The sequence below is a fragment of the Budorcas taxicolor genome, chromosome 5 (assembly GCF_023091745.1).
Source record: "Budorcas taxicolor isolate Tak-1 chromosome 5, Takin1.1, whole genome shotgun sequence".
NCBI lineage: Eukaryota > Metazoa > Chordata > Mammalia > Artiodactyla > Bovidae > Budorcas > Budorcas taxicolor.
The window spans coordinates 4430813-4574513 of NC_068914.1; the positions used below are offsets into that span (position 1 = coordinate 4430813).

General features: G+C 43.5%; 5 protein-coding genes and 2 non-coding genes across 8 annotated transcripts; 3 read left to right on the plus strand and 4 right to left on the minus strand.

Moving 5' to 3' along the window:
* Nucleotides 1-1210: 1210 nt before the first annotated feature.
* Nucleotides 1211-3967, minus strand: FAM25A (family with sequence similarity 25 member A). The gene is made up of 3 exons (XM_052639356.1): nt 3895-3967; nt 2462-2524; nt 1211-1393 (listed from the first exon to the last, which is right to left on the minus strand). Exons 1-3 carry the CDS (start codon nt 3965-3967, stop codon nt 1260-1262), a joined length of 270 nt encoding a protein of 89 aa, XP_052495316.1. The 3' UTR covers nt 1211-1259.
* Nucleotides 3968-11393: 7426 nt separating this feature from the next.
* On the minus strand, nt 11394-13683 carry ADIRF (adipogenesis regulatory factor). The gene is made up of 3 exons (XM_052641139.1): nt 13517-13683; nt 11790-11852; nt 11394-11586 (listed from the first exon to the last, which is right to left on the minus strand). The coding sequence occupies exons 1-3, from the start codon at nt 13575-13577 to the stop codon at nt 11480-11482; spliced, it is 231 nt and encodes a 76-aa protein (XP_052497099.1). The 5' UTR covers nt 13578-13683; the 3' UTR covers nt 11394-11479.
* Nucleotides 13684-19498: 5815 nt separating this feature from the next.
* On the minus strand, nt 19499-24617 carry SNCG (synuclein gamma). The gene is made up of 5 exons (XM_052640873.1): nt 23925-24617; nt 23093-23134; nt 22646-22773; nt 19976-20047; nt 19499-19735 (listed from the first exon to the last, which is right to left on the minus strand). The coding sequence occupies exons 1-5, from the start codon at nt 24331-24333 to the stop codon at nt 19715-19717; spliced, it is 672 nt and encodes a 223-aa protein (XP_052496833.1). The 5' UTR covers nt 24334-24617; the 3' UTR covers nt 19499-19714.
* Nucleotides 24618-25169: 552 nt separating this feature from the next.
* On the plus strand, nt 25170-41517 carry MMRN2 (multimerin 2). 2 transcript variants are annotated; one of them, XM_052639992.1, is made up of 7 exons: nt 25170-25354; nt 32819-32947; nt 33034-33140; nt 33240-33320; nt 34036-34200; nt 34370-36151; nt 39144-41517. In XM_052639992.1, the coding sequence occupies exons 1-7, from the start codon at nt 25191-25193 to the stop codon at nt 39527-39529; spliced, it is 2814 nt and encodes a 937-aa protein (XP_052495952.1). In that variant the 5' UTR covers nt 25170-25190; the 3' UTR covers nt 39530-41517. The 2 variants fall into 2 exon arrangements, with proteins under 2 accessions (XP_052495952.1, XP_052495954.1); XM_052639994.1 differs by lacking the exons at nt 25170-25354; nt 33034-33140 and having other exon boundaries at nt 32818-32947.
* An 8367-nt stretch (nt 41518-49884) lies between these two features.
* On the minus strand, nt 49885-104791 carry BMPR1A (bone morphogenetic protein receptor type 1A). The gene is made up of 12 exons (XM_052639342.1): nt 104752-104791; nt 77893-78112; nt 73488-73650; nt 71699-71801; nt 65713-65809; nt 65447-65546; nt 61071-61215; nt 56575-56767; nt 53878-54175; nt 51865-52040; nt 50737-50867; nt 49885-50645 (listed from the first exon to the last, which is right to left on the minus strand). Exons 2-12 carry the CDS (start codon nt 77957-77959, stop codon nt 50520-50522), a joined length of 1599 nt encoding a protein of 532 aa, XP_052495302.1. The 5' UTR covers nt 77960-78112; nt 104752-104791; the 3' UTR covers nt 49885-50519.
* Nucleotides 85865-85937, plus strand: TRNAC-ACA (transfer RNA cysteine (anticodon ACA)). The gene has a single exon. It is a non-coding gene; the product is annotated as a tRNA-Cys (tRNA).
* LOC128049075 (U6 spliceosomal RNA) lies at nt 86589-86695 on the plus strand. The gene has a single exon (XR_008199448.1). It is a non-coding gene; the product is annotated as a U6 spliceosomal RNA (small nuclear RNA).
* Nucleotides 104792-143701: the final 38910 nt, after the last annotated feature.

Consider the following 143701-nt stretch of genomic DNA (forward strand, 5'->3'; position numbering starts at 1 on the left):
TTGCAGGTGGATTCTTTACCAGCTGAGATACCAGGGAAGTCCCTTAACAGCCACAGAGTATTCCATTTCATAGAAATGCAGTAATTGTTATCCAGTCCTTAGATGGCCATCTAAGCAAAAGTCCCATTTTTCATGCTAAGGCATTATAAATACTCTAGAAGTAATAAATGTCAGTTCTATAGTGTGTGTCAAACCTAATAAGCACAATTAAGCTTGCCAACCAAGTGATTTCTCATTACCATTTTAGGGTGTTTCCGATCTCGTGTTATCACAAATATGTCAGGATGTATCCTCACCCTGTGGGCCTCTGTCTGTGTACCTGAAGAATAAAATAAACGCTGCTAAGAGGAACTGCCGTCCAAAGAGCCTGTTCTGACTGACACTAAAACTCACAAGTCACATCCTTTTGAGCTTGGGTTTGGATTGGGAGAATTCAGAAGTCATCAGAAACCAAACCAAGATATAAGGTCCAGACCCAGCTGGACAGTAGCAAACGTTTCAAGCCAGGACACTGGATATTCCTGGGCCATTCAGAAACTTGCGAAGCCAATTCTGAAAGACCATCAGAAATATGGTGAGCAACTAACTCATTCCACAAAACACCTTTTATGGTACTGATTCATTCATGGCAGGAAGGAGGGAAGGCCAGGCTTTCTTGCCTACTACAGCCAGTTTAAGCCTAACCCACGTCTCTGAGCAGAGGCTTGACAGAGTCTCCAACGGGGGGCGGATTCAGTTTCTCCATGACAGTCATGATTCTGTGACTGTCCAGAAGAAACAGTTCTCTAAAGCCTCTTTGAGAATCTGAAGCAGCTCAGTCTGCCTGATCCTGCCCAGCTCAAGCTGGCCTGTTATCTTCCCTGACTCCTGCAAGAACATTTCAAAGAAAACCCAAAGAACATGTAAGCTGAACTGTGGTCCTTTCTTGGGGTGTCCTGGAAGCACTGAGGTGTTTGAAAGCTTTGTATAGTTTCTGGGGAAACAGTCTTTTAGGAGAGGTAGCACAGACACCAACAGTCCTCAAGAGCTCCTTGCTGACACGAGAGATCACAAACCTAGAGCGGCATATCTGATTAATCTCAGGGAACTGTGTGGCCCCCAGTGCGAGCCAAGGTGCTGGCCCCTTGTCACTGCAGAGGGCACACTCGGGACACAGGCAACGTTTCCATCCAAACAGGAACAAAGCCAGGGCTCAGCGTACACGGTTAATCACAGCCTTTTATTGTGATTCAGGAAGAGCCTGCTGGTGGCAGGCAAGCTCACTGTCCCAGTTTGCCCAGGCCTTCTGCTGCATGTGTGACAGCATTCGTGACTGTGTTGGTCACCGTCTCCGTGACTTCCTTTACCACTTTCTCCCCCGACTCGTGGGCCTTCTTTAAAGCATCAGCAATGGCTGTTGGGAAGGAAGACGAAGAATGTCCAGGTGAGCAAAGAAAACAATTCAAGTCGCTCGCTGGGCTGGTGTCGCCTGGAGTGTGCTGTGGGATGCGGCAGCCTCACTGGGTTGCGCCCTGCAGGCGTTGTGGGACAGAGCAGGGCGCAGCTCCTGGATGAAGGCATTCGCACTTGGTTTTATTTCTCCAAACAGCCTGCATTTCTCCAACTATTAGTGACATAGGGCATCTGCTTGTGGGTGTACTGCCTAATCAGGCTTCATTTTTCTGTGAACTGTTTATATCTTTTGGTCATTTTTATATTGGGTTATCATTTCTACTACAAATATTTTTGTTCAGTTTGTGGTTTTTCTTTTCTTTGGCTTATGGTATTTTTTTTTTCACTATGGAAATTTTTTAAGTTTTATACCGTCCAACTTAGAAGAAGGAAATGGCAACCCACTCCAGTATTCTTGCCTGGAGAATCCCATGGACAGAGGAGCCTGGTGGGCTATGGGCCATGGGGTCACAGAAAGTTGGACACGGTTGAAGTGACCTAGCACACACTGTCCAATTTACCTAATATTTCCCTTATGGCCTTTGGATCTTCTGTCGTCATTAAAAAGATCCTCCATTCTCTGAGATTATGCCAAAATCTATGTTCTTTTCTATTAATTTAATAATTTCATGTATTTATATTTAAGTCCTAATCCATCTGCAAACTACTTTGTTGTAAGGAGCGAGACATACACAGGCTTCGTACACTGTGATACAGAAACATATAAACAAGCATATAAACATTTAAACAAATACGTACTTATACAAATAATATACTTTATGTCTCCAATGTTTTGTCCCAGCACACTGCCGCCTGATCTTTCGTGACACCATCCTATTAACATCCCACAGAGAGGACTACCTAGATGGTTCCTGCTGCAGCAAGTACAGTGTGAGATCTCAGCTGAGCGCAGGGAATGCACCCCAGCCGGAAGGAAGCAACCTCGGGGGCAGGGCTTGGCCTGGCTAGGCAAGGAGCAGGTTGCCGCCAACATCCAGCTTCCCTCCTTCCCACCTGAACTTGGCCTTACCTTTCTCTCCAGCCTCCTTGGCGTGGTCTATCACCTCCTTCACCACTCCCTCCACAACATGAACTGAAAAGACGAGACAAGCCCAGAGTGAGAGCACAGTGTGAGCTGCCCGTCCTCACGGCAGGGCCCAGACAGCCCTGGGTATCCCGAAAGGGCCGCCGGGATGCTACTCCCGCCAGGACAGGACAAGCTGCTCACCAAGAGCCCCCAGCTGGCTTCCTTCAGAGGCTGGAGTGGGACCTGGCTGCTAGCAGCCAAGCTGGCAGGGCACAGGGCTCTCCGTGTTCCTTGCCCAGCAAGGCCTGGAATGCTGACGAGCAGGCCTTCCTGTCGGCTGGGGACCTGGAGCCAAGGCTGGGCCTATTTCCCAGGTCACCACGCCTCTCAGGTGAGCTGCTCCTCTGCCTATGGCTGAATGGAGGCCGCAGCAGGAGGCTGAATGTCAAAGCTTCACCCCCACCACCACCACTCCCCTCCCACGGCAACACTAAGTCCCCCAAAGTAGTTCCTCCAATAAGACAATACTATATGCCCTCCTAGGGCGGTAATGTGCTAGAGCTGAAAGGTGTTGGGCCAGAAGGACTATTTCAGATTCTAACTCCTAGAATTAACTCCACTGCTTGGGTTCCCTTGTCCTGGGAATAACACAGCGCTCAGAGAGCTGGTCAAGATGAAAGTAGGCGATCAACAGCAGTTGCAAAGCTAAAATGAAACACAGACATGTTTGCAGCCATTTAGAAAGAGAACAGCAAACTTGGGCACAAGCTGAACTTCACAAAATGTCAAACGGGTAGGGCTTGGATCACCTTCTCTGTATCCAAGGGCTGATGTACAAAAAAGAGTTTCTGGGGACTTTGAAGAAACTGAAAATGTCCTTTGTGTAAACTCTAGGGGCTGACTTTGAACACAATCAGACTTGGTGATTCTTCAGCAAGAAATCTTTGATGCTTTAAAGTTATGGTAAAAAGTTAAAATCCACCTTCCTTTTCCTGTAGCATCTATAGGATACTTAGAATAAGCTCTTTTAACATGAAAGCCTCCCACCCACTGCCGGTTTCCAGAGGCAAGGAGTCAAGTCACCAGCTACTCACCCAGCACCCTGGCTCCCCTCCTGCTATGAGGGGCCTCCTCTGAGCTGCCGCCTCCGTCCCACAGCCACAGACCCCAGGAATGTGTCAAGCCTAGGGGTTGGGGGGCAGAACAGGTCTAACCAGGCGGGTTGCTGAGGCAGTGGACCTCTCGTGGCTCCTATTGGTTTAGCTTCTACAGTCCCCTACCTCCATGCCTGTGGAGCTGATCATCCTTGGTTCTCCATGGGGCCAAAGCCTGCCCAAATCCTGCTGGGATCAGCTTTTCACTGGCCCAGTTAAGTCTGTCCTGAGTCCCCCAGTGGGAGGAACATCGCAAGGAGAAAGGAGCCCCAGGGTCCTTACCAGCTTCCTCTGTGGCCTTCTCCGTGCGGTGGGCCAGGCCCTCGGCAGCTAGCTTCCCCAGGCCTCCCAGCATTGTGTGGCAACAGGTGGTAATCAAGCAGGATGCTGGGGCCTGGACCAGTCTGCTTTTATAGATGCCTCTGATACCTGGCCGGGCTCTGGGACATGAGCACTCACGCTGGTGGTGAGTCAGCACAGGCTCAGGAGGAAGAAGCTGGGTGGGGCCACCCCAGTGCTGTGCCTGGCGAAGTGCTCCTCCGGCAACATGAAACCCCCACACCCCATAACCTGAGACCCCATGAGGGGCAGGGACCGGGAGCATGAGGCTGGACAGAGCTCGGTTCTGGGACATACCCCTCTCCCAAGGCAAAAGGCCTTAGTGTCCTGTAGGGTGAGAGGCATTTGGGGACCTCGGCCCTGCCAGTCCCCTGGACTCATGGCAGTCTGGGCACAGTTGTGTACCCAGACAAGGCCAAGAACTCCCAGCCTGCTGCCTACTATCCCTAGGGTGGCCTAGTCAGGGGTGCAGCATTTTGTAAGGCTGGGTACCTGCGCAGCCCCCAGGCCAGGAATACAAGTGGAGTGGAGGCCGCTGCCCTCCCTATTCCCAACAACTTAGCTCAGCAGAACGGCCTTTCAGCCTCCCCTGGACAGGTTGGGGGAGTAGAGAAAATGAGGGCTGTGCCTGGCCCAAGGCAGAGAAGGTTGCAACGTTGACCAGAAGTCTAGTCGTCCCTGACTTGCAGTTACCTGGTTCTCACTCACGGGAGCACCCGGGTGGCCCAGCACTTAGGCAGCCTGCAGGTAAGGGAACCCAGTCCTCCTCGCACTTTGGGGCCTGGCCTCTTAGGGAAGCCCTGTGAAGTCAGAAGTGCCCACCCAAGAGGTCCTATGGGAGTAAATGGAGGACCCTGCCACCAACTGGGGATGTGCTTCTGGCTGTAGCAAGAGTTCCCGGAAAGAAGCTCTACCAGTCCCTGAAACATTACATGCTTAGGAAGCCAGACTGCCTCCCGAGTTACTCAGGATGGAGAGAGATGCCTCAAGCCACGTATCACATGTTGCTTCCCTTAGTCACTAGCCCAGCTGAGCCTCAGTTTCTTCATCTATAAAATGGGGGCATCCATGCCTTCCTGGCCTTGTCACTGATAGTCGGTGGGGCCAGGCATGCAAACTCGTGGTAAACTTCCATTCCCACCCTCTTATCAGTGATGTGCTAGAGATGCTAGCTAGGTCCATGCTGCTTGGCAGTGAGCCCTGACCAATCAGTGGGTGGAACAAAGAGTGGCAGGGGTATAAAGCTGCCTCGGAGTGAGAGGGCTTGGAGATGAAACTCCCACTGGCCAGGGGTCATGGAGGGAAGGCCCTTTCAAGGACTTGCTCATAAAGTCCAGGCCTGGGGCAGGAGTTTGAGGCTGCTCCCCCCATACAGGCTCCCTTACCCCTCAGGGGAGTCCAGGAGGGAGTGGCAGGGTCTAATTAGTGTTTACCTGATACAGGCTTAAGGAGTCGAGGCCCTCCCACATTCCTGAGTGGTGCTGGGAGGCCCTGGGCAGTGGCTAACCGCCCTAGGGTGGGCAGTGGATGGTAGAGCCAGCAGGAACTCTGGGTCACAAGGCCATAGCCCCACACGTGCCATAAGCAGGAGCTGATCAGGTCTTAAACAATTTGGAGAGTCCCTTTAAGAAAAAGAATATTACTATCCATGTGAATACACACACACACACACACACACACACACACACACACACACACACACACGTTTGACCCTGTGGACTCAGAAGCGGCCATGAAAGTGAGGGCCCTGCAGTTTAAGCAGGTCTAGATGACTCTGGCCTCCCTGTTACATCCACATCCCAGAGAGTTCCGCTCATGGTTTTGGACAACACTGCCAAGGGTGGGGCGCTTCTGGGACATGGCCGTTGGGAACTGGCCTGAGAGACCCACAGGGACGCTCCCTGGGCCCATCAAAGCCCCCTGCCTGTTCCTTCTGAGGTTGCGTGTGTCCTCCACCCCTACATGGGTCCTCTCCGCTGGACCCCTTGACAGGATGGTGGTGTCAGCCACCAGCTCTGGGATGGCTTCCAGACCCCATGACCCCACTGCGCCAATGCCCACCCTCGGGCACTCGTCACTGTGGCCCTCTCCTTGGGAGCTCACCAGCTCCTTGACAGGCCCATCAGGGCTCGGCCACTCAGCAGGACTCTGGCCCCAGAGCCAGCCAGGAGCCCTCTGGCTACACTTTTCCTCCTCCCTGCCAGACTGCTCTCACCTTCACTGTATCCCCCGGCCCAGGGGACCCTCTCCTCCTTAATGCACGGCCCTGGTGTGAGCACCCAGACTCCAGTGACAACATATCATGGCCCCAAATCTCCTGACAAGGCTGGGTTCAGGTACAGATCCCAAAGGCAACAGGGAGAGGGAAGGCCTGGAGAGGCCAAGCTGCCCAAGACTGGATTTGGGCCCCAGACCTTGGTGCTCTGGCCCACTTCTAGTCCCACCAGCCTTCCCACTGTAGCTCTGACCAGCTCCCTGGCCTCTCAGCTCAGCCCAGCCCATCCGGGCTCCCTGAGGCTGGACTCCTTTCCAGCCCAAAGAACCTAGGACCGTCTCATACCCTCCTAAGAAGGCTTCTGGTCTAAGGGGTTGGGCTTCGGTTACTCCTACCTGGATGAGGTTGGGGTGATTCAGGTAGGAAACACCCCATCTGGGCAGAAGCCTGTCATGATGGGTCCCCACAGAGCAGGCCTTGTACACAGGCAGCCGAGTCAGCTTGTCCTGAGTCAGAAGGTCAAGTCCTACACTTGGGGCTTCGAGAACTGAGCTTTAACAAGAGTCAACTAATTATTCAAATGGAATCTGCTCAACAACCCAGTCTGGCAAAGGACCAGATGACTCCATCATCAAGTCAAGGAGAGCCAATTTTTCAAAAGCAATTTGCCAACTGAGCAATGAACAATTCTGGGGGAATCAAAAGTTTAACTATGCTTAAATACTTAGGGCTGTCTCACATCTGAAGCATGATAATTTTTTTTTTTAATCCTGTGACTGCAAATGTCATGAACAGCAAGAGTTTTATAACTGTCATCCTGCCTATGCTTTCTCCTACTTCTGCTTCATGGATTTGAGCTCCCAGTACATACAGAGCCCATATATCTTATACATACAGACCCATTCCAGTCACAGGGGAGCCAAGAAGAGATTCTGGGAGACTTGGTTTGTCAGTCACCAAAAGAAGACTTCCCTAGCAACCCAGCTCTCATACACCCATGGGCAGAGGGCACATCAGAGGGGTAGCTGAGGAAATGGAGAGTTCACAAAGGTGTGGGCAGACTTAAGGGAGTCAATGAGAGATGGCAAGGCTGCCAGGGACTTGGAGCAATGAGGGACCCTTGGCCTGGAGGGGCTGTAGACCCTGATGCGAGCTCCAGCTATAGGAGAGGGTCAGCAGACAGGAGCTGGCACGGCCAGCGGAGGAACAAGGCCACTGCCCAACCATGCCCGGCAAGAAGGGAGCGGGAGGCATAAACTCCTCTCTTCTCCATCTCCTACTGATATCCCCTGCAGCCAAACCCAACAAGTCCCGAAGGTAAGGGAGCCTGGGAAATGCGGTTCAAGAGGCAAGTTCCCAGGGCGAGGGCAGGGAGTAAATGGCACCGAATATGTGGATTCTCTATAAACAGAGAACACCAGCTTCGCCTGCCAGACTTCCAGGTCTGGAAGCAACATGACAGCAGCTTAAACCCTAAGGAGTCCCCTTTCCCCTTCCTGAAACTCCACGGGGCAACAAGGAACAACACAGCAACAAAGACCCAGCACAGCCATAAATAAATAAAAGAAGAAATTCCAGTGAAATGGAAATCAGACTTACAGGAATTACTCTGTCTGCGGCAGAAGGCACTGCAGCCATTTCTAGAAGACACTCAAGGAAGAAAGCGTGAGCTGAACGTTTCAAACCCAGTTGAGGTAAAGTATAAAGGCTGCAGACTAGCGTCTCCACACACTTAAGAGCACAGGATACGGTTCACATGAGCTCTCCTTTCTTCAGTTTTAACTTTTTAACCTTTTCAAAAATAGAAAATGCCACACACAAAAAACAGAACACCATGAACCCTCATGGACACACTGCTGTAACCCGAGGGGCCTAGCTCTAATAATTCTCAGTTCACATCCCAGACATCTTCTCAGTTCATCTGAAAATGTTTCATTCTTGAGGAAACTTCTAGAGGACTAACTCCGACCAACCAAGAGATAATAGAAAATACTTCAGCAGACAACGGCAGGCTGCTTCTAGTATCTCCAGTTACAGATCTAAGACAAAACAAAGGTGTGGAGGAATGGAACATAAATGCTATGTATTTTCACAAAGGAGAAATGAGACAACCAACAATAACCAGAAACAAACGAGAAAGGGAGAGAAGATGGAAAGCAGAAAACTCTGCCCTTCTCATCTGTAATTTGATGGGAATCAGAGCTAAAGTCCAAAACGTGATGTTGGTGACTTTGCATTTGGCTACTTGGGGAACTGGGATTTGGAGAACCAGGAACCACCTGAGGAGCTGCTAGTGGGAGAATCATCTCTGGAGACCTGACCAAGACCCAGCAGGTGCAGAGGCCACAGCCTTCTTCTCCTCAGCCTGTCTGGGTTTCACTAACTTCATGAACCTCATGGAGACAGGCCTGGGCTCCTGCAGGCTCCCAGGGCTCCGTAGCACCACGTCCACCTTGTCCCAGACATAGAGCCAAAGACAAGTCCAACCTGGCCGCACCCCCAGGGCTCGGTGTTGGGGGAATCGAGGAATGCAGAGGCATCCGCACGGTGCGTGGGAGCATCCCATGCTCGGGGCAGAGACACGCGCAGGGGCTGCCGGGTAGAGTCGGCACTAGAGGGGACCTAGCATGGCGATTCTGTTACCTGGGAGGAGAACCAGTGGACCATCATCCCTGCTTTCATTCGGCGGATGCTGCCAGAGCCCCACTCTAGGCACTGGGCACGCACTCATCAGCACAGGGGACTTGGCTGCAGCCTGCGGATAGCCATCAGAGCAAAGCACACAGGAGAGCCCCTCATTAGTCCGTAAGTGGGGAAAGAAGCACACCGGCAGTGGCTGGACCCATTCTGTGTATGTTGGGGGCCAATCTGGGAAGCCGAGATCTGAAGGACGAAAGAGCAGAAGCCACCTAGACAAGGGTGATTTATGGGGAAGGATGGACAGCATTCCAGGTAGAAAAAAAAAGAAATAGCACACACACAGACGGAGGTGAGCTGACACACGACGGAAATGAACTGAGGTCAACAGGGCTGAAACTGAGAGGGCGGCATGTTGAGCAAGGAGGCTGAGGCGGCGAGGGAGGCTGCAAAGGAAGGACCCTACTATCACTGAGCCAACATCAGGATTTTAGCCTTTCTTTGTAATAGAAACATACTTCACAGCAGCTTAAACGATGTGAAAATTGATCCTTTTGCCTACTGTGCAGGTGCAGGACTGGTTAAGTTAGGGACTCAATAAAATAACTTGGGATATAGGTTCTTCTCATACTTCTGCTCTGCCCTAATCAGCAAGTTGGCTTTCCTCTGGCTCCTTCCTCCTGAGGTTAGAAGTGGCTGCCAGAGTCCTAAGCATCATTTCCGGTCACAAAAATGTCCAGTGGAAGAGGAAGAAATGCTTCGTCTTTCCTTTGAGGATGAAAAACCCTTTCCTAGAAGTCTCCTGGTCCTCAGACCCGACTCCTCCTCTCCTTGGTCTGAGATGGCTCACACACTCATTCCTAAGGCCAACACACTCAGAAGGAAAACAGGATTAAGAAAGATTGTTGGGCCAACTGGGATTTCTCCTGGGTCAGGCAGGGGAAGGTTGCCTACCAAAAAGGACCTGAAGGCTCTGACAGCTCAGCCCCACCCGCCTCTGGGTGTGGCCCCACGTGATCTCTCCCAACACTGGCATCCTCTTCTGCGGGCAGGGGCTCCTGGAGATGCTGGAAGCACCTCCACATTACTCCAGGTATCTCTTCCAGGACCTTCCCTTTAGGTCTTGGCCCATTTTGTAGACCAGGTGAGGCCTTCTTTGGGGAAGTCAGAAACAGGAACAAACCGTGAAACTGAGCTTGGCCCTGCGGTGAGGGTGACAGATACCAAGGGTTAGGGAGGAAACCTATTGCTTCCTTGGGAGGGATCTCGGATTGGAGAAAGGAAAGGTCCCCTGGGCAGATGGTTACACACAGAAAGACTTGGGCTGGGGGTGTGACGGGGAGAGGTGCGGGGATCGACGCGACGCTGCACCCTGCTGGCAGGTCGCCGAAAGCCTCTAGGAAAACCGGTCTCGAGTGTGAAGCAAAGACGACGCTTTTTTTCCATCAGTCCCCCCTGAACTGGAAGTGCCTTGTAGCTAGAGTTTAAACGGCATGACTATGTACGTACTCGTCCGGAAGAGAACAAGATCATACGGACGGAGGGAACAGTGTGCACAAAGGCGGGGAGGTGGGGAAAGGGAATGGGGCGTTACCAGCCAAGGTGCGGCAAGGGTTCTGATGAAGAGGGCCGCCAGCGCCCGGCGCCAGGGCTGGGCTTATCCCGTGGCAACGATGAGTCACCCACCAGCAGGGCTTACCCAGAGCTGGTATCGCGTGCATGAACACGTGGACACGTGCAGGGGAGGTTGGAGGGAATAAAGTTTGCGCGAACTCTAGACAGTCTTGGGGACCTGCCGGACAAAAACGCCGGTCTCCACCCTAGGCCAGAAGATACTGGCGCATCCGGAACGGAAGGGGTGTCAACGGGACTGGTCCAGCGCGCGCACGCAATCTGCCGGGTGCCTGCGCTTCAGGCCCGTGTGCAACGCGCTCACGTGCACAGTCCTGTGCGCCGCAGGGCCCTCCCGGGGGGCGCGTCGTGGGCGGAGCTCTCGGCGGCCGCGCCAACCAAATCAATCGGGCGGGGCCCAGGTCTTCGGGGCGTGTCCTCGCCCTTCTGGTCCCGCCCGGTGACTCACCGCTGGGTGAGGCAGTCGCACAAACACCGGACGGGCTGGCTAGAGTGGCTAGGGCCAGAACCACTCCCCTGCGTCCCCTGTCTTCCCCGAGAGCTCCTGCCGCCTGAAGTCCTCGCCGGCGCCCAGCTCTGGATTGCTTCGATGCTCCCAGCCTGCTGGCTCAGCTCTCTGGGAGAATTCCCGAGGCCGTGGCCGTTGGAACCTTTAGTCCCCCGCCCAGAGCTGAGCTCCCCGAGGATCTGGGGATCGAGTATGCCCTATCTAGGAAGGGCCGGGTTCCTGGAGCTGGGAGAGGCACGTACCTAAATGGGGTTCGAACTTAAAATAAGGGAGAGTGGGGATACGCGGTTGAGAAAAGGAAAATGAGTTCTTGGACAATCAGTCTGGGTTTCCTCCGTATTTGGAATGGCAGGACTGTCTCTGGACTAGGGGCTGAGTTTCTGGGCTGAGGCTCTGCTCTAAGCGAGGGAGGGCTGGGCCCAGTGTAGGAGTCAAGAAGTGGGCCCAGGGTAGGAATATATGTTTTAATGAGGTGGCCCACCAAGAGCCTGCCAAAGCTCCGGGCCTCGAAGGGAGTCACTCATTTCTCCCTTCTGTCATTTCAGGAGGCCAATTTTTTTCCCCAAACCCGAGAAAGCCTCAGAGGCCTGGTTAGCAGCCTTGTCGATGGTTTCCTGGGTAGTCTTGGCAACCTGGTCCATGGCTGGGGAAGGAAGGAAAGAGAAGTTGAGGGCAGGATCCTGGGGAACCATAGCCATGCAGGGTTAGCCTCCCCTGGGGCTCCCTCCCCAGGAAGCAATGAGGATAGAGGGTCTGCAGAGGAGACAGTGTGTCTGGACAAGGGCTGGGTGGAGTATGGAGGTGTGCTGGGGCTATCCACCCTCTTGCCCACCAGCCCCACCAGACCTTTCTGCCCTGCTTCTGTGGCCTGATCCACCACTTGCTGAACTGCTGTTCCGGCTGAAGTCACTGGAACAGAGAGATATGGGCTTTAGCTCTTGAGATACCACTAACCACAAGGGCTCCACCTTCCAACCGCATCTGTTCTCTAGAGTGGTCTGTCTTACACGCCCAAGGATGGATGCCATTAAGGTAAAGTCCTTTGACCAAGGCCACTCAGTCAGCAAGGGGCATGAGCCCTTTCCATGACTCCAGGGTATTATCCTTGTTTATTTATAACTCTGGGCTCCTCCCCTCTGGCTTGCTTCCCTTGCGATCTTCAGGACTGCTGAGAAAATATCCAACAGAGGAAGGAAGGCAGGGCAGGGCCAGGCTGGAACTGGCATCTGGGCTGTGGCTGCTGCTAGGCATGGCCGAGGGAGAGCACTGCCCCCTTTAACAACTTCTCCCCTAGAAGCTTGGCCCAAATGCCTGAATTCCCACCACTGGGACTTCTACTTTGCAGGGCATTCTCACTACCTCCTCTCTCTGTGCCTCTCCCCAGAGGGCGCACAAGCAATGACTGCCAGTTGCCTCTGTGGGCAGGCAGCTTAAGGCATTAGCAAATGAAGTGCAGGAAAGAGGGGAAACTTCCAAGGTCAGGCCATCTCCTCTATACCAGAGTTTATACCTGTGGAGAACAGGGTTTCCAGGAGCTCAGATGTGTCCCCCCTGCTGGGTAGGCAGACAGGTGCTCTGGCCTTCAGCGATCTGCTGAACAGTAAAGGGCCTACCTTACCCAGACCAGGGGCCAGGTGCACAGGGGTCAGGCAGGCCCTGGATCTGCTGCTCACAGAGGTCCCTGGGTTCCTTGTCTGACAGCACAGTCAAGACCACAGGGAAGGAGCCTCTGCACTCAGCCTACAGATGGGAAAATTGAGGGCCAGAAGGAAGGGTGCTGTAAGCCGAGGCTTCCTGCTACCGTTTTGGCCTAGAGGAGCCACTGCTAGCTTTCCTAGGGCACTGATGAAGGATGGGGTGGGTTTAGGTGTTGTCTGCTGACTGGGATATGCATAGGACTGATTGGGAGCTGGAGTCCCAAGGGAGGCTGAGCCGGAACTGGAACAGGTGCTGCTGGTGCACCCAGAGTCTCCTCACATCCCCTACTCCCCAGCCCATCTTCACGCCCAAGGTGTGTGACCTCAGGTCTGAGGAGGAAAGAGCTGGAGATGGAGACTAAGACTAGTGACCTGCCTTGGCCTCGAGAGGGTGGGAAGGTCCTCTGGGTGAGGACTTAAGGGGAAATTAGTACCCGGGGAAGGGAGGAGTGCTCAAAACAAAGCCCAGTGGGAGCCTGGAGCTGCTTTCCTCGTCCCATCCTGGTTCTATGGGCCTCTGGGACCCTGGCGGGCAGAGATCGCCTGGTGGCAGAGTCCGCTTTCCCCGTGGACCTTCTTCACTCTCCCCTAAGGGCCGGGTGGGGCCACTCCCCGCCTTCGCAGCCTCCTCGGATTGGCTCTGGCAATGCCCAGTGCCTCACCCCGCCCAGGCACCGCTGTTCTCCCCCTTGCCTCAAGGCATCATTCCTGAGCTGGTCGGGGTGGGCGTCCTGCCAGGTCCCTGCAGCTCCGGAGAGAGCCCTTTCTAGCCGGAGCCACCCCCACCCCCTCGACTTTCCGGCTGCACAGTCCACTGGCTTGCGCCCCTCAACCCCCGCGTCCATCGGGTGGGCCCGCGTCGCGCTCTGTTCTCACCCGCTTCCTGGGCCGCCCCTTCCACTTGCTGCTTCAGGTCCTGCAAGCCCTTGCTGGCCATGGCTGTGGGGGGTCTGTGAGTGGTTAAGGGTAGCCGCAGCGACGTTGGATCCTGCTCAAAGCGGCGACCCAAGCGCCAGCTCTGGTTTTTAAGGCGCCCCAGGGCCGGCCCCTCCCCGCACGAAGGGGGGTTGGAGGGGGCGCGGGGCGGTTCCCAGCACTCGGGCTCAGGGGAGTGACCGGGCCCTGCTCCAGTACCCGCCAGCCCGAAAGCACATCCTGGCCTCAGGCAGGCCGTGATGGGAAAGCGGGGAGGGGTGCCAACTAGTGTCTGAAGAGGGGTTCAGGGCTGCAGAGGGGCTGAATCGGGGATCAGGACAGTGGCTGGCGGCGCAAGGGGGCGCACCAATCTTCCTCCACCTGGTGGGCTCGAGGATTCCCCAACCTGGGAGGGGTGAGGGAGGTGAGGATCAGCACCAGGTGGAGTTGTAATTAATAGCAGCTGCTGTTTATTAAGTATTTACTTTGTGCCTGGCACTGTGCAAACGCTTCCAGCCTCTAGTGTAACCTTTACAACAAGCTCTTGGAATGGGAGTTGTTAGCGGTTTATAGGAAGAAGATGAGGCACAGAGGGTGACTTAGGTCTCACCAAAATTCACATGGCAGGGACTCAAGTCTGAGTCGGTGGGCTGTAAACCCTAGGGCCCTGACCAACGCCAAAGCAGCAGGTCCCACGCACTCAGCCTGGACACTGCAGACGGGCAGATGCCATCCACCCAACTGCTGCTGGGACAGGGGTAGGGTGGGGGTGCAGTGGAGAGACTGGAGTAAGTCCCTCCTTCCGTAGAGGCCAGTCACTGGCGACTCAAGTGACCCTTGAGTGACCCTCAAGTGACTCCTCGCGCGGCTCTGACTGGGGACCACACAGCTCCAAGTGGAGGGGGAATATCAGAAAGGGCCGTCCATGTGTGTCCAGCCGAGGCAAGGAAATCATTGTCGGTCACCAAAGCCCAAGACTTGGGTGGAAAGTACCCCAGACCACACTGTGAGTAAGGGAGCGGCCCAGCTGCAGGTTGCTCAAGTCAGTTTTCCTGGGACTGAGCGTGAGGGGCGTAGGGATGGCCAGAGGGCCTCGGAGGAGGGAGGGTCGTTAGTGACTTGCGTGTCAATAGGGCAGCCAGGGATCCCAGGGACAACAGAACGACTCTTGAGGCACAACTTCCTGATGCTCAAGGCTGCAGGTCAAGCCACCACCCAGCCTAGTGCTCTTTCACTCGAGTTGCCCATTGGAGCCTGGAGGCCGCCCTCTCAGCCTGTGACCGGACCCTCTTTAAGGCTGCTCTCTGATTAACCCTTTCTGGGCCTGTCTCTGCACGTCTGTCGAGTCCCCCCTGTTTTGGAGCTGTGGGAAGTTCCCGCTTACTCAGGGCCACGCAACTGGGGCACATCCTGCCTCTAATAGATAGGGAGGCGTGACTAAGTCACGGAGGGTCAGCCTCTGGTGTGGAGGTATCTGGAGAACACACACACATGAAAAATTGATTAACAGGGTTTCTGGGCCAGAGGAAGGGGCAGGCCCTGAGATCTGCTTAGGAGGAGGGAGATCTGGTGGGGGGAAGGGAAACCAAACACAGACTAACAAAGCAACTGCCCCGCCTGCGCCTGCCCTCCCCGAATGCCCCCCCTCCAGGAGCCTGGTCCCGCCCTGAGTGCTGAGGGCTAAGGTGAGCCCACCTGACTCTTCCTGCGGGATTCTGTAGAGCCCCATTCAGCCCCTGCCCCAGCCCTCCTGAAAAACCGCTGCTACCACTAATCCCTTTAGCCAGGAAGACCTTTTACACTGCTCCAAGTTAGCTCATTGCTGAACTGCTGATGCTGTTTGGCACCGGGCCCGGTGGGCAAAGAATGAGACAGACAACAGCCTCTATGGGAGGGACTACCAGGCCCAAGCAGGTGATAAGAGACAGCTGAATGGTTCCAGAGCAGCAGGCACTAAAGTCAGACCCCTTGGGTTCAAATACCCACTAAAACAATTTCCTTCATCTCTCTCAGCCTCAGTGTCTCAAGGTTGAGACTCATCAAGCCTCAATCCTTGATGGTGGGGGGCACAATAACAGAGTCTCCCCCAGGTGTTATGGTGAGGATTAAATGGGCTGATGGACTCAGCTGAGGGTCCATGGCTGGGGAGGGTGGGAACGGCAGGCCCCTTAATCTAGCTAATTCTTACTCATCCTTCCAGTTTCATCAAAAAAATCACAACCAGGGAAGACTTCCCTATCACAGGTTAGATGAAGTGTCACAGATTAGATGAAGTATCCCAGTTTGGGCCTCGCAGCATCCTGTATTTCCCTAACAGGACACACACCATACTTCAGTGTTACGGCTTTTCAAAGTCTCTTTCCTCTGCAGGGAAGCGAGCTTTGCCACTCTAAAATGTCTCTCTGAAATGCAGGTTATTTCAAGCTGAAAACAATCAAGGCCCAAAAGACTCAGGAAGAAACTTTGACCTTTCCCCTTAGTTGCCTAAAGAATTACATTAGAGGGTCTATTACAGTAATAGAACTATCACCATGGATAACTAGAACATTAACGAGGCATATAGACAGGCAGAAACTGAGAAAAGTCTATTTGCTAATATTCCTCTCTGTGTCCTACTGTCTGTACATGGCCCGGCAAACATTTGTTTACCGAACACTTGCTTTCCATCTTCATGTCAGCTGCCTTCCTCCCCAAACCACTAGCCCCAACACCCTCTTTTGTCTTTAGCGAAAGACGATATTTAAGGTGACTGTTTCAGCCATTCTGATGAGTTACTCAGTCTTCCTGGGTCTCTCATGTATACATGCTGTTGAACTTTGGTTTTCTCCTGTCAGTTTAATTCTTTGACCAGCCAGGAGAACCTAGAAAGGTAAAGGAAAATTTATTCCTCCCCAGCACCTCCAAGATTCTGATCAACTGAAGAAACCGTATCTAGTTTGCTTAGTTTGGTTCCTTAGAGTCAAACACCTTACCTGATACATAGCAGATGATTGAAATATCTGCTGTAGCAATGTCAGAGGAGGTCATCAAGAGGATGAAACTACTACTGGTTGCCTCAAGGGCTGGACCTGAGCAATCAGAGGTTCTTCACCCTCTCTCCTGTCCTTGAAAGGTATGTCCTGACTACAAATCCCATATTAGTGGCCATTTTTAGGACCCTTTAGCCTTGAGAGAGTAAGATGTTGTTGAAACCCTCTTGAATTGAATATATGACCGCATTCGTGTGTGCTAAGTTGCTTCAGTCGTGTCTGACTCTTTGCTACGCTATGGACCGTAGCCCGCCAGGCCCCTCTGTCCATGGCATTTCCCAGGCAAGGATGCTGCAGTGGGTTGCCCTTCCCTCCTCCAGGGGATCTTCCCGACCCAGGGATTGAACCTGTCTGTTGCATTGCAGGCAGGTTCTTTACCGATTTCGCCATCAGGGAAGCCCAAACATACGACTGGCTCCAGTCAAGCCTCTATTAACGTTTAAGGCTCTGGCGGGTTGGGGCATAGATCTAGTCACCCCGTGGCTGCCAAGATAAGCCTCATATGTATGTTCTCTTATTACAATTGCCACCTACCAAAAAAAGAAAAGAGGGACAGGTCACCTGGGGCTTCTTGGAGAAGGAGAGGGATGGGGCGAGAGCACTTACTCCTCCAGGGAAGTCGGGTACAGCCCCACAGAGCTCACAGCTCATAATAGAGGGCTCCAAAACCACTGCCGAGGGTGACCGCAGCCATGAGATTAAAAGACGCTTACTCCTTGGAAGGAAAGTTGTGACCAACCTAGACAGCATTTTCAAAAGCAGAGACATTACTTTGCCAACAAAGGTCCGTCTAGTCAAGGCTATGGTTTTTCCAGTGGTCATGTATGGATGTGAGAGTTGGACTGTGAAGAAAGCTGAGCACCGAAGAATTGAAGCTTTTGAACTGTGGTGTTGGAGAAGACTCCTGAGAGTCCCTTGGACTGCAAGGAGATCCAACCAGTCCATTCTGAAGGAGATCAACCCTGGGATTTCTTTGGAAGGAATGATGCTAAAGCTGAAACTCCAGTACTTTGGCTACCTCATGCGAAGAGTTGACTCATTGGAAAAGACCCTGATGCTGGGAGGGATTGGGGGCAGGAGGAGAAGGGGACGACCGAGGATGAGATGGCTGGATGGCATCACTGACTCGATGGACGTGCGTCTGAGTGAACTCCGGGAGATGGTGATGGACAGGGAGGCCTGGCGTGCTGCGATTCATGGGGTCACAAAGAGTCGGACACGACTGAGAGACTGAACTGAACTGAAAAGTAAAGCACACTGCGGATGCTCATGGGATGGGGAAGAAGCTTCCTGGACCAGGCAACTTTGTTGTTTGATCACAGGAACAGGTCTTAAATATGTGTCTGGGGGTGGAGGTGGGAGTTGGGACAAGCAGCAGGGGCCCTTCCACGTTCCTTCAATAGAGGCGAGGGTACTGGGACCCCAGGAGCCCAGTCTAGCACCTTCCTCCTGCAGCTACCCGAGAGGACCTGTCTCCTCCGCTTTCTCTCAGGCACGCCCAGCCCCTCGGGCCTTCTTCGTGGGGCATGCACAGGCCTGCTGGTGAGCAGTCTGAACCTGGGAGCAGGAACACCCCTGACTGCCCTGTGCCTCTTCAAGGCCCTTCACTCCTCCCATGGTAGGGTTGGCACGGCTGGGAGACCAGCAGCTCACTACTCCCTGCCTCGTCCGCAGTGGATGCCCATGATTGGCAAACTGGGATACAATGAGACTCAGCTGTTTGACTGGCTTTACAGCCCCTTGGTCAAGGGGCTGCCCTTGGGCTGCCCTTGACCTCTGCTCTCCACCGCAGAGGGAGAATGAGCAGGTGGTCTGGACTCAAGCTTCAGTGCCCCCACCCAAGGCTGGAGACCTGGGGCAAGCCACTTAGGTGCTTTGAGCCCAGACTGGGTGTTAAAGGGAAACGAACCCTGCAGCCACCTCTGAACGAGACTCCGGGGCATGATGCCCACAGCCTTTCATGTAGGACAACAGCCACTCGGGTGGGACGTTTTGAAGCCTTGGAGATGGTGGCGTCTGCCGTAAGGCCAGTGCAGCCCACGCGGTCTGGGTGGACGGAGCAGAGCATGATGCGAAGCAGCCGTGTGGCTCTGGGGTCAGGCCACCTGGCCGCCTGCCAGGCCCCAGCTTCCTAGCTCTGTGCCCTTGGGCAAGTTATTTAACCTCTCTGTTTCTTGGTTCAGTTTCGGTGAAACTGGGGACATACTAACGACGGGTTTTGAGGATTAACGGAGTAAAGCACGGAGTACAGTGCCCCACGCCTGGGAGGAGCTCAACAAATATTCTGACTCTTTCTGTCTAGGCGGATGCTTCCTCTCCTGCCTCTCAACCGCTGTGTTTTCTAATGATCCTTGACAGGACTCGGCTGAAGGAAGGGAAGGCCCAGCTCCAACCTGGTAGGGAGCTCAAGGCTGGGTGGGGACAGGAGGGAGGAACTCTGGGGTCATGTCCTTCTTTGCCAAGGAGGATGCTAAAAGTCCTCGCTATGAGTTTAGACTTCACATCTTTGAAAGTTACCATCTGCTTCAGGGAGGGGTGCTGTTCCCAGAAGGACAACTGGCTCCAAGGACATACCCTCATCAGTGGGGTCCATCCCTCGAGGGTGAGTCAAAGCTCAAAACCTGGGGCATTCTGGTCTCAAGCTCCAGCAGACGGCGTGTTCTCGAGGTTGTTCGCAGGAGCCAAAAAGCAGGGCTGCCACCTCCACGTTAAAAGGCAATGGTGGGGGTGGGGGAGTCTCTGAAGGCGCTGGAAATGCCCAGTGTGTCCCTGTAGCATACCTGGCCCAGCTCCTGGCCCAGGGGGCATCTTCATGAACAAGACAGAACAGAGAGAAGAATGAGCAGGTATGCAGTGGGGATTTGAGTTTTATTTGGAATCATTACAATCATAAAAAAAAAAATTCACAGTAGCATCTGTGGGGGTCAGAAAGATCAGAGGGTGGTGGGCAGGGACAAGGCTAGGGAGGTGAAGGCAGTCGCGGTGATAGCACGGGAGGACGGCCTGTGGGGCGCTGGATGAGGGTGTGGGGAGCTGCGCAGTTCTGTGGGTCGTACTCCAGGACCAGACACCCCTGTGCCAAGAGGGGATGGCATGCTCCTCAGGGCCTCTTCAGATCACTGGCAGCCTTCTAATCTCCCCCACTCTTGGTCTGGAATAGACAGTGACTTTCACACATGGGGCCCCACCCCTCAGTGGTTACCCTGGCATGGGGAGTGGGGAGGAAGGGTGTCATCTACGCCCCTCTGCCCTGAGGAGGTTATTCATGAGGGGATCTCACACTCAGGCTGAGGGGGCTGCAGGTCAGGAGGCTCCCTGTGGGTTCTGGGGCCCTGAGAGGGAAGCAACTTGCCCAGGGACCCCTGTGTTACCCCAGGGATCCAGCTCCTACCTCCTCAGCCACTTGCTCTTCCGCTTTGGCTGCCTCATCCTCCTGTGAGGGGACAGGTTGCTTCAGGGCCTCCTGTGGAAAAGCAAAGGGGATGTGGGACCAGGTGGAGGGTGCAGAGCTTCACTACTCTGACCTCAAAGAACAGAGGTCTTCATCACTACCTGGAGGGCTGGAGGGGAGGGAGGTGTGAGGGCCAGACTGGCCTTGGAGGTGATAGAATCTCATGTAAGGGTTCCCAGTGGGGGCTCTGTCTATGATGCCAAGGCCTTCTGGGAGTACCAAGTATCCTTGAGCCCAGCCTCACCCCCAGAAACCAGCAGTGAGTCCCTGACAGGCCCCGATTGGGCCTCCTCCAAGCCTAGTGATGTGGGTGGGGTGGGCAGTGGCCTCTGAAGCCCTGAGCCTGACCCCACCCTCAGTGTTCCTGAATCACATGACCATATACCCTTCTCCTACTGTGATCCTCAAAGACCTCTGGAAGGAAGGGCACTTTCCCACTGTTCACATGGGGGCCCCATGGCCAGAGAGGCCAGGCATTGAACTCAAGCCCTCAGAGCTCAAAGCCGTGGGGCTCACAGGGATCAGGTCTGCCTTGCTCCAGGCTCAGCCCTATCCCCAGTAGCACAAGTGCCTCCCTCTTTCCTTCTCCCTGCCCCCTGGATGGGCATGGGCTCAGGCTGGTCCCTCAGGTGGGACCAGCGGGGCTTATATAATCTTCTCCCACTTCCCGTCTCCTTCTACCTACCCACACCCAGCCAGACCCTTGCCTGAGATGGTGTCCTGCCTTGGGGCGGGCGTGTGATAACTGATAGCTGGGGCGACTGGGTGATCAGCTTGGACCCTGGGCTCAGCACCGACCTCTGGAGGGTCTTGCCCCCTCAGGGCTACCATGGTGTCCTCCTGCCCTTTGGTGGACTGAGGCAGCCAGGATTGGGGCAGGCTCCTCAGACAAAGTGCAGGCGGCCAGGTATCTAGTCCTGCTGCCCCAGGGTGGGGGCATGAGGCCGGGGGCATGAGCAGTCAGACAGATGGGCAGGGCTGCACCCTTCTGCAGTTCACTGGATGGTGAGTCATGGATGGTTTCGGGGTGTCACCAAGAAATATCTCCCTTGAGGTAGCCAAGGGCTCACCAGCCCTCCTCCAAAGTCAGAGAGGAGTGCCCAGGCTTCTGCTCAGAGGCCTAGGGGGCAGCCGGGCCCCATTCTAAGGCCTCTTTTGCTGGGGGGTGGGGGAGGGAGGGGCCTGGGGTCTCCTGGGGTCCATTTGGGTCCTGCCTGGGGTCACTGATGATAACAATGATACGGTCTCCTCCTTTTGTTGGGTACTCACCATAAGCGAGGTGAAGCTGCTTCACGGGGGTCTCTTTCCCTGTATCATCACAGCCCAGTGGGATGGATACTCAGCACACACCCCCAACAAGCATTTTACAGCCGAGAATATGCAGGCCCAGGGAAGTTGAGTAGCTTCCCAAGGTCACAGGCTAATAAGAGCTGGGACCTAAGGAAGGGGGCACCTGCCTGCTCCTAGAGTCTGGAGATCCTGTGACCTTGGTGTTCTCCCCAGAGCCAGAGGCAGGGTCACCGCCTACCCTTCCACTAACCCACTCCAGGGATTCTTAGTGCTGGGTACCTAGGACTCCACTGGCCCCTAGGGGCCTGTGCCAGTTAGGGTGGAACTTTCTAAACAACATCTGCTTACACAACTGGAAACAGCTCATCTCTGGAATAGGAAAACTTCCTGCCCCATAAATGAACCGGCTCCCACCACAATCTCCTCCTGTCTCACTCAGAGTCTTCTTCAGAGCTTGGCTTTGGAGCCAGGCTTCCCCCCCCACCCCCCCAAATTGCCCCTGTGCTCTCTGCTGCCCAGCACACACACACGCAAACACTCAGGCCAGGCACGTAACACATGCTCACAAAGACAGAGGCAGAGGGTGTGGTCAGAACCTCACTGTTTTCCCGTCACCAGGGGGCGCTGCTTCACTGCACCTCCTCGCAGGAGGAGGCCCAGCCCACCATGGCTCTGGAGGGAGGCTGGTCACTGCGTAGGTGGTGACTTAGCAGCTCTGATCTGGTGTCCATTGCTGTGGGAGGCTGCCTGTCACGACGTGGGGCTCACAGGACCCTGCTTTCACTAGTAAAATGTGGTGTCTCCTAAATGCTGAGCACCATCGGGTGGGTGTGGTTTTGAGCCTCACTTTCCAGTTGGGCCCCCCACTGCCCCTCACACAGGGGTGGTTGTGAGGTTCCCGGGATGTGAAAACACCAAGCACAAACCAGGGCCCCTAAGTCTCCATTCCCCTGTATGTTGCTGCTGCTGCTAAGTCACTTCAGTTGGGTCCGACTCTGCAACTCCATAGATGGCAGCCCACCAGGCTCCCCCGTCCCTGGGATTCTCCAGGCAAGAACGCTGGTTGCCATTTCCTTCTCCAATGCATGAAGGCGAAAAGTGAAAGTGAAGTCGCTCAGTCGTGTCCGACTCTTTGTGACCCCATGGACTGCAGCCCACCAGGCTCCTCCGTCCATGGCATTTTCCAGGCAAGAGTACTGGAGTGGGGTGCCATTGCCTTCTCCACCCTGTATGTTAGTGGGGTGATGATGCTTCTTCCCCAGCTGGCCTCCCTGGGCCCAGGGGACAGGACAGGGCCCCGGGCTAGGGACTGGATCTCACCTTGCGCACCGCTCCAGAGGTGACTGCGATGTTCTCCACTTCCTCCACAGTCTTGGTGGCCACGGTGTTGACACTGGAGACCACGGCCTCACTCACGGCGTTGGCTTGCTCCTTGGTCTTCTCAGCCACTGTGGGAGGAATCTGGCAGGCTTTGGCCCTGATCCCACCCAGCCTGGCTCTGGCCTGCCCAAGTCATGCCAGAGCAGCCCTTTCCCTGGGCCCTCAAAACTCTGGCTCTACTGGAGACCTAGGCTGTCCTCTTTCTGACTCCCGGGAAGGTCTGACAATAACCAGGTGGTCCACCCTGGGCGTACCTCCAGCTTCTGGAGGTCTGGGTCTCAGTACAGCAAGGGGGAAAGAGGGCCCCAGGCTTGGGCCTTTAGTAGCCAGATGCAAAAGTCTCTTGATGTCCCACCCTCCATGGCCCCTGGTCCTGGGTCACCTCACCTGAAGTCACACTCTGCACAACACCCTCTTTAGTCTTGACTCCTGCGGAGGAAAGGGAGGCGTCAGCCCAAGCCCACTCCAGGTGCTGGGAACGGAGTGGTCAGGGCACGCACACCACAGAACAGCTGGGCAAGCTGCAGAGTCAGTGGGGAGTACGGATGGTGTCCGGGGGCCAGCCGTCCTTTCAAAGGCCACTTCCTGCTATGTCTGGAGGAAGGGGATGGCTGGGAAGTGGACAGGACAGGATGCAGGGATGAGAGCGATCAGGCCTGAGGTAGGGTCTGGTGGGTGGACCTTGAGTGGGTGTGGCCTGGGCCTCGGAGCTGGGCTTCAGAGGGTCAACAAGAGCTGAGTCATCAGCTTGGCCTCCTCTTTGGAAGGAACTGAACGGGGAGGGGGCTTGGGAGGCTGGCCAGGATGCTGAGGGTCGATCTCATCTCTCTTGAGGCAGCCCTTCTTCCTGGGCAGGGTGGGGACCTACAGCCTGGCTGCTGAGACCCTGCTTGCTCAGCCCAGGGCTCCAGTGTGGCTTCTTCTCTGAGTTGCGGGGCTGCGGGTGAGGCTGGGGCTGCTGGTGTGTGGTGGTGTGTGCATCTGTGTGCGCACACAGGTGCGTCTGAGGGCTAAGTGCCTCTCCTGCCATCCTGCCCGAGACCCCTCAACCCCAAAGAGGCCCGGACAGACAGAGGTGTACAGGAGAGCGGGGGCCCTCCAGGCCCTCCTCATCCCTCCCGAACATGCCTCTCTGGGGTCAGGGGATAAAGCCCAGTCCAGGAATCTGAGCTACTACCGAGCTGCCCCACCCTGCCAGCTCTGCCGCGCCCAAACTCACCCACATACAGGACGCCCTCCTTGGTCTTCTCCGCCGCCTCCGTCACTCCCTGCTTGGTCTTTTCCACAGCACCCACCACACCCTCCTTGGCAATAGAGAAGCCCTTCTTGAAGACATCCATGGCGGTGGGCAGGGGTGGAAGTCTGCCTCCCCAGATGAGCTGTGACCGGAGCTGGCTCGAGCGCAGCTGCAGCCGCTGTCCCTGCGGCTGCCTCTTATTGACGCCGATGAAATATTGATGGTGCAGCAGCGGCTGATGGGAGCCCGGCCAGCCCGGGGTGGGGGTGGGGAAGGAGGCAGGGAGGGAGCAGGCTGCCCCCACCTTCTCCCAGGGTCCCCTGGGCCTCTGCTGGCTCGACCCTCCCCCTGTCCCCTGTGCCCCCAACAGGCCGTAGCAGGTTGGACACATCCTTATCCATCACTGCTCCTCACTCATTTGCCACCCTGGGCACCGACAGGGGCCACCCTGACTACGTGCTCCCAGGCCTGGGGCTGTTGTGTCTGTGTGCCTCTGGACAGAGAGGTGTTGCGGGGGCGGGGATCAACACGGAAAAGAAAGGCGCCTCTGCAACCAGTGTCCCGGGTAGGGCAGGGGTCAGATCAAGCTGGCCTGTCAGGCAAGAGTGGCCGACCTCCCGGAATGGCCTGGCCCGCCCAACTTCTACCCAGCACCGTGAATGCCCCAATCCTGGGGCTCGGGCAAGGCCAGGTGGAAGAACTGGGCCACAAAAGGCTAACCCGTGGCCCGGGCCCAGCACAGACCGTGTGATCCTAGGACAGCTCCTTTCTCCATCCGGGCCTCCGCCCACCTGCTGGCTCCCACAGCCCAGCGGCGAGAGATGCTGAGTAGGCACGCGTGCCCCCCACGTCCTGGCCGCCCACATGGATGGGCAGCAGGTTCGCTGAGGCTCATCTGACCGCGTCCTCCTGACGCGCTTCCTTCCACCTCAGTGCTGGCACCCTTCTTCTGACTCCCACGGGGACATGCTCGGTGGGACCACCTCCCCCTGCGTCTCCCACACCCAGGGTCCCTGGCTGAGTCCTCCTCGGCCACAGGAACTGGCCTGCGTCGCTGGCTGCCCCCGTGGGGCCAGGCCGCGGGCGAGCGGGGCGGACGGGACTCACGGGGGGGCGCCGGCCCAGGCCACTTCCTCTCTTTGTTGTCTCTGTGCTTTTTTTCCCTTCTGAGACTTAACTTAAAGACAACGTCACCGGCACCGGCACTTTCTGGAGTCACTACAGAAGCTGAGTCTGCCCCAAGCCAGCATGATCCTGACATTGCTGTTTGGCCTGGGGGGGGCCCTGGGCTGGGGGATGCTGGGGACCTGGGCGCAGGCCCCTGGTGCCAGTTTCTCTGATCCACACAGCCCCCAGCCACCTGGGGTCTGGAGGGCAGAGGCGGAGGACGCCGGCGGGGACCCTGTCAGACGGTAAGGAGGGCCTGGCCCTGGGGGAGGATGTGGCTCAGTCCCAGCTCAGCCAAAGCAGGGGCTCTCGGGACCTCAGCTACTTGTATGTGAAATAGGTTTATACCATCTATCTGCTGAACCAGCTGTGAAACTGAACGAGGCGCTAGGGGTCAAGCTTGCCTTTAGAAGATCACCTCCAGCCAGTCTGGACTGGGCACCCCCAGTCCCCCAGGACCTAAGGACCACATGGAGTTCCCTGCCTGGCCCATGGCAGGGAATGGGACTGGAGGTCGGGCAGGGCGGGACAGGAGCACTTTATGCCATCAAACACCAGCATGGGAGATGCTGAGGGGCTGTGGTTCCAGAAGTTTCCAGCTGGCCTGGGAGTGGCTCCTGTTCTTGGAACTCAGTTCTGAAAGCTGAACCCAGCTGAGGCTGGCCTGGCCTAAGCCCTAGAAGACGGACGCTCCTGGGGACCGAACTTGGATCTGAGGGCCTGGGGAGGGGCACGGGCCGTCGGCCTGGCCCTAACAGCTGAGCAGCGGGCAGACAGACACCCTGCTCTATCTCCAGAACAAAAAGGAGGCTGCGGCATCCAGCGAGCTCTGCTTCAGCACGCCTCTGGAGATGGGCAGAATGGACTTAGGACTAGACTGGGGCACCATTTTCTAGTCCTTTTATTTGTCCAGGGTCAGGGATCCTCCTGCTGACAAGGTGCTGGGAATGTGAGTCCCTCCTCAGGGGACCCCTCAGTCAGAGCAGCAGGTGCCATTTATCAAACCCATCTCTGGGCATCTTGCCAAGTGTTATCTGTTAATCCGCTCCCAATTATAGGGGAGCCTGAGGCTCAGAGAGGCTAAGCAGCTGGCCCAAGGTCACACAGCTGAGGAGGACTAGAACCAAGATCTGAGTCTGACTCCAGAGGTCATACTCTGGTTCCGGTCCCAGGGGTGTCTTTGCCCCTGCACCGCCCCCACCCTTCCCACCTCCACACACAAACCAGACTTGGTTGGGAGCATCCATGTGGATTTGGAGGGTGAGGGGTCCAGTGTACAGTCACCAGAGTCTCCTGGGCTGGCTGAGATTCACTGTCACGTAGGCCTGGCCCATATCTGCCCAGAGCTCTCATATAGCTCTGATGCTTCAAGGTGAAAGTGTTGGACACTTTCCCAAAAGCAGGCTGGACAGGGAGAGGCGGGAGGACCAGACGAGCGAGCGTGCGCTGCCCCTCAGTGATGGAAGGGTGGCCATGCGGGAGGAGAGGGAGAAGTTGGGCCTTGAGAGACCTCCTTCCTGACCTATTCCCGCTTCCGCTCAGAGCTGGGAGCACAGGTGGCCCTCGGCAGGGGAACCCAGGGTCTGATTTCAGGACCAAGAATCCTGCCTGCCCTCCCCAAAGCCTTCAGCCCCTGTTTCTGGGCAGCTTACCTCCCCCTGATGAAAGAGAGTATGAAGGGCCCAAGAGGATGGGAAGGAGGGAGGGGATATCCTCTTTCTCCCCCAGTCTACACCCCGCCCCCCTCACCCGCACAGGGGCTGTTGGGAAGGTCTGCATTCCTTTAGTCCCAGGAAGGGTGGGTCTCTGGACTGCTCAAGGCCTGAGGGAGTCACTCAGCCATGGCCTGGTGGTCCCAGTGGGTATACGTGTGTGCGCAAGGGCACTCTGGCCCAGGAATGCCTAGGCAGGAGTCTGAGGGCATCCCTGATTCCAGACCCTCTGGGGGCTCCCAGCAGGCCTGCTGGTCTCCTGCCCACAACTCAGAAGCTGCAGGCCCCACAGGTCAAGCTGAGGTTGTCAAGGCCTCCGGAGGGGCTGGTGAGAAAGGAAGGAAGCACAGCACAGCTTCCTCGGGCTGATTGCTTCCCGTGGTCCCATGGAGGGAGAGGCGGAAACGCAGCCCCAGCCCCTCTCCGGCCACAGGGGAAGGGGAGGCAGAACAGGCTTTCCACACTCAAGCAGGGACTCCACACCACCCAGCACAAGCCTGTGGCTCTTCCCTTACAGCTGCTGGAGCCAGTCTGCCCTGCATTTGTCCCTCCTGCCTCTATCTGGGGCCTGGGGGCCAGGGCAGGCATTGGACACAGACCCAGACCATTGCAAGTAGAAGCTTGAACAAACCAACCTGGTGCTGGATCCCAGGATGGAAGAGGAATGTGGTTGGTGTTTCCTAGGTATGCAGGACCCTGTAGAGCTGGAGCCAGTGAGCCAGCAACGTGGGCATTTGGACATTGTGAGGAAGAGGCTCTTTCTTTGCTCCCAGGCTTTTGTAAAGCTGGGGAGAGCAAGAGGTTAGGATATGGGCTCCTCCGATGCAGGGCCACTTCCCAGGCAGGACTGAGTCTGCTGAACCCCAGGTGTCCTCAGTTTTGTCCTGTTTTGTCTCCCCTAAGAGGCCTGGGAGTCTAGGAGGTGCTCCTCCCAGCAGCCTAGCTGGGCTGGTCACCAGTATCAGTGAGACCCCAAGAAGTGTTTCCAAGTGTTGCAGCTGGGAGCTTGTGGCCCAGAGAAGTCATGCATATTTCTGGAAGTCACACAGGAGCAGGGTGGAGCCCTGACTCTGGTCTCTGGGCTGTGGCTACACCTTCTGCCCTTGTATCTGTTCTCCAAGGCCCAGGGCCCTGGGCACTAATAGGGAAGAGACTCACTGGCATGAGCTATGCTCAAGGAATCCTGGCTCTGGCTGGACACCAAGTGGGCCTCGCGCTCCCCTGCTCAGGCCCCTCTGTGGCTCAGAGACCAAGTCTGGCAAAATTCTCCCCTGGAGTCATCACATTCACAGCTGCATTCAGGGCCTCAGAAAGCAAGAATGTGGAGAACACAACGTCCTTCACAGACAGGCTTAAGGGGCAGTTGGATGTGGGTTTTACTGGCTGGTTAAGAAGCACTTAAGTGCCCCAAAGGGGCCCAACAGCAGCACATTTATAATTCAGGAGGCTTTGGCTAACAGCCCTTTCCCTGCTTGAGGTTTTCTCTGCCTTCCTCAAAGCCTCCCCCTCCCCCCACCCACCCCCACCCCCAGGGAGGGGCTAGGAGTGGGAATCTTCTCCACATTTCCAGGATGGAGGAAAGGCCTTGCTCAAGGTCACCCTGAGTCCAAAGACAAGGAAGGGAGGAAAGTCTAGGACTCCCGGATCCAATTAAAAGCTCTAAGGGGGGCAGCAGACTCTCTCCTGCCTGGCGGGGGGCATCAGGTCAGGCCAGGTCACAGGCCCAGGACAGGCCCAAACCAGGCTGGAGACCCCCCACACTCATTTCGAGGCTGGCACCTGCCTCTTGGTAGACCCCTGGGAGATGAGGGTGCCAAGAGGACCCGGGCGCCCAGCCAGGAGGCAAGGAGAACAATGCGGCACTCAGCGAACAGGGCTGGGGGCTCAGTGGGCCAGCGGGAGACTGCCGAGAGCTGTAGGAAACCGAAGCAAAGGTCAGGAATGTTCCCAGGGCTTCTGGGCCAGCAGCCTGTACTGTGCCAAGGGCATTGAGCTGCCAAGAAAGGGGCGTATGGGCAGGGAGAACAGTGGCCACTGGAGCCTGAGGTTTGGGCAGGTCTGGAGAGAAAGTTCCTGGGCAGGAAGGGTGGGCAGCACCGCTTCCAGTTCTAGGAACCTGAGGTGGAAAGTCCCGGTCACTCCCAGCAGGCTGGCCGAGACCCGGTGCTCTCAGGGGGCAGGCCTTCTGGATCCTCTGTGTTCAGAGAGCATGTGAGAAGCAGAGCTTTGGTACAGCGGGCGTTTCTTAGCCTCCCGCTATCGACATTTGGGGCTAGCTCTCTGTTGTGAGGGAAGGGGCTGTGGCCTCCTCCCCCTAGAGGCCAGGAGCATCCCCGTCCCCAGAGCTGTGTCAGCCCATGTGTGCTCTGCTCAGTTGCTCAGTCACATCCAACTCAGCCCTCCAGGCTCCTCCATCCAAGGATCTCTGGACAAGAATCCTGGAGTGGGTTGCCATTCCCTTCTCCAAGGGGTCTTCCTGACCCAGGGGCTGAACCTGTGTCTCCTGCATTGGCAGGCAGATTCTTTACAATTGTGCCTCGTTGCCAGATTCAAGTGCAGCGGACCACTTCTCCTCCCAACCCATGTCCCATTGAAAACAGCTGGTTTACAGAAATACTTCTCCCTAGATCTGAGCATGTTCCAGGAACTTCCATGGGGCCTTAAACGGGAGGCTTTGACAGCCGACCACCTTACTTCAACAAGGTCCTAACCTCTGGGCCCAGCTGTCTCACAGTACACAGCTTCTGTGTTGAGTGTGTACCTTGCTTCCATCCTGATCTTCGTGTGCCCCTTCTACCATTTAATAGTCCCCTGGGGATGTACAGGTCCCTTCCGGGTCTTTGATGTATCTTGTGCCAACATCCCACTGTTTTCTGGATTGATTTTATTTTATTGGTTGCACTGCAAGGCTTGTGAGACTTTAGTTCCCTGACCAGGGTTCAAACTCCTGGCCTTGGCATTAAAAACATGGAGTCTTAACCGCTGAACCACTGGGGAATTCACATCCCACTGTTTTTATTCCTTGACATTAGAGTCGGTCATGACAGTTAGAGAAGACACTCCTCACTCGTCTTCCAAGATGGCCTTACCTGTTCACCTGCATTTTGTCTTCCAGGCGGAAATTATTTTATTGTTTGTTTTTTGTTTGTTTTTAGTGATATACACCCATAAGCAAGACTTAGAAAACTCTGGAATGGTGGGTCAAATCTGGGCCCCCACCTGTTTTGTAAATAAAGTTTTATTGGAATGCAGCCATGCCTGATTATTTACATACTGTCAATATGCACTTTCCTGCTACGGCCAAATTGAGTAGATGCGACAGAGTCTGCATGTCCTGGAAAGCCTACGCGTCCTTCCCCTCCACCCCCGCACAATTTTCATTTTTCCTGAAATCAGCAATTATCTTCATTTGTGTTCAGTTCTGTCCTTCTGCTTCGCTTTCTGCGTCTTTGTAGTCACTCGGTTCCGAACTCTTGCCGGCTGTCCGCGTCTGCCCTGCACTCATTCCTGCCAGGTGTTTGGCCGCTTGTGTTCTCTTGGGAGGCCTCTCTCTCTCTCTCAGCCTCCAGCCGTGTTCTAGGCTGGACCACTGCCCACGCACCCCCTGCCTGTCGTGTCCCGGGGCCTCCCTTCTCATTTCTGTGCCGGAACTCCTCCTTCCTGCTGCTGTTCTCCTGTTTCTTGGCGTTCCCTCTTGCTTTGGTGAGACACTTCCGGCAGAGCGGTCCTCAGTTCGGGACTGTGCCTTAGAATGACCCACAGAGCTTTAAAATGGGGATGCGCAGGCCTTAATCCCAGAGAATTTCCTGTAACTGGCCTGAAGAGGGGCTTGTGGGGTCCTTGTTTTCAAGTGCAAAAGGATGCTTCTGATGTGAAGATTTGATGGCAAGATTGCAAGCTACTGGTCTAGTAGCTCCCTGATGAGGGTCCTGGGGCAGGGGGAGTGCTTTAAAATCTGGCTTGTGGAAACTGTCTTCATTTTGTGCTCCTTAAACTGATAGTTAGGCTGAGCATAGGATTCTAAACTGGGAATAATTTTCCTTCAGTATTTTGAAGGTGATTCTTTACTATCTTTTAGCGTCTTGTATTGCTGTTGAGTAGAGACGGCAATGGCAACCCACTCCAGTATTCTTGCTTGGAGAATCCCATGGACAGAGGAGCCTGGCAGGCTACAGTCCATGAGGTTGCAGAGTCAGACACGACTGAGTGGCTAACACACACACATTGATTGCTGAGAGGTTCAAGGCTGTTCTAATTACCGATGTGTATGGGGGTGGGGTGGAGGGGGGCTTGGAAAGTGTAGAATCATTCTCAGTCCTAGAGTTCCAAAATTTCACAATGATGTGCTTTGCTGTGCATTTATTTTCATTGTGTTGTGGATAACTGGTGGGCCCTTTGAATTTAAAATTCCAAGTCCTTCTCTTCTGGAGTATTCCTTCGGTTGTTTTCTGTTTTCATCAATGATTCCCTCCTTCTGTTCTCTCTTTCTGGAACTCCTATTGTTTGGATGTTGGGTTCCCAACGTGGGTTCTCTATTTTTCTGATCTTTTCTATCCTATTTTCCATCTCTCTGTTTGCTCTTCTTTTAGGGAAATGTCTTTAACTTTATCCTCTAACTTGTCTATCAAATTTCTTTTGCTTTTCTACCATTACACTTTTAATTTCAAGGGTTCTTTTTTGGGTGAGGGGGAGCTCTCAGTGTTCTGCCCCCATTTTTAAAGTAGCTTCCTATTCTTGTTTCTTGGATGCAATAAGTTCTTTTGTCAATTTGGGAATATTAATGCAGATTTGGGGGAAGTTCTTTTCTCCCTGCACAGTTCTGGTTTTCTTCAAGTTGATTTTCTTCCACTTGCTTGTTTTGAGCTCCCTCTTTTGGAAGAGGTTTTCCTCAGGGGTCATTCTTGGCTGTCTGCCCACTGAAGAGTTAGAGAGGTCAGGTAACTGACTGGAAGCTGGGTGGATGGGTGGGGCTTTGTGATCTGTTTTGATATAGGATGCTCTGCTGGGCTAGCTCATTGGGGGAAACCCCTGGTGTCAGTCTCTTTAGATTTTTCCCCTCAACTGGGGGTCATTTTCCTGACAAGCCTTTTCAGTCTGCAGCCGAGAGAGTACAGGCTGGCTGCAAGGCTTCTGAGAGTCAGGTGGGAAAGCAGGCTGCGTGGTCTCAGCCCTCCAAATCAATATGGTCACCCCATCCCCCTACACACCAAGAGCCCTGATATAGCCACCTATGTCTCGCCCCCTGCCACCCTTCTGCACCCAGGAACCAGGGTGGCTCTTTAATGTGACTTCCTGTTTAAGCTCCTCCATGGTCCCCATGCCTTCAGGACAGAGCCTTGTCCTCAGCTGGCACTCAAAGCCTCGCCCGTCTGGCCTCTCCTTAGCAGCCCTTGCCGCATTCCCACAGCCAGATCTCCAGTGAGGAACAATGTCAGCAGCAATGGGAATGGCGGCCGGTTGCCAGGGCTGCCAGAAGGTGGCGGGACAGCAGTGTTCACTAGGCAGCTGGGAGGAGGCAGGCGCTTGGTACTCACTGGAGGAGGGTATTACGATCTCCATCCCATGATGGGAAACAAAAACTCCCTAAGTGCCTCCCTCAAGGTCACACAACCAGAAAGTGTGAAGGACGGAAACCCAGGAGCAGCACCACACTGCTTCCCTGGCACCAGCAGAAACAGACTCTGCGGGTGACTCCATGATGTGGGGAGAGGCTCCTGCACTCCCTGTGTGGACCTGGGAATTGGGGTGCTTCCTGGGAGGCAATGGAGCAGGTGCCCTTGCAGGCAGGATCCACAGGGCTTTTGCTCTGAGGCCGCAGGATGAATAGTGCAGAGCACTCCCTTCTCAGGCTAATGGGTTCCAGAATCTGGGACTGAGCGGAGCACAGAGGCAGGGGCCGGGCGCTCCGCACTGGCTCCCCACTGCCTCTAGGGAGTGAGGAGGCCTGGCTGTGCTCAGCAGCCCTCTCTTCTGGCTTTTTTTTTTTTTTTTTTCCAGTAACTGGTGCCCCTACCAGAAGTCCAGACTGGTCACCTTCGTAGCTGCTTGCAAAACCGAGAAATTCCTCGTCCACTCACAGCAGCCATGTCCGCAGGGGGCTCCGAACTGCCAGAAGGTCAAAGTCATGTGAGTGCAGTGTAGCAGGGTGGGCTATTCGTCCAGGTTCTGTGCCGGCTCACCCTAGAGTCTCTGAGCTAGCCCTCTTCCCCCAGGTACCGTGTGGCCCACAAGCCGGTGTACCAGGTCAAGCAGAAGGTGCTGGCCTCTGTGGCCTGGAGATGCTGCCCAGGCTTTGCGGGCCCCGACTGCCAGCACCACGGTAGGGTTCCCTGTGGTCTCCCTCCCCCTTCGACCTCTGACCCAAGAGGTCATGCAGCCCCTCTAACCTCTGGAGTTAATATCTGATGTTTCTCTGCAGATCCCACGGCAATCCCTGAGCCTGAAGGTCCAGGTGATAGCCTCCAGGAGGCTTGGGATGGACTAATGGACTTTGAATCTGGTATGTTGCTTTCCTGGAAGGTGCAGGAGGGACACGTAGAAAGAACTCATGTGCCCAAGCCCACTGTCCTCTGATAGGGCAGTGCCATTTCAGGGAAGCTTTGTCCCCAGAACTGGCAGGGGCTCCTCTGTGGCCCTGTGTCACCTCGCCCTCACAGCAAAGCAGCGAGGTTCACAGGGCCCTGAGTTACCTGCCTGCTGGCCAAGCACACATAGCCTTTCCCTTGACCCTATTTTCTAGGACGCTCCTTGCCCCCTGAATCGCATCAGCCCCCAGGGTCTGGAAGAAGCCTCCCTCCAGCCCCCCTAACCAGGACCAGGAGGCCATGTTGTCCCTGGTCTTGAGTCAGCACAGCAGAACCACCGAGGGACACCACTTGTGAGGCCTTTCAAGGCTGGGCCATGGATGGGGATGTTTCATCATGTGGTGAACGCCTGTCTATTGACAAGGGCTGCCTAGAATGATGTGGAGAAGCCGTGTCCCTAACACCGAAGCAGAAAGTGTGTCTTGACGGATCAGTCATGTTTGCTGGCGGTGCAGCGGTCAGGGTGAGGGCTCACTTGCCGTGCGCCTGTCCTTCTAGAGTTAAAGGCTTCTAAGCTCCTGCTCAGAGGATATCAGGACACACCTCCCTGCTTTCAATCCTCAACTCTCCTCTCTGCACCTCATGTTCTGCTCAGGCCAGGGAAGTCTGACACTTGTCATGTGTATTCAGGTCATCCAGCTGCAGAGATCCGCAACACAGTGGAGCGGCAGGAACGCCGACTGGGAGATCTCCAGAATGACATCCATCAGATGGCAGACAGCCTCCCAGGCCTGTGGGAAGCCTGGGCAAGCAACCTCACGGTGGCAACAACTGAGGCAAATCAAACAGAGCTTGGTGAGTGGCAGGTTCCCGGGGCTGAGGAAGAGCCTGGTCATGTCCTAGGGGATGAGCGGACGGGGAGGCAGGAGGGCCCAAGCTTCAGAGCCCCCCCGCCCACTCAGTCACTCCCTGGGGAGGGTGCCTGCTCCTGCAGGGCTTGTATGAACACATGCGTCTGTTGCAGAGTTTCCAGGCAGATCCTTGGAGCAAGCGCTATTGCCCCACATCAACACCTTCCTGCAAGGACATCTCAGCCCCATGTGGAGAAGCTTCAACCAAAGCCTGCACAGCCTCTCCCAGGTCATAAGAAACTTATCTCTTGACGTGGAGGCCAACCGACAGGCCCTCAAGAGGGTCCAGGAGACCTCTGTGGCCAGAGCTGACTTCCAGGAGCTTGGTACCAAATTTGAGACCAAGGTCCAGGAGAACGCCCAGAGGGTGGGCCAGCTGAGGCAGGACGTGGAGGACCGCCTGCACACCCAACGCCTGTCCCTGCACCAGTCCCTCTCAGAGGTCCAGACTGACGTGGACATCAAGTTGAAGAAGCTCCTCAAAGCCCAGGAGTCTGTGGGGATCAATAGCAGCCTGGTCTTGGCAGCAGCAGGGGCAGCAGCAAGGCCAGAGCCAGAGAGCCTGAACGCCAGGCTGGGCCAGCTGCAGAGGAACCTGTCTGCCCTGCATGTGGCCACTGCCCACAGGGAAGAGGCGTTACAGAGCACCCTGGCAGACATGAAGGCCACTCTGGCCCGGCACGTGGATGAGATCAAGGAGCTGTACTCGGAATCTGATGACACCTTCGATGAGATCAGCAAGGTGCAGCGGCAGGTGCAGGAGCTGGAGGTGAACCACACGGCGCTGCGAGAGCTGCGCGTGATCCTGATGGAGAAGTCACTGATCATGGAGGAGAACAAGGAGGACATGGAGCGGCAGCTCCTGGAGCTCAACCTGACCCTCCAGCACCTACAGGGCGCCCACGCGGACCTCATCAAGTACGTCAAGGACTGCAACTGCCAGAAGCTCTACTTTGACCTGGATGTCATCCGGGAGGACCAAAGGGACACCACGCGAGCCCTGGAGGAGACCCAGGTGAGCCTGGACGAGCGGCGCCAGCAGGAGGGCTCCTCCCTGCAGGCTCTGAGCGACACGGTGGCCTCCCTGACACTGGCTGTGAACACGCAGCAGGCAGAGGGTGAGCGGGCTCAGGCTGAGGCGGCACGGCTCCGGAGCCAGCTGCGCGCCCTGGGCGGCAAGGTGAGCGCGCTGCGGGCCGCTGAGACCGAGATCCGCCGTGAGATCCGCCAGCTGCACAGCTCCTTCTCCGCCCTGCTGGAGGACGCGCTGCGGCACGAGGCCGTGTTGGCCGCTCTTTTCGGGGAGGAGGTGATGGAGGAGATATCCGAGGAAGGGCCTGGCACGCTGCCCCTGCGCTACGAACAGATCCGCGTCAGCCTGATGGACGCGGCCAGCGGGCTGCAGGAGCAGGCTTTAGGCTGGGATGCGCTGGCCGCCAGGGTGACTGCCTTGGAACAGTCCTCGGGGGCCCGCCGGCAAACCGCGCGTTTGGAGCCCAGCCGGGACGCTCCACCAGAGGAGGTGGGTGGGCTGGACCTGGCTGGGCTGGCGCAGGAGCTCCAGCGCCTGAGCTCGGACATGGAGAGTGTGGGTCGGTGCTGTGAGGCCTCCTGGGTCTCCTCCCTCAACAGCTCCCTCGAGGGCCTTCGCGGGGAGCTCTCCACGACTGAGCGCGGCTTGGAGAGGCACCAGCACCTCTTCCACAGCCTCTTTGGGAACTTCCAAGGGCTCGTGGCAGCCAACGTCAGCCTGGACCTGGAGAAGCTGCAGGCCATGCTGAATAGGAAAGGGAAGAAGCAGCAGAAAGGCCTGGAAGCTCCCAAGAGGAGGGATCGGAAGCAAGTGGACTCTTCAGAGGATGTGCGTGTCAAAGGACCAGCGCTTTGGGAGGCAGGTGAGTTCCTAGGCCTGAGAGGAGGGTGGGGTCTAGGATTGCTATCTGCCAACAGCTCTTCTGCCTCAGAGGGGGCAGGGGTGAAGGAGAGCAGAATGACCATCAGTCACCACTACTCAGGGCTGGCCTTGCCTTTGACTTACCTTCCATTCAGAACTAGGGAGTATCAGGAGTATAAGCTACCTGGGGTATCAGGAGGTAGAAGTCACAGGACGGAACTATCAGTGACAGGCACATTCCCCACCACATAGACATCTGAGGCTCACTAAACACCCGTGGCTGCTTGCCATTCCAACAGAGGGGCAGGGAGTGGGGGTGCTTCTCTCCTCCACGAGTGAAAGTTGCTCAGTCGTGTCAGCTGTGACCCCGTGGACTGTAGCCTATCAGGCTCTTCTGTTCGTGGAATTCTCCAAGCCAGAATATTGGAGTGGGTAGCTGTTCCCGCCTCCAGGTTGATCTTCCCAACCCAGGGATCAAACCCAGGTCTCCTGCATTGCAGGCGGATTCTTTACTGTCTGAGCCACCAGGGAAGCCCTCTCCTCCAGAACCACATCCTCAAATCCCTTAATCTCAGCCTTTCGCCCCATCCCACTGCACCCACCACGTCTTTAAACTTTCTCCTATGTACAAGTGAGTGTTTGGATAAGGTATGGTGTCATCTGCCAGTGGGAGCACCCCACAAGTACAGGGGAAAGCTTTGGGATCCGAAAGGAGCTCGTTCTAACGTAGTGGACCCATGTTACAGCTCTGACACAGGTCCCCTGCAGCGCCCTTCTTAGGCTTTGCCATGTTGAATCATCGCAACAGCTCAGCAATGCATTCTCACTGCCATCTTACCCGAAACTGAAGCTTCATCAGGAAAGTGTCCCACTCACACAGCTCGTAAGAGGCTCAGAGAAACCCAGTTGGGGTGTCTCTAGGGAGCTGGCTCTTCCCCTGTGAAAGGGCCTCAACGGGTCCCTACAGAGCCCTGAGAAACTTGGCTCTGAGGCTGAAGAGATGAGCAGCCAGCCTTCCTAGCCCCCCTGAGTGTGGCCCTGGGAAGTGGACCCCTACTCAAGTGACTCCCTTGCCAGAGAAGATGGCCTTCGGGCTACAGCTACCTCCTCACCTAAACAGAGGGGTAAGGACAAAGCTGCCGTCTGGGCTATGTATGCCTGGTGAGGCCTGGCATGTGGGTAGTCTGAGGCTTCGTGGAGGATCGTACCACAAGCCTGCCCCGCTCCCACTCTCTCTCCACTTTGGCCCCACAAACCAGTGTCTCCCTGGGAGCAGTGGACATACACAGGTTCTAGCACCACTTATGTGTCTGTTTCTTCCCCTGTAAAAGGGAGACCCACCACCTACCACAAAGGGCTGTCGGGAGAACCAGCACATACATTGCCAAAACCCTAGCACGAGGCTTAACACTTAGCAGAAACATGTCAGTTTTCCCATTTCTCCAGTATTTTCACGGCTGTGGCTATGAGGCTACCCACCCTCCTGTGAGTAGTGCAAGGCCTCAAATTGCCTGATAGTTTAGGTATCTTGAGTTTACCACTGAAATATTTTAAAATTTTTTTCCTTAAAATTAGAAATTTCATATGGGGAGGCCATAGAGCTTGACCCTATGCTCTGCAGGGAAGTACACTGGGTTCACTTGCTGGCCAGCCCTTCCACTTCTAAGGAGCGCATCCAGCCCCTGGCTGGCTCGGGCTTCCGGCAGAGGGCACGCTAGGCTGGCCTTCCTTCTGCGGGGCGAGTGCGCCACCTCCTGGGTGCTGGGAGAACTGCAGAGCCGCCGGCAGCACACAGACCGGAAAATTCTCAACTAATTCTCAGAAAACCTTCCAGAACTAGAGAAAAGCAAAATTTTGTCATTTTATCGCTGTTAGGCCTAGAGGCCAAGTGCAGGGACTGTTGTTCTGGGACTCAAGTCTTCTATGCAGATTCCTCCTGTTGGGCCTCAGTTTCATCCCAAGAAATGGGGAGCTTGGTCTCCACAGAGGGGTGGAGAGGGCAAGAGAGCCCTTAGCTTAAGGGAACAACGAAGGAGCATGTGAGGAACACGACCTCATCAGCGCGGAGGCCAGGATGGGGGAGTCGAGGGGTACTGGGGAAATGAACACATTTTCAATAGGTTTCCCATATTTTTCTACATTTGCTTCTTTTTGTCCCCCTTCTCTACAAGGATGTTGTTTAAAAAAATTAATGTACATTTAAAGCCGCCCTCCACCGAGGCTTCCTCTGGCTCCAGGCCTCTTGTATTTTACCCTCCTTAGACTTACTAACTTGGTTCTTCAAGTGGGAGAGCCCCAGAAGTCAGGAGACCCACAGCTAGCTCATCCCAGTTTGGCCATTTATTAGCATGTCATCTGGAGCAAGCCTTGCCTTTCTGGGCCTGTTTACCCTCCTCTGGGTTCGAGTGCAACATTTTGAAAATATTAACATGATCAGCTTGAAAGGACTTTTCTTGCCTGGACTCACCTGCTCTTTCCTTCTCTGTCAGCGGTTCTGTGCTAAACATCTATCTGTTAAGAACCACTCTTCATTCCTTCATGATCTCACCAGGGTTAGCGTTTGAGGAGAGGTAATATTTTCTCTTTCCCCTGGGTATCTATCTCAAGATCCCTTGAAGGTGGCAGCAATCTGGGGGTCAGAGACCTAGGTTCCAGATCCAGTCTGTCACTGACAAAGCCTTGGATGCACTCACTCAGCTTCCTCATTCTGGGTACTTTTCTCTCAAGTATGTTGCAAAGAAGGATCAAACAAGAGCGAGCTCTGTTAAAATATATGCCAGTACAGACAACAGACTTGCATTTTCCTGTCAACTAGTGAAATGCTGAGAATTAGCCAGTTGACTCCCAAGATACAATGCTATTGGGAATATCTGGATTATCTAGAAATAGTGAACTTTCTCATGTTAAGAAGGTGAGGAAGGTAGGGCTCGGTATAATCTGCCCCCTGAGGGAGCAAGGGGCTGAATGACCGATGCTTTCCTCCTGTATTCCAGGCTACCCTGTGGCCTTCTACGCCAGCTTTTCAGAAGGGACCACTGCTCTGCAGACAGTGAAGTTCAACACTGCTTACATCAACGTCGGCAGCAGCTACTTCCCTGAACACGGCTATTTCCGAGCCCCTGAGCGTGGGGTCTATCTGTTTGCAGTGAGCATTGAATTTGGCCCAGGGCCAGGCACCGGGCAGCTGGTGTTTGGAGGTCACCATCGGACCCCTGTCTATACCACTGAGGAGCAGAGGGGTGGGAGCCCAGCAACAACCTTTGCTATGGCTGAGCTGCAAAAGGGTGAGAGAGTGTGGTTTGAGCTAACCCAGGGATCGATAATGAAGAGAAGCCCGCCAGGCACTGCATTTGGGGGCTTCCTGATGTTCAAGACCTGAGTACCAAGCACAGCTCTGACCAGACACTGTGGACTTGTCCCGCTCTCCTTGGCCTGGGGCTCAGGCCAGGGTTGGTCTGGAGGCCATCCAGGTGGTCTAGCTTTTCCCTGGAAACCTTCTGCAAAGACAACATGGTATTTGTGGCCTCTCTCTAGACGCACTGGGTCTGGCTGTCTCTTAACGATGAGGAAGGCTGGGGCGCTCCTCTCCAGGCAGGGCCTGGGCCGGGGCGTGTGCTCCGGCTCGGCCTGCCTCTGAGGCAGCAGGGCTTCGGCTCTAGTTCTTGGCCCTACCCTACCCTGCGTTTGGCAGTGTTTTGGTGTCTTGCTCCTCCTGTGGTTGGAAACTTACATACAACACTTTAAACCTTTCTCCTGCTTCCTCTTCATCCTATGCTAGAAAATCATTCTTTCCCAAAAAGAATGTGTCTAAATGGAAGTGACGTTTGGGACAATACCGGAAGCTACTCTCTACCTACTGCGGTAGGAGGAAAGCAACTGCTTGGTGACTATCAGTCAAAAGTGGAGACAGAAGACCTGGCTGAGCTAACCAAGGGAGACACTGATTAGTACCACTGCCTTAGTTTCAGGCCTTCCTTGAATTTACCTTGTAACTTCACTCCCTTTTCTTCCTGCCTCATACAGGGTAAAGGCCAAGCCAGGACAAACATGAACTGAAAGCGTACAGCCTCTACTTTTGCTTTCTCCAATAGCTTATGACCACCCCGGTTCTTATTATCATTTCTCAACAGGAAAGTAGCTGAGAGAAGAGAAGGAAGATGGTAAAATCTCCCTCAATGAATTATCAGCTTTGGAATAAGGTGATGCCCTTCAGGTCCGGCTGGTTTGCAAAACAAACCAGTATGGAGAATGAAAAATTTGGTGAAGTAGGTAGAAATGTGGGGCAAAGTCAAACTACTTGGGATGTGATTTCACTGAAACACGCAGAGGCTGCTGCAGTATCCGCAGAATACTGAATTACACAGTGCAGCTTAGAGCTGTAACTATTCCTACAGTATCAATGCATGGTTTTCAGAAAGTTACAGACCCTGGAGAACAGGCTTGAGGAAACAGCATCTACGTGTCAGGAAACATTTTCACTTTGGTAGTAGCTGTTTGTTATTTGTTGGATATACCTTTGTCCATAAGAAAACCAGACTGGTCTAGGTGATGAAAAAGGACAGAGTTGCCTGTGAGAGTTAACAAGGTTCCTGGCCTCTCTCATTGTTTCCCAGGGATCCTGAATTCAAATAATTTGCCCCTCAGAATTTATTTGCCACTAAGCTTGGTGTGCTCAATGTGCTATACTATCTGTGTTACAAGGAACAATATGCCAGGCTACCTTGGGGTAAATCACAAGCACTCTTGAACTTTTCCACCTGTGTATGAGGTGGTTGGTCTAACGACTCTAAACATGCTGGTGTTTTATTACCTCGAACACAGGTTCAACTCTCGACTCCTTTGCCCTTCCTTCTGGCCGGGGCCTCCTGCCTCCTGCCGCTCAGCCGTAAGAGTAATCCCGACTCCAGATATGACATATTTCAGCCACTCCTGGCCAAAGATGGGAAAGCCAGTACCGGGCCACCCTTGCTGCTGGAAGACCAGGCTGTGTCTTCTCTTTGCTAAGTCCTGCTGTTACTGGTCAGGCTGTGCTGATGACGAAGTGAGACATTTAGGGCAATACAGCCTTACCATTTAAGCCTTTCATTTGGAATTTACTGCATATAATAAGCAGAGTGAACTGATATCCTCTATAAGGGGCACATGTCCTTCAACCTGCACATGGCTGGTGCTATTTAACAGGGAGGTCATAAATGAAAAGTGCTAACTGGTAAACTCTTCCAAAATCATGGATAAATCACTCCTGAAGTTTCTGGGGTAAGAACTGGAGACAACGGTTCTTTCAGATAGAGTGCTTTCCATGCAAATTCCACAAGATCTTAATATCAAGTATAAATTTTCTGTTTAAATACTTCGGTAACTAGGACCTCAGACTATCAAGAATTCTGAAGTTCAATGGATCTATTTTCTTTTTATGATTTTTTTTTTAATATGGAGCATCTTTAAAGTCTTTATTGAATTTGTTACAATACTGTTTCTGTTTTTTGGCCATGAGGCATGTGGGATCTTAGCTCCTCAACCAGGGACTGAACCTATACTCCTTGCTTTGGAAGGCAAAGTCTTAATCACTAGACTGCCAGGGAAGTCCCTGATGGACTTCTTATTTCTTCCATTAATGTCTCTGGGTGGAGAGTCTGTTTGAGTGCCCCCAAAGAGACCCCCTGTTACCCAGACAAGTGTTAAAACACCCTTCACTTGTGGCATCCAGAACAAGACGATGACTCATGCACAGAGTGGTATTAGAATTCCCTAAACCTGATGGTAAAAAAAAATACACAAAAATACTCAAAAACATCATTGAAAAACAAGAATGGTACTATACACAGATCAGGAAATTTTAGTTCAGGAAGTACAAGGGAGCAACTACAAAATGAAATAGCAATAGGAAGTCATAACTCAAAACATTTGAGAGATGGGAGTGATTTCAGGCGATCCCTGAACTCAAACTCAGCCGTCCTTGGCCTGTGGAGGAGGGGCAGTTGCGGCAGCCAGAGCTAAACGAGCAGCTGGCAGCAGTGGCCTCTGTCTCGAGCTAGAGCAGTGCCCGTCAGTCCCGAGCACAGTCACAGGGCAGCTACTGACACTTAGAGGCAAGAACCTCCCACACCCAGAGGACACGTGTGACTTTATCACAGGCAAGACTTCTGCCACAACATGTCAAACTAACTCATTTCAGAAACATCGTCAAGAGGATATATGGTCTATTAAAAATGTTTATTAAAACTCCCTTTTCCTCTCATACTCTGAAGCTCCTCTCCTCTCCTATGATGTTTATCTCAAAAACTCCTCTTCCAGCTTCAGACTGAGCATCATTCCTCCGTGAGGAACGCTCCCCCAAACCTGGCCTCACAATGACAACCTCTTTTCTGCTTGTCGTGGCAAACACGCAGAGGGGAGAAGAGAGGAAAGGATTACTTATTTTTGTTCTAACAGAAAGTTCCATCACTCCTTGATAAAGCAGGAACCCGAGGAACACAGAACTGGGTTTAGCAGGGATTCACAAATACACAGATGAGCAAGTATCCCAAAGTGCTAAACATTTGTGGAAATCCAGTGTCCTGAACGAGAGGTTCCAAACTCAACAAACCTAAAACTTTGGAATATATATATCTCCAGAAATAGTATAGGAAATTGGAAATTCAAATTGATTATTTGCCACCTAGATCCTGGTGTCTAAATATCCTCCTCCCTAAAAGGAAGCAAAGAGGAATGGCTAACTCAACGGCAGGGGCAAGGAAAACACCACATGAGCCTGGAACATCTTCACGTGCCCAAAAGTAGAAAGTGCTCAAAAACGACGGGTACATGTCCAAAGGACTCAGGCGCCACCTTGATGAACTCACGGTAGCCAAGTTTGGGTCAATTTGAGCATCAAAACAAAAAATGACCTAACAGACTATAGCTTATTGAATTGAGAGTCCATACTGACAATAAAAAATAAACAAAAACAGGAGATTTATTCCTTGTAGCAGAATGCCAATTAGTAAGTGTAAAGGTAGAAATGGAATCAGAAAATCACCGGTCTGTAATCACTGGTTCATGCAGAAGTTATAAACGGATGTTAAAATGCAGTCTCAAAGTATCTCTCATAACATGCTAAGTACAAAAGGAAAACAGGAACTCGACAGCTGGGAAACTAGGCGAGCGGCACCTTAAAAAGGGCTCATCAATGACACCGTCAGTGAAACACCGACGCCATGGCATCCTGGTGGGATGCCTGAGGACACAAACGTCATGCCCACAGAATCGCTGCCCTTTACTCTAGAAAAGCTTGGTGTCGCAAGACACAGAAGCTAGAGAACTATTTCAGATGAAGGAGACAGGACATTTAAATGCAATGCAAGATCTTAGGCAGCCTCTGGACCAGGAAAATGTGCTCAAGGACTTCACTGGAACAATTAGCAAAATCTGAATAAGGTCTGCAGACTACGGTATTGCTGATGATCATTATGGTATAAATGTTAACGTTCCTGATTTTGAAAATTGTACATAATTGGCTATGTAACAGAGTTATCTCTGAAGGATTCAGGGGTTAACAGGCATGAGCTCTGTAATTTACTCCAAGTAGTTCAGAAGGAAGTATGTGTACGTGGATGTCTGTACACAGACACTCCAAGATGAGCCTTTGCAATTCTTGTATACGTAAAGAACGGCAAAGCAGCCGTGACAAAATGTAAGTTTATAAATCCGGATGAAGTGTAAATGGCAACTTTACTTGGCAAAGTTACTTTTGCAACTTCTCTTGAAGTTTGAAATTTTTTCAAAATACAAATAAAGGTGAAGTAAAATTTGGCTGTTGAAATAAAAACACTCAGCTGGACAGCAAAGCAAAAGGCAGGATTAAACATATGAAAGAGATGTAAGAAATATGGAAGCAACATCCATGGGACCTATTATTTGTGCAAAGCAGTTCTAGAAACAGGAAAGTGAAAGGGGAGGGAGAGCGGAGAAGGGAGGGAAGAAAAGCTTTGAAGGGAAGACTAACAGGACCCAATTAGTACTGAGAAACAGAATGTAGGTATCTAGACATGGCAAGTTTAAATTTCCAAACATTAAAAACAAAAATTAAATTGTGTCCCCTGAATGAAAGGGGCTAAGTTAAACCAAAAAGGACTGAATCAGACACGTATCAGACTTCTTACTGGCCACAGGGATGCTTGGGGACCATGCAGCAGAATCTTGCGAGGTAGACTCTCTCCTCAACCACAGTACCAGCCAAGTGTGAAGAGACAGCCAATTATTAATAATAGAAACTGCTTTTAAAGTGCTTGATTGCAATGCTTTCCCCTATAGTGTTGGTCCTTTTTTTGCCACAGCTTTTCCATTCTTTCCTTTAGTGGTTTTCAACACTTACTTGGACTTTAGTTGCACAGGAGAGCAACAGAGAAAAATGGAGCAACAGCTGTGCTTCAACCTGATTCTAAAGTTGCTTTCAAAAAAGGCTTTCTCTACCATAAAAAAAAAAAAAAGAGGCCCAAGTTCTTTCTTCCTCTTGCTTAAAAATACTTTGAATGTAAGAATTTCATATTGACTTTTAAAACAATGGTAACATTTCACGCTCCCTGTATAAAATCTAGGTCATTAGTGAGGTGGGGGTAGGGGGCACTGGGGCATCTGGAATCATTCTGAATTTCACTCTGAGCAAGTAACTGGACAACAACCAGGAAGGGAAAGTTCAGAGGAGTAGTAGGTAGGCCACACTTATTGCATCTAAAAAAGAGAGTAACAATTCAATAGCAATTCAAAAGGTAATTATGGATTAGCCTTTCGGCTCTAGTCTCTGCTTCTATTTGAAATACTGTTTTTCACGTACCTTTGTACTTGAACGAAGTTTTTGCTTCCTCATTCCCAGCTTCAGGGTGACCTGCCCATCTGCTCCTATCATGAGCTCAGTGTTTAACTCCCCATGGCTGCAACAGTAACACTGCCATTAGGTGGCCTCTGCCTGTACTTCTGGCCAGTCACCTGCAGTGAACTGTATCCACTTTGGCTGTCCTGCTCCAAGAGCTGAAGTCAGGCTTTTTTTTAGGAACATGCATCTAACTGAAGTATGAAGTGCCAGAAATGGTTCATGTACTAGCAACAGGCAGGTAAATATTTCTCCCAGAGAATGAAGACTTAATGACTGAATTTGTGTCTGCTTGAAACTACCTATAAGGATTAGGCTCTTCCAGAAGAACAGTGTCTAAAAATACTTGGCTGAGCAGGATCTAAGTTGAAGCATACAAGCTCGTAGTTGCATCATGTGGGATCTAGTTCCCTAACCAGGATCGAACCCAGGCCCCCTGTATTGGGGGCACAGCTGTGGCAACCGGACCAGCAGGGAAGTCCAAGTCAGCGTTCCAGAGACGGAAAGGAAGCTGGCGTGCTCTTGACAGGCCCCAGAAACCCCTGCTTCTTCTTTACCAAGCTGCACACCATGCTATTATTTCAAGAAACTGTCTTACATTGACACTAAATGAGGATAAGGAGTCTATAATAGGGTATCTCCCAACATATATATATATATATATATATATATATATATATATATAGAGAGAGAGAGAGAGAGAGAGAGAGAGAGAGAGAGAGAGAGAGAGAGAGAGGTGGGGGGCGACATCAATTAGTCCCAAATCTCTTATGAGGATTTAACATGTTCAAAGCCTCAGAAAAGGCATCACGAGGCACACTGACTGAATTTACACACAACTGAAAACAGCTCTGACAGGTGGTGAGACCAAGCGCAGGAGGGAAAATGATGCTGCTACAGAAGAGAAGAACACTCCCTTTACTTCCCTGAAGTTTCAGCTTTAAAAAAAGCATTTGCTGCAGCAGGAACACTAGGGTCAGATAAACGGAATCCACTACTCTTAAAAGAAGCTAGCTTCAGGCAAGAAATCAGGCACTCTACTAGCAGAAAGAGAAAAAACTTGCAAGAAATTACCTGGCTAGGTAGTGAAACGTACACTCTTACAGTGCTCTTGGGAGTGTAAATGAGAAAACTTTTTGGACAGCAAGGTAGCAGTATTTATCAAGAATCTCAGTTTTGTTTTGTTTTTTCACCTCGAAGAACTTTTGAAAGTTCACATCCATTGTTTCCACTTTTAAGGGTGTAACCTAAGAAAATAAGTATATGAAGATTTCTATACAAGGATGTTCAAGACATTGATTATATTTTCTCAAACAATGAAAATAACCCAAATATTCACCAGGGAATTATAAAAACAAGTTGTCCCATCTACTTAGTGGAATGCTATGTAGTCAATTTTTTAAAAGATTATATTTTCAATTGATATATAACAACACACTGTGATCTTAACATTGTAAACTATATGCAGCAGCAAAAAAGATTGAAAAGAAACCTTCAAATGTAAGTAGCGGCACTATCTGGCAACAGGATTTTGAATGATTTCATTTGTTTCTTTCTTCTTTCCTAGGTTTTCTTAAATTTCTGCAATGTGTACATATTTTTAGAATTAGAAAAGAAATTTTAAGGAAAATAACCCTCAGCTATAATAGGCTTGTAATTCATCTTATAATTTATCTACATAAAGGAAAGAGTGTGTGGTCACTTACCTGCCTGTGGCCCATACTGGGTTTCTGGTGGATGAAATGTGCATCTCAGGGACATCAGCACGCACACTAACTTAGTTGTTATTTCATCAAACACGAACTTCTGACACACAAGATAGTCAAAGCAGAGTTTCACAAAACACATCACTAAAGTATACTAAAATAAGGTTATTTACTTAGAAATGATACATTGTATGTAATCTATATATAGAACAAAGCAATCAATGGTAAACTTAATAAGGCACCTTTTAAACCAGATGCTGTACAAAATACATTTAGTGTATTACATATCAAAGATGAATCTATATTTTTGGTGTTTTACAACTGCATAATAAAACTGCCTGTTTTTAACCCTTTTCAGTGTTTATGTACAACTTTCCTAATTAAGCTATAATGATACTTTCATTTTATACAATATATACTACACTTTAGTTTTAAAAATGGGCAAGGACAACAGTCACCAAATGGGCTTAAATAATTCCATTGAAAGCATAGTACAGAGCACAAGCTAAAATTACAATATATTTAATCCTTTGCAAAAGCAGTATTCACATACTTTCCTTATGGGACAATCATTACACGAAACTTCATGTGATGCTGCCCTAGATTTGATTTTTATGAATATGTCAGCTCTCTGCAATTTTCACTGGGACTCTCATAACAGCACTGAGGCAAGGAGATGAACTGCTACACTACTATTTTAACGTCTGACCCAAGCAAACAATAAATATTACCCCTTTTGAACAGTACAAGAGCTGCAACAATCTTTTTAAAAAATTAACTCATATTTCTGCAGTCTAAATTATCTTAGATATTTAGAAACATTTCAAAACATGAAACACAGGTAATTTAATTTATAAAATCTTGTCTGGAATAAATTATTCAAATTTGATCCTGGGCCAACTTAGAGATGCATGATTCTTTAAACTGAATTGCATTTTTGTTCTAAACAAAAGCAAAGCATCTGGGGGAAAACAGATACCAAATATTTTTTTATACAGTGAATAAATTAAAAATCTGGCACATTCTAGGAAAACATCATTTCCAAAAACCTTAAGTCACTTTTTAAGGTCAAAGACACTCCTGAAATTGGAAAGGCAATTGAAAATGGTGATTGCAGTATCTTTTGTGAAAACAATTCCAGAGAAACCAGACTCAAATTTTATGCTTCAGAAACTTGTCCAATAAGAAACACAGGGAAAGCTTAGAATAGACACACTGAAGTCAATCCTAGTATGCCTTTGATTCTAGAGATATTTACCAGCAGAAAGAGAATTCATAAGGAGACTTCTCTTTGAGGGAAGATTAAGTTTTGTTATATTCAGGTTGCTTTGGTTTTTTTGTTTTTATGCTTTACTTAAAGGGATGAGAGGACAAAAGCTACAAATTTTTAAGATGCTAAGTTGTAAGCAGGACCAAATAATGACTTCAAGGGTTTTACAAGTTATCTATGGTGCTATGAAATACTTCCTCTTTTACTCTTTAAATATGAAGTCAGAACCTTAAGAAGAGTAAAAGAAGGAGAGAAAAAATAGGTTTCATGCAGCTTTTTTTAGACTTTAGAATTTCAAATATGACATCATTTGCTCTTTAAGGACCATTAATATTAAAAAAATCTTTTGTTAGAAAATATTTTTATTGAACAAGTTTCTACAGTTAGTCCTTGATATCATTTTTAATAGATCAATTTAATTAAAAAATTATAATGGTGATATAGTACCTGGAATTTTTGCTTCCACATATTTTAACATTTCTAAGAATAGTTCACCTTTCTTTACATTTTCCTTTATTAGGATGACAAATTATTTTCAAGGTTTATAGTTATCAAATAAAAAATAAATCAAGGTTAACTCTAACTAGATCAGAGCTCATAATTATTCTCAAATTACATGGCAAGTTAGATTAAAACACCTATATTTCTCAGTATAGTGATGGGGAAAACATTCTCAAAGAGCAAGTTATTGGGTAATTTACTTATCTTGATGAACACTCCAAACTTTAGTTATGTTAGATGCAAACTATTAAACTTGGTCAAAACTGTTAAAGCAAATTTCAAATTTGTGAAATTTGACCAATATGTATAGTTTCATCCTTAAATGTCAATCACATTTTTGGTAATGGACAGATACGGGCTCTGATTCCTCCACTTTGAAGTTTTTTTCCACTATGTTGTTATAATAATCACATTTATTTTATGCTGTATTCAAGAAAATTCTCACTTTATGCATCCATGAGTTGTTTTTTCAGAGTAAGACAGTCATATTTAAAAAGCATTATAGAAATATAATAAGTAGATCAGAGTTACTCCTTGGGTAAACAAGGCATCCATGAAATATGTATTATATTCAAATATGTTACCGAATAACAGATGTATGGTATAGATACAGGCACTGACTAGATACTGAACTTTTTGCCTGACTCTTCACTGTCTTCACAAACTTATGAAACCAAAATCATAAAACTAAAAATTTTAAATGATTTAAATGTCTAAAATAGTTGATGATAAATGTGTATTAACTCTTGAGATAGAAATTTCTAATTTGAAGATCCCTTCATAAACAGAACTGAGATGATGGCATCTTAATGAAAGTCTATACCTGACGTTAAACAGAGTCCTAGATTTGATATACTGTTTTGAATTAATTGTGAAGATTTTACATGTAGTTTCTACTTTATATATTTTTCTGATGATCTTTTAATTTTTTTCCCTTAAGGATGGGATATGAGGTACGCATGAGCTGGTTTCTATAGTATGAATGTAGTATGTACATGTATAAAATATGGTTGTAAAGGAGCAGGTGTTTTGCAAGTAAAGCATATTACACACGAAATATAAATAACTTCCCTTTTAAAAGTTACTGAGAATAAAGAATACAGAATATGGTTATAGGCACTTACATTGCTATCATACTCATTAATCAGTATTCACTTCAGTAAGAAGTGTTTTCTTTAGAAGGTTCATGGCATTGGAAGTTCCAACTTTGAACAGGACGCTTTTCATGACAGTAATAACAATTAACAAAAAAAAAATTTTGTGGTGGGAGGAAAACAGTCCAAATTTACATACACTTTTAATTCCTTTTGGCCTTTATATTAACTTTAATGTTAAAAAATAAAGTTGGTGGAGAAGCTAGCTCACTTGCAAGGTAAATGGCTTTTATGTGATTGGCAAATCTCGGTCAGATAACGCATTTTTAAAGCACAAAACCAACAGCCACCAATATCTTCCTGTGCATTCACAAATTATCTTCTTCTAATTCAAATGGCAGCAGAGGAACTCTGGTATGCACGTATGTACACAGACACACACACACCACCAAGGCATGGCAAACTGTCGTAAGCTAAGCAGTACTGTATCCCAAACAGAGCATAATCCATAGGCTGTTTACAAAGGTAGAATACAAATAGATTAAATTTTTTTCAGGTAGAAGGCAAACGTGTGTATTTCTCCATCTCTGCTGAATTCATTTATCTTCTCAAGGCTTTCACAGAAAGCACCATTTTATGAACAGGTAATTCAGTACCCAGAGTTTGACTGGAGACTCATTAATCGGGATTGAAGTCTTGATGCAGTTCATAAAAATCCAATAAAAAAAAAGGCATCAAAAACCACATTTAAAATAAAGTTGTCCATATATAAAGAATGAAGTGTTTAGAAGTTCCCAGCTTGTATTCTACAGAGTACTGAAAGATTAGCAGCCTGTGAAGGTGTAGTGAGGAAAGAGTCTGAGAACCAAGTTACTATCCTCATTCTATTCTAATTCCACCCATTCCTTGGGTGAAGCAGTCTAGAATTTCTCCTCATGACCTTTTATCTGTCAAATCTTTACATCTTGGGATTCAACCATCTTGGCAAGTGTCTTCTTGATTCTCAGAGCTGTAAGTCTGGAGGCTGGATTGTGAGCCCAGCATTCTGACATTAGCTTCAAAACTGCTCGTAGACACTGAAAAGTAAAGAGAATGTCATGAGCGGGTAAGGGTCTTTGGCAACACTCAGCAATCACTTCCTGAGAGGACTGACTGACTCCCACTTACTTCATCACTGTTCCATCGATTAGACACAATTGGCCGCAAACGTTTAACGCACACAACCTCACGCATATCCTCGTATGATGGGTCACTGGGTACCATGTTATAATACGGCAACTGGTACTCTTCGACTATTCCTGTAATGAGCGAGAGAACAGTGGGCACAAAAACGGTGGCTGGAAAAAATACATCAGTCTGTTCAGCACTTCTTACTGAACTAAGGAACTAAAATTGATTCCCCCATAAAGAAGAAGAGATTACTGAGCAGATGATTCACGTCTAATAGTAAATGTGTGTTCTACTCTTTTTAAATATCTGATTATTTTCTATATCCCTACCATAGTTGTCCATATTGAACATGCCAATATCCCTTAAAACAAGCAAAATGAACCATTCAACCTAAATTTTTAGTCTTTTTATGTATACAGTTGCTTCTACTAATAAAAGAGTAGAGCCTTTTTTCTGCAGTAGAAAGACAACGCATCTGTAGGAATGAGTTGGCAAGGCAGACCGGAAATTGCTGTCTGTATAACAGGCCTGCCTGAAAGCCTGGCACTGAGCTGGTATCTGGGGACTTGCCTGCTAAACAGCTCTCTCTATTCATAGAAATGAAAAGGGTGGCCTTTGTAACTAGACTATTTGTGCAAACAATATAATTTATGCTGACCACCTGCTTTCTTTCTCGAAGTTTGGAATTTTGATACATGCCAGGCAGAGGATGCCCATGTGACCAGCCTCCAAAAAAATCTCTGGGTACTAAACCTCTAATGAACTTCCCTAGATGACAATATTTCACATTTTTACAATTCACTGCTAGGGGAATTAAGCACATCCTGAGAGACTCCACTGGGAAAGGACTTTCGGAAGCTTGTGTCCGACCTCCTCTGAACTTTCGCCCCATGGGCCTTTTCTTGTCCCTTTGCTGATTCTGATGTGTGTCCTTTCAGTGTAACAAATCTTTGCTATGAAGACAACTATACACTGAGTCCTGGGAGTCCCAATGCAGTGACAGAGCCAGTGAGTGATCTTGGAGCTCCCTGACCCAGGTGACACCTAAATTATGCCACTGGAGCTGTTATGTTTTGAATGACGAGTACACAGACACAACCAGAAACACGCTGCCTAAACTCCTACCTCCTGTGACACAACGGCGAGCCATTTCCCAAACGATCAAGCCAAAGCTGTAGATGTCAGCCATTATGTAGGGCTGGAAATGGCTTTTATTCAGGCTTTCATCTAGCACTTCTGGAGCCATGTAGCGTTTGGTACCCACCCTAGTATTCAGGGGCACATCAACTTCATTTGTGTCGCTGAAACAGAAGACAGGAAACGTCCAGGTTGAGGGGAAAGAAGAAAACTGTTTCTCCTCTATTTTCACTGCATTGTGTAACAGGCAGAATTTCTCTCTCTCTCCCTCTCTGTGTATGTGTGTGTGTGTGTGTATACACAACTAAATAAAATGAAAATCTATCTAGTAAGTCTACATTTCCTGATCAGTAATCCTTGGGGCGAGGTGTATTTTGAAATTTGACATCTTTCAGATTTTAAAAAAGTATTATATCCTTTAAATATATGCTATGTATTGTATAACATCTCCAGCAGGGTCTGGAGCAGTCCTGAATCAAAATCATTACTAAGTCCACAGCAAAAAACTAAACTATTCACAGTTACCTGAATAAATAAAGACAGTAAATACCTCAAACCAGTTCAGGTCAAGTCTTGTCACCAATAAGTTCTGTGTCTCTCTAAGGAAGAGAACAGTACTGAATATAAAACGTGGTAGATAATTATGTCCTAGGATGAGTAAACGTGAAAAGTGAGAGGCATCATTTGCTTTCTTCATTCTCACGTGATCCTTCGTGATTTAGGATTACATTTTTTTCTTTATGGGTCCAACCAACTCAGTTCTATTGTGAGTCATGTTTACATAATCATACTGCAATATTTATCTTTTTTTATTAATTTTGGGAGTATATTTTAGAGTTTGAAGACATGAATGACCTTTTTTTTAAGGTTCCCAGATCTGTTAAGATTCTGGAAACTATTCTGAAATGGAGATCAATATAATGTACTTTATATTTTCTTAAATGGCATCTGATGAATACTTGAGCCAATAAAAATTCCCCTGATAGAAAAAAACAACAGGATAGAAAACTGTGATAATGACAGAAGAAGATTAACTTTTTTGATGTTTGCTTTATTATGTACTTTAATCTTATGGCCTGAAATGAATTTTGAAATGTAAAATGGCTGCTGTACTCTAGAGTTATAACATTAAAACAATTTCAATGGTTTCCTAAAAATGTGATATTCTCATTGTTTAAAAACATTGACAATATCGAGTGGTGATGAAGCCATGGCATACATAATCTTGTTCACGGGCGTGCACACTGACGCACACTTTCTAGGGGACAACCGGTTAATGCAGCTTAGCACATGCATACTCTCCGCCTAGCCCCTTCTCCAGAAATCCACTATGAGGAAATACTTGTACAAGTACTCTGGAATATTATATATGGATAAAATACAATATTCATTGAAGCACTTTTTAAATAATAGACCCTGGAGGCAACTTTAATGTCCGTCAGTTGGGTCATAGATGGGATAAATTATAGTAATCTATAAAATGGAAAACTTCCCATACTGCTGTTAAAAAGAGTAAAGATCTATATAAACTGAAGTAGATGTCTAAGACAACAGAAAGCAGGAAATCAAGAATTATGTAGAGTAAGATGTGATTTTTGTAAAAAACAAAAACCACAATGAGAACAAAACACTAAGACAAACCTCCTCCCAAATCCTAATTTATAATTTACATAAGCACAACTACATGTTCGGAGGGCCTCCCTGGTGGCTCAGATGGTGAAGAATTTGCCTGCAATGTGGGAGACCCAGGTTCAATCCCTGGGTTGGGAAGATCCCCTGGAGCCACTCCTGTATTCTTGTCTGGAAAACTTCATGGACAGAGGAGCCTGGCGGGCTATAGTCCACGGAGTTGCAAATAGCTGGATACGACTGAGTGACTAGCACTTTCACTTTACTTTTCTTCACATGTTTGGAGTCCCACTGTCCTGAATACAAATACAAACAGGTAAATATCTTTAGGAAATTAAAATAATTCCAAACACCAGGCAAAGAACCACTCACCTGTTGAACTTAACAGCAAGGCCCAGGTCAGCAATACAGCAACTCCCATTTTTCTTGATGAGGATGTTTTTGCTCTTTAGGTCTCGATGAGCAATTGCAGGCTTCCCTTGAGTGCCGTAGATTTCTGTGTGGAGATGGCACAGACCACAGGCAGCCGAATAAGCCAGCTTGAGCAGGGCTCTGGTGTCCAGCGTCGCACACTTCAGGAAGTCATAGAGAGATCCGTTTTCATGGTAGTCAGTAATCAAATAGAGCTGAGTCCAGGAACCTGTGCCTTTAATGTCTGCTGCTATAAAGCCTGTTCAATTGATGAGTTTAAAAGGTCAGTTATCAGAGGTGGCAAGGAAGAAGAAAAGATGCTCGCTCAGGATACTGAGAATAACTTGGGCATCATCTATAGACAATGTAAATTTAACTTACCTAACAACGTCTCTTGAATGTATTACTCAAATTTTTATCTGTCACATACACATAAGTCTATAATTTTGTAATTAATTTAAATAATCTTAATCATAAAAATGATAACATGACTAAGAAAAAGATCACATATATAACAACCTGAGGGAATGCTGTTAATCTACGTGACTCCCTAAGCACCAAGAACTATGAAAAAGGAATGCGGAAAGGGCTCTCCATTTCACACTGAAAAGTGCACTCATCAAGAAGTTCAGTTCAGTTCAGTTCAGTTCAGTCACTCAGTCGTGTCCGACTCTGCCACCCCAGGGACTGCAGCCCTCCGGGTTCCCCTGTCCATTGCCAACTCCCAGAGCTTGCTCAAACTCATGTCCATCAAGTCAGTGATGCCATCCAACCATTTCATCCTCTGTCATCCCCTTCTCCTTCTGCCTTCAATCTTTTCCAGGATCAGGGTCTTTTCCAATGAGTCCGTTCTTCACATCAGCTGGCTAAAGTATTGGTTAAGTTAACTACGTTCTATGCTAGTAGGCCTCTCCCCTCACCCTCTTTTACACAATAGCAAAATAACCTAGGTTATGATTTGATCAGTACGGTGCATAAACTCATCCACCTTCCCTGGCTTTCTTTCCAGCTACAATTTCCTTGCCCTTTACTTTAAAGAGTTAAAAATTAAGTTGACTATATTCAACTATAAGAGCTATAAGAACTATAACAGTTCAATCCTAACCAAGCTAACGCCCACTTGCCCATCAATGCCTCATCACATCTGCCTTTTCAGCCTGGTTCACTGACAAGCAAGTTCACGATACTGGCTTTCTTTCCTTCTCCTCTTTTCCGCCCTCTCTTCAGAAGGTCAGAGCGTGCTGAGCCCTCCCCCCCGCAACCAATTCATGTCCACCAGGTCTCTATAAATGTGACCTTATTTGGAGACAGGTCTTTACAGATATAATCAAGTTCAGGTGATTACAGTGGGTACCTACTCAATGACTAGTATCCTCATAAGAAGAGGGAAGTTTGGACACAGACACAACGGGCGAAAGGTCATGTGCCAACAAAGACAGGTTCTGGAGTGTGAAACGCTGTAAATAGTTAGCTGGTAATCACTAGAATCTGGAAGAGGCAGGAAGAGTCCTCCCCTAAAGCCTTCAGAGAGCCCGGACCTGCCAACACCTTGATTTTAAATGTCTGGCCTCCAGAACTCTGGAGAGGATTAAGTTTCCATCGTTCTAAGCCACACAGTTTGTGGTAACCTGCAAGGAGCAGTTCCAGGAAACTAATGCAACTGGTGAAGGAAACTATCAGCAACATGCTATACACTGTCTAAAGTAAGGGGCGAGGAGCTAGCAGCTGAAAAGAAAGCCAGGGAAGGTGATGAGTTTACGTGCCATACTGATCAAATCATACCCAGGTTATTTTGGTATTGTGTAAATGGGGGTGAGAGGAGAGACCTGCTCACACAGAACATACATGAGGCTGTATCTTACAGAGGGGGGGTAATTTCATTTACAGGAGGCAAAGGCACGCACAGTTAAAGTTACCTAAAAATTGTTTAAATTACCTTTCAGAGACTTTTTTTTGGTTACTATACGAATAAGTCCAATAAACTACATTATTTCCAATTCACAACTCACTGCTGTTTCTCTTCAGCTGGGTAATAAATTTGGACACACCTAGTTTAATTGAGCTTCACAGACACTGTGTTTTTTTTTTTAAACAAACTGACGGTCTCTGGCAACTCCTACCACAAGTCTTATAGAAGCTGCTTTTCAAACAGTATTTGCTCACTTCATGTGTCACATTTTGGTAATTCTCAAAACACTTCAAACTTTTTCATTATTATTCTACTTATTACGGTGATCTATGATCAGTGATGTTTGATGTTACTATTGTAGTTGTTTTGGCATTTTTTAGCAGTTAAGTATTTTTACACTAAGGTACGTACATTGTTTATTAAACATAATGCTACTGTACATTTAGACTACAGTATGGTATAAACAACTTTTAAATGTACTTGGAAACCAAAATATTTGTGTCATTTGCTTTATTGCTATATCTGATTTATTGCAGTGATTTGGAACCCAACCCCAAAATATCTCTGAGGTATGTGTAGAGATCGGCTGGCTGCATTCAGGACTGGGTTGTATTTGAAGTATGTATTCCACCAGGTTTCCTTTAGCCAAATGCACACAGCTGAGCTCACATATGTTTTCAAGCCCTAGGCTTCCACCAGCATCCCATTAACCTTGTAGAATATGGAACTAAAATCAAATGTGTACTCACCAAGTATGTTTTCATGGCGCATTAGCACAGTTTGATAGATTTCTGTTTCTCGAAACCAGCTAGCTTCTTCAGTGGTAAAAAACACTTTGACTGCCACTTTCTCACCACGCCATTTACCCATCCACACTTCTCCGTATCGGCCTTTACCGACTTGCCGCACCATCTGAATCTGTTTGGCAATAGTTCGCTGAACCTTCATAGGAAAAAGTAAAATGAGAAGTACTAAGATTGAGAAAGTGGTCTAACAGGCCAACCCATCAAAGAAGATGGCATACACAACCAACCAAGTCCAGTATTAATGTTTATATAGTTGGCCTCTGTGTCCGTTCTGCATCCTTGCATATGGAAGGCTGCTGTAAGGGGCCTGAGCATCTGTACACTTTCATAGCTTCAGGGGGTCCTGGAACCAATCCCTCAGGTAGGTCCTGAGGGAAGACTGTACTGTATTCAGAAAAAGATGAAACAATGTACAATATATTCTAAAATCACAAAATAACAATCTGCCAGTGTGACAGACTGCTTGCAAAACTGGGTCACGTAATCCCCCTTTCAGCCCACACAGCCTTGGGTAGTCTGCTCGCCCAGACTCTGGGCTTGGATACATGACTTGCTTTGGGCAAAAGAACAACCGCGGAAGTATTAATAGAACACGTGAAAAGACTGTGCATTGGGATTTGCCCTTTCTTGCCATTTTAGGGCACTCTGTAACCAAATTGAGCAAAACCATACCAACCATTGGCCATGTACATAAACTTTACCATTTGAGTCTAGCTGAATAAATTCAGAAAAAGAACTGCCAAGAATACCCACAGAATCATGAAAAATAATAAATGTTAGTTGTTTCAAGTCACTGATGTTTGGGGTGGTTTATCATGTCACAAAATCCAAAATGACAGTTAAAATGTTCAACTCCGTCTGCATGTAAGATCCCACATGACCTGGCCCTCGCCTAACTCTTCTGCCTGAGCTTTCACTCTAATCCCCCATCCGCACCCCTCTTCTTCACCTTGGTTCAATTTTTAGAATTCAGTCAAGCTCATTCCTCTCAGTCTTTCTGTATGTGTAGTTTCCTTAAGAGTATTATTTTTCTCTCAAAAACTTTCATAGCACAGATATATTTCTCAGTTGCTGCACTTACCACAATTTTAACTATTTGTATATATGTTTGTTTGAATTTCATCCCCCACGACTCACAGAACACAGATACTTATATAGGACAATGACTTTAGTACAATATTGCTTTCATCAGTATTTGTTGGATGAAAGATGCACATAAATTGCTACCTTTCATTTTCAGAAACATGTATCAGCCAATCTAAACTAATAAAATGACACTGACACTAAGGTCCAGGCTGGAAACACAGTTAAAATGGGCTAGATTTATAAGTATCTAAACCGACTTACTTTATGTATCACTTATTACAAGATCCTTTTGTGATTTCTTTTTAGAAAGTCAGAATTTTTGAGGTCTAATGTATTTATAATAAAATTCACTCTTTTTGAAAACGTGTTTTGACAGATGTGCAGTCATATAACCACAACCAGACGCCACAATTAAGATGTGGACTATTCCTATAACTCAAACAAGCTTCACCGCTTTAAAGTCAACTCCCTCCCCACCGACCTGCAGTCTCTGGCATCACTGATCTCTTTTCTGCCCCTACAGTTCTGAATATGACATAAACGGAAACATACAGTAAGGAGCCTCTGTGTCCAGCTTCTTTCATTCGGCATAAAATACTCTGAAATGTGCTTCGCTGCTGTTACACGTATCAGTAGTTTGTTCCTTTTACTGACAAGCAGTAGTCCACGCTAGGAATGTACTGTAATTTATTCATTTACCAACTGCTGGATTTTGGGGTTGTCTACAATTTTTTTAATTGAGAACATCTACTTGTTTATTTATCAGGCCACATGGCATGTGGAATGTTCCCTGACCCGGGACCGAATCCGTGCCTCTCCCCAACGCCTGCCTTCCTGGCGGGGGAAGCAAGGGGTCTCAACCACTGGGCGGCCAGGGAAGTCCCCAGGCTGTTTGCAACTTACTAGAAATAGAGCTGCTATGAGCTTCACAGTCGTCTTCTGGAACATGTCCGCACATCTCTTCCTTTTTAAATTTATTTGTTTGGCTGTGTTGTGTCTTAGCTGCGGCAGGCAGGATCCTGACTGCTGTGCACAGGCTCAATGGTTGCAGCTCGTGAGCTTAGCTGCCCCTCAGCATACGGGATCTCAGATAACCAACCAGGGATTGAACCCATGTCCCCTGCATTGCAAGGCAGATTCTCAGCTACCGGAGCACCAGGGAAGTCCCTGCGTATCTTTTCTATAAACATTTAGCAGAGGGACTGCTTCACTGTATTAAAAGTCAACTATCAACCTGTTTCCCAAAGTAGCTGTATTTTACATATCAATCAGCATTGCATGAGATTTCCAGGTGATCTATCTTCTTTTCCACACTTAATGCTCTCAGTTTTCATCAAACTAGTGAATGTGCAGTAGTATCTCACTGTGTTTAACCTGCATTTCCCTGATGACGCTGAGCATCTTTTCATGTGCCGTTCATATCTGCCATCCTTATATTTTCTTTGGGCAAGCGACTGTTCAAATCTTTTGCCCACTTAAAAGACTGGGTTTTTTGACTCACTACTGAGTTGTAAAAATGCTTCATATATTCTGCAATACAAATTCTTTACCAAAACTCTTCTGCCAGTTTGTGACTTTATTTTTTCATCTTAATAGTATCTTCTGAATAGGAAAAGTTTTAAATCTTAAGAAAGACCAATTTATCATTTTTTAAAATGACTTTTCCTTTTGTGTCCTAAGAAATCTTCACTCAAAGTTATAATAATTTCCTAAAACATTTTCTTTTAAAGGTTTTGTACTTTTATATTTAGGTCTATGATCCATTTCAAGGTGATTTTGTATTGCATATGGAGTGAGGTAAGGGTCAAGATTCACGTTTTGGCAAATGGATACCCAATTTTTCCTGCACCATTTGTCGAATAGACTCTCTTCCTCACTGAATTACTGTGGCATCCAAATCAATCGACCACATATGTGTATGTTCATTTTCAGACTCTATTCTGTCCCACTGACATACACATTTATCCCGATGCCAGGATTAAACACTGTTGACTACTGTAGCTCCACAATGAGCCCAGAAATCAGGTAGTGAATCCTCTTTACTCTTTTTCAAAACTGTTTTGGCTCTTCTAGGTCCTCTGCATTTCCAAATAGTCTTTAGAATAAACTCATCAATTCCTATAAAAGTCTGCTCTGATTCTGATTTGAATTGAAACGGTAAATCAATTTTAGGCTAACTGAAATCTCTAATATTGAGTCTTCTGAAACAAAAACAGGATATATATCCATCTCCTTCTGAATGGTTTTGTTAAACTCTTTTGGCGAGGTTTTCTAATTATAAGTGTACAGGTCATACATAAATGCTGTCACGCGTATTCCAAATATTTCAAGTTTTTAATGCTATTTAAAATGATACGGCTTTTAAAATTTTAATCCCTGCTTGTCGACAGTATATATACATTCAACGCTTTTTGTACAAAGACCTTGTTATGCAATCTTGATAAACTCACTTATTGGTTGCTGTCGTTTCACATTATCATTCTTAACACTTTCTATGTAGACAATCATGCTGTTCACATATGAAGACAGTTTTACTTTTACTTTTCCAATTTAATGACAGAATTACCTGATTCAGTGAATTTTAAAATGAGACATCAATGATTTAAGCACATCCAAGTAAACAAAGCATTTACAACCTGAGTATCTAGCGTTTAGTCTAAGTATCCCCTTCATCCTTAAGTCTAAATCTTTCTATACATGTAACTCCCTGCGAATTACCTACATCCCCCTTTAGCGTTATTTTTATGAACTGTTTTTCCGTAACATAGTTTCGTACTGAAGTATAAGAAGTATAGTTCTTATGAAGATGATCTGTGGGAGTAACTTCTCTTTGACTTCAGAATCTGAAATAGTTATATTTCTCCCAATCGATCAATTTAACCTTAGAGAGGCAAAGAATTTTATACCTGATTCCTCAAGATGGCTGTTAAAACTGTGTGAGCTGATGCTAACACTTACACAGCACTTCATGACCACACTTTCTCTCTTAACCTTGCGTGCGGCTCTACCTTACCTATCTTTTCTTAGTTCCTATTTCTACCTACCTGCCTATCTTTTCTTATTTCGTATTTCTTATTTAAACTGATTTAATCTTCTAGCCATCTCCCTTGTGACTCAGCTGGTAAAGAATTTGCCTGCAATGCGGGAGAGCTGGGTTCGATCCCTGGGTTGGGAAGATCCCCCGGAGAGGGGAAAGGCTACCCACCCCAGTATTCTGGCCTGGAGAATTCCATGGACTCTGTAGTCCATGGGGTCACAAAGAGTCGGACACAACTGAGCGACTTTCACACCACCATATGACAATACATTCTGCCTCAGCACGCCATTCATGCTCACGTGACACCCCAGCTTACCAATAAGGGCAGTCCAGATCCACTACCCGAACTTTGTGACTGGTCAATAAGGTCTTTTAATGATTCTCCAACTGGAATAAATGCTTCATCTTGTTCCAGATCACGATTGTAACGGCGTCTGCTTGAGATGCTCTTGCAATAATGTCTTTTATTTTAAAAGAGCAGAAGATAACTATATTAAAATTCTAAAACAATAAAATTCTAAGGTAAGAAAAATCTTGAGACTGTTGACATTATCATCATTCCTTCATCACATGGGTTCATAACCAAATTAGTCTTATCATAGAATAATATATTCTCTGTTAAAATAATGTCCAAAGATAGAGTTTCTGAAATAGAGAGCTATTTACTACCTTAAAACGGAAAGATGTCCATGGTACGTTGGCAAGTGAAAAAAACTGATTAAAAACCAGCATGTAAAGTTTCACCCTCACTATAAACAGTTTAGAATTATATGCATCTATACTTGTCTGAAAGGATCAGAAAGGATATATAGCAGTTGTAAATAATAGTTATTGCTGGGGATGTAAGAATATCCATTCTTTGCTTTACATATGTTTTTTCATTTGAATTCATAAATGTAGTTTTACATCATAATGAACAATAAATATACTACCATTTTTAAAAAGGGAAAAGGAGTTTACAGAAGAGTTCATTCTGATATTTTTAAAGGTTTTTGAAAAAAACTTCAAATTATGAGATGTTTCAAACATTTAAACAGTAGAGATTAATTTAATTAGCACCCATGTGTAAACCATTTAAATTTAATAAATATTAAGCTATAATTTTTTGATACATTTTAAATAAATAAACATTAAAATATTTGAAATTTCCCTGATAATTTCATTTTCTTCTTTTAATCCTAAGAGACAAACACTGTCTTGAAGGTGGCTATAGCCTTCCTATCTATGTATTTATACCTTTACCATAAAAAGTATATATTCACACACAGATTTTTTCCTCTGGATACTAATTTCTATAAATGGCATATGTTGTATTAATATTTTACATCTTGTATAAGAAATTTCTTATGTATTACATATTTATCCATGTTGATACATGTTGAAAAAACCAGCTCATTTCTATTGATGTTCAGTGTGTCAGACACTGCTCTGTGACTTACTTCAACTTTATTAAACTCCTAAGAGATAAGTTGTAGTGTTTCCTTTTTACAAAAGAGGAAACCATAGGCCCAGGGCTCACCATTTGCCCCAAGTCAGACAGCTGGCTAATTATTCTCCAATGCTGAGGCAAGACCCTTCTGAGTGCTATAAACAGAGCCCCGTCAATTGTGAGGTTTTCAGGTCACATAGCTGGTGGGAAGAGACACTGTTCACGGCCTTGTGTGAGCACTGAATATCGACCCTTTGACCTTTTCAGGCGGTCTTTCTCAGCCTTGGGGGTTTGCTCACTTGAAATCACTGACTAAGATCAGCTGAATATTCTATGGGGCCATTCTGAAGACGTCTACAGAGTTCTTCCTCTAGGAAAACTCTCTCCTTTCCAGCACTCTGCACCTATGAACCATAGCTGCTGCTCTCTCCTCAGACTCTCAGCTGTATCTCCTCGACTCAGAGTGCCTGTTGGGCTCTGCGTGAGTCATTCCTGTGTCCCGCAGTCAGGAATTCTTCTCAGGGAGTAAGCTGGGCAATAGCAAGACTCACCTCATCTGCTTCCTGTTTCTCAGGGGTCAGTGTCCTTCACGGCCTGACCGGCAGCTCTTAATATGTGAATGGGGCTTACTGATTACAGGTTTCACTGTGATAATCTGCTTGGGCCATTTCACTGGGCTTACTGGAGGCAGAATATTTAGGTCTTTTTTTCTTGGGCCAGATGGTTGTTCCCTAAGAATAATCCTCTTATACATTATCTAGAGGGAACAAGCTTGGCTAGCAAGGTTCTGGACGGCTGAGGAGCCCACAGATTAGTATGCAAATATTCACTTTATCTCCTTATTTTCACTATACCATTTATCTCACCCTCAGTAACGGGACACCACAGATGGGAACATTTTTGCTCTTTCCCTGAGACAACACTTCTAGCCTTTTGCTCAGGATCAAAGTCACATGATCATTCAGAATAAGAACAGGGATCTCAACATCAGTGGTATCTGGCAACCAAAATGGCCCACAAAATTTCTCACCTCCTGGTACACCTGTCCTTGTTTAATTCCCTTCCAGAAAGCACCAGGGCTGACCTGGGTGACCAATAAGATATGGATGGCAGAAGAGATGGTGTGACTTCTGAGTCTAGATCACATACAGCGCCCATCTTTCACCTTGGTCTCTGGACCATTCACTCTGCACGGGAAGCCAGGCTTCCTGCTGTGAGTAAGCTCATGCAGGCCGCTCTGTAGAGAGGTTCCTATCGGAGGGACTAAGATCTCCCTGGAAGTGAGCCCTGGAAGTGAGCTGCCTTGGAAGAGGATCAACCAGTTCCAGCCAAGCTTCCAGGTGAGTGCAGCATCTGCTGACATCTTCCTGAAGGTCATGAAAGATCCCGAGCTGCCCAGGCAGGTCATTCCTGAAGTCCTGACCCACAGAAATGGTGAGCGGTAACAGCCACTGTTTCAGGTCACTAAATCTGGGAGTGATTTCTTAACATAGGATTGCACAACCAACACAGCACCTGACCTTCTAAAAACAGACTTTCAGGCCACCCTCTCAGTTTCCCTGCCACCCTCGGCTTAACTTCCAGAGGTGGCTAATACTGCCAATTCGTGAACTTCTTGGGGGAATTTTGTAGTACAAATCGGTTGCTGTTTGTCTTTCTCAATTTCTAGCCTGGGATTCAGATTTTCTAGGTCTATACTCATCCATAAGCTTCCCAGATTCCACAGCTTTTTGCTGCCATCCTGTCTCCCTGTTCTGGCTGAACAAAACATTTTAAAACTCTTTACTGCTATTTTAGTGGAAGCAACAAAAGTAAAAAAGGATGCTCTATCTAAAAGACCTACTATCAAACATGTGAATCTCTGCCAGTATAACAGGTAAAAAATAAAACCTCAGTATGATTTTAACATATTTTGAGTATTTTGAGTATTCTTGAGTCATCTTTTTCTTTTAAGAGCCATATGTATTTCTATTTAAACAAACCATATGTTCATTTTTTGGTAATTACTGAATTGATTTTTTTTATTTTCGATTTATAGAAGCTCCTTATATTTAAGAAATTAGCTCTTTGTAATATAAGCAGGGGATATTTTTCACTGTTAGACTGTCTTCTGACTATTTATAGTGGTTTCTACCACATAGTAAAGTTTTATTTTTATGTAGTTGACACCATCAATCTTTCCTTTTTTAATTTTAAGGTGTTTTGTGTTTTTTTTTGGCTAGTAAGTTTTGTGTCAGATTCAGATTATTTTTAAAAACTATTCCAAGGTTTGTTCTAGTATTTTAAGCATTTCACTTTATATATGTAAATATATATATGTATATATACATGAATTTTATATCTACATGACTAAATCTGGCTAACTTATTTCGGTGTACAGAACTGACTCAGCTTCATTTTTCTCCATTAGCTGCTGCTGCTGAGTCGCTTCAGTCGTGTCTCACTCTGTGCGACCCCACAGATGGCAGCCCACCAGGCTCCCCCGTCCCTGGGATTCTCCAGGCAAGAACACTGGAGTGGGTTGTCATTTCCTTCTCCAATGCATGAAAGTGAAAAGTGAAAGTGAAGTCGCTCAGTTGTGTCTGACTCTTAGTGACTCCATGGACTGCAGCCCACCAGGCTCCTCCGTCCATGGGATTTTCCAGGCAAGAGTACTGGAGGGGGGTGCCATTGCTATCTACTCCCAAATCCATTGACTGAATAAGCCAACTTTTCCTCAGTAATCTGAAATGTTACCTTTATCACATACTAACTTTCTTTATATACTTGGGTCTACTTATAGGTCTAGTAACCAGTTCCACTGATCTCTCGGTTTATTCATCTATCAGTCAGATGTTTTACTATGAAGTCTATGCCCTCCTCTCATCACTTTTCTCTTCTGGCAACTGTCTTCTGAAATCATGACTAAATGCAAATAACTCTGAACCACCAAATAACTAAAGAATGGTAATATATAAAATTGATTTCCTGGGATAGGTTTTAAACATTCAGATATAAGAAAGTTCAGTATTCTATAAATAAGGAAATCGTAAGTATTCATGAACATAACAAGAAGTACAGTGTTGTATCCAATTAACTGACTGATAGCTCTGTTCACTCAAGAAAATTATAACACCATTAATTAAAGAAAATATAACCAGAGAATACAAATTCATGGTTTCTGAAATACACTCAGTGTCAATGGTTTCTGCCCACTGGCCTTAAGAACAACTGTTTATATCTACTATTCAACAAAATACTTTGCATCAAAATAATTATCTTACTTGTAACAAAAGCAGCTGGAGAAAATGATCATAGCAATTATGCAGACAGCCATAGCAATGAGCAAAGCCAGCCATCGAATGCTGCCATCAAAAAACGGACCTGACAATGGAAATAAACAGTAAAACAGACGTATTATCTTTCTATTACATCTTAGAAGGAAAAAATAACTTGTAGTGTTGAACTCTAGAAAGCCTGCTTATTGTTAAAACCACAGAAAATAGTTCACTGAGATTTACGATGACTGCACTTTTCTCTGCTCACCTACCTATAACAACAGGGGGCAGTGTAGGTTGTAAATACTGGTTACATAAGTTGGTCCGACAACATTCTATTGTCCGGCGTAGCTGGGCTTTTGGTGAATCCTAAAGGAAGAAAATCAGAAATAATTTGATACAAGAAATTGATAAATAATTTTTAAAATATTCATAAAATACAATTTCCAATTCAGTGAGTGAAAAGGACCTGCCAAGTTTATGTGTGAAAAATGATATGGAAAAATTTGAATCTGTGGTGAAATAGTATTGTGAAGACTCTAAAAATTTTTATTTCTGAAGAAGAATGCATTATGTGGTGTCTGAGAACACTAGACTATAACTTAATTACAAATAAACAAAAGTTTATATATATATTTTAACCCAAAGTTTGGCATTTCTTAAGATATTACTATTTGTTATTAACACAGTAAAGGCATGAGATCTTTTCTTATAAAAGGTGGGGTAATACATTTCACTATAATGGTAGATCAGTAGGGTAGATATGAACTCATGGCAGTACCAAGACTTAGCTGGATGGGACTGAAGATCTGACTGAAACGTGGAGTGTGTCCTCAGCCAAATACACTGCATGTTATAAAAGGTAGTCTAACAGGCAGAAGGCGCAGATGACTTTGCATATAACAGCTATGTTGGAACTAATGAACCTAACACAGAAGAAAATAAGTGTGTGTGGTGAGTGGAAGGGCAAACTACAGAAACAGTACTTCTGATAGTTTTTAGAGACCACTAACCAGGTATGTATCCCTAACAGATCAGAAAGTGAGCCCAGGGAAGACTGCAGTCATGGGAACAGATGTCAACAATTACATGCGAAGTTTTATTTAACCAAAAATATAGTATTTGAGAAGTTCTCAATTTGAATGCTGACATTTCAGCACTGCCTGGAAGAAGTGACATTCTAGACCAAAACAGCAACAGAAAGGAATTGTTTGTCATTATAAAAGGAGCAAGAATATAAGCAGATATTAACCATGTTAGTCTTATTAAGTATCAGAGGGCCAGAAAGGGGAAACCTCAGCATAATCGGGTATTCCTTTTAAAAAGGTGAATATGCGATTCTGTAAGGGAATCTATATGGGATTCTATAAGGGACTTGAGAGTCCCCATAAAAAAAGACGGGTCAAGAGTATTCAGAAACCTCCAAAAGCATAAGTTTTACACTTTAACTGAATTTTAAACTTTCTAACAAACTATTACTTTTAAATTATCATAAAAAGAGAAAAGGAAGACATGTCAGAAGTTACACAAGTGACTCTGGGAAAAAAAAAAAAATCCCGGATCTAGAGAAAATTTACATGAAGGATGGAATGAAGAGTATATAATTAAAGATGAATAAAAAGAAGTGTAAAGTATCCAAGAATAGTCCCAGTATGCTAAAGTTCAAAATGAGCTTAGCCTTGCAGGACAGAAAATGTAAAGAAGAATCAGCAAAGTGTTTTTAGCAGCGCTAGAAGACAGACTAGCAAGCACTGCTGCTGAGAAACAGCAGGCAGCGGAGGGCAACGCTCGGCCGCTCCAGTCTTCCCCACCAGGGATGATTACAGGTACGAAGCAGGCAGACCCAACACCGGTAAGTGCGTCGGGGTCCCAGAAGTATGCAGAGACCCTGCAGTGTTTCTTTGTTCTGTCTGAATTCCTATCTTCTAAGCTCCAGTGCTTTGGCCACTTGATGCAAAGAGCCAATACATTGGAAAAGACCCTGATGCTGGGAAAAATTAAAGTCAGGAGGAGAAGAGGGTGGCAGAGGATGAGACGGTTAGACAGCATCAACTACTCAATGGACATGAGTCTGAACAAACTCTGGGAGACAGTGGAGGATAGAGGAGCCTGGCGTGTACAGTCCGTGGGGTCGCGAAGAGTCGGACGTAACTTGGTGACTGGAGAAGAGAACACAAAGCTAGATGAATTACCATCACAGGAAGATGAGGGCACCGCGAAGAGGGCTGAACGAGGTGTGATTCAAAGACTTCAGAAACGAGGAGCGTTAACTAGATAGCTACATGTTGTATCACTTTTAACAGGGACTTTGCCAACGACGGTTGGGGGCAGCACAGTATTATGAAAACGAGGATTCTGCAATCAAATAGCTTAAATCCTAGCTTTGCCATTTATTAAGTTTGTGACCCTGAGCAATGATCTTACTTCTCTCTGGGCTTTAGCTTTCTCTCTTGTAAAATGGAGGATAAAAAATACCTACCTTATAGGATAATTGGGAGAAAATGAGATAAACTGTACCAAGCACTTAACATATTAAACTAAATAGTAAATGTTCAAGAAATTAATTCTTCTTCCTCTAGTGAACTTTGCATGGATCCCAGTCAAGATTCTAGAATAAGTCAAAAATGCTTGCAGACTCTGGGAAGACTCAATGTAGCTTCGCTGAGAATAAGCAACATGAGACCCACGTCTTTCTTACACAGGTTAACTGTATATCTGGGAAGGCAAAAGTTAAGTGTGTCTAGATTACGATGTTGGTTGACACAACCTTTCTGGTTCCTGCACTCTCCACTGCCACGCCCCACCTAAGCCCATTTGTATCTCTGATTTTATGTGGGCAATAAAAATCCTTGTGGGGGAGAAAATTTACTTGGCATTGATGAAATAGAGGAGATTCTAACTTATTTGAACCTGAACTTATTGAACTTATTGAACCTGAATGGGGGTGGCGGGTTAGGAGGGGTTCCACAGGAGAAAGTAACTGAAACTAAACTATAAGGAACGGCAGTGCGGCTTCTGAGAAATAATTCTACAGGAAGAGACGGGATAAGCTAGATTTACCTACAGAGACCGGATGGTGTGAGGGAAAAATCAAGGCCTGGGCAAAGAACAGTGATTATCACTTGAACCTGCTTTGATCCAAACCTGACGGCATGTGAGAGCACCGGGAGAAAAGCGGTAGGTGCCAGCAGGAGAGCTGTTCTGCCCAGGTTAAGTGCCAGGTAAATTAACAGTGATCTGTAGCAAGATACGCAGAAAGTAACCCCAGTGGCGGTCAGTATTTTCATCTGTGTAACCCCTTAATCAGTGAACATGAACTTAGGCAAACTCTGGGAGATAGTGAGGAACATGGAGGCCCGGTGTGTTGCAGTCCATGGGGCTGCAAAGCCGGACACGACTTAGCGACTGAACCACCACCCCTCTAAATGAATTCCGAACACAACGTATTCCCGCATATATTTTTAGGCTAACATCTAAACTGTTTCTTCATAAGTAGGTGCAAAGAATGTATTGATAATACCTTACTTATTGCACATTTTAAAACAAAGTTAAAATAACTCAAATCTATTCAGGAGCATCTAAATAAAATGGCAATTCAATACCGATCATCACTATTAAAAAAAAAAAGTCGGAAAGTTTTATACTGTCCCTTTTTCTCCTTATGCTTTTCCTCTCCACATGTCCCACAATCATCGTGCCCTAATGTAACATATCATGAGATATAATTCTCCACCTCAAAAATAAACATATATGAATATACTTGCCCTGGCTTCTGAGATCCGTGAGAGAGGGAGCCTACGGTGGGGTACCCTCTGCTATTCAAACGGGCGCCGGTGGCCCAACGCAGATGGTGCAAATCTCTTGTCCTGAGGTTTTATTAACTTTCCCCATAAACCAAGTTATTCAGCCTCTTTTCTCCACTAAATTTTCCTACTATACTATTTCTTCTTAATTTCTTTTATATTTCTAAATAAATAAATAAGTTTTCCTTGCCTATGCCATCTCCCCTTCGAATTCCCTGGATCCACCGGGGCAGGACCCTGGCATATTAGTATAAAATTAATCAAAATTATATGTACATTATAACCTTTACATAAAAAGAAAATTTTATTGGAAAGGTATGAGATGGACAGGACTTAAATAAAACTAGTTCATAAATTCATGGATAATTACTTATTGCTAGAATGAGAAAAGTCTGGCATTTATTCCTATTTTTCTCTTTTCCTCTTTTTGGGTGAGTACTAAGATTTTTTGATCACATAAACAAAAAGATGGTAATGGAAGGATTTGTTGTACCACTGTCCCATAATTCTTTGAAGACCTTCCAATCATAGGACAAAGATCTATAATAATCCTACTATGAAAAGTTATTTTAAATGAAGCAATTTGGTTGAAAGCAAAAAATGAAGAACTACCAAACATGCAAATATATTTGCTATCCCCATGTTCCCCACACTGGTACTAAGATTTTGAATTTTAACAGCGTTCGGGAACTTGAGGATTTGCATTCCAGGCTACTAATCAGGAAACCGTGAGAAGGTTGATTGTGGAGAGGAAGGAACAGAGAAACTGCATGAGAAGCTCTGGTCTCAGGCAGAGAAATATTAAGCATCAGGCTCCATGGAAGTCCCGGATCTGTAAACCGATTCCCTTAAAACTATCCGTGTACCTGGTGGTCCTCGGGTACTGTGGTCAGTATGCACTCAGGGATCTGTGTGATTCAGCTGAAAGCCTGCTTTCAACTAAATTATCAATATGGTGAAAGCTACCGTTTATTAAGTCCTTACTATGTATCAGTTGTGCTAAACTCTGCATATATGCTGTCTCTTATTTGATTCTTACAGGAACTCTTTTGTTAATAAGAGAACAAGAGAGTAAAGCGTCAACATTTTTATGTGATTAAAAAGTATACTCAAGTGTGGTTGATAAATAAAACTGGAAGAGACAAAAACAAATCAGCATCTCCTGAATCCTGACAGACAAGGGCAAAGGATTAATTTTAATATGACGAAGTTTAACTTTGACAACTACGGACAACCATGTAACCAAACTCATCCCGTTCTCCTTTAGTTATCTGCACCAGTGAAGAATGGAAGAGAGATGGCTGAGCAGCTGCATGAGTGAAAGATACCGGGATTTCAGCCGACAGAAAACTCAGTATCTTACTTAAGAATAAGGTATGACAAACCTCTAACATGACATTTTGCTGCACTCAGGAGAAGGAGCTCCTAACTCTCTGCTCGGTCTTCCTCGCCAGACCACAGTCAATTCTGCATATCACACTGAGACACTGAAGAGTGACTCTAAAGCTGATCCTACACAAGCGGTAGTTGAAGTTACTCTGAACCATTATTTTCACTGGGTAAAAACTATAGTGTACGAGGAATAAAGTAATACAAAAAGATTTCACATCGTAAAGGGCGACCGTATTAAAAAGCAATTCAATTTGTTCTCTATGATCCAAGAAGTACAAAGGAAGAGAGATATGCAGTCATCTGGAGGAAAAACTTTCTAAGGACAAGGTCAGGTCATTACTGCAGATGAAACAGGTGGGCTTGGGAGGTGATGAGCCCCTTACTGCTAGAGGTGAAGCAAACAGAAAATAGGACGCAATGTATGTGACCGTGTGCACGTGTGCATTCATGTATGTGCATAAAGTTTCTACCAATCCTGAGAGTTTCTCACTAATTTGAATAATTTTCTAAAATAGTTGCGGCTTAAATTTGTTAATAAACAGTTCTCTCTGGAGCAGTTTTCAAAAACAGTGGAAAGATCACCTGGGCCAAAATTATTGTACAAGATTTTGAAGAGATTAGGGTTATAACCAAAGCCATCAATATGTTCATAAACTATTACTAATCCTCTGACTCCTTTGCTGTGCTCTTAAAGTAACTCCACTGAGATCTTACAAGGGCTTAACATTTCTAAGTTGTCTTGGGGAGTTATAAAGGTTATTACTCGTCACTTTAAAGTCTTTCTAGTCCATTTTATAATGTACAAATAAGTGTGAGCATTTTTTTTTTTTACAGGCTTGACAATTAAAAAACAGATGATTTAAAACTTTTTTTAAAAGTAAAATAATCTGTAATTTCAATTGACACAATCATATCACCTGAAGTAAGAGCTAAGCTTCCTCCAATATATCTGTTCCCAGAACACACAGCAATATGCAGACCAGGCACACTTCTCCTTAGGGAGTCAATGTTTTTCCTGTGGCCCCTCCCTTCTTAATTTCATAGGCCTCAAATTAGATATTACCTTGCACTGAAAATCAGATCCTTCATATTTCATACACCCTGAAGCTAATGTGGTTTCTCCCTGGTCATCTTCTTCTATGATGGCAAAGCAATGCCCATTAGTTCTAAAAGAAAAAAAGCCAGAAAGACAAAAGATCAACTTCAGATCGGAAGGTACTCATTAAACCTCAGTTTGAATGTGACCAGTTAACGATGGCTGTTAGTTCTGAATAAGAATTACATTCAGTGTGATTTACTGGTAAGTCTACACGCATTTTAAGGCAAATACAAGTTGTCATATTTGAACTAAAATCTACAGGTCGAATAAACATCCAGCGTCAGGCAGTAAAGGACTTCTTTTAAACAAGTGCCCCCAAATACGAAATACTATTCACCTTTTCTTTGTTAATCATAGTCATGTGATCACAGAAAAACTATAAAACTTTATGAAGCAGATAATCTTTAGTGCTTAAAAACATACTTAAAAATAACTTCGTCTCTTTTCATCCATAAGATTTTCTGTATTCCCATACTATACACAATATTATGAATAAGAAAACCTTCTCGGTGAACCATAAAAACAGATTCAATGACAAAGGAAAGTATATTTGGGAAGATCTGACTAACACAGATTCTGAGAGGCACTTTTTATTTAATGTGATAAGGAAAAAAGGAGAACTTATGAATAGCTGAATTTTCAAGAAATGTATATAAATGTATTTGTATTAAATCAAATGTTATTTAGTTACTGGTATGCCAGAATTATCTCCTAATACATTCAAGCTTTAATGAGTAGAAGAAATATCTAAAAGATTTTTTTGTGTTCCTCCTTACTATTCATATCGGTAAGTGTACTGTTACAGTTAAAAGAATCTCGTAGAATTTTTCATTTTCTGAAAGGAGAAAATGTTAAGTGACAGGATGAAATTCTGGTAAAACTGATCACTAAGTTTTACTCTGGGTTACCCAAGCGTCTAACAAATAGCTCACACGGACCAAGTATGAACTACAGACAAGAAGTCTGGCAGGAAGTCACCTGGTAATATAATAGGGAACACCCTCCTAACACAGATCAACCAGTCTGTTACAGTAAAGTCAACAACTACGAGAAAAAAAAAACAAATCTAAGATATGGTGAACTATCATACAATTTCAATATTTTGTATGTATACTTCTTGGCTATATATCTGTTCACATTCAAAGAGCATAAAGTATTAGGAAAGTACAAAACAAATTATTGATTACTATATCTTAGTAACAGGAAGATAACAGACTGAGTCCTTCAGGGTGGTTTTTTTTTTTGACTAGTAAGACAATTAATTCTTCACTGTCCCCTAGGAATATGGAACAGAATTAGATGATCATATATAAATATTAAATAGTTAACATAAAATTAAGTAGAAAAATTATTCAACTATCACAATGTCATTCTTGTAGACCTGTAAAATAATTCAACCAATTTAGAATTACAAGGTTTATGTGAATTTTCAAGGTTTCTTTTTAATCATCTCTAAGTTATCTACAATGAGCATCAAGAACTTTCTGATAAAAAGATCCCTGAATAAACCCAAAATGACAGACAAACACCAGATTCCTTTTACCTCTTTTGAAAGCTATATTACAATGTTACTCTAAGAAAATAACCATCAATCACTTAATATATGTTCCTATATAAAGAACAAGAAGCTTTTGGCTCTTTGAAAAGATACCATATAAAGTTAGGGAAAAAAATTTAGTCAAAGTAAACGATTCTTAAAATAGCACTAAATACAACCCTATTCTCATAACTTTAAGAAGCATAAAATACTTACATGCATGTGTTATTAATAGCATCATCTGGGCAGTGTCCTGAGCAATAGCACTTTAAAAAAGGCAAGGTATCCTCTGGTGCTAAGGTTACTCCATTTTCTGACTTTTTCTGATCGGAGTCTGATTTCATCCCAGTACCATGGAGCATACTGTCTAGATTCTGCCCTGTATTCAAACGTGAAATTGTAAATGAACCATTTCTGAAAATCTAATTCTTTTATTCCAATTTTTTAGTGAGGAGAAGTTTCTATGCTTTCTTAATTGCATTAATTGTAGTTGTATGCTTTTAATTAAAAATAAACTTTATTAATATGATTACATTTACTAACAGCCTAAAATGCACAGATAAACTATCTCAGCTCTCATGGGATATATGGGGATGACTATGTCACAATTTTTGCACTAGTGAAAGACAAAAGTGGCACAAGGTAGAAAAAAGGTCGTAACTTGTAGGAAAGGTACAAAATGAAAAGCAGTTTCAGAACAGAGATAATTCCCACCATTAAAAAACTGACAAATTATGGTTCCTTTTAAAGACACTTTGGTTCAAAACTTGTGACCAGCTTAAAAAAATTAAGTCCTTTATTTGTATGTACCTCTATGTGAAAGTGAAGTTACTAAGCATTTTGCTCTGGATTTTAATTGCTTAAGTAAGGGAATTGTGAGAGTTTGGGGACTAATCATATTATCTGGTGCCTTTTATTCTCAAGGTCATTGGTTCAAATCCAGACTGTGCTGCCCGAAACTGAAGGTTACTTGTAGGGCAGTAGTTGGAGCGTGGAAACAGAGTTGTGTTCTGGCACTAGAGTATCGTAGCCTCAAATGACACTTACTGTCATATTTGGTTCTGATTCTTTCAGACCGAAAGCAGAACAGAACTAAAGCAATGTTTTAGTAATCCCTCCCTCTGAATCAGTGAAGTCAGCTAGGCTACTCCTTGTGGGGGTAGGTCTTCAGAGAATAAAATGTGGAGCCAAACAGGTACAAAATATTAAGAGAATTATGTACGCATCTCATTATAAATGTTAAATAAGTGATTCAAGGCATAATGTGAACCTGAGACTTAAAATTTAGCTATTCTGGTGAGAACTACTGAAAAAAGAAAAAATGTACATACCCACGGATAACCAGAAAAGAATGTGCTGCTCAATAAATTTTAGTGATTCCATGCCTTAAATTTTAATAATCCTCACTTAATCCTTTAAACCGCTACAAAACATAGACTTCATTTATGGTAACATCAAGAGAAAAAGAAGGGTGTGTGTGTGGGGTGGGGCAGGGGGGAAGAGTGTCAAGAAGGGAAGAGATCCCCTGGGAAAGAAACGAGGAAACCTAGAGTCTGGTCTGCTATGCCCCTGCACCATTTATTGAGCTGGGTGATTACTGACAACGCATGTCAGTTCAAGCCTCATTTACTCAGTAAGACCACAGGACTACAACACATCTGAGGTCTCTTAACCAGCTTTAAAATCCTATTACAGTTATAGAAGGAAGCATCGATTTAACTATGGAGACCAAATGGCAAATAATACGTGCACATAGCTGGTTTCTCAAAACTCTAGTGATACACAGGAAAAGCAGCATAGTATGGCAGAAATAACACTGAAATAACAGTGAGAAGTCAAAGGTTCAAGTCTTGAATATCTGATAAGTTGAGATATTCAACTTCAGGCTTTTATCTATAAAAAATGATGACAATAATTTCCAATTAAGAGATTATATATAGATCAAATGAATGCATAATAAAGGGCTTAAATATAAAAGTGTATAAATGAAGATAGTACTAAGAACAAAAAAATTATACTAAAAGATCACCAATACCTGGAAAATTCAAAGTTACATGATGGTTAATACACATAACTTCCCAGAACAATGAATTTAAGAGCTAAAAGTACTTTAATTGCAATAATGTGCATCTGGGGTTTATATTATCTCAAATATTTAATTAACAAAACAGTAACTAATTACAGGCCAGCTACGTGCAGGCAAGTTACTGAATGCTGGAAACTGATCCGGTTCTTGAGAAACTTGGAAGAAGGCAAAGATGTATGTGTGTGGAGGGGATAAGCACATAAATAAATACAATTCAGAGCGCGATAAAATACAAAGGTGCTATGCAAACAAAGGAAGGAGCTAGTAACACAAATTCATTCTAGGGTGTCAAAAGCAAAGAAACCTGAGCTACACCTTGAAGCTGTAAAATTTCACCAAGTACAGGTGCAGGGAAAAAGAAGGCAGTCTCTCCACACTCTCCCTAGGCGACAGCACCTATTCCCACGGTTTAAATAAACCTCTTTGGTGATGGTTTCTAGATTTATCCCTTCAGCCTTGACTCGCTTAAGCATCTCGAATGAAACTCATCTAAAATGGAATGCTTGACTTCTCTCCTCAAACCTGGTCCTCCCCAGGCTCAACCTCCAAAATATATCTCCCTTTGGCTCACTTTGGTCCAACTCCACTGCCATCTCCTGGGTGCATCATGTCACTTCCAAAGTAAAAGAATCTCGACATTGACCTCCCGACCTCTGCTTTTGCCCTTCCAGTCCGTCTCCTACATAGCAGCCAGAGTTACCCTATACACCTAAATCTGATCTCATCACTCATCTGCTTAAAACAGTTGTATGGCTTCACATACACTCGGAATACAGTTCAACTTCCTTCACCATGCCTACTGACCCACAGGATTTGGACCCTGTGGACGTCTTCACCATCAACTCATGGCACTTCCCCTCCACCATGCCCAGACATAAAGACCTGTGTCAGTACCTAGAACATGCCAATTTCTTTCTACCCACAAGTCCTGTGTTTACAAAGCATAAAATTATAAGTCGGGGATGGGCTGAAGCTACAGGCTATATATGCAACACTACTCTAGCAATCTGTAGTAATCTCTAAGAAATAATTTTTGCACATTGGTTTTAGTTCTTTTCATTAAGAGTAAATATTTTAATCTTATTATTTGAAGGCAAATAATAGTTATCAAAGACTAACCAACCTTCTTTGAAAGGAAATGTAACAAATTTTGCTCTTCCTCAGAGAGATACAGTGCTAAGACTTTTCATTAAATTTGTTAACTAAAACCCAATTTATTTCATCTAATAAAAGTTTACTGGGACTTCCCTGGCAGTCTAGTAGTGAAGATTCCAACCTTTCACTGCAGGGGAAGCAGGTTTGATCCCTGGTTGGGAAACTAAGGTATCACATGCCATATGGCATGGTCAAAAAAAAATAAAAAAAGCTTATTATGTAACAACTTATGATGGGGAATGAGAATTTTGTATCATACTGTGGAGATTAAAAAAATTTAATACCAAATAGTGATTACCTGGTAGTAAGGTAGCAAAGGCTATACTAATGTTACTATTAATTTAACTCATTTCAAAACTATAACAGTTTTGATTGGTACTGATCAACAAGGCATGTAATAACAGAATTAAAATAAAGATGTTTTATTAAATAATATAATGTTTCACACAAAAAAGCAGCTTTTGCAAGAGCACGCTCGTGTTCAAGCATGGAAAAATAAGGGTGCTAAACCCAAGACAAAATACAAAAGAAGCTAAGATTTCATTATAACATTCATTCTTTAAAATGAAAATTTAAACATTTCTGCAGTTAATCATAATTCTTATCAGTAGATACTGTCACTGTGAACAAAACATGAAGAAAAGTCTTTAAAGACATCAACTTTAAGAGAACAAAGATGTTCAGTAAGTTCTGTAAAACCATTTTGTCAAACAGCACTCTCTTTAGTTGAAAATACTGTCCTAATTAAACCATACAGGAAAAAGCTCAGGTGTAAATATATAGCCCATTTGATCCTACGAATCATCACAATAACTTCCTGTCTGGGAGTTCTATGCTGTAAAATGCACAGTGTAGAATTACAATACTGGTCATAAATAAAACTTCTGAGTACTCAATCTTGATATTTGGCACACAGACATTATATGTATGTTTTCAAACTCTTTTAACAACAACGCTTTTTTAAAAAAAACTGTTTATTCCTTATTGTAATTTAAAGGAGAGGAATTTTAAAACTAAGTCCTGAGTATCTATTGTCCTATGTGTCAGGCACTAGGTCAGCCACTTTACTTTACATTTTACCTCATTCAATCCTCCTAAACCTGATGCTGCATGTCATAATGCCTATGTTAGAGATAACAGAATAGGCTCAAAGAGGCTGAGATTTTATAGAGACTTGGAAATGTTTCTGTCTTAGTGAAGTTCAAAAATTACTTAGCATGTGTCTATCCTTTGGCTCTATACTTAAAAGCTATTGGCATACTGGGCTTAACTGTTCAAAATGGGACATGAGTTGAAAGAGCAGTCCTAATAATGAGTGCTTTTTTTACATACAGAAATAAATGACTAAAGAGAGAGACAAGGTTGCTTAAATGAATTTACCTTGAACATGAGAAACGACGAACAGATAGACTCCCAATAACCTGATGTAAGTGCACAGCTGAGTCATTGTTCAACTTTAGCGTTTCCTGTCCAGTGTTACCTTTAAAAACTGGTCTTGTATGGTCACTAATTTAAAAGACTTTTATTCAATCAGATTTTCTTGTAAAAAGTCTCAATCACGTAACAATGACTCCAGCTTCCACTGCTTTCTTCCTGACTCCTGAAAGATAAAAATATTAAAAAGGAAATGAATATAACTGAATTCTAGAAGGTTTCTAACAAACTAAGAGAGGAAAACAAATGCCCAAACATATCTTTAAACAACACAGTACATTTTCAAAGATTAAAGCTGTCTTTGTTAAAAAAAAAAAGGCACCATAATTCAAAAGCTTAAATAATTTTAGTAATCGGTTGCCACTTCTCCTGACCTTAAATTAACCTTAGGTAAAAAAAGATAAGAACACTAATAATCTCAATAGTCTTTTCTGGTTGCTCTAAATAAAACACTTTTAACACCATTAACAAAATTTCTAAATATATTAAGAATAAAGCAGGAAGAGTTGAATTTAAAACACTAAACAATTAAGAATCTCTCAATCTTAGTAGATGTGATAAAACACTTTGAGTCTTCTACTAACGTATTCTGTAGCTAGAAGAGAAGGTCTATCTAGAAAAACATTTAAATATGCAGTGTGCTTCATCATTAATGGAAAAACAATAGAAATATATCTTAAATAAAATTATTTCCATAAAATATTACAAATCTGACTTCATTAGGAGAAAACTGAGCTTTTAAAATGGATGACATGAAACATAACCTCTCCAATTAAGGTTTGACAATTATCAAATAGTTAAATAGTTAACAGAAAAAGAGGTTAGGGTGTATAAAAATGAATATAATTCTGTTTCTCCCTCATTCTACTGGTCCAGGCAACTGATTTTACTGCCTTAAACCTGAACTATTCCTAAGTGAAAATGGTTTTATTTGTAAAATAATCACCCTGGCATGAACTCTACCATAAATAAATCAAGATTTCTATTCTAGCTAATAATTTTTCACTCTAGCTCTCCAAAGGCACTTTGAGAATTGAGGAAATAAGGTTTAGAGTGAGATGTCATTTATATTTTGCATTTTATATATATATGGTTTGTTCTAAAATCTCTGCAATTTCTCACTTCTCTACTATGACATTAAACTGCTTTTCATCAACACAATGCTGAGAAAGTAAGATGTAAAGTCTAAAATTGTTACAGAATAACATCTATAATAATGACTTTAACAGTATTTTTAAGAAAACTCACTTCTTCAAATTATGGGATTGTGATTCTAGGGATATCTCTTCCATGATTCAAATTCAAAGGAATTTTCCAGTATATTTCCAACCCTGATCTCTCCCTATTTCGATATGCCTATTAAATACTCGGCTAGGATTGCATTCCATCTGCCCAAATCAAACTTACTAACTTTTCTTCCCATTCCTCTAGACATGCCTTCTTCTCTTCCTCCTCCATCTGCTATCACAGAGGACAGTGGTGGCATCTCTCCAGTCACCCATGCCAAAAACCCTGGCATCATTCCTGCCTCTCTTATTAACAGCTCTCACTCTCTCCCTATACCTGCACACATTTATTAGTTTACTCACTTATTCACCAACAGTGTTTTCTGAGTATGTATTACACATTAATGCAAGGGGCTACAAATAAAAATATGACGGATTCTGCTTCAAGGACCTCACAGTCCTGGGCAGAAAACTGACTGAGATGACTGATTCCATGCTTCCGTGTCACTGTTTCTTCATCAGTTTATTTAAGTGAATATGTGGTCTTGTCTCATTAGAGGTACAGGCAAGGCATTCTGCAGTCAAGGAGACCCTGGGCATCTGTACACGCAGAGCCCCTTTCAAAGGAAAGGGATCGTGTGTGATTCCTTCCACACAAACATCTGCAACTCCACTCTTGGCAGACGCTTCTATCTTGGATCTACTTAAAGAAGTAACCTCACCTTTCTGGGTGAGTTTCCTCATCTGTAAGACTGGAATTATATTCTGAGAATACTTATTCTGAGAACTAAATGAGGTAATACCTAAGATATATTCACCTCCATGTAGCAGAACTATTATGAATGCTTTGAACATATTAATTTAAAGAACCACTACAACCATCTTACAAGATAGGCTTATTATTTTAAATAATAATTCTACAGATGAGGAAACTAAAGCAAGTGGAGTTTAAGGAATTTATCAAAGATTACACACACAGGTAGGGCCATAATTCTAATCAACAAGATCTAATGCGGGTGTCCACATCTTAAATGCTACCCTAAGTTGCCGTGCTGGGTCTTTTATGTACATTACTTCATAAAGTATTTAGAAAAGCCTGCTACAGAGTAGGTGCTTAAAAAAAAAGTTTCTTCTCCTCAAACATGTTTACGGCATACTTGCAAACATTGCACAGAAGTAGCAGGTGCTACCCATGACAATCCCAGCTGCAAGACATTTTCATAGACTAAAAACTCTCCAACAACTTGTATGGAGAACAGCTTTAGCTAAGAGAGGGCTGAGGTAAAACGGCTTCAAGAGCTTCACTGTAATCTAACAAAGAAAGTCCCTAATCTTTAAAAGAAAAATGTTAGGTTTTAGCTGACTACAAGCTCAAAAACCATCAGTGCTTAAGACCAACTGCTAAGAATGAAGACAGTCTGACCAAGCGCTGATAGAACACTGCCATAGTCAAAGGAGTAACCATCTTACTTTATTCCACCTGGTCAGGACTCTCAAATACTTTAGAAAATGACAAGAAAGCAAAGGACAGAGAGACGACCACACTGGAGACAGGACCAGCGATCTCTGCTCACAGAATATCCAAGGAGTGAAATGCGAATGCACCTGTCAAGGGGATGGCCGGAACGACAGAGACGAGACGAGACCAGTTAGACGGGTCATCAGACTCCTTCCAGCTCTGAAGTCCTGAGTGAACAGCGCTCTTGCCGATGAACAGTAACTTACTTCCCAAACGCTTAGTAAGTGCCTATTATATACATGATTCTGCATAGAATAGTCATACAGTGACAGAGCAAAACAGACTGAACCTTCATGGAGTTCACAATCAATAAGACAATTAAATCATCAAACAAGACAATACAAATGATACATAATCACAATTTGAGGAAAGTGCAGAGAAAGAAAAGTGCCAGGTCCTAGAGGATAGACAGGTCAAGGGAAGCAATGTTCCAAGTGCCATTTCAGGTGTAAACTGGTGAATAAAAGAATTATTTACTCAGGTAAAGCAACAAGGCTGGAGAAGGGGGATTGGAGGCAGCAGAACAGCCTGCACAAAGATTATGAGGCCAAGAAGAACAATGGCTCTGAAATGCTGAGAAAGAGGGTAATCTGCTCAACGCTGAGGTTGAAGAGGCGGAAAAGTCAAGGGCCAGGTCAGGCAAGACCATGTGTGGATTTGGGATTGAAACCTAAATGGGATGGGAACGCGGTTATCTGGCTTCTATGCAACGGACCGGAGAGAACAAAAGGAGAAGCAAACAGACCACTAAGAAGGATATTGCAGCAGTTTAGGAGAGGGACAATGGTGGTCAGAATTATGGCAGGAGTGCTACGGTGGATGGATTCAAGACATACTCCACAGATTCAGCAGGCCTTGGTGATGGATTAGACATGGGGGTAAGGGAGAGTGAGGAGTCAAAAAAAAAAAAAAAATCGTACATTTCTGGCACCAGCAATTACTGAAATGGGGACAAACGGACTTTGAAAGGAGTGGGAAGAAGAGATCAATGGTTCAACTTTAGACATTTGTAATTACTCAAAGGGAATGTCTAATGGGCATCTGGTTCTGAAACTTAAAGGAAACTTCTGAGGCTGAATATATAAATCTGTTTGAAGTCGCTCAGTCGTGTCCGACTCTTTGTGACCCCATGGACTGTAGCCTACCAGGCTCCTCCCTCCATGGGATTCTCCAGGCAAGAGTACTGGAGTGGGTTGCCATTTCCTTCTCCAGGGGATCTTCCCGACCCAGGGATCGAACCCTGGTCTCCTGCATTCCAGGCAGACACTTTAACCTCTGAGCCACCAGGGAAGTCAGTCAACAACATAGAGATATTTAAAGCTATGGTCCTGTATGAGACAGCCTTCTAAGAACGGAAAGAGAAAACAGTGCCAGAATATCAATGTTCATTCAAAAACTGTATTAACAAAAGCATTAACATCCCATATATTTATTTGGCATTCACCGATAAAGTAAATTCATGATCCAGGCTCTGTCATGTACAGCATTAATGTAGTGTGTATTACCACAGCTGGGTTATAAACTACTGTTCATAAGTGGTATTTTTCAGCTAAGAAAACCCCACCGATCTACCAAAAGACAACTGTGGTGACCTAAAGTATGTCTACAAATGCTCTGACACTGTCTTCAAAAGACGCAGCCTCATTCCCTCTCCTGAATTCCCAGTGGGCTTACAGACTCATTTCTAACAAACTAAAATAAAATGCAAAAGACAGATTTTGTCTTCTGAAACTAGATCATAAAAGGCATTTCAGATTCCTCCCTACTCACTCTTGAAATACTCTGATGGAAGAAGCTGGCTGCCATGTAATAAGGACACCCAGACAGCCTTATGGAGACGCCCCTGTGGCAAAGAACTGGGCCTCCTGCCAGCAATCATGTGAGTGGGCCACCTTGGCGGCGGACCAGTCAGTGCCAGGGAAGCTTTCCAGTAACTGCAGCTTCACAGGTATCTTAACTTCAATTTAGGAGACCTTAAACTAGAACCATCCAACTAAACCTTTGGTAGACTCCTAATGGTTAGAAAATGTATGAAATGATAAATGTTGGATGTTTTAAGCTGCTAAGATTTTTGGTAATTTGCTGGGCAGCAGTAGATAATATTCATTGCTATAATACAGTCATTCTGAGAAATTTGTTGAAATAATAAAAGCCTGATCACTGTAAGTTATTGCACAGTCAACCAAAAGGCACACGTCTGAAAATCGTAGTTGAGTCAGAGGATAACAATAAAAGCATAACATAAATAGGGAGTGCCCTCGCAGGCCAGTGGTCAGGGCTGTGTGCTTTACCTGCCACGGGCCTGGGCTGGGTCCCGGTCAGGGAACCAAGATCCCACAAGCCTCGTGGTGCAACCAAAAAAGAAAAAAAAAAAGTATAACATAAACAGTCACAACGCCCAAAGAACTAACTGGATAATATGACTAACATCTTTCTTTCAAAAGAGTATTCAAAAATATGTTCTTTATATTTAAATGACCTCAGCAAGTAAGGTTTATTTTTTGTGGGGGGGAAAAACTGTCCCTAGTTCTACACTACACACTGTTACATCCGCCTTTTTAAACTACGGAGTCCATAAAGATAACATTAGTTGTGTGTTCTATATATAAAGGCACATGTTTCATATAATATCCTGGCAAACTGAAGAAAGTAAATTCTGATGTCTGTCTACTGGTTTCAAAAATCAGCTCCACTATTTATCTGCTACGTAATTTTGGGGGAAGTTATTCAAGCTATCTAGGTCTCCGTTTCCTTAGCCACAAAATGGGAACAGTATTACTAACCCAAATGAGTTAGCGCCTTGGATCTAAGTATTAAGCATCCAGTAAATACATGTCAGTTGTTACTGTTGTAATTAATAATAAAAATACTGATGACTTCCCCTTTATTTGTCCCAGCATATTGACTTTTTCTATAATCATAATATAACAAAAATAGTAAACTTATTTTGCAACCATTCCTGAAACTGAGTATTTTATAATCCTAATACCTGAAAATAAAAGTATTTTTAAATTCCTAGAATAGTTCATTGGAATTTTTATATTAAAATTAAAAATATCTCATCATACAATGTTAAGAATATAAGGAAATGACATTTGAAATGCCACATGATCAAAATTTTTAAATGATGCTGGTGTTTAAAAGCTATTATTAGTTAGTCCAAATAGGAACCTAAATAGATTTACATTCCTTTCCTGTATACATAGATTGGTGGGTTCTTCAGGAAAATAAGACTATGACAACATTACTCAATAAAATATAAATTATTCTTAAAAAAATTTAAAGCTTCGCAAATAACAAGAAAGTTAAACCAACAGTTCTATCAGGATGAAAGAAAAAAAAAACAAAACAGGAAAAGGCCAAAGTCAGCTGAAAAAACAGACTAAAGTCATTCTTTCCGCTTCCCGTTAAGCCCTCCACCCCTAATTTTTACTTTCTAGTAGTGAGGTTTGGGAATTTTCAACAAGCTGGCCAACTGCCAACTGCATAAAGCAGTAAGGAGAGCACTCTCCCTTCCAGGGGTCCCTCCCCCTAGGCAGCTCCAGGCGCCGGGTCTGACAAGCTTTCTGAGAAGGACGAGACTCACTGCAGACTGTCTGGCTCCACAGCCATTGTCTGCACGGCTGCTTTGCTCCTGATCCCGAGCTTGGATTAGCATGAGAATATTGTCTTTTCCCTTAACAAGCATCTCATCCATCTTTTCCCCGTTTCTAACTTCCACCCCCATCACTCCCTAAACTAATATATACATATACAAATGGAGCAACACTACTCAGGTTATTTTTATATTAGTGTAAAAAACAGTCACTCATATCTAAACATTAAACCTTAAGAAAATAACATGCTTAAATAAAGTTATGTGAGTTATCTGTGGTAATACACAGGAATCTCATCAAAAAGCCTGCCTTAGAGTCCATGCTGTGAAAACTTGTGATGGGTAAGACATTCATAATGAGGTCTTCTGGGAAGCCTGAAAAAGGAGCAAAGAGAACCAATCACAGAGCTCACTTCTGACCTACAGGAGGATTAGGGAAGTCCCACTTTACAAACACATTTCTAATTGTTGTGTCTCCATCCCACCTGAGGTCACCAATTTTATCAACACCCCAGAAATTACCTTCTAACTAGATCTTCCCTTTTCCCAATGTTCAATTATTTATTCAAAGCAAATTTAACATATTTACACCTTTGTTTTTCTGCTCAATTACCCTCTCTTCATTCAAAATCTTTTACTTTCCTTCTGTGCCAAGAAACTGTTCTCCCCAACACAAGTGAAATTCTTGCCGGAACAGAGATGCAAGACAAACTAGTAAGGCATTATTACAGTTGATGTGCTTAGAGGCTTTATACCCCTCACCAGGGGCCTCAGTATTAGATGTACAAACAAATGCTTCTTGGTTTATGAACTCTTTCAAAAAACAGGAGACAATCTATTTTTAAAATACCATTTCTTCAAAGTTTGTTTGTTTAATCATATTAAACAAAAAAACTCACAAGTAATTAGAACTCGTTTATGCTGTCTGCCCACTGGTACATCAGTGGTCAGAAGAGATTCTTAATGCCAGCAGTTAATTGAAGTGGTCTAGGTGTTATTCTTCTGTCTCTCCTCTAGAACAAGCACCAATGACAAGGAAAGAAATAAACAGCAACAGAACAGGTAGAGCAGCTGCAGAAATGTCTAGGAGGGATAAGAAGCTGGTCACCCCAACAGGGCTTTCCCAGTGGCTCAGTGGTAAATAATCCACCTGCAATGCAGGAGCCAAAGGTTCAGTCTCTGGGTTGGAAAGATCCCCTGAAGGAGGGTATGGGCAACTCACTCTAGTACTGTTGCCTGGAGAATTCCACGGACAGAGGAGCCTGGCAGGCTATGGTCGATATGGTCGCAAAGAGTCAGGCAAGACAGAAGTGACAGCAGGCACACACGTAGGTATATTATGGGCAATGGTAAACAACACTGTGGCTGTTTCTGCAGAGTATTTTTACAGAGAGAAAGTCAGTGTTATGTGGTTAGTGACTGGTTCAAGGTAGAACATAAGACAGATCTAAGTCTTTCATGCCAATTAAATGAGAGAAACTCATATATAGTATTTAGTGGCAACTTTACGTAGTTAGCCTATCACCATTTTTATAATGTGCAAGCTAGTTTTACATGCATTACACCATATATTGGGCTTTCCTGGTGGCTCAGATGGTAAAGTGTCTGCCTACAATGCAGGAGACCCAGGTTCAATCCCTGGGTCAAGAAAATTTCCTGGAGAAGGAAACAGCAACCCACTCCAGTATTCTTGCCTGGAAAATACCATGGATGGAGGAGCCTGGTACGTTACAGTCCATGGGGTCTCAAAGAGTCAGACATGACTGAGAGACTTCACTTTCACACCATATATAGATGACCCTTACAGTAAGTAAAATTATTCCTACTTTTAAAGAGAAGACAAGTTCAAGAAGCTAAAGTGACTTGCTGAATTCTACATAGCTAGCAACCTGAAGGAAAAACTACAAACTCAGGTCTTTTATTCCCAAGTTTAGTGTTTTATCCAGTAAGCCACAAGTAAGTACGTCACACCTGGTGGCGCGGTCGGCAAAGAATCCACCTGCAATTCAGGAGACCTCCGGTTCAATCCCTGGGTCAGGAAGATCCCCTGGAGAAGGGCATGGCAACCCACTCCAGGATTCTTGCCTGGAGAATCCCCATGGACAAAGGAGCCTGGAGCCTGGCGGGCTACAGTCCATAAGGTTGCAAAGAGTCGGACACGACTGAGCGACTAAGGACAAGCACATCAAAAGGGAAACAGGAAGCTGTTTTCTACTGAGTCATGTAACATCGACACACATAAGATTTTATTTCATCATCACAGAAGAGAGCGACGCTCAGCAAAGTTAAGAAACTTGCTCAAGTGCTCGCTTCGGCAGCACACAGACTAAAATTGGAACGATACAGAGAAGATTAGCATGGCCCCTGCACAAGGGTGACACGCAAATTCGTTAAGTGTTCCATATTTTAAAAAAAAAAGAAACTTGCTCAAGTTCACAAAACCAGTAAGTGGCAAGTCTGCTGCTGAGAAGGCCCAGATTCCACTCAGTCAGGAGTGATAGAAACTGAGAAAGAAAGAGGACTACTGTGCTCCTTATCACACTATGCTTTTCAGCAACATCAAAACACCACCCCCTCAAAGAAAAGAAGCAACCAAACAACCTAAGCACTCCGCTATGTGCCGCTGACCTGGGACAAGTTTTCTACCTGGCAACAAGTCTTCTACCAGCCGGCTCCTTGATAGGTTCTGGCAAAACGGGAACTAGACAGGGCTGGAGGAAGGAAGGAGGAACTTGCATCTTCCTGATCTTGTCTGCTGTTCCTGTCAGAATTCCCTGAACAACATCCTTTGCCATGGTTGCAGCAGGAGACTCAGTTTTCAGCTTCCTTCTATACTCCCAGAAGCAGCCTTGCGGGCCCTGTTCAGACCCAGATGGGAGCGCCAGTGCTTCACGACCCCAGAGCAGGTCCCTGGGGGCCAGCACAGCTGGGCTCTAAGCGCCCTTCATAGAGGACTGGGTCAGGGCTCCACAAGGGCAGTTTTTCTCCAAGCTTTTAGGTTCTGAAACTTCAACCTTTAGGGGTGTATTTGTTTCCCACAATTAGTACTTCTGTTTTAGTTCCGATGTTCCTTTGGCTTTTCAATCCTCCAGTACCTGTGTAGTTAATTCCTTACACCAAATTCTCTCTTAAAATAACCAGTGTGGTTTCAGCCTTCCTGACTGGGCCCTGATTGATACAAATATTTTCAGAAAACAGATCTCAGAGAGCAAGTGACCGACTATACCCACACGTACCACACAGATATTTTCATATACATTCATTTCATCAAAGACACCTAACATTTCCTAAGTGCTTATAAAGTGAGCTTTAATAGATATTCAGAGAGTATTCTAAGATATTCTGACTTTAGGAATGAGTTCTTCTAGACTCAGTACATTTCATTTTTCTGACCACAAATAATTTTAACCTATCAAAGTTAGAAATTTGTTCAAGACTGGTTGGTCCTTCTATTCTAACCCATGTGACCCAAGTCAAAATGCTTGAATTTGGCTATCAAAACAGAGCTTTCTTCTCCTTAGCAACATTCAGTTCAGTTCAGTTCAGTTGCTCAGTCGTGTCCGACTCTTTGTAACCCCATGAATTGCAGCACGCCAGGCCTCCCTGTCCATCACCAACTCCCGGAGTTCACTCACATTCACGTCCATCGAGTCGGTGATGTCATCCAGACATCTCATCCTCTGTCATCCCCTTTTCTTCCTGCCCCTAATCCCTCCCAGCATCAGAGTCTTTTCCAATGAGTCAACTCTTCGCGTGAGGTGGCCAAAGTATTGGAGTTTCAGCTTTAGCATCAGTCCTTCCAAAGAACACCCAGGACTGATCTCCTTTAGAATGGACTGGTTGGATCTCCTTGCAGTCCAAGGGACTCTCAAGAGTCTTCTCCAACACCACAGTTCAAAAGCATCAATTCTTCAGTGCTCAGCTTTCTTCACAATCCAACTCTCACATCCATACATGACTACTGGAAAAACCATAGCGTTGACTAGACGGACCTTTGTTGGCAAAGTAATGTCTCTGCTTTTGAATATGCTATCTAGGTTGGTCATAACTTTCCTTCCAGGAGGAGTAAGCATCTTTACATTTAATTAAAAACTTTTGTAATTAACTTAGTAAAACCCTGTGGCCAAGAAAGCTTAATTCAAACACTAAATCAATTTTTAAGGAGAATATTAACTAATCTCTAGAACTAGGGAGAAAAAAATCAAAGCAGAACTTCAAGAATAACAAAGAGCAAACCCATAACTCACTCAGGAAACCAAATCAAAGTGTATCTGTATTTATCCTCTCAATTTGAAACACTTTTCCAGAAAGTCACAAGCTTTTTCAATTTTGTACCTCCCTAAGAAAATCAGCAGCAGCAAGAAAATATGGAAATACACAGGTGACTTTTGGTTAGACCAATAACTGGGGCATGACAGGACACACAGTAACCAGAGACCCAAACGGAAAATACAGCACAGTGTGCAAGGACAACCCTCAAATCAGAGAACTGTCTCAACCAAATGCCAACAGGCTCTCCTTGTTGAGAAACACCTAGTCTTGACTAGAATGACCAATCAGACTCCTTTTTTCTTGGTGGAGGGGGTGGGCAGCACTGCAAGGCTTGCAGGATTTTAGCTCCCTGACCAGGGATTGAACCTGCCCTAGGTAGTTAGAAGTGCAGAATTCCAACTACTGGACTGTCAGGGAATTTCCCAGATTCCATCATTATCTGAAGGCTCCTCTGAGGTTCTGGATGTTCAAAAAGCAATAGTTTTAAGCCTCTTAGAAGCAAAATTATCTTAAACTGATATGCAACTTCATTTTCGCTTGACTTTTTTTTCTTCTCATTCGACCTCTTTACAAAAACAATCATATTCTTGCTGTGCTAACCAAAGAGATTGTACAATGCAAAAGGAATTTAAAAATCAAGCGTTTTTCTCCACTTTTTTCTCTATCTACAGCTTTCAAAAATGCCGTGTATAATATAGGTTTCCCTGAAGCTCCAGGAGTAGACGCCCTGTCCTAGGCCAAGCCCATTAGCATTCTCTATCTTCTATGCCACAATGAAAAGTTCAGAGGTAAACTGTTCTTACATAGTGTCTAAGGTGGGGGTTGGAGAAGGCAATGGCACCCCACTCCAGTACTCTTGCCTGGAAAATCCCATGGACAGAGGAGCCTGGTAGGCTACAGTCCATGGGGTCGCAAAGAGTCGGACATGACTGAGCGACTTCACTTTCACTTTCAAGGGGGCCTGTCGAGACAGTCTTTCTTTCAGAAATTTGAATATGAACAAGAAAATTGCGGCTTCTGGCAGCTACGTTGGGACCTGAAGGGAAACCAGAGGTACAGCCAGGAGACTAAAAGAAGCCAGATCCTTGGAGCTACCAATGAGCTGCTTAAGCAACTCTGCCTGATGTCTGAATTGCTTAGGGACTTTTCAGTTAACAGCCAATAAATTTTCTTTATTTTTTAGGTCAGAGAGAGTCAGTTTTTCTGTTATAACAGAAGATTAAAGGAGAAAGTATACTTGAATATTCTGAGTTAGCTCAGTATCAAAGTAGTATTTTAAGCCAAATATCTCAGAAAAGATACTGGATAACACATATGCCAAAAAAAGAGAGACTGGTACAAGGTAGAATTACTTTTCAGAGATAGCTCAAACAGCATAAAAATTTACTTATATAATTAGCAGAGGTGTGATTTTTGCTCCGGTCTTTCTCCTTTTATCCCCCAAGTCTGCTAGACCCTCAGTCTTTCCCAACACAACAGCCTCTCTACTTCTAGTTTCCCAGACCTAAAACCTTGGAGTCATTCTTAGCAACTCCCTTCTTCCTTCTCATACTCCAGTCCATGAGGTCAACAAATCCTGTTGGTGCTTCCTTCAAAATATATCAAGAACCTATGCACTTCTCATGACATCCAGTTATCTCTCTGGTCCATGCTGCTAACACCTTTTGCCTAGATTACTGAAAAAGTCTCCTAGAACTGGACTCCCTGCTTCGACCCATATCCACGCACAGTATATTCTCAACACAGCAGCCGAAGTGGTGATAGAAGGCATTTATTAGATCACATCACTCCCCGTTTCATGCCTCCCAATGGTTTCCCAACTTACCCAAGAGTAAACGCTGACGTCTGCAGCGGCCAGTGTCACTGCAGCTCCTCTACTTGAGCAGCAAGGGCCTCCCGGTTCTTCAAGCACGTCAGGGAAGGCCCTGCTGCAGGACCTTTGCACTAGCAAGGTCCTCTCCGCATCACATTCCTCCCCAAGACATCTACCTGGATGGCCTGCTACCTGGCCTCTTCTAAGTGCTTAGTCAATATCCCTCTCTTGTTTAGTGTTCCTGCTCACCCTATTTAAAACTGTAATACCATCTGCATCCCTGGCATTCCCATATTCCTTCCCTGATATTTTTCTCTTCAGCACTTGTCACCCTGTAATTTAATATATAATTTATTATTTGTTTTATTGCCTGCCACCTGCTCCAGAATGTACACTCTGTAAGGGCAGGGGTATAATTCTACTTTTTCACTCTGTATTTCTAGCAACTAGAACAGTGCTTGGCACACAGTTGGTACTAAATAAATATTTGCTGAGGGAATGACTGAGTACAACAGAAGGAATTAAAACGTTATGCCAATTCCTTTTACTTTCATATACAAATGAGACTTTCCCATAAGGGCTTCGCTGTGGATAAACTATTCCATTTCCTTATCTCAACACAACTGAAATGATACAAAAACCACACCACTTCCTTTGGTTCACTTTGAGTCCTGACTTGTGTCAAGATACAGTAAAAAAAAAAAAACACAATTTTTTCCCACTGTTTTCAGTGGATATACTCAAGTTTAAGATACAAATTAAAAGGTCTTAAGAAAGACGTGTTTAAGTAAACATTGTTTTCCAAGATCTAAAATATTGCTTAAGGCAAACAATGGCTTGGGTTATAATCTGACAATACCCCATAGTTTTAGCAAGTTAAATAATTGTGGAAATAACCACAGACAAAAAGAAAATACAGTCCTTTTTGGGGAACAAACAATGTGGTCTGATGAAGGGAACTTCAAAGCATTATCTACACTCAACTGTAGAGACACTGTCTACACTTAAAGCAGACAAAGAAGAGTTCAAAGGTCATATTTATATTAAACTGAAACTCACCAAAGGCTCTGAATAAGACTAGAAGGTGTTAAAATCAGGTTGCTAACAATTCTTCCCTGACAAGCATGAACCACAAACTACAGGAAACTAAACATTGCAAACCTATAGGTCTAAGAAACAACACTCGAGGTCACAAATTCGGGAGTATTATTGTGAAACACTTGGAAATCTAGCAAGTTTTCCGCCTTTTAGATGAAATGTCTCCCTTGTCTTTACACTGTCAGAACATTTTGGGGGTTAAAATGTGCTAGTTGAGAATGGTTTTACAAAGGAGTTCTGTGGCAGACTTGACATTAATGTGTCCTTTTTTCCCCTCTAGTATCTTTCTTTCAGCTCTAAGATATCTAGTTTAACTACTTATCAACTTACACTTTTATTAAAGAAAGGATTGTAAGGAACATAGTCTTAAGAGTCAGGAGACCTAGGATTCAGTTGCAAATTCTGTCTAATTGGCTAGTTATCTTGGACAACTCACTTCACTCTCTAGACCTTAGTTTCCTCATCTGAAATAAAATAACCATTTTATTTTATTAAATTGATTTATTAAAATATATAATACCATGAAGACTTCTATCTCTCATATCCTATGAGTCTATGAACTACACTCACTCAATATAGTGCCTTAAAGACATCACCTAAGAATTATCTAGGCGCTGAGTAAAGCAGGGCAAGTATCACTGAAGCTGCACACTTTCTCTGGAACTGAGGGAACCACTATTCTGACTGTGCCATTTAACACTGCCATCTTTATATACTTTTATACTTTATGTGGTATATACCCCAAGCAATACTGTTTCACATACTGCTAAATTTGCTACAGATGCATAAAAACTGTATCATTCTAGTACTTTGTGCATATTTTAATAGTTTGCTTATTTTTCACTCAACATTGTGGTTTCCATCATCGCCACACACAGCTCCTTTTAATTCACTTCCACTGTTGCACAGTGTTCCATTTTATGAATATTCTATAGCTGTACATAGCCTTTCTCACACTGATGGACATTTAGGCTGTCCCCATGTTTCGATATCATAATAATGCCGCAATAAATAAACCGGAATAGATGCTTTTGTTACTGTTTTTGGGTAAATAATTCTGAAGGACAGATTTCCTGAAGTGGGATTCTGGGTCTAATGGTAGTTAGGTAGATATTTTGGTAATCCCCTCTGGGATTTTGTACTTTTCCATTTGGTACTTCCAAATGGCATTTAAGAACAATTTTAAAATACTGCTGAAGGATGGAGAATAAACTTAACACATGGAAAAATATACCACATGATACACAGAAAACCTCAAGATCATGTATATCAATTTTTCCTAAATTAATCATAAATTTAATGATATTCTTTCTCACATTACAGTCCCCTTTTATTCTTTATTTGCTAAGAGTTTTCATCATAAATGGCGCTGAATTTCATCAAGAGTTTTTTCTCCACTCACTGATATTATCACAATGGCTTCCTCCTTCAACGTGCTAATGCATAAATTAATTAGCAATAATCCATATTAAGAGCTCTCTTAAAGAGTAACCCATCTATGGTAGTTCTGGGATTCACAACTTCATTCATATTCCTCTTTTCAAGAGATGGAATCTAATTACTTCAAAAGTGGGCTGGACTCCCTACTAACAAACAGAATAAAGTGAAAGTGACAAAGCATGACTTCTGAGACCAAGTCTTGAAAGGCAACGAAGCTCTCTCCTTGCTCTCTTCCCTGGACCATTTATTCTGGGGAAAGCCAGATGCCATTGTGCAAAGATATTCAAAGAATCTGTAGAGAGGCTCATGCAGGGAGGAACAGAGCCTCCTGCCAACTGCCAAGAGAATGCGCCATCTTGGAAGTGGATTCTCCTCCAGTCAAGCTTTCAGATGAAAGCAGCCCCTGCTGACATAACTACAGTTTCACAAAATACCCTGAACCAAAACCACCTGGTAAACTGCTCCTGAATTCCTGTAAGTTAATTTAAGCTTTCATTACCTCAAGTCTCTAGGTTTTAGGATGAGCTGTTGTGCAGCTATAATAATTAACACACTACCATTCTAGGATTTCTGGGATAAATTCTGTTTTGTCATTATTAAATAATAATTGTCTGGTCTCTGTGCCTGGTTCCTGGGTAACAGGACTGTCTTTGTTATTTACAAGCCTCATGGATCACACTTGAGTTTATGCTAATGAATGACTCAGGATGGGGGCTGGTCACCAAAATGACCAGTGATATGATTAGAGGGTTGGGGCTTTGAGCCAGTCCAATCTTCAGGGAGTTTGGATAGGGCTAAAGATTGAGTTCAATCATGTGGCCAATTGTTCAGTCATGGCTATCTAATGAAACTTCGATAAGAACAGCACACCACGGCTCAGATAACCTTCCTGGCTAGTGACCTATTGATACATAGCCAGAATGACATATCCTGATTCCAGGAGAAACAGGCATGTAAGCTCCACATCTGGAACCCTCCCCAACCTCACTTTGTGTGTCTCTTTCATTTGTCTGGTCCCAATTTGTATCTTTATAATATTAAGTTCTGTGAGTTGTATAAATGAACTGTCAAATTGCAGGGGCGGGGGTGGTGGTGGGAGGGTGGTCATGGGAATCCTTCTGGATTTGCAGCCAGTCAGTCAGAAGTGTGAGTAGCCTGGGGACACCCAGACTTGCGACTGGCATCTCAAGTTAGCACAGTTTTGTTGGGGGCTGTGCCCTTAGATCTGTGGAGTCTGACACTTAACAGTAGGTAGGCAGTATCAGAATTGTATTGCAGTATTACAGACATGACCATGTTTCAATAACACCACTGGATTTGTTTTGCTAACATTTTGTTAGGTTTTATATCCATGTTCATAAGAAAGACTGACCTATAATTATTTTCTCCATATTATCCATGCCTACTTTTAGTATCAAGGTTGTACTACTCACACAGAATAAGCCGAGGAACCTTATTTTGCTATTCTCTTAAATAGTCTGTGTAAATCTGGACATATCTACCACATGAATAGTTTGACAGTACTCACCTTTAAAATTATCTGAGCCATGGGCTTATCAGTGAGTGTGCAGGAGGCGGCAGATCTTTCACTACAAATTAAAATTCTCTAATAATAAAAGAAATATCTAGGTTTTTTGTTTAGCTGTAATCAATTTTATTAAGTAACATTTTTAAAACTGTTGTTTTATTTAATTTGTAAAACAAAAAAAAAGAAAAAATATTGTAAAATGATGCACTGGAGAAGGAAATGGCAACCCACTCCAGTGTTCTTGCCTGGAGAATTCCAGGGACAGGGTAGCCTGGTAGGCTTCTGTCTATGGGGTCGCAAAGAGTCGGACATGACTGAAGTGACTCAGCAGCAGCAGCAAAGCTATTCAAAGGTATCTCTTATTTTTAAAAAATCTCTTTTATATCTGAGGTTATGTCCTCCCCTCCATTCCCAACACTACTTGTGCTTCCTGGGTTCTTCTTGATCTGTCATTCAAATGGTCTGTCCATTTTATTAGTTTTTTCAAGAAACCAACTTTTGAATATGTCAATTCTCTCCATCATATCATAAAAGTCTTTTCCCCCATTAATTTCAAACCTAATGCTATCACTCATTAGCGAGAAGCCTCAGTTTTCTCATCTGTAAAGTGGGAATAATAATAGTACCTACACCTCACAGTGTTGCTATGAATGAGATAATCCTTGTAAGGCACAGGGAACGGTGCTTGGTACATGTAACAGATGCTCTACAAGTGTCAGCCTTTATCTTTATTATCTACTTTACTTCACTTCAGTTTATATTGCTCTTCTTTTCCTAGATTAAATTACTTCATCAATATTTTAATCTTTTAATATATCTACTTCTGCTTTACTGACTATGCCAAAGCCTTTGTGTGGATCACAACAAACTGTGGAAAAGTCTTAAAGAGATGGGAATACCACACCATCTGACCTGCCTCTTGAGAAATCTGTATGCCAGTCAGGAAGCAATAGATAGAACTGGACACAGTACAACAGACTGGTTCCAAATAGGAAAAGAGTACGTCAAGGCTGTATATTGTCACCTTGCTTATTTAACTTATATACAGAGTACATCATGAGAAATGCCGGGCTGGATGAACCACAAGCTGGAATCAAGATTGCCGGGAGAAATATCAATAATCTCAGCTATGCAGATGACACCACCCTTATGGCAGAAAGCAAAGAACTAAAGAGTATCTTGATGAAAGTGAAAGAGGAGAGTGAAAAAGTTGGCTTAAAACTCAACATTCAGGAAGCTAAGATCATGGCATCTGGTCCCATCACTTCACGGCAAATAGGCGGGGAAACAGTGGAAACAATGGCTGAAGGTCTGTCTAGTCAAAGCTATGGTTTTTCCAGTAGTTCTGTATGGATATAAGAGTTGGACTATAAAGAAAGCTGAGTGCCAAAGAACTGATGCTTTTGAACTACGGTGTTGGAGAAGACTCTTGAGCGTCCCTTGGACTGCAAGATCAAACCAGTCAATCCTAAAGGAAATCAGTCCAGAATATTCACTGGAAGGACTGATGCTGAAGCTGAAACTCCAATACTTTGGCCACCTGATGTGAAGAACTGACTCATTTGAAAAGACCCTGACGCTGGGAAAGACTGAAGGTGGGAGGAGAAGGGGACGTCAGAGGATGAGATGGTTGGATGACACTACCGACTCGATGGACGTGAGTCTGACTAAATGCCGGGAGTTGGTGATGGACAGGGAGGCCTGGCGTGCTGCAGTCCATGGGGTTGCAAACAGTTGGACATGACTGAGTGACTGAACTGAACTGAACTGAATGTAAGCCTTCAACATGTCACACAAGTTTAATACGTCCTAATTTTCTTTACTGTTTAGCTCTAGCTGTTTTCTGACTTGCATTATCATTTTATTTTTGACCTGTAGGTTTTTAAGTTTCCAAATGCGTGTCTGTATATACTGTTTGTCATTCAGTTTTAACTGAAATGTATTGGTTGACAAAAAATATGGCTATGATTATTTGAACTATACAATCTAGAGAATGGTAACTTAATAAAACGCTAATTTCTAAACCAAACCTGACCTTTAAAAAGGGCTTCCCTGGTGGCTCGGTCGGTAAAGCGTCTGCCTGCAATGCGGGAGACCTGGGTTCAAACCCTGGGTCGGGCAGATCCCCTGGAGAAGGGAATGGCAACCCACTCCAGTATTCTGGCCGGGAGAATTCCATGGACACAGGAGCCTAGCGGGCTATAGTCCATGCAGTCAAACAGAGTCGGACGCGACTGAGTGACTAACATTTTAATTTACAACTTTTAAAACTAAATGACCTTGTCATGGTCTCTGCTTTAAAAAAAAAAAAAAATCTATGAATATTCTCATTTCATAGGATGAAATTACCAAGACATAAGAACTGTTATGATCTGGCCTCTGCCAGGCTTTCTAACGCCATCCTCCCACTCACTTCTCATACCCTTACTATGATCCAACTATAGTGGAGTCACTGAAGCCTCTATATTTACAGGCATCCCTTTCACACTCCTTTGCACATTCTTTTCGTTCTTTCCTTTGTTTCCCACCAGGTTAACTACAATTCACTCTTCAGACCTGTTCTGCTCCTCATCTGTGTAGACAATCCCTGATTCCTACGTATCAGGCTCAGTGAGCTGGCCTATGTGTACTTGTACTGTACCCAGAACACGAATCTTCTGTCTAGGTTGGTCATAACTTTTCTTCCAAGGAGTAAGCGTCTTTTAATTTCATGGCTGCAGTCACCATCTGCAGTCATTTTGGAGGCCTATGTGTACTTGTACTGTACCACAGCTCTCAAAGAACACTCATTCATGAAGTTTTTATTAATTATTTGGTATTTGCTTCACACCAATTATACAACAGTAAATGAAACAGACATGATCCCTCTTCTAATAACACTTATTTAATCAGGAGATGTTTTTTGACTTATCTTGCACTGCTTATAATCTCTATTTCTTAGCATGTTACTGAGCAAAACATTAAGTGTTCATTAAGTGAATGAAAGGAATAAAAATATTAGTATCTTAAGGGAAACATAATTGGGGAGTTAAATCAACTATAAAATCACATAATAAACTCTACAACTGCTTTGTAAGTATACTGACATCTACCAATGCATCTACCAAGTCAAGTGGGCCTTAGAAAGCATCACTACGAACAAAGCTAGTGGAGGTGATGGAATTCCAGTTGAGCTGTTTCAAATCCTGAAAGATGATGCTGTGAAAGTGCTGCACTAATTATGCCAGCACATTTGGAAAACTCAGCAGTGGCCACAGGACTGGAAAAGGCCAGTTTTCATTCCAATCCCAAAGAAAGGCAATGCCAAAGAATGCTCAAACTACCGCACAATTGCACTCATCTCACACACTAGGAAAGTAATGCTCAAATTCTCCAAGCCAGGCTTCAGCAATACGTGAACCGTGAACTCCCTGATGTTCAAGCTGTTTTAGAAAAGGCAGAGGAACCAGAGATCAAATTGCCAATATCTGCTGGATCATGGAAAAAGCAAGAGAGTTCCAGAAAAACATCTATTTCTGCTTTATTGACTATTCCAAAGCCTTTGACTGTGTGGATCACAATAAACTGTAGAAAACTCGTCAAGAGATGGGAATACCAGACCACCTGACCTGCCTCTTGAGAAATCTGTATGTAGGTCAGGAAGCAACAGTTAGAACTGGACATGGAACAACAGACTGGTTCCAAATAGGAAAAGGAGTACGTCAAGGCTGTATATTGTCACCCTGCTTATTTAACTTATATGCAGAGTACATCATGAGAAACGCTGGACTGGAAGAAACAGAAGCTGCAATCAAGATAGCCGGGAGAAATATCAATCATCTCAGATATGCAGATGACACCACCCTTATGGCAGAAAGTGAAGAGGAACTAAAAAGCCTCTTGATGAAAGTGAAAGAGGAGAGCGAAAAAGTTGGCTTAAAGCTCAACATTCAGAAAACGAAGATCATGGCATCCGGTCCCATGACTTCATGGGAAATAGATGGGGAAACAGTGGAAACAGTGTCAGACTTTATATTTTTGGGCTCCAAAATGACTGCAGAGGGTGACTGCAGCCATGAAATTAAAAGACGCTTACTCCTTGGAAGAAAAGTTATGACCAACCTAGATAGTATATTCAAAAGCAGAGACATTACTTTGCCGACTAAGGTCCGTCTAGTCAAGGCTATGGTTTTTCCTGTGGTCATGTATGGATGTGAGAGTTGGACTGTGAAGAAGGCTGAGCGCCAAAGAATTGATGCTTTTGAACTGCGGTGTTGGAGAAGACTCTTGAGAGTCCCTTGGACTGCAAGGAGATCCAACCAGTCCATTCTGAAGGAGATCAACCCTGGGATTTCTTTGGACGGAATGATGCTAAAGCTGAAACTCCAGTACTCTGGCCACCTCATGCGAAGAGTTGACTCACTGGAAAAGACTCTGATGCTGGGAGGGATTGGGGGCAGGAGGAGAAGGGGATGACCGAGGATGAGATGGCTGGATGGCATCACGGACTCGATGGACGTGAGTCTGAGTGAACTCCGGGAGATGGTGATGGACAGGGAGGCCTGGCGTGCTGCGATTCATGGGGTCGCAAAGAGTCGGACACGACTGAGCAACTGAACTGAACTGAACTGAACCAATGCATTTCCAAACCTATTGCCAGCTACTACTAAGCCAACAATCCTAGTACTAGCTCAGGAACTTTGTTCCCCATATCACCATCTTTTGGTGATTTCTAGATGGTAGAGAAAAGAAATTTAGATTCAAGTCACGTAACGGGGAACCTCAGTATACTCAAAAGCCCCCCTTTTCCCAATATTTCGGGTTTATTTCATAGTTTGAACTATCTTTGCTCTAAGTTTACTTTTTCTTATAATGTTTTTATACTATGCAGTAAGAAATCTAACACGTTATACATACTTGACATGTACTAATTCATTTAATCCTCACACGGACTTTGAGGCAAGTATTCTCATTATGTATAATTTTATAAAAATACATCCTAAAAATCAATAGCCTGATGGTAACATAAAGGTCAGTGAGATGCCAATTGGGTGGAGGGGAGCGTGGTAAGGAGGGGAGTGGGATGAGGATAGTGAAGAGGGCCTTGGGCTTTGCTGCATACTGCTCAGAATTGTATATAAGAACTTACGCATGTCTCATTTACGTAATCTTTTAAAAAGTTTTAAAAACTGTTAAATTAGACCTCCTCTGACAATCACAAAAAAAATAGATAATAGATGGGAAAGTGGAAAAGAGGGAGGAAAGGAAGGAAGTAGATGAACTCAGAGGTTAAACTAGAATTTCTATCTGAGACAGCTAGATTGGAAATTACCTTATAAACCTATAAAACAGTGGAACAGGAGAGAAGTATTGGGATGGAGGATAAAGACAGGAACTGAAATGTCACTATGAAACTGAAAGCGTTCAATCATGTCTGACTCTTTGCAACCCCATGGACCTTGTCTCACCAGGCTCCTCTGTCCATGGAATTCTCCAGGCAAGAATACTAGAATGGGAGGGGGAAAAAAATGGAATATACTAGAGTGGGTAGCCATTCACTTCTCCAGGGGATCTTCCTGATCCACGGATCGAACCCAGGTGTCTCACATTGCAGGCACGCAGATTCTTCACTGTCTGAGCCACGACTGAAAGATGCTACTGGAAATCTTGGGGCATGCTCTTCCCACAAAATCATATGCAGCTGCAATAACACAAACCACTACCTGAATCTGAAAGCATCCAAACTGGAGAATGATCAAATAAGTACGCAAGGAGAATATAAACCAAACTTAAACTAAGAGAAGAATAAAGGTGTCTTCATTATGAGGAGGCAGCCAACTGAAGAGAATGAGAAGAAACTGTCTGTCTCCCCTTCAGGAGGAGCACAATAACCAAAGAGCCTGAGGGCAAGGCCTGCAGCATGTTTCTGAGACTAGGAGTTGTGGGTTTCTCTAAAGAAAGCAGTGGGTGTGGGAAAACATTCTCAATGGAGTCCAAGGAGAGACCAACAGTGAAGATGAAGCTCATTTTCAAGCTGGGAACGGCAACTGCTTTAGTGCGACGGAGGGCCTTCTAAAGGCTGCTCCGTCTAAAAAATAAATCTCTGCAGACCTAGAAGCGACTGTCACCTGCCACACTGCTAGCAGACCTTGCAGCTGGGAGGGCTGAGCCCTGAGGACTCCTCCCAGAGCTTCAAGGGATGGGTAACAGCTGGTTGGTGCCTTTGTAATCGCTCCACAGGATAGAAACAACTCTGTCTTTCATACCTACTAGTTTGTCTCGGAACAGTAGCTGCCTACAGCCAGAACCCCAAATTTTGGAATGGGCCTAAAAAAACACAATTCATTTAAAGGGAATTCAGCTAACAGAGGAAAGGCTAAAGGTGAAAATCAGAATAGGCAGAAAAGACTGGGTGGCAATGAACATCCGAGACACCAAGAGGGTGTCGGCTGTGCCAGTGAAGAAGAAATTCACAGATGCCAAAAAAAGGAGCTGCCGACCTGGATCCTGATGCAAGATTTTACCCCCAAAAGCAACGTCAGAGCATTTCAAAGAGGTAACTACCGGCGTAACAATAAGTGATCAGTGCGACAAAGGGAGAACCCTCAGAGTTTCTACGGTGCCGGCAGCTGACAGGCTTTCCAACCAGTGTTTCTTACAAGAAACTCAAATATGGACAGGTGCATAAGAACCGCTGATGAGGGCCCAGGGTGAAGGGGGCACTCTGCCTTTCTTGCCATGACCATCTTACCCTGTACCTCTCTTTGAGGAACTTCATATCTGCTGAATCCTTTTACATCCTAATTGAGAATTAATGTCCAATGAAGGATGACTAGTACATTTTAAAAAATTTAGAGATTAAAAAAAAGAGAGAGAGACTGGGCAACTGAGACTGACAACTTTATTTTCAATATACCATGTTGAAATATTTTGAATACTGCAAAGTCCTAAATCAACCATCAATTAAGAGTTGAAAAGAACTTTAATAAAAGCATTAAAATTAGTCAGTTTAATATTTATTATGGAGGTGGCATTATCTCACTATAAGGTATTTCTCTAAGGACATACTCATACTAACATTTATTTATTAATAAGGAACCATCAAGTTCTGCTTAATGAGCATCTTCACAGGTCTCCATTCTTTTAGGAATAAATTTTAATACATGAGATACCATCTTTCAGTAAGAGTGTCAGAATTAGACCTGCAGAAATACTTCAAACATTTTTATATTTTCTAAATCTTACACAGCATTAAAGTGTAACAGAAGATAACCATGTGCAGAATACTATTTATTTCTCTTCAAACTACTACTCTTCTAAAAGAAGCAATACTTTCCTTTCTTTTTTTAATAGTATCCCCTTTTCAGCGTGCTAAGGCTTGATAAACAATGTGCAAAAGTATTTGTTATCTGTAAAGAAATGAAGAGAGCAGCAACACAGCAGAACATCACTGCTAATGTTTCTTTAAACTTAGAAAACTTAGATTCAACCAGATTCAAAGAATTACTTCTGTTTGCTCTTCACTATGCCCAACACTATCATCCCTGCTATCCAGATAAAAAACGTGGGCAACATTATCTCTTTTCAACACCCAGTCACAGATCAGTGTCCCTTCTTCCTTCACAACACACCCACGCCAGTTTTTCCTTTGTATTTCCACTATCATCACTCTGACTGAACCCTATTACCTCAAGCTTAACGACTCCCACAACCTTACAAGCTCCCTGCGTCCTCACTCCATTTCTGTAACATGAGGACCATGTTCTTTATTTTTTGATTTCTCCTTTGTGACTGTTGCTACACAGATCAACAGGAATCCCCGAAAAGTAATATTCTATAGAACAAAAATTAATGCTCTGGGGCCTTCAACTAGAAGAACAGGGGAAAACAAGCCTGGAAAAAAATAATATGAGCAGATGGAGGAAAAACACAGGTCAATTTAAAAATCAGCTCAAGAGTATCATATATGCAAAGGGGTATGAAATAGAAAATTATATATTTGCTGAATGATCAATGCTTAAAGGTTTTTGCAACTTCAGGTAAGTTGATCCCTACCTTAAAATTCTCATTACTTCTTGACTGAAACAATTAAGAGTATCCTAACTGTCTCCCGACTTTTGGTAGCTCCCCCTCCAAACTATCATTCACATCACTGCCATACTAATTGTCACAAAACACAATTATGACTCAAACTTTCTAGAGACTGCCAACTACTCACAAAATGAAGTCTGAACTCTCTACCATGGCATCCAGAGTTCTTCACAAACAAGCTCTCTTTCAGTCTTGTCACTCAAACCCGCTCTCACGCCTTGAATTCAAATCACACGAAACTACTTCCTCTGCCTTTTGTGCGTTCTCTACATTTCAGGCTTCCTCTGCTTCCCCTGCCCATGGGATTCCCCAGGTGAGAATACTGGGATGGGTTGTCATTTCCTTCTCAATGGGATCTTCCTGACCCAGGGATCAAACCTGGGTCTCCTGCATCACAGCAGGTGGATTCTTTACCACTGAGCCGACTGGTAAGGGAACTCTTTTCCCAAGATTCCTGGGAAGCCCCAGCAATCTTCTACTCATCCTTTAAGACGCCACTGAAACACCGTTTCCCATGTGAAGCCACTTTGACAATCCTCTCCTCTAACAATACTGTGGAGCCCTTCTAGTGACAGCGACATACTCTCCCAGTCATACAGCGCTTTTCAGGCGGCATTAACCTTGTGTACTCATCTCTAAACAGATCATTCTTTGAGAGTAAAGTAAGGAACTCATTTTTACCGAACATTTCGTATTCTTAGCGCCTAATACAGGCCCTGGTGTAGAATAGGTGTTTAGTAAGTGTTTAAGAGAGAAAGTAGTGGGTGGATATAAGCAAAGCTGTCACTTAATGCTACACTGTTGAGAGGCTTTCTTATTAGAGGAATCTATCCTTACTTTGATAGGGTAACAAAGAGTTACTGACAGTACAGGCAGAATTATACCTTTTAGAAAATATAAGCTGATAGCAATCGGTAGATAGAAAAAAAGAGTGAGGAGACACACTAAGTGGGGAGAGCCCTTCAATATTTCAGGTGAAATGCTGAAGAACTTAAGCTTGGATGATGGTGGGAGAATTAGAAAAGAGAAGATGACAACATTCATGAATCAGAGGTAAAGCTGAAAGGACCTGATCCCTGACTAAGCAGCAAGGAAGAGACAGAGAGTCCGGTTCTGCACGGAGACTGTGAGCACAGGTGACCAAGAGGTCTAGTAAGAGAAGCGGGAACACCATGTGTGAAGCGAGCAGTGGAAACACGTGCTGAGGCTTAGAACACTGTCGGAGCAGAGACAGGAGGTTGAGAGAGATCATTTTAGAGGCCACTGCTGAAATCAAGACGGCAGAAAGACATTAAAAAAAGAATTTCAAAGACACAAATCTTAGGGAAGGCCATTATTTAGTAATGGGAGGACAGCTATTCTTCAAACAAAGATAGGAGGGAAAAAACATTTGAAGGAGTAATTAAAGAAGGAGAGCCAGAAAAGCTCAGGGTTATAGAAGCCCCAGTATTTCATGAAAGGAGAAACGGCGACTAACACAGTGATCAAAGAGCAGAACCGAACAGAAGACACGACAGAACATCATGACTGTTCCTCAAACGGGCGGGCAGACCAGCTCAGAAGGGACCGGAGGATGAGCGGATACTGTAAGGAAGCAGAAGCAGTGAGCAAAACCTGCTGTTTAAAGAGGGAAAGATAGTAGCGAACTCTCCTATTTCAAGAGGAAAAAGTGTAACACATTATATATGTATTCTACCTGTTCGTTTTTAATACAGATCCCTAAAGGGTTAGACCTTTTATTGATAATCTGAGTCTCTATGGATTTGAAAATGAACTTGATTTCTCTATCCACATTGTCTTAGAATGGCTTCTCCCCGTCCCTGATGTTACTGCAGTTTCCACTTCTTTCAATAAATTCTATCTCCAAAGACCTATTATTCAAGGTAACAATTTTACCCTAAATTCTAAATACGTGGAAGCTTCAGAATAATGTAAACATTCATTTTAATATAATCTTCTAACTTGTCTTGTCATCGTCAGAGGAAAGAAGTAATTATATACATCATTTAATGCTTATTTTCTCTAATTAGAATAAAGAAAGCTATATTAGTAATAAATGCTTTTACTCCTGAAGAGCTGCAACGTTTATAAAGAGATAAAATGCTGTAACTACTTAAGGACTCATAAGGAAGGTGATTCAAGAATAAAGAAGATAATAAAGTTGCAGTGATAAAATAGGACGATTTTTAATTGCTAAGAAATGAGAATTTTCACATTAATTATATTCTTAAGTCTTTTTCTTACCTCAGAGATGTGGCTAGATAAAACTGTACTTCCAATTTTCTCCAAACAGCTTTGACCTATGCTTCCATCTCATGAATTCCAGGACAGTATTAAACTGATGCATATTTTCATAAATCTGTTTAGAAAAAAAGAACATATTTAAGACTGAAAGAATGTTTGTTTATCCGAATAACACATGTGGAAGAAATACTAAAATCTTATCATGCATAAAACTATACATTTTTAATGTAAAGTTCTACAGTACTTTAGAAACTATCACTTTACAAACCTTTGCTCAAAGACATTCTAAATTTTGAGTATTTTCAACTTTATAACATAACAGTTCTGTGGAAAAAATTACTCACATGTGAATTTCTGTATCAGCCTAATAAGCTTTCGTGGGGGGGAAAAAAATCACATTTCAAATTGAAAAACAAGAACATCAGAAGCAGCACTAAAATTTACAACTCTACAATATTAAGATTCCTACTTGAGGAAAAATATATTTGATCACCCAGCTAGTATTTCAATTTTATCACAAAGTCTCAGTTGGCAGTTTTAATTTCAGGCGGACTTCACCCTAGAATATTGGGAACAGTGAGGGCCAAGAGTTAATCACGCTGCTAGTTCTACGTCCATGGCACAGGTTTCAACCATGTTACTACTGTCATTAGTAACCTACTGCTTTAAGAGACAACGTTCATAAATATAAAAGAAGGAAGCCATTAAAACCTTTAATTTATTTAAAGACAGGTGTGCTGCTTATTTAGGGATCACAAAAATAATTTCATCAAATATATCTTTTAACTGAAACTTCAAATAGCACAGTATTCTGTTTCCTATTGTAAAAAGAAAAATTTTAAGCTGTATGAACATTACTTATGTCCCACTGCAAGGTCAAAACGCCTTTGTCTTCAAGTCCATTTAGAAGTATCATTTGTGTCACACTGAGGTTTAGCAGTCTCGGCAATAATGACTAAATTCATGTAAACTGGGGCAACCTGAAACAGTCCAGCATATCAGATAGCCTTTCTTAAAGACAAGAGTCTCCACTCAGCAGACAGCCTGCCATAGGGCCATGCTAAATCTTTCATGGTCCAACTAAAGACAGACCGACCCTGAAAGCAATTAGTAATGCTTTGTCTGCATTTAGAAGCCTTTAACAGTCTTCCCAATGCACGAGTTACCTATAACTTCACCAGGTCCCTGATATTTTTCAGGGTACTCATATGACCAAACCTTAGACCATCATTCAGAGTAACAAAGGAGGGTAGTAATGGAGACCTGGTATTTAGCATTTCTCCCCAACCCTGAGATGATCATAGTCTTAAAAAAAATTACCTTATAACAATAATAATTTTTTTAAATGCATTGTTTCCACTTTAGAAAAGGCACAAAGATTTTCCTCTAAAGCCATTCTTTGCCAATTCTTCCCTAGGGCATATGGAAGAAGAGAGGGGAGGAAATCACTACTTCAAGCAAAACTCCAATTAACCTATTCTCATCAAGTTTTAAAGTCCCATCAAAGTGACTATGTTTAAAAATATACGGCCTGATTCTAGTTCTACCAGATATTTCCAGTGGATTAAATAAATAAAATTAGCACATAAACCACTTACCAACCATTGTTTATTACAGCACTATTTATTACAACACTTTTTCCTTGGTGTGAAAAAAAAGTTACAAGCTTTAGGCTACATCTAAAATTAATTTAAAAAAGGAAAATACATAACCCAAAAGACTCTTCAAATATACCACCTGCAGAGTCCAAGACCCTGACCTATCTTCCCTCAATCCTCTCACATGTACAAAGACATTACAAGTCATAAACTTCAGAAAAGTGTTTCCAAGGACTGAATTTAAGACCGACTAATGAAAACCACGTAAGATTTGACTTTACTACTAACAGGAAAATAAAAGACAACCAAAGGACAGGATGCCCTTCACGCTGCAGGTCTGCAAGCCGCTTTTATATACTAGAAATTGTGAGTCAAAGCAAAGCTTTTTCTAACTTTGGCGATTACAGTCCTTTAAGCAGAGATCTATACCGTACAGGCACAGAAACAGAATTCACATAGGCAAAACGCCTGCATCAACTTTAATCGCCCAATTTATAAAACAATGTGCCACAGGCTTTTAGCACTATGAACTGCGTTTAATAGTGACAACGGATCCAGTCAAATCCAAACACTAAACAATTTTAAGTATTAATTTCACCAAAGATTTTGTGCCTGAAATTTTCAAGTTTCTTAGGTCTAGAAGATACATTAAGGAAAAGGTAATTCTTTTAAAAACACATTTGAACTTCTTAATGACTCAGAATAAATGAAAATCGAATCCTTCTGGATATATTCTAAGCTAAGCTAAGTCACTTCAGTCGTGTCCGACTCTGTGCGACCCCAGAGACGGCAGCCCACCAGGCTCCCCCGTCCCTGGGATTCTCCAGGCAACAACACTGGAGTGGGTCGCCATTTCTTTCTCCAATGCGTGAAAAGGAAAAGTGAAAGTGAAGTCGCTCAGTCGTATCCGACTCTTAGCGACCCCATGGACTGCAGCCTACCAGGCTCCTCCATCTATGGGATTTTCCAGGCAAGAGTACTGGAGTGGGGTGCCATTGATATATTCTAATACTTTCTAATTCAGAGCTAACAGAGGTATGTCCTCTAAGTTAGTAAGTATTTGCAAACATGGGAAAAGTTCATTTTAATCCCATATTGCCTTTACAAAAATCTTTTTCTTTTTGCCATTAAAATGAACACATCCCTCTCAGTTTTGAAGCCCTTCAAAATTATCAAAGTGCTTAAATCTTAAAGCACTGGGATAGTTTAAAGATCACTAACCACACAGAATCCATCAGTGACAAACATCAATTACGGATGTCATAGCTATCTTTGAAGTATTAGAACATTACCCATTAACACCTATATAAGATTTGAAGAAAAAACTAGTATAAACATGGTTTTGATACTCAGTCTAAGACAAAATTTAAGATTGTTTTTGAACGTGTGAAAGTGAAAGTAGCTCAGCTGTGTCTGACTCCCACCACTTCAAATTTCCTTTTTTCATTTCCCTCTCTTAGCATTCATAAAAAGCATCCCACATACTGTACAAGTACTATTATAGACATCACAGCTGCAATTAAAAAACTATTTTTAGAAATTGAAAATTATAAAATAATCATTTTACGAAATGCCTCAGTACGGTTCTTAAACTAAAGGTATTATTACTATTATAAAATCTCTGGTATAGTAACTGAAAAACTCAAACATTATGCTTCAGAAAACCATTATATAGTTTTACTGTAACTCTAACAGTATAATCTAGATTAGTTTGGAATGCATTTCTATAATAAAAAATGTAATCCACAGAAAGGGAAGGTCAACTTATAAATAAATTCTGTTTCAAAAGTTCATTTATAAATTGAACGTAAGCTTGATTTTGAAACTTAAGATGCATTTTCTCATAAAACTAAAGATATAAACAATGGCATTAAACCCCAAATACAAATGAACTTTAGTGTATAATTCTATGATAGCACTCTTCTGCCTAAGCATATTTTCATATCAAGCTCAAAGTTTCTTATTTTTTGTTGTATCCTAGAATTTAGCACAGCTAATGATATAGAGTATGATTTCAACAGATATTAGTTGCTCTGCAGTACTGAATAGGAACAACTCAGTGATATGAAACTAAGTGGTCCAGAAAAACTTACCTATCTAATCTACAGCAGAGAACCAAGAGACATGGAGAAAAAAGCTTCTTCCAAAAGAGATAAGACAAAAGGATATTTAACACCAGGGTTAAAAAGTTCTAGTCTAAACCAGTTGTGGCAATTTCCATTCCTCCTGCCAATGAATGCTTTAGCAATAAGCATCTGATCCAATTCTGGCCAGTAAGGCAAGAGACTAAGTTTGCTGAAGAGGTTCTGGGGAAGGTTTTCCTGGGCTGATAAAAAGACACTCAAGTGAAAACACCTATTTTTTCCAGGCAACTCTGGGTTTGAATTGTTAAGGAGAACTATGACAGCCGCCCTAGGACCACGAGGAAAGAGAAAGCCTAAGAGGACAGCCCAACAGGAAAGGCACGACAGTGCTAAAAGATGGGAAAACCTGGGTCTGAGGTGAGGCCATTTCAGCTCAGTCCAGGCGCTCAGTGGCGTCCAACTCTGCAACCCCGTGGACTGCAGCCCGTCAGGCTCCCGTCCATGGGGATTCTCCAGGCAAGAATACTGGAGCGGGCTGCCATGCCCTCCTCCAGGGGATCTTTCCAACCCAGGGATCGCACCCAGGTCTCCGGCATTGCAGGAGGATTCTTTGCCAGCTGAGACAGCAGGGAAGCCATAAGGGTGGTGTCATCTGCGTATCTGAGGTTATTGATATTTCTCCCGGCAATCTTGAGTCCAGCTTGTGCTTCCTCCAGCCCAGCGTTTCTCATGATGCACTCTGCATAGAAGTTAAATAAGCAGGGTAACAATATACAGCCTTGACGTACTCCTTTTCCTATTTGGAACCAGTCTGGTGTTCCATGTCTGGTTCTCACTGCTGCTTCTTGACCTGCATATAGGTTTCTCAGGAGGCAGGTGAGGTGGTCTGGTATTCCCATCTCTTTAAGAATTTTCCAGTTTGTTGTGATCCACAGAGTCAAAGGCTTTGGTGTAGTCAATAAAGCCGAAGCAGATGTTTTTCTTGAAATTCTCTTGCTTTTTCTATGATCCAACAGATGCTGGCAATTTGTTCTCTGGTTCCTCTGCCTTTCCTAAATCCAGCTTGAGCATCTGGAAGTTCTCAGTTCACGTACTTTTGAAGCCGAGCTTGGAGAATTTTGATTCTCTAAAATTTTGATGCTTCTATACCTGAATGAAATAATCCTAGAATCATTTTATTAAGTTGCTTCTTGAGATCAAACCAGTCAATCCTAAAGGAAACCAACCCTGACTATTCATTGGAAGGAGTGTTGCTGGAGCTGTAGCTCCAATACTTTAGACACCTGACCTGAAGAACCATCTCATTGGGAAAAAGCCTGACGCTGGGAAAGATTGAAGGCAAAAGGTGAAAGGCGTGGCAGGGGATACAATGGTTAGATAGCTGACTCAATGGACATGAATTTGAGCAAACTCCGGGAGACAGTGGAAGAGCTTGCAGTGCTCCAGTCCATGGGGTCACAGAGAGCCGAACACGACAGCGACTGAACAACAACAAAAATTGCCCTTTTCTTATTTACGCAGCTTTCAACGAGCAAAAGTAACACAGCGGATACAGCCGTTTAGGAACAGATACACTATTTACTTCAATGAATTCAACTGTTACTTATACAGTGGTAACTCTCCCAAATTTATATTTCAATCCAGATCTTTCTTTTGAACTAGATACATATTTCTAAACTATTAAACAGCTGTATTATTTATTCCAGTGATACATGAAGAGAACAGAATATAAATACGGTCATCTACCAGCAAAAAAAAAAATGTTTACGCACCCATATCTCGATTTTCTGGCTAATGACAACACCATCTACCTAACTGCCAATGATGAGAATCTTTGGGTCACTAGTCCCACGTCCCCTCTGCTTTATTTATTATACGAGGCAGTTATTACATGCTGCCTGTTCTCATTCTGATATATCTTTGAAATCTGTCTCCCTAAACTCTACACACACCTAGTGCAGACTTTCATCCTTCGCGGCGCACATCTCCATTCTTCCCTCTTGCACTGCACTCACGTCTGTAAAATACAACTGTGCTTCGTGAGAAGATTATAAACATCCTAAGTCATTAGGAAACACAAATGAAATCTATAATGAGATATCACTACATACCCATTATAGTGGCTATTCTCAAAAAGACAGACAACATTAAATGTTGGTAACAACATGGAGAAACTGAACTCCCATACACTGCTGTAAAATGATGCAGACATTTTGGAGAACAGCTTGCCAATTTCTTAAAAAGTTAAATGTAAGCATAAACGGACCACAAGATCCAAAATTCCCTCCACAGGAACCCACCCAAGAGAAATGAAAAATAGTGTCTGTGTAAAGACTTACAAAGGGCTTCGCTGGTGGTTCAGACAGTAAAGAATCCATCTGCAACGCAGGAGACCTGGTTTGATCCCTGAGTTGGGAAGATCCCCTGGAGAAGGGAGCGGCTACCTACTCCAGTATTCTGGCCTGGAGAATTCCACGGACAGAGGGGCCTGGAGGGCTACAGTGCGAGAAGTTACCCAAGTGAGCAACTTCCACTTTGAAGACCTTGAAGACAGGGTCTTCCCCGGCAGTCCGGTGGTCGAGACTCTGAGCTACCACTGCAGGGGTGTGGGTTCCATTCCTGGTCAGGGAACTAAGATCCCACAGGCCATGGGCCACCTCTCCCCATAAAGACATGCACAGATGTTCTCAGCAGATTCCTCGCAATGGCAAAGAACTGGAAATAATCCCAGTGTCCATCAGCTGGGAATGGATTAAACAAAAGGTGCAATCATCAACCGTGGAATATTATCGGGTAATAAAAAGGAACAAAATACTGACACACGTTACAACATGAATGCACTTCAAAATATGCTCAATAAAAGCAGCCAGATGCCAGATGCTACAACGGCATGATCCCATATATACGAAATATTCAGAAAAGGCAAACTGAGACACCAAGAAAGCAAAGCAGTAGTTGCCTACAGCAAGGACCAGGAGTGGTAAATTTGGGGTGGTGACGAAATGTTCTAAAATACTCATAGCACAACCCTAAAAACTTACTAAAATAATAAAAACATAAGTACATTTAAAATTTTTTCAATGATTTCCAATTATGTACAAAATGAAGTCCAAATTCCTTAGGAAGACATTCACAGACTGCTACAATCTGCTTTCAATGTATTTAATCTGCCGTCTTCAGCTACAATCTCTGCCATGCGGCACAGCCAAAAAACAGGAAAAAAATAAAGACTATGCTGAGATACTACCAACACAGCTATTGGAACAGCTAAAATAAAAAATAGTGACAATACCAAGTGCTGACAAGAATGTGAAGAAAACAGATCTTTCATACACTGCCACTGAAAATACAAACTGGCATAATCGCTTTGGGAAATGGTTTGAAAGTTTTTTTAAAAACTAAATATACCCCCACATGTAACAAACTGCACTCCTGGGCACCTGTCCCAAAGAAAGGAACACGAATGTTCACAGCAGCCTTATTCTGACAATGAAGCATAAAAACCACTTCCATATCTTCACTTTAATAAATCCAATTCAGTCAGTAGAACAATCTACACCACCCATTTTTTTCCTGTAGAATTTTGAGAGATTATCAATAGATCATTTTTTCAGGTGATAGGCAAACATACCACACTACATATAAACAATAAAATTTCTGCTATTAGCAATCATCAGGAATTGATTCTAGAGTACTAAGGTTCACAATTCTTCTACATGTGCGCTGTTGCACCTTCTCAAATGAAGAATAAAGATCATTTAGAATTAACATTATGAATACCAATTACAGAGTTATGCTACAATACAGTGAAATCATCGGGGGCTATTAATACATAATGCTATTTGCTTCAGTACTAAATGGTCCCAAAAGAGAGCTGTGTTTATTTACTTATTTACTTGCTTGTCTGCTTGTTTTAGCTTGCATCCCCAGTTTTTATTTTCTTCCCCTTGGTAACAGCTACCTAGAATGCATGTTTGCTCGTATAATAACAGTACCCTCTCTTCACTTCTCCTTTACATCATCCCTGTACTAGCTTAACATAGCTCTGCTTTGAAGTCTTTAAGAATAAAAAGGCTCCATATGACCGCATGAGACTGAAGGTATAAAAACTGAACACCTCTACTATTATGATCAAATAACTTCTATGCTGTGATCATGTAACACTTTTTATAAGATCACTTCAAGGAGAAGGTAAAGATGAGACACCTGCATGAGTCAACCCAGGAAAAAACAAAGATGAGCGGAACTACAAACTGCAAATACATCTCAGATGGCTGCTCAACATCTCTAGCAAATGGCTAAGCTCAAAATACATGGAGCAGAGCTTATTATTTTCTTTTTCCATCTTCTCACAAACCTGTTCCTCTTGAATTCTTTATTTGGGGTAATGTACAAGTGTTAAGGAGTTTGTTTTGGTTTTTTTTGCCATTACCAAGTAAAATTAACAGTGTATATACCCAAGACCCCAAAATTCTGCCTCAAAGTATATATATATTTTGCACGTCTGCCAGAAAGCATGTACAAGAATATTTACAGCAGCATTTTCTTAACAGTAAACCTAAGTGTCCGAGAGCAGTAAAATGGATAAGTTCTAGTATATTCATATAAAAGAATCACCACATAGTAGTAAAAATGAATATACCCCAGATAATAGTATCAATATGAATGAAATCTCGAAACCATAATGTTGAATACAAAAAACAAGTCTAAGAATACATATATATAGTATGACTCCATTCACATAAAACTCAAAGACAGGAAACACTAGGAAAATGTATACTGAAGGAAAAAAAAGTGGAAAACCTTAAGGAAAAGTAACAATAGTATTTAATAATTTAGGATGATGGTTTCCTCTGGGAAGGAAAAGCCATGGGCATCTCAGAAGCTGCCATCACATTTCTTGAGATAGGAGACTAGGACAGACAGATTCATTTTTTATTAAAACTCTGTAAAATGTACATCAACATCATATGTACCTTTGTATACAGCATAGATCTGAGAGTAAAAACTTTAGTTTAATCTGAAGGAAGTATGGTTAACTGTGTGGTAGTTTGAACAGTCTTTGGCATTGCCTTTCTTTGGGACTGGAATGAAAACTGAGCCAGGTTGAAAAACAAAATACTGGAGAAAAACAGGGACTTTATACAAGTTGTAATTTTACACATAGGTTTCAGTTTTCAATGTCAGTGGGACAGACATTACTAAAATCAAATATTGACAAATCTCCAAGGAAGTCCCAGAGATCTTACTTTCATCAGTAAATTTTAAAACTTTTTTTCCTATAAATTTTAAGTTGTTCAACCGGATGAAAAATTACACTGAGCTTAACAGACCAGAGAATTACAGCTGTGCTTCATAAACAGATTATCAATTCAAAGGCATATGGGCTTTAAAAATTTTGTTTAGTAACTCAGTTATACTATTAAGTTGCAAAGTTTAGGATACTGCTGAAATATATATAGTAATACCAATAGGACTTTAAAGCGTCCTACTTAGCCAATAGAAGAATGTTATACTATATCAACCCGGAGGGGTGGGGAGGGAGACGGGAGGGAGGTTCAAAAGGGAGGGGATATATGTATACCTGTGGCTGATTCAGGTAGAGGTCTGACAGAAAACAACAAAATTCTGTAAAACAATTATCCTTCAATTAAAAAAAAAGAAAGTGTTAAAATCTGTTTCTCAGATCTTCTTCCTAATGAATGCACACCCATATTTTTCTGGATTACTAAGGCAAGGAAGTAAGGATGGAATGAATTCCTTTAAAACATGAATAGTTTCCTTAAAAAAAATAATTACATATCATGAAAATGGATAACTATTCTATTACCTAAGGATGTACTTGGTTGTCAGAATTTAATTCAATTAACCTGTGCTCAATATTTGGCTTTATTATTATTTACTAAAAACTTGAAACTACCTTTATTAAATATTCAATTGTCATTCATGCAAATGTGTGTGTCAATGAAACTAAATAAATGGCATTCTACAAACTACAGAAAACAAAATTTTCAATTAAGAGAATTTAAAATCATATAAAATTCATCACTTGTACAGGCATATGCAAACTCATCATTTCCAACAAGGGTGGGAAGTGGACTACAGATATTTCTTTCAAAAGGGACAGTGTTGCTACATGTTCACGGGTGGGTAAACATACAGAGAAGAAAGTTTTAGCTGGGAAGCCTGCATTTAAGTTCTCATCTCTAAGTGATGAGAGGTACAGAGCTAATTACCAGACAACACTGTCTTTTAAATCGTGAGTCACATACCTAAGGAACAGGGCTGTAAGCAGGATAAGGGCAATCAAGATTTTAAAAAGAAGCAACAGCAGGTTTTGAAGTTTCAGACAGAAAATCAGAAGCAATTATCTCAATATAATGCATATAATCCAACAGCCTGAATATTGACTATCCACCTTCTTGCAAAACACACCTATACTTTAAGGACTAAGTTTGTGAAGCTAGGTATGTTTGAACTTCAGAGAACAGCTCTATTATCAACAGGCAAGTGAGGTTGAAAAAGAGAAATAAAAGATTACTTGATAATATACTTCCTGAGGGCACTATAGTAAATTTTAAAACATTCAAGACACAGTTCCCTGCTGGCAGCAACATTTCATCAACTCCAGGAGTTAAGCCATTATATATTAACTCTTAAACAACAGAACCAGATGACAACACTACCACACATGACGGTTAACTGAGAAGTAAAAAAAAAAAAATCAGACTTGCTTCAGAGGTGGAAAGATCACTGTGGGCTGAGTTTAAAGTGGGCCTTCTGAAGACGGGTCAGGTTTGATAGTGGGCAAGGAGGGAGGGGTACAGGCTCAGAAGGCCGTATTACTGGGAGAGCTGGGGTGCACGGGGCTGGGAGGCTGCACTGTGCCTGGCCATTGTGCCACCTGCGGCCCAGATCCTAGAGTGATGGAGCTTAATGGTCAACGCATGGTCTGAACCCGCCACCCATGAAGCCAATGTCTATAGCAGATATACCCATTTTAGTTCTCCTTACAATCAAGCATGAAAGATTCCAGTCCTTCTCAATACAGGAATCCCAACAGCCAAGATCTCTGAAATCAATCTACCATCCTTTTAAGGAGGAGACGATAAAGAGAAGAACACATGGTTAAGAACAAGGACTCTGTAGCCACACTAAGTACCAAGGTTAGAAACCTGGCTCCAATACTTTGCTGTTGCTGTTTCAGTCGCTCAGTCGTGTCCAACTCCCATGGACCGCAGCACACCAGGCTGCCTGTCCATCACTATCTCCTGGAGCTTGCTCAAACTCCATCGAGCCGGTGATGCCATCCAACCATCTCATCCTCTGTCGTCCCCTTCTCCTCCTGCCTTCAATTTTCCCAGCATCATGGTCTTTTATAATGAGTCAGCTCTTCACATCAGGTGGTCAAAGTATTGGAGCTTCAGCATCAGTCCTTCCAATCAGTATTCAGGACTGATTTCCTTTAGGATTGACTGGTTTGATCTCCTTGCAGTCCAAGGGACTCCCAAGAGTCTTCTCCAATACTACAGTTCAAAAGCATTAATTCTTAGGCACTCAGCCTTCTTTATGGTCTAACTCTTTTATTTGTACATAACTACTGTATAGCTTTGACTATACAGACCTTTGTTGGCAAAGTAATCTCTGCTTTCTAATATGCTTTCTAGGTTTGCTCCTTTCTTCCAAAGAGCAAGCGTCTTTTAATATCATGGCTGCAAGTACCATCTGCAGTGATTTTGGAGCCCAAGAAAATAAAGTCTGGGCCAAGTGGCTTAACCTCCCTGGTACCGAATATGTAAAATAGAATAATCAAATGTATTCTGAATGGTGAGACTCAAAGGAATCACTGTAGGTATAGCACTGTGTGTGCATATGTGTGCTCAATTGTGTCGACTCTTTGCAAACCCATGGGCTGTAGCCTGCGAGGGTCCTCTGTCTACGGCGTTTTCCAGGCAAGAATACTGGAGCAGGTTGCCACTTCCTACCGCAGGGGACTCTAAGGACCAGGGATGGAACTCACGATTCTTGCATTAGCAGGCAGATTCCTTACCACTGTGCCATCTAGGATTCAATTCAGTTTAGTAATTCAGTCATGTCTGACATCACCAACTCCTGGAGCTTGCTCAAATTCATATCCATCGACTTGGTGATGCCATCCAACCATCTCAACCTCTGTCATCCCCTTCTCCTCCCACCTTCAGTCTTTCCCAGCATCAGGGTCTTTTCAAATGAATCAGTTCTTCACATCAAGTGGCCAAAGTATTGGACTTTCAGCCTCAGCATAAGACCTTCCAATGAATATACAGGACTGATTTCCTTTAGGACTGACTGGTTTGACCAGCCCAAGGGACTCTCTAGAGTCTTTTCCAAAACCACAGTTCAAAAGCATCAATTCTTAGGCACTCAGCTATCTTTAAGTTTTCCTGGTGGCTCAGATGGTAAAGTGTCTGCCTACAATGAGGCAGACCCAGGTTCAATTGCTGGGTCGGGAAGATCCACTGGAGAAGAAAATGGCAACTCACTCCAGTACTCTTGCCTGGAAAATCCCATGGATGGAGGAGCCTGGTAGGCTAGAGTTCACAGGGTCACATAGAGTCCGACACAACCGAACCACGTTCACTTTCAGCTATCTTTATGGTCCAACTCTCACATCGATCCATGAATACTGGGAAAACCAAAGCTTTGACTATACAGATCTTTGTTGGCAAAGTAACCTCTCTGCTTTTTATGCGATGTCTAGGTTGGTCATAACTTTTCTTCCAAGGAGCAAGTGTCTTCTAATTTTGTAGCTGCAGTTACTACCCAGTGTTTGGAGCTCAAGAAAATAAAGTCTGTCACTTTTTCCACTGGTTCTCCATCTATTTGCCAGGAATTGATGGCAACAGATGTCATGATCTTAGTTTTTTGAATGTTGAGTTTTAAGCCAAATCTTTCCTCTCCTCTTTCACTTTCATCAAGAGGTTCTTTAGTTCTTTGTTTTCTTCCATAAGGGTAGTATCATCTGCATATCTGAGGTTACTGATATTTCTCCCAGCAATCTTGACTCCACTTTGTGCTTCATCCAGCCCGGCATTCCCCATGGTGTACTCTGCATATAAGTTAAATAAGCAGGGTGACTATATACAACCTTGATGTACTCCCTTCCCAGTTTGGAACTAATCTGTTGCTCCATGTCCAGTTCTAACTATTGGTTCTTGACCTGCATATAGATTTCTCAGGAGGCAGGTCAGATGGTCTGGTATTCCCATCTCTTTCAGAATTTTCCAGATTATTGTGATCCACAGAGTCAAAGGCTTTTGTGTAGTCAATAAAGCAGAAGTAGACATTTCTCTGGAACTCTCTTGCTTTTTCAATGATCTAACAGGTGTTGGCAATTTGATCTCTGGTTCTCTGCCTTTTCTAAAACCAGTTTGAACATCTGGAAGTTCATGGTTCATGCACTGTTGAAACCTGGCTTGGAGAATTTTGAGCATTACTTTGCTAGCGTGTGAGATGAGTGCAATTGTGTGGTAGTTTGAGCATTCTTTGTCATTGCCTTTCTTTGGGACTGGAGTGAAAACTGACCTTTTCCAGTCCTGTGGCCACTGTTGCGTTTTCCAAATTTGCTGGCATGCTGAATGCAGCACTTTCACAGCATCAGCTTTTAGGATGTGAAATAGCTCAACTGGAATTCCATCACCTCCATTAATTCTGTCTGTAGTGATGCTTCCAAAGGCTGACTTGACTTCACATTCCAGGATGTCTGACTCTAGGTGAGTGATCACACCATGGTGGTAATCTGGGTCGTGAAGATCTTTTTTGCCCAGTTCTTCTGTGTATTCCTGCCACCTCTTCTTAATATCTTCTGCTTTTGTTAAGTCCATATCATTTCTGTTCTTTATTGTGCCCATCTTTGTATGAATGTTCCCTTGGTATCTCTAATTTTCTTGAAGAGATCTCTAGTCTTTCCCTTTCTATTGCTTTCCTCTATTTCTTTGCAATGATCACTGAGGAAGGCTTTCTTATGTATCCTTGCTATTCCGTGGAACTCTCCATTCAGATGGCATATCTTTCCTTTTCTCCTTTGCCTTTCACTTCTCTTCTTTTCTCAGCTATTTGTAAGGCCTCCTTAGACAACCATTTTGCCTTTTTGCATTTCTTTTTCTTGGGGATGGTCTTCATCCCTGTCTCCTGTACAATGTCCATAGTTCTTCAGGTACTCTATCAGATCTAATCCCTTGAATCTATTTGTCACTTCCACTGTATAATCGTAAGGGATTTGATTTAGGTCATACCTGAATGATCTAGTGGTTTCCCTACTTTCTTCAAAATATATCTGAATTTTGCAATAAGGTTCATGACCTGAGTCACAGTCAGCTCCTGGTCTTGTTTTTGCTGCCTGTATAGAGCTTCTCCATCTTTGGCTGCAAAGAATATAATCATTCTGATTTCGGTATTGACCACCCGGAGATGTCTATGAGTAGAGTCATCTCTTGTGTTACTGGAAGAGGGTGTTTGCTCCAACCACTGCATTCTCTCCGAAAAACTCTGTTAGCCTTCATCTGGCTTCACTTTGTACTCCAAGGCCAAATTTGCCTATTATTCCAGGTATCTCTTGACTTCCTACTTTTGCATTCCAGTCCCCTATGAAGAAAAGGACATCTTTTTTGGGTGTTAGTTCTAGGCAGTCTTATAGGTCTTCATAGAACCATTCAGCTTCTTCAGCATTAGTGGTTGGGGCATAGACTTGGATTACTGTGATACTGAATGGTTTGCCTTGGAAACAAACAGAGATCAATCTGTTGCTTTTGAGACTGCACCCATGTACTGCATTTCGGACTGCTCTGTTGACTGTGAGGCCACTCCATTTCTTCTAAGGATTCTTGCCCACAGTAGTAGATACAATGGTGATCTGAATTAAATTCACCATCCATTATAGTTCGCTGACTCCTAAAATGTCAATGTTCACTCTTGCCATCTCCTACTTGACCACTTCCAACTTACCTTGATTCATGGACCTAACATTCTAGGCTCCTATGCAATACTGTTCTTTACAGAATTGGACTTAACTTCCATCACCAGTCACATCCACAACTGGTCACTGTTTTCACTTTGGCTAAGCAAAGAAGAACTAAAGAGCCTCTTGATGAAAGTGAAAAAGTTGGCTTAAAACTCAACATTCGGAAAACTAAGATCATGGCATCTGGTCCCATCACCTCATGGCAAATAGATGGGGAAACAGTGGAAACAGTGACAGACTTTATTTTTATGGGCTCCAAAATCAATGCAGATGGTGACTGCAGCCATGAAATTAAAAGATGCTTGCTTTTTGGAAGAAAAGTTATGACCAACCTAGATAGCATATTAAAAAGCAGAGACATTACTTTGTCAACAAGGTCCATCTAGTCAAAGCTATGGTTTTTCCAGTAGTCATGTATGGATGGGAGAGTTGGACTATAAAGAAATCTGAGTGCCAAAGAATTGATGCTTTTGAACTATGGTGTTGGAGAAGGCCCTTGATAGTCCCTTGGACTGCAAAGAGATCCAACCAGTCCATCCTAAAGGAAGTCAGTCCTGAATATTCACTGGAAGGACTGATGCCGAAGCCAAAACTCCAGTACTTTGGCCACCTGATGCAGAGAACTGACTCGTTTAAAAAGACCTGATGCTGGGAAAGATTGAAGGTGGGAGGAGAAGGGGACAACAGAGGATGAGATGGCTGGATGGCATCACCGACTCAATGGACACGAGTTTGAGTAAACTCCCACCAACTCTGGAAGTTGATGATGGACAGGGAGGCCTGGCATGCTGCAGTCCAAGGAGTCGCAAAGAGTTGAACACAACTGAGCGACTGAACTGAACTGAACTCTTCTTCATTCTTTCTGGAGTATTTCTCCACTCTTCTTCAGTAGCATATTGGGCACCTATAGACCTGGGGAGTTCTTCTTTCAGTGTTATACCTTTTTGCCTTTTCATACTGTTCATGGGGTTCTCAAGGCAAGAATACTAAATTGGTTTGTCATTCCCTTCTCCAGCGGACCATGTTTTGTCAGAATTGATTTTGGGGGGGGGGGGGGTTAGATTTTTATCAGTGAAATATGAAAATCTCTTACTAAAATTGCTGGGCTAATGGGAACAATCATGAAATATGAAAGATTTCATATTTCACTAATAAAAATCTACCAAAAAAATCATGACATGTATTTAGTTTTATGAATGGTCTTATAATAATCTTAATGATAGCAAAAGAAATAAACAATTTAAATAAACTATAGTAAATTCACATATTATTATGACAGTGAACATTTATTAAGTTCCAGTAATTGTTTTTAATATACTGTCTCATTTATTAGACTGCCCTGATGGCTCACTGGGCAAAGCATCTGCCTGCAGCACAGGAGATGCAGGGGACATAGGTTTGATCCCTGGGTTGGGGTGATCCCCTGGAGAAGGAAATGGTAACAGACTCCACATTTCCTGCCTGAAAAATCCCATGTACAGAAGACCTGGTAGGCTACAGTCCAAAGGGTCGCAATGAGGAGGGCAGAACTGAGCAATTAAGCATGCGTGTGCACACAGACACCTACACCTCATTTATTACTTACAGCAACCCCAGGACATAGGTAAGAATTAGATAAGAATGCTATCTTCATTCTCCAAATGAGGAAACTGAAACCCAGAGTAGCAACTTGCTCAAGATCACACAGCTAGTGAGTATCTACAGCCAGGATTTCTACCTGGACAGTTTAACACTGTCAATTTGTGTGGCTACTATATTGTACTAGAGAAGAATAAGGACAGTAACAATATATTAAAACAGAAAAAATCAGATATCAAAACAACAGACACAGTATGATCCTTCTTTTATTTAATGCATTTAAAAAATGGAATAGATATGGTCCCAGATTTAACACTGGGTATCTGTGAGAGATGACATTACAGCAGATGATCACCTTCTTTATATTTTTCTGTATTTCCCACATTTTGCATTACAAGGTAAATTTTTTAAAGTGAGGTCCTTAAAAAAAATAAAAAGGCAGTGACAATCTCAAATACTCCAGAAAACACCAATAATTTAAAAAAGCATGGAAGAAGCTGTTCAATTTGCTAAATGGGTCGCTGAAATTCAAGGGAAGTGGTGCAGGCAAAATGGCAATGGAAAGGAAAAAAGTGACAGAAGCTATTCAGGTTAGACTATCGTTTTGAGAAGTTCCGAGATAAGAAGAATGGTATATAGCTTCAAGGTAATAACAGTGTCAAGGGAAGATTTTGCTGGTGTATTTTCAATTTCAAGGAAATTTGATCAGGATTTTAATCTAATTGGAAACAGTCTGTGAAGGGTGGATGCCAAAATAGACAAGGAATAGGAGGTCTCAGAAGACAAAACTTACCTTTCTAAAAGGGGAAACGTCTTGTGAGACAGGAGAGGAGGGAAAGAGAAGAGGAGACCTCATAAAAAGAGACCCCTAAGGTCAGGAGAAGAAATTTACAGAATCTGCATCTGGTACCTTCAAGCCCTCCAAGAAGCAGAGTGAAGTCATTTTCAACAACTGAAAGGGTAGGGATTAGGCACAGGGAGAGTAAGGAGTAGCGGGGGGTGGGGAACCCACTGGAAAGCAATTGGGTTTACTCATTTTCCAGAACAAGCAGAAATTATCTACCTAATTATCAAAAGACCATAAAAGAAAGTACTGAAAAAAAAATAATAAAATAATTTCTTCACAGTTAGGAGGCACATTAAACCACACCATTCAAAATGAGGAGAATCTGTGGTATACCTAGAGACAACACTGTCTCCAGCTTTTGTTTTAACCAATGGATTCACAATGTTATTTCAGTACAATAAATGTAAAAATTACTAACAAGATATTTTACTTTCTTTTTTCATAGGTAAAACTTCCAAACTTGACATATACTTTACAATTCAAGCACATCTCAAACAGGACTAGCCATATGTTAAGCACTCAGTAGCTACATGTAGCTCAGTTCAGTTCAGTCGCTCAGTCGTGTCTGACTCTTTGTGACCCCATGAATCCCAGTACGCCAGGCCTCCCTGTTCATCACCAACTCCCAGAGTTCACTCAGACTCACGTCCATCAAGTCGGTGATGCCATCCAGCCATCTCATGCTCTGTCATCCCCTTCTCCTTCTGCCCCCAATCTCTCCCAGCATCAGAGTCTTTTCCAATGAGTCAACTCTTTGCATGAGGTGGCCAAAGTATTGGAGTTTCAGCTTTAGCATCAGTCCTTCCAAAGAACACCCAGGACTGATCTCCTTTAGAATGGACTGGTTGGATCTCCTTGCAGTCCAAGGGGCTCTCAAGAGTCTTCTCAAACATCACAGCTCAAAAGCATCAATTCTTTGGTGCTCAGCTTTCTTCACAGTCCAATTCTCACATCCATACATGACTACTGGAAAAACCATAGCCTTGACTAGATGGACCTTTGTTGGCAAAGTAACGGCTCTGCTTTTCAATATGCTATCTAGGTTGGTCATAACTTTTCTCCCAAGGAGTAAGCTAGTGGCTACCATATTAGAATAGTACAGTCTAAGTTATGCTGTGAAACAAATAATTCCAAAATGTCAATGACTCAGCACAACAAAGTCTACTTCTGTTTCATGTAAAATGTCCAACATAGGAAGCTGGATCTATTTCACAGTCAGCCAAGGAGCCAGGCTGATCATTGTTCTTGTATTAAATGAAACACATGGCTAGATATTTACTTCCAGATAAAGAGAAGCCAGAGACTCTCTCATGGACTCTTCACTATGTCAATATAAAAATAACGCACTTCCCCTCAAAGTCCACTGGCCAGAATCAGTCACAGGATACCACCTAACTTCAAGGAAACAAAGGAATTAAATGTTCCCATATGCCTGAAATGAAAGGAGAAGGAGAAGTGAAAAAGCACTAAGAAGTCATTACCACAGGCACTTAGCTGTGAGGACAAGTGTTGGACGGATAACCTAAGCCCTAGATTCTAGGGTATAACTGTTTTTTATGAAGATTTTTAAGCCTGAACTCTCACTACAATGTTAGATAAAACCGATGCCTGCAATTCTGGGATCCTGACAGGGATGAAAAATGGTTATCTTGTTAACAGGAACCTTTACAAGCCAAAGAGCAAATAAAGACTCACTGGAAAGAACAGTAGGCAAATCTGAAAATACAAGTAAAACTGGGGACAGTGGGAGAGTCGATCGATGCAACTGTAGATGACAGCAGAGGAGCAATACTGCATCAAGTTTGAGGATGACGTGCTAGGTACATCCCTCTGAACTTGGAAAGTAGCCAACCAGGCCTCCCGTGCAGGACAGAGCCTCACAACAAAAGAAAAAGTGCCGAGACCAAACACAAATTGAAAAGAAAAAGTACAAAAGAAACAACACAAAGAGAAGGCTCCTATAAAAGGGATGAAAAGAGAACCAGGCGATCTCAGAAGGCAATTAACCAAATTCTCAAACACAATAAAAAACAATTCTATCAAGTCAAAAATGCTATCCTGAATCACTATATGCCTTCTAAAATATTCAGGAAAACTGATTCCAAAACGACCCATGTGTCATTTAGTGTTCAGAGTCAAACCTCATACAAGTTATTAGAAAAAAAAGAAAAGAGAACAAAATGATACCCCTACAGACAACTAACGCGTATCAGAAGAGCAGAAACACAAAAGTGATAAAAACATAGACTATTAAAAGGCTAAAATAATAAGAAAATCATAAGGCATGAAATCACATTAGAACTGGAGAAACTCAGAAATGAGAACGTGACTCAAAGAACCTGAATTAAATTTTTTTTTAATTTTGTACAAACTACTATATGTAAAATATACAACAAGATCTTACTGTATAGCACAGGGAACTATATTCAATATCCTGTAATAAACATAATGGTAAATAATCTGAAAAAGGATATACATGCTATATAAACGCGCACACACACACACACACACACACACACAGATGCCGTTGTCTAGTCGCTCAGCCCTGTCTGACTCTTTCGTGACCCCATACAACTGAATCACTTTGCTCTACACCAGAAACCTACACAATACTGTGAATCAACTACTCAATTTTTTAAATACAAATTTTTATGTTACTAAGTTTTTATAAAGACTAAAACCGGAGGAACATATGAGTGAACAAACACAACAGGCAATGCCACCAAGAAGGAAAAGAAAATGAAAAGGAGTCTAATTTTTTAAGAAGTCAAAAAGGAAATGAAATAGAAGAACTCTAGGGAAAATGACAAAAATTGTTCTAACTTTTTTATATAACAATAATCACTGAAGAAAATCACAAAAAGAGAACTAAATACTAAAAACTATACTAAAATACAAGAGTAACTGAAGAAAATTTTCTAAAATAAAATTTGAAACTATATGTTCAAGGTATACAATGCATACTAGAGAATACTGACACAAAATAAGCAACACCAAGACATATTTTGTTAAAATTATTAGATATTTAAAAGAAAAAAAAAGTACTATTTGAACATCTAGACCAAAATGTCAAATAATTTAAATGAAAACCACATTACCAATAAATTTTTTTCCTAAAAGCAACACTTTTTTTTATGCCAAGAAAAGGTAAAATGTTCAGGGAAAGAAAATAAGAGCCAAAAATTTTATAGCCAGTTAAACTAATTTTCAAGTATAAACAATATATATTATCATCATATAAAAACCCAGGGAATTCTGTTCTCAAGAGTCTAGAGAAATCCAGAAAATAAGCTTCAAAGAATTAACAAGCTTAGAGGAACATTAACAAGAGGACTGAAAGTAAGCATTAATTGTTACTTGTAAACTAAATGAAGATGAAAAGGAAAAAAAGAGTGGTATATAACATTAATAGCTATACAACCTGATAATATATATACAGTGTAACTAACTATACTGATAGAAATGGAGAGCATATGAAAAAATTGTTTCTAACTCTTTTCAGTAATACTGTTGATCAAAGTATAAGTTTTATTATTGTGAAGCTATCAGATATATAACAGGTGATGAAATAAATGAGTAATTATGGAATGCTCTTACTACTTTTGTAACACTGAAAACCAGATTCCCCAGTTTCTGTTTCTTGCACGATCCACTGAAAAGACCTGGACGTACAGAACAAGTAAGCAGCAATGAGCACCCCTGGAGTCCAGATGGTGACTATGAAGTTTCATTTCCCAGTGAAATGAGCCAGGCTTCATGGAGATATTCCATGTTTGAGGCAGAAAATTTAAAAGATGTTCTTGGAATGTCTTATTTTAAAAGGTAAAGAAGCAAATCAGCGACTATCTGAGTCATGTCAAAAGGACGCCGGAACCAACCTGAAGAAGATTCCTAATGGCCAAAGATGGGATAGCTGAGTCTAAGCATCACAATGGACAGAATCCCATCAAATCTGTTTAGATCCACTGAGTTCCTAACAATAGAAAAGAACGGGAGGTGGGGCGGGGGGGGGGGGGGGTAGGAATCACCTTCAGAGAAGACAGGAAGGTAACTCAGTATTTTAAAAACTGTTTTAAGTGACCCAGTCATGGGGGACTCCCATATTTGTGAATTTTTTAACCTCCAGCTCTACCAGGTCATCACAGTGAACAGTGGAGGAAAAGATGTGATTAAACAAGGGGACAGGAAAAATACCATTTTGAAATATGCCAGAGCATTCTGTATCTTCTTAACAAGACTTGCCTTTCAAGAAAAACTATTTGGTCAGAGTTGAAACTTGGGTTTCTTCAGAGTCTAGTGAGCCAAGAAAGGAAATAGCAAATTCTAGCCCCGTCTAGCCTTCCATGTCAGGGAAAGGGAAAATAAAATTAAATTATAAAACAACTAAGAAGCACTTGTGAAGTTTGAAGTCCAAAGACAAAAACTCACTAGAAAAGTGAAATCTATAGTCCAGAAGCACAGGATCACCGAGAGAGAGAGACCTAACCAGGGAACACTTCCTCACCCCACACCTTAACCCCACAACTGCTGTTTAGTCACTGAGTCATAGCTGACTGTTTGGGACCCAACTGATTGTAGCATGCCAGGCTCCTCGGTCCTCCACTGTCTCCCAGAATTTGCTCAAATTCATGTCCATTGAGTCAGTGGTGCTACCGAATCACCTCATCCTCTGTCCTCCCTTCTCCTTTTGCCTTCCATCTTTCCCAGCATGAGGGTCTTTTCCGATGAGTTGGCTCCTTGCATCAGGTGGCCAAAGCATTAGAGCTTCAGCTTCAGCATCAGCCCTCCCAGTGAATATTCAGGCTGGATTGACTGGTCTGTTCTCCCTGCCGTCCAGGGAACTCTCACGAGTCCTCTCCAGCGCCACCGTTCAAAAGCATCAATTCTTCGGCGCTCTGCATTCTTCATGGTCCAACTCTCACATCCATACATGACAACTGGGAAAACCACAACTTTGACTATACAGACCTTTGTTGTCAAATACTAAAGGCCTACTTACAGCAATTCCTTTTACCCAGTATATTCTATGTGGATTAGCAAGAAAAAAATTACAAGGCACACTAAAGGCAAAAAACAGTGAAGAGACAGAGCAAACATCAGAAACCAGGCTCATATGGCAGAGATGACGGAAGTATTAGACTGGGAACTTAAAGCAACTATTCTTAATAATATGCTATGGGCTCCGATGGGCAGAGTAAACAATATGCAGGAACAGATATATCACATAAGCAGGGAGACAGAAATTCTAAGAAAGAAACAAAATGAAATACTAGAAATCAAAAACACTAACAAAAATGAAAAGTGCCTTGGTTGAACTCATCAGTAGACTAGACGTGGCTGAGAAAAGCACTTCTGAGCTTGCTGATGATGTCAGGAAAAATCTCCAGAACTGAAACGTAAACAAACAACCCTTAAACAAAAAAACCAGACCCCAAATAACAGAATGTCAGAGAACTGTGGAACAACCATAAAAGGTGTAACATATGCGTAAAAGGAATACAAGAAGGAGAAGAAGAAGAAAGAAAGGGACAGGGAACACCTCAAACACCGATGACCGACAATTTCTCCAAGTTAGTGTCAGACACCAAACCGCAGACCTGGCAAGTCAAAGAGCACCAAGCAGGGCAAGGGACCGAAACTACACCTATATACATCACTTCAAACTGCAGAAAACAGAGTGTTCCGGAAAAAACCTCGAAAGGAAATAGAAGGAAAAAACAATTACCTATAGATGAGCAAAGGTGAGAATCACACTGGCCTTCACAGAAGCCGTGCAGCCAAGAAGAGAGTGCAATGGGATATTTAAAACGTCAAAAGAAGGGGAAAAAAAAGAAAACCTAGAGTTCCATACCCTTGCATGGAATATTCACTAAAGCCGGCCACATTCTGGGGCACACCTTAACAAAGTTAAAAGAACAGAAATCATACAATTATCTCTTCTCAGACTATCAAGGAATTAATAAGCTAGAACTGAAAACAGAAAGATACTTGAAAAATCTCAAAATACTTGGAGATTTAAACAATGCACTTCTAAATAGGAAATGGGTCAAAGAAGAATTCTCAAGGGACATTTAAGAATAATTTGAACTAAGTGAAATGAAAGTACACGTTTTCAAAAATAGATGGGATGCAAGTTGTAGGTTTCTGTGAACACTGTTGCCGATTGACAGAGGGTTCTAAGAAAAACCTGGCGAAGCTCTAGGAGCCACAGTGCGCTTTACTCACTCAGAAGGAGACGCACACTTGGCTTTATCATCACAGTCTGCAATTAGAAAAATGCAGTGACACAATCCTCGAAGAAATGTCAACATCTTTTCAGTCGAATTCTAACAAAATAAAATGCAAATGACCGGTGAGAATAATTTATCTGCATTAACCCACAGAATACAGAAGACATTGTTTGTTTCTTTGCTTTGTTGGTGAAATACCAGTAAACTTACTTTGGCTTATGCCTATCCAACTGACGTGTAAATGAATTTGTGAATGTCACCCAGGACCAATGAAAAAAACTAATGCCCGTATCTTGGTTTCCATATGTTGTTTCTCCATTAAGAGAAACCTAGCCTCCTGAGAGACATAGATAAGGGCAGAGAAGGTCCAGCATGAGCCTGGAACACTAGTATGTCAGAAAGTAAAGAAGAGCACACAGAAACGATAAGGCCACATCCAAAAGACACCAGAGCCAGGATGAGGGGACTCCCAATTTCAGAACCTGGAACAATACAAACCTCAAAACACATAAAGGTTGTAGATGGACAGATAAAGAGGATGCGCTGCATATATACAATGGAATACTACTCAGCCATAAAAAAGAACAAAATTTTGCCATTTGTAGCAACACGTATGACATGGAGGGTATTATGTGAAATGAAGTAAGACAGACAGAGAAAGACAAATACTATATGATATCACTTTTTGTGGAATCTAAAGACATACAACAAACTAGTGAATACGACAAAAAAAGCAGATGACTCACAGACGCAGAGAGCAAACCAGTGGTTACCAGTGGAGCTGGGGTGGGGGCCAGTACAGGGGCGGGAGAGTGGGAGGTACAAACTAGTGGGCGTAAGATAAACTCAAGGACGCACTGGATAACACTGGAAATATAGTCGATATTTTTTTACTAACTGTAAGTGAAAAGTTAACTTTAAAATTTCATTAAATTAAAAAAAATTAAATACGAATAACAACAAAAGAACATAAGAGCTGTAATGGGTTATAACCCACTGAATAAAGTAGAAGTCCATTAGTCCATACTGATACAGCTGGACAGACACAGACAGAAGGCAGTAAGGGTCCTTACAGTATAATGCAGAATGATTGCTGTTGTTGACGTTCAGTCACTCAGTCATGTCTGGCTTTTTTGTGACCCCACTGTAGCCTGCCAGGCTCCTCTATCCAGGCAAGAACACTGGAATGGGTTGCCATTTCCTCCTAGGGGATCTTCCCGACCCAGGGATCAAACCCAAGTCTCCTGCATTCCAGGCAGATTCTTTACTGATGAGCCACAGGGAAGCCATGCAAAATGATTAATGTCCAGTAAGTGATGAAACTGGAAAATTTCCATACCACTATAAATAGCAAGGGCTTCCCTGGTGGCTCAGAGGTTAAAGCGTCTGCCTCTAATACGAGAGACTTAGGTTCGATCCCTGGGTCGGGAAGATCCCCTGGAGGAGGGCATGGCAACCCACTCCAGTATTCTTGCCTGGAGAATCCCATGGACGGAGGAGCCTGGTGGGCTACAGTCCACGGGGTCGCAAAGAGTCGGACACGACTGACCGACTTGACTTAACTTTTAAATAGCAAAGACCAGTTACCTCTAGAGGGGGAGTAGAGAATTTTATGGGAAGTAAGAAACTGGCATGGTATTCAAGTATCTCCCCACAGTTTGTTTATTCGTTGTAAAGAGGGAAAATGCAACATCTTGACCAGGTGATTAAAATCAACACTACTAATGACAAGTAAGGTCAGATATATCGTGCTTCCAAATGTGGCAGCCTGAGAAAAGAAACACTGTCATTTATGTAGAATTCTGGCCAGAGACGCAGCACCTAAATCTAATAATGAGAAAAAGTCAGGCAACTCCAAATCAAGGAATACTGTGTAAAATAACTGGCTTACCTTCTCAAAAATGTTACTGTCATGGAAGACAAAGGACAACTAAGGAACTGTTCCAGGTTAAAAAAGACATGAGAACAAAAACAATATGTGATCCCAGACTGAATCCTCTACTACAGGGAGGGGAGAGAAAGCGTGACATTAAAGACTTGAGACAGCGGTGACAGACACAAGTGTAACAGATTCAAGTATTGTATCAAGTTAAATTTCCTGAATTCAATAACCTACGTGTGAACATATGAGAATATCACTATTTTTAGAAAATAGAAACTAAAATAGTAAGGGTAAAATATATACAACTTCACTCTCTCAACAAGTTCATCAAAAATAAACTGTGTACACGTAGATTAGGTAAAAGAAGGAGGCAGAGAACCAGAGAACAATGCAAATGTGGGAAAATTTGAAAACTTGATGAATCTACGTAAATGGTATATAAGAGTTTTACTGGGCTATTTGCATCTTTTCTAAGTAAGACGCAATTTCAAAATAAAAAGTAAAAACATAAACGTATTAAGTTTACATGTTATAATCCTAACCTCCAGTACCTCCGAATATGACCTGGTTTGGAGATACTGTCTTTACAGAGGTCATCACTTAAAATGAGGTCATTAGAGTGGACCTGAATCCAATATGATTTATGTCCTTATAAAGAGGGAAAATTTATATAAAACATGTGAAGAGAGACAAGAAGACGGCCATCTACAACCCAGTGAATGCTTGAGGCTACAAGGAGTCAGGCAAGAGCCCTAGGAAAGAGCCTTCCTTAGCACCCTCAGAGGGTTCACGGATCAGGTAACAACTTCATTTTGGCTGGTTAGCCTCCAGAGCTGGGAGAAAATAATTCTCTGTTATCCTAAGCAGAAACAAACAAAAGAATTAAAACAGTAAAATAAACAAAAACCACCTACAGGACATAAGGCTAATATATTTTCACAGACATCTGAGATTATACTTTCACCAAATAAAGATGTTTAAAGAACACAAATGTTTGAATTATTCACTACTATTCACCAAATAAAGACTGAAATCATCAAACATTCATCCTGCACTGTAAAAAAATCATGTGATATAAACTAGCCAAACTCAATGCACTACCCTAAAAGTGCTTTTAATGTCAACTAAACCACAAGTAAAGTTCATTTAACAAAGCTATCTTTAAAGATATACTGTTTAAAAGTTTCCCATTAGAATTAATGTAAAAATATTAAAACTAAGAGTTAAACATATGAATAGCTTAAATATACAACTTTTTCATATATTAAAAGCTTACAAAATGAAAAAATAATCTTTCACATCACCTAAAAATAAAGAAGACTAATAAAGAGTGTATCATTTTATGAGTTAGAAAACTACAGACTGTACAGATATCAATTCTACCCAAATCTATCAATAAATGTTAACATAGTTTTGAATGGAATCAGACAGAAAGGACTCTAAAGACATTTGGAAAAATAAACTGTAGAGTATCCTAAACTTCTGGAAAAGTAACAACGAAGGATTTGTCTTACCAAGTATTAAATTATACTGAACGCTACATCAATATAAAAGAAGAGAGTGAAAAAGCTGGCTTGAAACTCAACATTCAAAAAACAAAGATCATGGCAACTGGTCCCATCACTTCCTGGCAAACAAATGGGGAAACAATGGAAACAGAGACAGACTTTACTTTCTTGGGCTCCAAAAAAAAAAGAATCACTGCAGATGGTAACTGCAGCCATGAAATTAAAAGATGCTTACTTCTTGGAAGAAAAGCTACGACAAACGTAGGCAGCGTCTTAAAAAGGAGGGATGTTACTTTGTCGACAAAGGTCCATATGGTCTTACAAGTACTGCGCACTAACTGATTGAGCCACTGGAGCTCCTCGGGTGCATACAGTCGAAGCTTTGGTTTTCCCAGTAGTCATGTATGGATGTGAGAGTTGGGACTATAAAGAAAGCTAAGTGCCGAAGAACTGATTCTTTTGAACTGAGGTGTTGGAGAAGATTCTTGAGAGTCCCTTGGACAGCAAGGAGATCCAACCAGTCCATTCTAAAGGAAATCAGTCCTGAATATTCATTTCAAGGACCGCCACTGAAGCTGAAACCCCAATACTTTGGCCACCTGATGCAAAGAGCAGACTCATTAGAAAAGACCCTGATGCAGGGAAAGATTGAAGGCAGGAGAAGGGGACGACAGAGGATGAGATGTTTGGATGGCATCACCGACTCAATGGACGTGAGTTTGAGCAAGCTCCGGGAGTTGGTGACGGACAAGGAAGCCTGGCGTGCTGCCGTCCATGGGGCTGCAAGAGTCAGACACAGCTGAGCAACTGAACTGAAGTGAATAAAAGTAGCACTTAAAATGGATCAGGGTGTTGACAAAATCTGCTGACCATTTGGGGGGAAACTAAATTGGATCCTTTTACCTCATGCAACAAAATTAATTCCAGAAAAATGAAAGGGTAAGATGTAAAATGTGAAACTATAAAAGAACTTGAAAATATTGCAATGGGGAAGGAATTTCTAAATTTGACATCAAAAGCAGAAACCACAAAGAAAATGGCTGGTGTAAATTGTTATTAAAGATAACACTGAATATATACTTTTTGTTTTATGTAGATATCTTAATAAGTCTATAACACTATTATAATTATTATTATGCTTCGAGAGTTATGGCTAGGGCAGTAAGATCAGAAGTTATTCTACCCATACAATTTCATTTTAAAGAAAACAATTTTCTAATGTGATTGGACAACTGGCTTTTTCTGTAACAGTTAGGAGGTTATCTGAGTAAGAGAAAGTACTTAACTGCTTTTTTCCCCCACATTTCTGTGTTTATTATCTTCAGTTAAAATGGAAAATATCTAAAATGTGGGTTACTTACTTAATTTGGCATCAAGTTATTAAAATGGTTGCTAAGTTTTAAAAATTGATCAAAGTTAATATTCCAGGTGAAGGAATAAATGCCTACAAGGACTTTTTTTTCTCCTTCAGACCCAGCTGGATATGAGTGTTCACTTGCACCTCAACTTATGTTATAAGCAAATATTCATTCGGCAGGGGAAAAAATGCTTATTTAAATATGACAGTTAATGTCAAGTTCCTAGATTCTCCTCCCTTCCCTTTATACCACACTCATTCAAACATCTGGAGAAGGTACTGGCAACCCACTCCAGTACTCTTGCCTGGAAAATTCCATGGATGGAGGAGCCTGGTAGGCTGCAATCCATGTGGTCGCCAGGAGTTAGACATGACTGAGTGTCTTCCCTTTCACTTTTCACTTTCATGCATTGGAGAAGGCAATGGCAACCTACTCCAGTGTTCTTGCCTGGAGAATCCCAGGGACGGGGGAGCCTCGTGTGCGGCCATCTATGGGGTTGCACAGAGTCGGACACGACTGAAATGACTTCGCAGCAGCAGCAGCAGCACTCAAACATCTGCATTTGCAGTATGGCGGAAAGAAGTAGTCATAATGGAGTTCAAATTCTTTAACATGATTATTTTTACTTTTGAAATCCTCTTTTTCGTCCTTTCACAAATTAGCCTAAAGTGTTAGATACAAAGTAGAATACCTGAGTTACCATACTGAATTTAACATGACTTAAGGGCTTAGATGTAAGGGCTTAAACCAGCAAGAGTTCATTCCTCAGCCCTGGCTGAGTATGCGCCTCAGTCACCATTTGGACGTCACTGCAAGACTTGAAAGGCAACAGATTCTTACTACAGCAGATAAGAGTTCATGCAGAGGAGTCAGCTGTGTCAAATACCACTGAGCAGCTGACGCTGACGCTGACGATGACGCCAAAAAATCTGGCACGTGGAAGCCATCAATGACACTTGCAAAATGGTTTTTGAGACATTACTCATGGTAAACAGGTAGACTGATGACTGAGGTAGGTTAATAGTCAAGGGAAGGGAAGGGAAGGGAAGGGGGAGAAGATACAGCACGAGGACAGCTCCAGGATGCATGTGGCCACCTGGCCAAAGGCGGGAAGACGACCATTTCCTAAGCCTACACTAAGAGATTACTTGAAGAAAAGAGAGGAGAAACAGTCAAAATTCTCCAAGTCTAAGCCACCAAGGAAGTAACATCAAGATGACTAGAGCTAACTAGGTGATATTTCTCTCTGTGCTTACATCAACCTCGAGAGAAGTAATTTAGTGTTTTTGTAGAAGCTGCCCTGTAAATTTCTTCATCTTATTTTTAACACACACTATTTCCATATAAACTCATATTTCCAAATTACTGCTGCTTAAAACATTCTCATTTCTTCGCTCTCTAAACACTCTAACTCAACATACATAAGAGATTTTAGGCCGAGGAAATTTCTCTTAACGATATATAAGCTTTTTTCTCACAGGAGCATCACTAATTTTATTTTATCCTCATTTTTTGAAAACGTCCCTGTTGATGTCTGAGTTTGTTTCATTACACACCTTTTCCACAGATATTAACCACGGTTCTTACACGATGACTGTTTCAGCAGTCCTAAGCTGTGACCTTTGACAGATGCATGTAGAAACGTTCTTTATTTTCACGAAGAATTAGAAGCGTTCTTATTTTCTCTTGAAACACAAGTGGCTCTATTTTAGGTTTTTCCTTTTTAACAAAATCAAAGAAGCACCGCCACTTGAGGACCGGGGAGACGCACACTGTCAGGAGTATCCTCTCCTCGCCTCCACTGGGGGCTGCAAGTAGGGGGTGTGTGAGCCCAACGCTGCCTATCTTCCAGTTTTTAAAAAGAAGCCAGAGAGCTGGGTTTTACTCTTGTGAAACCTCCCACCTTTGTTTGCAACTAATTTAAAAAATATACTGTAAGCTAAGTATAACATGCCTGTAATCAGTGGTTCTGCTTTTTTTCCAATTTTTCTTGTTTTTAGGTAATTCTTCCCTCCAAAAAAGGATGTCACAAGTTTTCCTGTACTACACCCATTCAGAGATTCAAAGCAAGGCTAATATTTATTTAATCGCACTAATTGCCATTAACTATCTTTTTTACAGTATTATACCAAATTTGCATTTTAATATTGTTTGGGATGGAAAAGAAACTCATCTTTAAATTTACAATTACTCTTGTGAAGGGTCATTTTCTTACATCTACAAGATGATTAACATTTATAGTACACCAGTCACGTGCCACGCACATCACTACGCACTCACACTTGGATATTTTATTAAAACCTAAACAACCTTGTGCAGCATATTATCTCACTTTACAGACAACTCACAACAGTTCACAAACCTCTCAGTTTTTGTTTTGAATCTCAGAATCCAGGAGAACTAGCTGGTTAGGCTTGCTTTTGACAAGTATCATCAATCAAGAATAATTACAACCATCTTAAATCACAGTAATAAAAATACAAAGTGAAAGTACTGAAGGATGATATCCTTTGAAAAAACAGCTGAACCTTAATTTCAACTCCTAATAAATTCTTCAGTTTCATTGATTTGGCAATCACTGAAATAGCTACACTTGTCTTATTTTCAAGACAAGTAAAATTGAAGTCAGCTCTGTTTTTTGGTTAATATGTTTCTATCCGGGGCCTCTGAAAAGACTAAAATACAAAATCAAAGTTTTTTTCATTAATTAAAGACGACTCAAACAGAGAACACTGGCTGCTGCCACAAAGCTGTTACTAAGCATGTCAGATAGACAAGACCCTGTGCCGGGCCCACGTAAGGAGCCAAGGAGCCAAGCAACATTCCCTCCTCACAGAGAGCTCTGCAGTTCCTAAAAACAGAAACAGATCTTTTAAAAAATGTTTATACAAATTATAATTTAATTACAATGATGACAAGTGCCAAAAAAGAAACTTGAAACAGGGTGCTATGACAGCTTTAACTCAGGTGTGTAACTTTAAGTAAAAAGACATTACTGGGGCAAAACCTCAATATAATTAGGGGGGTAAAAAGACAACATGAAGTGGCTCCTTCAAAAATATTACAATCAGAAGGCTTACATTAAAATTATATTACATAATTTTATTTATATTTCATATATGCTAGTGTTTAAGTCTTTACTTTGATGCTTTTAAAGCCATTCATTTCGCTACAAACATACACAAACAGCCTCAGTATTTAAAAAGTAAAATCCTTACCAGGATTTAACTCTAAAACTCAATAAACAAAAATCAATGTGTTCATAAACATTAAAAACACTCCAAATCAATAACATTTATCAAATAATGTGGAAGAAATGGTTAAAAGGTTACTTTTATTGAGATAAAAACAGTATCAATTTTTGAAGCATGGGTATCATAACAAACATCTCTATTACTTGGTTTTTGCAAAAATATAAAAATAACATTGGTTCAGTTCAGTTCAGTCGCTCAGTCGTGTCCGACTCTTTGTGACCCCATGAATCGCAGCACGCCAGACCTCGCTGTCCATCACCATCTCCTGGAGTTCACTCAGACTCACGTCCATCAAGTCCATAATGCCATCCAGCCATCTCATCCTTGGTTGTCCCCTTCTCCTCCTGCCCCCAATCCCTCCCAGCATCAGAGTCTTTTCCAGTGAGTCAACTCTTTGCATGAGGTGGCCAAAGTACTGGAGTTTCAGCTTTAGCATCATTCCTTCCAAAGAAATCCCAGGGCTGATCTCCTTCAGAATGGACTGGTTGGATCTCCTTGCAGTCCAAGGGACTCTCAAGAGTCTTCTCCAACACCACAGTTCAAAAGCATCAATTCTTCAGCGCTCAGCCTTCTTCACAGTCCAACTCTCACATCGATACATGACCACAGGAAAAACCATAGCCTTGACTAGATGGACCTTAGTCGGCAAAGTAATGTCTCTGCTTTTGAATATACTATCTAGGTTGGTCATAACTTTTCTTCCAAGGAGTAAGCGTCTTTTAATTTCATGGCTGCAGTCACCATCTGCAGTCATTTTGGAGCCCCCAAAAATAAAGTCTGACACTATTTCTACTGTTTCCCCATCTATTTGCCGTGAAATGATCGGACTGGATGCCATGATCTTCGTTTTCTGAATGTTGAACTTTAAGCCAACTTTTTCACTCTCCTCTTTTACTTTCATCCAGAGGCTTTTTAGCTCCTCTTCACTTTCTGTCATAAGGGTGGTGTCATCTGCATATCTGAGGTTATTGCTATTTCTCCCGGCAATCTTGATTCCAGCTTGTGTTTCTTCCAGTCCAACGTTTCTCATGATATACTCTGCATATAAGTTAAATAAGTAGGGTGACAGACAATATACAGCCTTGACGTACTCCTTTTCCTATTTGGAACCAGTCTGTTGTTCCATGTCCAGTTCTAACTGTCCATGTCCATGTCCAGTTCTAACTTAGAAAGCATCACTATGAACAAAGCTAGTGGAGGTGATGGAATTCCAGTTGAGCTGTTTCAAATCCTGAAAGATGATGCTGTGAAAGTGCTGCACTCAATATGCCAGCACATTTGGAAAACTCAGCAGTGGCCACAGGACTGGAAAAAGTCAGTTTTCATTTCAATCCCAAAGAAAGGCAATACCAAAGAATGCTCAAACTACCACACAATTGCACTCATCTCACATGCTAGGAAAGTAATGCTCAAAATTCTCCAAGCCACGCTTCAGCAATACGTGAACCATGAACTTCCAGATGTTCAAGCTGGTTTTAGAAAAGGCAGAGGAACCAGAGATCAAATTGCCAACATCCGCTGGATCATGGAAAAAGCAAGAGAGGTCCATAAAAACATCTATTTCTGCTTTATTGACTATGCCAAAGCCTTTGACTGTGTGGATCACAATAAACTGTGGAAAATTCTGAAAGAAATGGGAATACCAGACTACCTGACCTGCCTCTTGAGAAATCTGTATGCAGGTCAGGAAGTAACAGTTAGAACTGGACATGGAACAACAGACTGATTCAAAACTGGGGAAAGGAATACATCAAGGCTGTATACTGCCACCCTGCTTATTTAACTTATATGCAGAGTACATCATGAGAAACGCTGGGCTGGAGGAAGCACAAGCTGGAATCAAGATTGCTGGGAGAAATATCAATCACCTCAGATACGCAGATGACACTACCTTTATGGCAGAAAGTGAAGAAGAACTAAAAAGTCTCTTGATGAAAGTGAAAGAGGAAGAGTGAAAAAGTTGGCTTAAAGCTCAACATTCAGAAAACGAAGATCATGGCATCTGGTCCCATCACTTCATGGCAAATAGATGGGGAAACAGTGGAAACAGTGGTTGACTTTTATTTTGGGGGGCTCCAAAATCACTGCAGATGGTAACTGCAGCCATGAAATTAAAAGATGCTTACTCCTTGGAAGGAAAGTTATCACCAACCTAAACAGCACATTAAAAAGCAGAGACAGTACTTTGTCAACAAAGGTCCATCTGTCAAGGTTATAGTTTTTACAGTAGTCATGTACAGATATGAGAGTTGGACTATAAAGAAAGCTGAGTGCCGAAGAATTGATGCTTTTGAACTGTGGTGTTGGAGAAGATTCTTGAGAGTCCCTTGGACTGCAAGGAGATCCAACCAGTCCATCCTAAAGGAGATCAGTCCTAGGGGTTCACTGGAAGGACTGATCTTGAAGCTGAAGCTCCAGTACTCTGGCCACCTGATGCGAAGGGCTAACTCATTGGAAAAGACCCTGATGCTGGGAAAGATTGAGGGCAGGAGGAGAAGGGGACAACAGAGGATGAGGATGGCATCACCAACTCAATGGACATGGGTTTGGGTGAACTCCGGGAGTTGGTGATGGACAGGGGGGCCTGGCGTGCCGCAGTCCATGGGGTCACCTAGAGTCGGACATGACTGAGCAACTGGACTGAACTGAACAGACTCAGCTTTTCTAGCCCTTTCCAAAAACCATCTTTAAAAGGAAGAGGGAACCAAAATATCAGTCATCAAGTCACTCCATATTAAGAATCTAGTACCTATAAGGTTTCCAGTATGTGTGATAGAAGCCAAAAAGAGAAAAGACGTGACTGAACTTCCAGCATCTACTTCTGCTTCATTGGCTATGCTAAAGCCTTTGACTGTGTGGATCATAACAAACTGTGGAAAATTCTTAAAGAGACGGGAATATCAGACCACCTTTTCTGTCTTCTGAGAAATGTGTATGCAGGTCAAAAAGCAACAGTTTGAACCGGACATGCAACAACGGACTGCTTCAAAATTGAGAAGGAGGACATCGAGGCTGTATGTTGTTACTACTTATTTAAATTCTATACAGAATATCTCATGTGAAATGCCAGGCTAGATGAAATTTAAGTAGGAATCAAGATTGCAGGGAGAAATATTAATAGCCTCAGATATGCAGATGACGCCACCGAATGGCAGAAAACAAAGAGGAACTTAAGAGCATTTTGATGAAAGTAAAAGCGGAGAGTGAAAAATCTGGCTTAAAACTCAACATTCAGAAAACTAAGACCATGGCATCCAGGCCCATCACTTCATGACAAAGAGATGGGGAAACAATCGAAACAGTGACAGACTTTGTTTTCTTGGACTCCAAAATCACTGTGGACAGTGACTGCAGCCATGAAATGGAAAGATACTTGCTCCTTAGAAGAAAAGCTATGACAAACCTAGACTGTGTTTTAAAAAACAGAGATATCAAAAAAAAAAAAGAGAGAGAGAGAGATATCACTTTGCCAACAATGGTCTGTATAGTCAAAATTATGGTTTTTCCAGTAGCCATGTATGGATGTGAGAGTTAAATCATAAAGAAAGCTGAGTGCCAAAGAACTGATGCTTTCTAATTATGGTGCAGGAGAAGACTCTTGAGGATCCCTTGGACTGCAAGAGCAAACCACTCAATCCTAAAGGAAATCAACCCTGAATATTCATTGAAAAGACTGATGCTGAAGCTGAAGCTCCAATACCTTGGCCACCTGATGGGAAGAGCCGACTCACTGAACAGACCTTGATGCTGGGAAAGACTGAGGGCAGGAGGAGAAGGGGGTGACAGAGGATGAGATGGTTAGATGGCACCACTGACTGAACGGACGTGGATCTGAGCAAACTCCAGGAGATACTGAAGGACAGGGAAGCCTGGCGCACTGCAGTCCATGGGGCCGCAGAGTCAGACACACGAAACGAGCAGCAGCAACAAGCTTGCAGCACCGGCAAACTGCTCACTTTCCTCATGTAAGCAGGCCATACTTACCAGGCTGTTTTTGAGATTAACAGTAATGGCACAGCATACAGTAGAAATACAAGTGGTAGCCAGTATAATTATTTTAAATCCGAGACAGAGAACAAACGCTTTAGGAAGAAACATCATAGTATAAATCGGCATTAAAAGCTTTATGTTGTTGCTAACCTGTATCGGACTGTGACTTTATGGACTATAGCCTGTCCATGGGATTTCCCAGGCAAGAATACTGGAACGGGTTGCCATTTCGTTCTGCAGGGGATCTTGCTGACCCACAGATCGAACTCACATCTCTTGCGACTGACTCTTGCACTGGCAGGCGGATTCTTTACCATTGAGCCACCTGGAAAGCCCAAAGCCCTACAGAACCACAGAAAAGCAAGACATCATCAAGAGCCCAGATGAAATTAATCTTCACAGAAAAGGTACCAAGAAGGCTTGGATTTATTAGATATGAAGAGAAAGGGAGGGGATTAACAGAGAAGCAAAGGTAAGACGAGAGAGTGAGGGCCGCGGAGTATCGAGCCAGTCTGCATCTCATCGTTGAGCAAAAACACGTAAACAAACTAGAGCTGGAATCACGCGCCAGAGAGAGCAAAACCTGCACCAGCAGGGCACAGCAGGGTAACTCCCAATGCCCAGTCACAAAGTTTTATCCAGCTGTGTCTTTCCTTTTCTGGAGAAAGTGTGAGGGGACAGTAAGTCTTATTTAGAAAATACAACACCTACTCCCAAAATACTAAAAAGACTGATATAAATGACACTGTATTTCTATGAGATAATCTGACTACTAGTAATAGCGACTTTTTCTGATGAGTACTAAGCAGATTGATGATTAATACTTAAAATGACCTAGATAAGGAAAAAACAACATTTAACGGACTGATAATGTTTAACAGAGGCATAAGTAGTTTACAAATAGTGCTTGTTTCTTAAACGTTCAGAAATGGAACCAGTTATATATAAACATGTATTTATGATATATATTATATATAAATTTTAATAACCAATTTAAAAAAATAATTCCTTAAAGGTTAAAAAAAGTATATACATATACTAACTAAAACTCAGAACTAGAAACATTACAACATAAAACCGTTAAATTAGCATTCAGACTATGACACTGGGGATTTTAAGACATTTTTTAATGTGAAAAATATTTTTAGTCTTCATTTATCTAAGAGCAGCAAGAAAATAAAATAACTTCTTCCCATCATATTTGTAAAACACAAGATCAGTTCAATTCATGCCATTTTATGCCAGGAAAGCTTTTTTTCCCCCCTCTCAAAATAAAATGTAAAATACTTTGTAAATTCGACTACATATTAATTTGAGTTAAATTTCTGTTTAACTTCAATCAATATTAAAATATAACTTGCAGGCCTATTGGAAAAATACCATTTTTAATATGTTTGAATATACAAAGGAGTAATTTTCAGGCAAACCTGAAAGCTAAACTATATAAAAGGCTTTAAAAGAAAAAAGTTAAGTAGCAATTTCTACAAACATTTAAGTTAAAATGGTTCTCTTTGGGGGCCCTGCCAGGGAAAATGTCTAAGTCTCTGGCTCCCTAAGTGGGGGCAGGGTTGAAAATATTGTGGCAGATGCATCTTCTAACCTTGCCGCTGTGGCTCCAAACTGGAAGTGCAGTGGAAGGCTCTGCAACAAGGAATGTGTAACCTGATCTCTCTTCCTTCTCTCCTCCTTCACAGCAACATTTAGAAAGTAATTTAACCTCTCAAAATGGCATCTTTGTGCTACTTAGGGGGAAAACATCTATTCACTATTACAATGTAAGGGAAAAAATTAAGAAATCAAATCACTTTAAAAAAATGATTTTGCCTAATATACAGTGATATTTTTATATCAAACATTGAGTACACAGATAACCCAATTATAAATGAAGACTTCATTTCTATGATTTGAACATCTACTTCCCCAGGATTCCCTAGTGGCTCATATGATAAAGAATCCACCCGCAATGCGGAAGACCCGAGTTTGACCCCTGGGTTGGGAAGATGCCCTGGATAAAGAAAGGAATGGCTACCCATTCCGGTGTTCTTGCCTGGGAAACCACATGGACACAGGAGCCTGGTGGAGTCGGATTGACTAATACACTCACATCCAAGATTAAGGAATGTAGCTCAGATTTTAAGAACAATTAGTTTTACTAATACAAGCATTTATTTTGCTTCTGTAACAGAGATAGTAATTAACTCCTAAGTTTTAAAGAGAAAATAATTTAAAATTAATTAAAATAACCTAGATAAATTTGAGTTTTAAGTCTCAGTGACTAAAAGAAGTCATGCAAGTTAATGTGCTTTTAATTCTCATGTATCTTTTCATTTATCATTACTTAATAAAAAGGAGACAAGTTAACTCTGAAAATATGGGAAAGAACACTAAAAAAATTTGCTATACAGGGATCAAAGAACATATTAAACACTCCCAGCACTGACCAAACAAAAATTAAGCATTCCAAAATTAATACCAGCAAAATTTTGTATTTTTTATACATCTCATAGCAATTCTATACTCATGAGTTATTTGAGCCTCACAACAATCTTTTGAGTTAGGAGGTCACAAATTTGCTTAGTTGAGACAGTCAAAAAAAATAGGTAAAACTCTCTTGACTCTAGTCTGTAGCCTTAAACTATTATTTGTATTTCAATATATTTTAGTACATACTATTATCCCCCTTTTTCCAGGTTCAGAAGCAAATAATTTGCCTAACATCACAATGTTAATACACGGCAGGAGTCCAAAGTCTTACCACTTAACCACTATTGCAGTCCTCACATTTATCAAAATAAACAGATAAAATTAAAGTTATGTATCTAACCAACTGTGACAGCAGAATAATGGTCCTGAAACACATCAACAGTTTAATCCTTGGAACACAAAATATTACCTTGCATGACAAAAGGGACTTTGCAGATGTGATTAAGAATACAAAGCTTGAGATGGGGAAATTATTCTTTCAGACTCAATCTAATCAAATGAGTCCCTAAAAGCAGTCTTTCCCAGCTGTGGCCAGAGAGAGAAAGAGAAGACAGAGGGTCAGAGGGATGAGCCCTTACTGGCTTTGATGATGATGGAGGAGGGTCCAAGCCAAGGATTGTGATTGGCCTATAGAAGCTGAACAAAGCAAAGAACAGAATTCTCCTCTAGAGCCTCCAGAAGAATGCAGCCCCTCAGACAGCTTGATTTTAGTCTGGTGACACCTGGGTTGGACTTATGACTTACACAAGTATAAGATAATCAATATTCGCTGTTTAAAACAGTAAGTTTGTGGTAATTTATTACAGCAGCAACAGAAAACTAAAATTTTACTGTATAACTGACATACAGACTGTATGTTCACATCCCTCCAGAATTTACACGTTAAATTCTAATGCCCAGTGTTGTTGACATTTGGAAGCAGAGTCTTTGGGAAGGAATTAGATTGTAAAGGTGGAGCCCTCATGAATGGAATCAGAACTCTCACGAGGAAATCCAGAGAGTTCCCTTGATCCTTCTGCCACAAGATGATTCAGAGAAAAGATGGCCATTTACGAACCAAGAAGGGGACTTACGTGACCCCTCATACATTTTAAAGTGGACATCTAAAATCTTTCACAAGTCAGATAGCTGTAAAGAA

Bases quoted from the DNA above. Each gene is read 5' to 3' on its own strand.
- FAM25A (XM_052639356.1), bottom strand. From the start codon at position 3,967: ATGCTGGGAGGCCTGGGGAAGCTAGCTGCCGAGGGCCTGGCCCACCGC. The intron at 2,525-3,894 runs GTAAGGACCCTG...TCGTCTTTTCAG, and splicing joins GAAGGCCACAGAGGAAGCTG to TTCATGTTGTGGAGGGAGTG. The intron at 1,394-2,461 runs GTAAGGCCAAGT...CCTTCCCAACAG, and splicing joins CAAGGAGGCTGGAGAGAAAG to CCATTGCTGATGCTTTAAAG.
- ADIRF (XM_052641139.1), bottom strand. From the start codon at position 13,577: ATGGCCAGCAAGGGCTTGCAGGACCTGAAGCAGCAAGTGGAAGGGGCG. The intron at 11,853-13,516 runs GTGAGAACAGAG...TCTCTGTTCCAG, and splicing joins AGGGGCGGCCCAGGAAGCGG to TGACTTCAGCCGGAACAGCA. The intron at 11,587-11,789 runs GTCTGGTGGGGC...TTCCTTCCCCAG, and splicing joins CACAGAAGCAGGGCAGAAAG to CCATGGACCAGGTTGCCAAG.
- SNCG (XM_052640873.1), bottom strand. From the start codon at position 24,333: ATGTGTCCAACCTGCTACGGCCTGTTGGGGGCACAGGGGACAGGGGGA. The intron at 22,774-23,092 runs GTGAGGTGACCC...TTCCTCCCACAG, and splicing joins TGTGCAGAGTGTGACTTCAG to TGGCTGAGAAGACCAAGGAG. The intron at 20,048-22,645 runs GTGAGATCCAGT...GCTTTTCCACAG, and splicing joins CCTCTGGAGCGGTGCGCAAG to GAGGCCCTGAAGCAACCTGT.
- MMRN2 (XM_052639992.1), top strand. From the start codon at position 25,191: ATGATCCTGACATTGCTGTTTGGCCTGGGGGGGGCCCTGGGCTGGGGG. The intron at 32,948-33,033 runs GTGAGTGCAGTG...CTCTTCCCCCAG, and splicing joins TGCCAGAAGGTCAAAGTCAT to GTACCGTGTGGCCCACAAGC. The intron at 34,201-34,369 runs GTGAGTGGCAGG...CGTCTGTTGCAG, and splicing joins GGCAAATCAAACAGAGCTTG to AGTTTCCAGGCAGATCCTTG.
- BMPR1A (XM_052639342.1), bottom strand. From the start codon at position 77,959: ATGACTCAGCTGTGCACTTACATCAGGTTATTGGGAGTCTATCTGTTC. The intron at 54,176-56,574 runs GTGAGTACACAT...TCAATTGAACAG, and splicing joins GCGCCATGAAAACATACTTG to GCTTTATAGCAGCAGACATT. The intron at 50,868-51,864 runs GTAGGAGTTTAG...CGCTCATTACAG, and splicing joins TCGCCGTTGTGTCACAGGAG to GAATAGTCGAAGAGTACCAG.